Here is a 139,259-nt window from a genome sequence, read left to right as displayed (position 1 = left end):
TTTTCACTAAAGCCACCAAGCTGGGTGGAGCCTTGACACTGTAAGAGTGACAGGAAATGGATTTGCTGTGTGACCGCGCATTGCTTGCTTCTCTTCTCTGGGCCTTGTCTGGTAAACAGGGGGTTTGAACTCGACATAGGGTTGCCCGCTGGCGAGCTCACCCGTTGCTACCTGAGCAGACTGACCACCATGGCTGCCATACGCTTTGTCCTAAAGCTGGCAGTTTGGGCCTCTCTTCAACACCCGTATCGGTTAGCTGCTGCTGCCTAACAAGTCACAACAGACTTAGCACCTTAACCGGATACATGTTTATTATCACAATTTTTGTGGGGCTGGAGTCTGGACACCACGTAGCTGGGTCCCCTGCTCCGGGCTCTCTCAGACAGCGTTCCGGGTATCCGTGGGCTGTGTTCTCACCTCAGGGTTTGAGGAGACGGGTCGGTTTCTGAGTTCATGTGGTGGTAAGGCAAGTTCAGCCCTTCCTGGTTGTCAGACCCGGGGCCCTAGTTTCTCCCCGGCTGCTGGCGGAGGATGGCCCTCAGGCCCTGGCCACGTGGGCCTCCCCAACACGGCCGCATGTTTCATCAGCAGGCCACAGCCGGTGCCTGCGTCTTGGGCGTCCAGAGCTGCGAGTTGACACGTTTCTGCGGCCTTCCGCTGCTAACCTCTTGCTCCTTTGTTCACAGTGTGGGAGACTCGCACAGTCAGCGTCCAGGGGGGATAAAATCTCAAGAGTCCTCAGGCCCAGGCTGCTGTGATGGTGCATGTGGCCCTTCCATGGTCCTCCCAGAGCCACTCCATGCCGCACGCCTGCCCGCACCTGAGCCTTGGCGGGTCAGGTCCCTCCCCTGCGGCCCCTGGCCAGCCTCAGCTGGCACGGTCACCCTGCAGAGAGCAGCGCTGCACACTGTGGCTTTTGCGTCTGCCTTGTCTTCCTCGATCTGATCTGACCCGTGTTCATCCCTGGGGTGGGGGGTTAGTGCTCCCCACGTGCTGGTGTCTCCCCAGGTGTAGCACACGCAGGCCTCTGTGAGATGTTTGGCAAATGAATTAAGCGGCTCCTCTACAAAACACGGCCTCTGCTGCAGCGGGGGTTCCCCTGTGGGGGACGACGCTGCCGCCAGGGGACACTGAGTGATGGCAGGTCACTGGGTCAGGGGGTCTCACCTGGGCGTCTTACCCCCAGGGTTACTGGATGATGTCTGGAGACATCTGAGGTCATCACGACTGGCGGAGCTCCTGGCATCGGGTGGGTGGGGCCAGGGATGCTGTTCAACACCCTCTCCCACCTCCCTCTGGTGCCCAGAACGGCCCCCGACAGAGAATGACCTGGCCCCGATGCCAGCACTACCCGTCGCAAGTCGTGACGACCAAAATGTCCTCAGACTTTGCAGGTGTGCCCTGGGGCAGGATAGCCCCCAGTGTGTGTGTGTGTGTGTGTGTGTGTGTGTGTGTGTGTGTTCCCAGGCTGTCACGAAGGCTGTGACAGGAAAGAAAGGGGTGCCACGAGCATAGTTTGGAGCGCCTGGCTCAGGTGGAGCCCTCGGGAATTGCGTGTGCACGTGAGCATTGTGCAGCCGTGAGTGAAAGTGGAGGGGGAGCGGTCCAGACGGCCGACAGCTCACCCTGCAGCCCCCAGGCCGGACCAGCGTGGAGTGCACACACACCCTCGTGAGCAGGGGCCACCCGACCCAGCTGTGAGGAGTGGCAGCCTGTTGTAGGCCTGTCTAGTCACGTTTCAGTGACTTAAAATGAAACACGGTTCAACATGCCCGTCCTTGGCCGCACCAGCCACGCCTAAGGTCCACATGGGCCACGCGCGGCTAGTGACTTCCGTATCGGTATCAGCACAGACAGAAAGCCTTTCTGTCACTGGAAAGTTCTACTGGACGGGGCTAGCTCGAGGCATCTGCGGGGGTGCAGGTGGATGTCTGAGGAGTCTCCCTCATTCCCAGCTTGTCCACCCAGGAGGTCGGGGTGCCTTGTGCAAGCAAACCCCACGCAGGCCCCAGGGCTGCAAAGGCCAGTTGCTGTGACCGTGATGGAGGCCAGAAGGCTGAGATCACCGTGTCAGCAGGGCTGGGTCCTTCTGAGACCGTGAGGGAGAATCTGTCCTGTGCCCTTTCCCTGCTTCTGGAGATTTGTTGGCAATCCTTGGCATTCCTTGACTTGTAGGTACATCACCCCAGTCTCATGCCCGTCTCCCCGTGTCTCTGTGTGTCCTTTCCTTTTGTGTCTCATAAGGACACTGTTGCCGGACTTAGAGGCCGCCCTGATTTAGGATGATCTCGTCTCAAGATCCTGATGCGTGAGTTTCCTGGGGCTGCCGTAGCCGTGTGCCACAGCTCAAACCATGGGCGTTTACTCTTGGTCAGTGGGGAGGCTGGAAGTCCGAGACCAAGATGCCGGCAGGCCTGGGTCCCTCGCAGGCCTCTCTCCTTCCTGCCTCTTCATGTGGTGGTCCCGTGTCTTTCCTGTTCCCGTAAGGACTCCAGTCCTGTCGGCTCAGGGCCCACCCTAACAGCCTCACTGTCACTGAATTGCCTCTCTCCAAGTAGGGTTAGTTTGGAGATTCTGTGGGCTGGGAACCTTTAAGATACGAATCTCTCCGCCGGGAGCACCTTAATTACATCTGCAAAGACCCTTCTTCCTGAGAAGGTCACGTTCTGAGGTTCCACGTGCACGTATCTTTAGGGACCACGGTTCAGCCCGCGGCAGCACAATTAACGTTATTGGGCCGATTTAGTAGATGTCACGTAAAGCCTCACAACCCCCTTTGTAATAGGGTTGTTTTTATGTTGTTGTTGCTGTTTTTTCCAAATCCACCAAAGGGTGAGTCCACCTTCCCCCGTTTTTAGCCTCTTGTGTGAACGGGGGGCTTCTGTGCTTTGCTAGCTGATCAGTGAGATCTGGGGACCCTGTTGTGTTGGTGGCGAGTGTCCAGGCCTCCCGCCTCTGAACCCCTCTCCCCCTTCTCCTCCCTCACACATCCTCCGCTCCAGCTCCAGAAGGTTCTGAGTCTCGGGCACATCAGCACCGACTACCCGCTGGCCGAGACCATCGTGATGCTGGGCTTCTTCATGACCGTCTTCCTGGAGCAGCTCATCCTGACGTTCCGCAAGGAGAAGCCGTCCTTCATCGATCTGGAGACCTTCAACGCCGGCTCGGACGCTGGCAGCGACTCGGAGTACGAGAGCCCCTTCATGGGGGGCACGCGGGGCCATGCACTCTACGCGGAGCCCCACCCCCACGCGCACGGGCTCAGCGTCCAGGAGCTGTCGCGCTCCAGCCCGCTGAGGCTCCTCAGCCTGGTGTTTGCCCTGTCGGCGCACTCCATCTTCGAGGGCCTGGCCCTGGGCCTGCAGGAGGACGGCGAGAAGGTGGTGAGCCTGTTCGTGGGGGTGGCCGTCCACGAGACGCTGGTGGCTGTGGCCCTGGGCATCAGCATGGCCAGGTGCTCCATGGCCCTGAGGGACGCGGCCAAGCTGGCCGTCACCGTGAGCGCCATGATTCCCCTGGGCATCGGCGTCGGCCTGGGCATCGAGAGCGCACAGGGTGTGCCCAGTAGCGTGGCCTCGGTGCTGCTGCAGGGCCTGGCGGGCGGCACATTCCTCTTCGTCACCTTCTTTGAGATCCTGGCGAAGGAGCTGGAGGAGAACAGTGACCGTCTGCTCAAAGTCCTCTTCCTGGTGCTGGGTTACGCTGTCCTGGCCGGCATGGTCTTCCTCAAGTGGTGAACTGCCCACTGCCCGCCCGCCGGACAAAGGCGGTCCCCCAGCCCCCCGTCCCCCAGGCGGGGGCGCTCAGGCCCCGGGCTTCCACCTGTGCACGGAGGGGCTGCGCCCCAGATCCTATGCCCTGAGCCCGAGGCACCGCGACCACTTTTAAAAATACTGCTCTTATAATTACTTACCAAAGCTGTGTGGCCATGTCGTCCTCTGGCATTGGGATCTGAGGACTCGCACAGGCGCTGGGGCCCGGGCACCCAGAGGGGGTCGGGCTGGGACTCTCCCCTCTCCTCCCCCGCACACTCCCACCTGTGTACAGGACAGGAATATGGCCTATCTGAGCCGCTGAGCCCAGTCGGAGGCTTGAGACTTGCGTCCTCCGCTCCCAGCTGGCTCTGTTCCTAACAGAGGAGCCCGCCAGCCTGGAGCGTCTGACCAGGGATCACAGGGCAGCTCTAACTCCTGCCACCTGACGCCGTGCCTCCTGGGAGACGGGCAGGGTCCTGGGCACCTCAGGACTCCCCTCCTCCCTGCCTTCCTGCGTGCCCCCTCCCACACACCCTTGGTGGGCCGGGTGAGCGTGTGGGTTCTTTAAGGGAACAGAGGCCCATGGACCCGAGAGATGCGCAGGTGGGACCGGGGGCCAGCGTGGTTGGTTGGTTGTCAGTCCTGTCCCCGGAGTGAGACAGACTTCCGTGGGCTATGGGGGCAGGGCCACACGCCATTCACCTCACCCGACGCACAGACACATGAAGCCAGCACCTGCCTTGGGTGAGTGTGGGGCTGGTGCCAACCCTGGGCGTCGGCTCCGTGGCAACCTGTTGTCGCAGAAGCCCAGAGGCGTGCCTCTGGGAACGGAGTCAGGGGTGACAGCCTTTCCCAGCGGATTCCGCGTGTCTGGCTTGAAGCCACCAGAGGTGCTACAGGAGGGAGGGCGGGCCCGTGGCCAGGCCGGGTGCTGGTGGCCTCAGCCTCGCAAGCTCCGTCACGGGCACTCGGGCCTCCTCACTTGGCCACTCAGCTGCAGGCACGCGGGCCCTGGAGTGCGCCTTCCCAGGACCCTGGATCTCCACCCTGCGCCCCTCACAGCCAGCAGCCCTTCCCCCCCCCCCCCCCCGCCCCCACCGCTCAGCAGATTAAGCCCTGGCAAGCACAGGCCCCTTCTGCCCCGGGACGTGAACTGCCTGCCCAAGGGTGGGTGGGTGGGCGCGCCCGCGCCCCGGGGGCTGCCTGCTGCCACCGCTCAGCCCCTCCCAGCACAAGGCCCGAGGGGACACCTGTGCCATGGCCCTGGCCCCCTTGAGTTTTGTCACAAGAGGCGGGGGGAGTGGGGATGTGTGTCCGAGCCCCCCCCACTTGTGCTCTGCCTGCCCCCACCTTGTCATGTGAACTGTCCCGTTGCTAGAAACTTCTTTTCTTCTGGGGCCCCATCTCTGAACCCCACACGGCCCGCCCTGTCCCTGTGCTGGGACGATGACCGCCATGGGGGTGGGGGCCTCCACCCTCCTTTCCACGGTGGCCTAAACCCAGTGTTGACAGCCTCTGCTGCCACACTTCACCCCACCTCGGAACTGGAAGTTTCCACCCATTTGGCCTTCTCCCCAGGGGTGGGGAGGCGGGTGTCTGTGGAGCCACCAGGTTCTGTAGCCCACCTTCACCTGGACCGAGGAAGTCTGTTCTGGGGTCTCAGCTTTGTATCCCCCATCACTGCCAAAAGCACACGCACAGCAGGGTCTCCCCTCCTGCCAGCCATCAGCTCCATGGAGTGGCCCTGGGGACACCACAGCCTGACTGCCCATGTCCCCCCGCCGAACCCATGGAGGTCCCCAAGGCCATGTTGTCCCCCTCACCCTGAGCCAGCTTCCTGACCAGCCAACCGGGGAAGGGCACCGTCACGCCAGCCAGGAACCTTGGGGTGTGGAAAGACCCGGGTGCCCCTCTGTGGGGCCCAGGCCAGCCACCCTGGTCCCCAGCATCCTAACCCTCTCCATCTGCTGGGCCATGGCCACTCCTGGCTGACCTGCTCTCCCTACCGTCCCACCAGCCCCAGCAAAGCTGCTTCAAGGACCCCGGAGCCCCGAGAAGTGTGAGGGGGCTATGTTGGAAGAGCGGACACAGACTGCCACAGCAGCCCCCCAAGGCCACTCCCGGCCACCCCTCCTGTCTTCTGTGGTCAGCGGAGCCAGGATCAGCCCTGGGACCTGCTTATGGAAGCTGCCACGGTCGGCCAGCCGTGAGGGGTGACAGTGTCTTAGTTTTGGTCAGCTTTCCCCGCGTGGGGCGAGGAGCAGACCGTCCCCACGTCAAGGTCAGAAGAGTGGCTGTTTTGCCCTCTGACGGAGGCCCCGGAGAAGCAGCACTCACTCCTGAGCTTCCCTGACCCCTGGTGGCCCTGTCCCCCCACCAGCTCTGACACAAGAGCACTGCCACTTGCTGACAGGAGCTTTGTCTTGAACAAGACTGGATTGCTCACCACCTGGCCCAGGATCAGCCCCCCTACGAGACTGGACGTCAGCCGCAAAAGGCCATCGCTATGCAACTTTTGTCATATTGAGGGAACGTCGGTGGAGATTCCTGCCTCCTGGGGGTCTTTCTCAGTAAGGCGGTGACCCCCTAGGGCGCACCAGGCAGTGTCTGGGGACATCTATGTTTGCCACATGGGGGTGTCCTGGCACCCGGTGGGTGGGGTCGGGGTGCCACTCAGCCCCCGCAGTGCCCTGGACACCCCCGCAGAGGATGCCCCCACTGGGCTGAATGTCCTTGGTGCAGACAGGGAGAGATGCTGCTTTGAGTCACAGGAAGCGATGGTGAGTTGCGCGTAGAGGCCAGTTAGCTGTGAGATCCTGTGTGCGTGTACGAAAGAGGGAGGCGCACACCTGCTGACAGACAGCGTAGCACACTTGGCCGGGACTGGAGGCGCTGCCGTCACGGCGTGGACGTGAGTGCCCAGACCGCACACCCTGCTTTCTGTCGTAAATAACCGCAGCCTCAGCTCAGAACACCGGGCACCAACCTTGTCTGCGTGGACTTGGCAGGGTCGGGGCTGCCCCCAGCCACCTGATTGGCCCTGACCCGGCAGGTTCCTGGATGGGCAGGATTAGGGGGGGTGGTGCCCTGGGCTGGGGGCGCCATTCAGAGCTCTGCCAGGAGGAGAGTTACCTCCAACCGGGCTCCGGTCGTCGGCCAAGCCCACTGGAGCGTTTGCCTCCACCAGGAAGTCCCTGGCCCCACCCTCAGCCCTCTGAGGTCTGCTGTGTGTAGGGGCTCACCGCACAGGCGACAGCTGGATGGAGTCACCCAGATTCCCCTCCCTCATCTGGAGACAGGAGGAAATTACGAGGCGGCACCCAGGCCTCGTGGATTGAATCAACCTTAATAGCAGCGTGTCAGGGCTTCTGTTGTCTGCTGTTTGCGTCTCTGGTGCAGAAGTTATTAGTGTGGGGCGGGGAGGGGCAGCACCGGTTCCCGGCCGGTGTGTCTTTCCAGCCCCCAAGACAGGCAGTGGATGGGATGGTGCCTCCACGGATGGTGTCAGACCTCCCCTGGCCACTAGCTCTGGACCCTCGGCCCTGTCAGGAAGAGGGAGGCACGCGTCCCACCTGGCCCAGCCTGCGCCCGCCCTGAACTGTGCACCAGCTTATGGACAAAGCCAGTGACCAACCTTTCTGACCTTCCCAGCGCCTCCTGCAGGCGGAGAGGGGTCCACTATAGGGCACGGGTGTCATTCCAGAGGACCCTGGAACTGTTCTCTGGGCGGTCAGGTGCTGAAGCCACATTAGGCCGAAGCAGGGAGAAGCCCTTCCGTGTCCTGTCACCCCAGAGGCCTCTGTAGCTCCCGGGGCAGGGACCGCTGACCTGGCCGGCTGCGGTGTCCCGACTGCGGGCTGTGATCGCGGGCTGCCCACCCTGGCTGGACAGATGGACAGTTCAGAGCTCCCACTTCCGCAGCGCACGGGAGGCATGACCAAAGTAGACTGCTGCCACAGCTGGTGGGGCCTCTCCCTCAAGGGACCGGCTGGGCCTCCCTCTGACCACTTGGGCTGATGGCCTAGAACACTGTCTCCATCTTGGCACCACAGACATTTGGGACGGTCTTGCCCAGTGTAGGGTGGGAGCAGCATTCTGGCTGCGGGGTGGGGCTGCCGGACTTGCATCTCTGCCAAGCCCCCCGGTTATGCTGGTCTGGGGACACGTTTGGAATCCATTGCCCTCCTCTGGGCTCTCTCCCCCAGAACTGCCGACACAGGACTGTCCTGGGCACTGTGCAGGGGCAGGGGGGAGGGAGGGAGCAGCATCCCCAGCCCCCGCCCACGTGATGCCAGGAGTACCCCGATTGTGGCGACTACAGATGTTCCCAGACACGGCCCCGTGTCCCCTGGGAGCAGACTCACCCAAGGGTGAGGCCCACCACCCTGGGATGCATAGCAGCTCACCTAGTGAGGGGACAGATGACACCCACGTGCAGTGCAGTATCAGGTGACAATGACAGAAAAAGCAAAGCGAAGGGAGAGAGACAAGGAAAATGGAAACAATGTTAGCAACATGGTCCGGGAGGAAATCTCTACGAGCCACTCGAGTCCCAAGAAGATGGGGAAAGAACTTTTCCAGTGGTGGGGGGGCGGGGGGGGAGGTGGGCAGGCTGTGCAAAGGCCATGAGGTCTCTGGGAGTCGTGGCCCTTTTTTCTGACTGACCACAGCCACCCTGGCATCACAGGGCTTTATCCTGCCAGTGCAAAGACTTCAGTGACCCCGTACTCGGGGAGGAACCCCGGGCTGCCTCCACTGGCCCGCCAGGTGGCTTCGGTGAGGAACCATCCTCTTTCAGCCGGGGCTGGGGTCCAGTTCCTGCAGAGACTGACTGGCAGGAATTCAGGCTCGGGAGGGCCAGCCCATTCATTTTTCAAGGCAAACTGAGTTTTGACAAGTGATTTTCTTCTTTTCAAATGTTGACACCAAACTTTAAAAAAAAAACACAAAAAAGCCTTTGTGGGGCAAACTGCATCTGTTAGAGGCTGTGTGACAACTCAGCCTCTGCTTTGCCCACCTAATTGCATTAATGCTGGGAGCACAGAGCCAGAGAATGCGTCTCAGCCACCTTCCTCCCCCCACGGTACCACCGGGAGTGGGGGGCGGGGGGGTCGGGGGAGGAGGGGATGAGCATTGGGACAGGGACAATTCCCACGGGCTGCCAGGCCAGGCCAGGCGCTGGGACTTTGCAGGTGAACGCTTGTCCGTTGCAGCGGAGAGGGCTTCTGCAGGACAGGGATGGCCAGCCAGGGACAGCAAGAAGTCTGGGTGGCGGCTTCAGAGCTGGAGGGACTTGAGTTCCAGCCCCAGCCGGCCTCTTGCCAGCACATACCCATGCTCACAAAGGCCAAGGCCCCCCGGCCGGCCGTAGGCAAGGGTCATGGGTATCCTAGTTTGGGGTGCTCCGATGGCGATTTGGGCCCCCATGCCCTGGGGAAGGCAGGGAGGGGACTCGGGCCTGTCCTCCCCCAGCTCACAAGGCCAAGAGCCTGGCCTGGGAGCTATAAATAGCCACAGAGTGGAGCTGCTGGCTGCGCCCACGCTCCTACGCATGAGTCAGCCTGCCCTGGCCTGGGCAGGCACCCGGAGGAGCCGGAGAGCTGGCCAGAGGCTGGAGGCCCAAGCCCAGTGTGGGCCGGTCGCTCAGGAGACCACGGCAGGCAGGCCATTGGAGTGGAAGGGAGCGGGGCTGTCGCCGCGGGGTACCCATGTGCCTGGCAGCCCCACGTAGGCAGACGTCATCCGGATCACTCCCTGCAGCCCTGAGAGACAACAGTGATCTTCATTCGCAGATGAGGAAACTGAGGCTCAGAGGGGCGCTTGGCTGGGACATGGCAACCCAGACCAAAAGTTCTTACCTATCTGCCGACCGGGCTGTCTTCATCTCTGGTTGAGGGCACCCCAAGATGAGGGGCTGGGGCCAGATCACGCTCTGAGGTGCCCCAACAGGACAGGAGGGAAGTGTCCCCGGGGAACAGCTCCAAGCAGCCCCCAGGGACCAGGAGGAGCGCTCAGGCCAGGCCTCAGAGGAACTTGAACGCCAGGCTGAGAAGCTGGCGAAGGGAGCCACAGGCAGCATTAGAGTATTAGAGGCCCGTGTTGGAAGCTGGGCATTCAATGCCTGGGAGGAAGGAGGATTGGAGGGGTGATCCTGGGAGACCAGGAAGGAGGCAGGTGAGAGAGGCCTGCAGATGAGGGTCTGGAGGGTCTGGATCGGGGAGAAATGGGGGCCTCTGAGCCCCAGAAGCAGGACGAACCTCAGCCCAGCCTCTGTGGGAGCCAGGTGGCTCTGAGGGACAGTGAAACAGTGGCCACGTTTCCAAGGGGAGCAGGAAGCATCCACCTCAGTCAGAGCCATGGAGACGATGAGTCAATGAGGATCCAGAAGCCAAAAGCCCGAGGGGCCTGTAGGCTCCAGCCGACCATCTGCTCACACACCTCATGATGGGGAGCTCACCACCTATCAAACACCATTTACCCTCCCACTGTTCTGGCCCCAGAGAGTCCCTTCTCGTGGGACCTTGGTGTCGACCTTCCCATCAAGGGGCACCTTCCTCTAACGGGCTTTTTGGAGCCTGGGGCTGTCATGCCCCCCCTTAGCCCGGCTGCTGCACCTGACAGTCCAGTCTCCGAGATGAGCCTCTGCCCTCCGTCCTGTTTTTCAGGAGCTGTCTTGTTGCCTTAAACCGGACACACGGACACCAAACGCACAGGCACTTCAGAAAGGCAAACATTTATTCCCAGCGACAACTCCTACCAGAGGAAGATAGACCTTTCTGACAACAAAGCCACCAACCCGGCTCCGAAGCCCCCTTTGTTCACCCCTCCATTCAAATGGGCCCCCATTCTTACAGCTGCCATCCCCCCACCCTGGGTGGGCTGCACTTAGGGGCACCGACCCAGACCTAGCGCGGTCTTCACTTCCTCTCTCGCTCCCCTCTGCGGCCCCTGCCGGGGGGGGGGGGGGGGGGGGGGGGGGGGGGGGGGGGTGGGTCTCCAGGTACATTCCCACTGCCCCCCAGCTGCTGCCTCAGACGTCTCCTCGTCGGAGATGCCGTCTTCATCCCAGCAACAGCCCCATTCTAGTGTGGGGCCCCACCAACCCACCCCCGCCCCCGCCGGCCCCTTCTGCTCCCCCAGCCCCTCACGTGCACTTCTGCCAACGGCCCCCTCCCTTTGCTCCCCTGGTGACCTCGACTCTGCCCGGCTCTTGCCCAGCTCCTGGCTCCGGGGTGACCCTGGGGCGCAGGGGCCCCCCGGAGGCAGACCCCACCCCACGGCGCCCCCGCGGCCCGGCGGCTCCCGGGTGCGCCGGCAGGGGCGCGTGTGCGCGGGGCGGGGGTCGGCGCGGCGGTGACCTTGGCCGGGCGCGGGTCCCCGGGGAGGGGCGGAGCGCGGCGCCCGGCGGGCGGGGACGGGCGGGGACGGGCGCGGGCGCGGCGGCGGCGGCGGCGGCGGCGGCGGCGGCGGCGGCTCGGGCGGGCGGGCGGCGGGCGCGCGGGGGGCGGCGGCGCCCGAGCGGACACGAGCCGGCCAGCAGCAGCCGCGGCGGCGCCGCAGGACGAGCGCCCAGGTAGGCGGCCGGGGCGGGGGGCCGGGGCGCCGGGCCCCGCCGCCCCCCACGCGCGCGCCCCTCCTTTGTCCGAGCCCCACCCTCCCGGCCGCGGGGCCGGGCCCTCCTCCTCCCGGCGGCCCCCCCACCGGAGCCCCCTCCCCAGATCCGAGGGGCCCTGGCCCTCGGCGCGCCCACCTTGGACAGCTCCCCCTCCGCGCCCTCCCGCCCCCGCGGTACTTGCCGGGCGCCCCTGGGCCAAGCCGGCCCCTCCCCCAGGTCCAGCGCGGGCCCCCTCTCTGGGTGGGTCGGTCCCGCTCAGTCAGAGCCCCCTCCGCGCGGGGCCAGTTGGGCCCTGGGCCCGTCTTCCCGCGGAGCACCGGCTCGGCTTCCCGCCCCTCGCCCGGGAGCCGAACCAAGCCCCTCGCCCGGGAGCCCCTCCCCTGGTCGGGCCCTTCCCCCACCACTGACATCCTCCGCTGGCCAAGGGGAGCCCCGTGGGCCGGTCCCCTGAGTGTGCCTCCCCTCCCTCAGGCCCCCTGTCATCCAACCCCTAGGTCCCTAAGCCAGACCCCTCCCCCCATTTGGTTGAGCCCTGCGTGAGTGCGTGCGTGCGTGTGTGTGTGTGTGTGTGTGTGTGTGTGTGTGTCCTGTGCCCTCCCCTGGGCCCCGGCCTGTTCTCCTGGCCCCAGGAGTGTTGGGGAGGGCTGCCTTGCACAGGAGGAGGTCTGTGTAGCCAACCAGGGCCCAGTTCAAATCCTGCTCTGCTCTGTGACCTTGAGCTAGTCCCCCCCACCCCTGGAGCCTCCTGCCGTGCCCCCTACCCCCACCCCGCAGGAGGAGGAAGAGGGTGAGATTCAAACAGCACAAGGTAGGTGCCTGGCATGGGTTATTGAATGGGGGTTCCTACTCCGGGGTCGCAGGGCCCTTTCTAGAGGACACCATGCTAAGGGGCCTGGAGTCCTGCCGGGGGGTCTGCACCCGGAGCAGGACAAGGGCGGTCTGGGTCTCCCAGCCAGTCATGGCGGTGCCTGGCTGCACACTCACGTGCCCACTTCTCTGGGTGCCCACCCAGGGAAGGGCAGTGCCTGCCGAGCTGGCCGGTGCCCCTCGCCACCCCCCTCCCCCGCCGCCGGCTCCCAATGGTGAGAATTGCTCTGCACATCACCACCATGCCTATCCGGTCTACTAGGAGGTAGTCCTGGGAAGCCTGTAGAGGCAGGCCTGGCACGTAAGTGGGGTATGTGTCTGCTGTTACTTTTATCGTTCTGTCTCTGGCGAACCTGGTACCTGTGATCCTTCAGAACCTGCCCTGAGCCCTGGTGATGGACAGTTATGACTGCCCATCTTTACCGGGAGCCCCCGTGTGCCGGGAGCCTGGCTATGGGCTTTATCCGGCTCCCACAGTGCTCGCCCCAGCAACCTGTGGAGCAGGCAGCGTGCCTGCTCACATTCACAGAGGACAAAACCACGGCTTGGGGGCCCCAGCTGACCTTCCTGGGTTCTCACCACCTGGTCTTACACCCCTACACACCCGAGGGAGGTGACTTGGTGCAGGTGCGATCTTATGTCTCCTCTCTCCCACTGTGGACCTACCTCCGTACTCAGGGACCCTCAGAGACGGCTGGGAAGAAAGAAGGGAAGGGGTGTCCTGCTTTTCCTAATTAAGGACACAGGCTGGGGACAGGCTTTCTGCTATCCACCCCCCCCCCCCAGCCCAGGGCTCTCCCCTCACCTCCATCCTTTCAGGGTTTGTTGTGTTCTGTGAGCTCCTGAGGCCACTGGACCTCTCTGACTACAGGTGCAGAGAGAGATGATAGGGGGATGCCCTTTCAGGAGGTTCTGTTCCTACAGACAACAGCAGACCCGAACCGGAGGCCAGGACAGGCCAGACTATCCTCTGGGTGCAGAGTGCAGGAAGGGGGGACCTTTCTCTCTGGGCTCAGTTTAGTTTTCCCACCAATCTGGGCTGCTATCAGAAATCAGGGCCACGATTTGCAAGATTGTGACTCTTGGACCTCCAGCATCAGGATCGCACTTACGGGATAAGAGAGGGGAGCGGCTTTACGGTGCAAGTTCCCCGGGCCACTAGGTTTGTCACTTCCGGGCCCAAGAGGACAGGCCTGTTAAAGACACGTGGTTCCCGTGAGCTTCAGGGACCTCTGGGCTCGGGGAAGGGCAGGGAGCCTGTGGTTGTCGGAGAGAGGCACCCGTTCACCCACTTCACAGAAGAGGACACTGAGGCTCAGGGTCACAGAGCCAGGTGTGCTGGCTTCTAAGAGCTCACGGCCGTACTAGGAAGGGAAGGAGAAGCCAGGGCAGCCTGGGGGAGGGGGACGTGCAGGTGGGGAAAGAAGTTTGTGCACTGCACGCCGCATCCCTGCACCTCTTCCAGCCCAGGGTCCCCTGGGAAGGAGCTTGGGCCCCAGGTTGTGTCGGGGCTGGGAAGCAAGCGAAGGAGGCTGGCTCCAAGCCTGCCTGCAGGGTAGAGTTGCCAAGTCAGCCAGATCAACCAGAGGGCCTTCCCAGGATGCGGGAGAAGCGCCGTCTCCTCTGAGGAGCTGCCCCTTGTACTGTATCACCTCACCCCCAGGGGCCCAGAGCTGTCCCCCCTCCCGCCTGGGGCCTTTTGTGCCTGACACTCCTCTCTGTGCAGGGTCGGTCTGGGGTTCTAGCAGCTGGCACGAGCCCTCCCGGCCCTGACCCCCACCCACCGCGTGGAAGATGCCTGAACAGAGCAACGACTACCGAGTGGTGGTGTTCGGGGCGGGCGGCGTGGGCAAGAGCTCGCTGGTGCTTCGCTTCGTCAAGGGCACGTTCCGGGACACCTACATCCCCACCATCGAGGACACCTACCGGCAGGTGATCAGCTGCGACAAGAGCGTATGCACGCTGCAGATCACCGACACCACGGGCAGCCACCAGTTCCCGGCCATGCAGCGGCTGTCCATCTCCAAGGGCCACGCCTTCATCCTGGTCTACTCCATCACCAGCAAGCAGTCGCTGGAGGAGCTGGGGCCCATCTACAAGCTCATCGTGCAGATCAAGGGCAGCGTAGAGGACATCCCCGTCATGCTGGTGGGCAACAAGTGCGATGAGACACAGCGGGAGGTGGACACCCGCGAGGCCCAGGCCGTGGCCCAGGAGTGGAAGTGCGCCTTCATGGAGACGTCGGCCAAGATGAACTACAACGTCAAGGAGCTTTTCCAGGAGCTGCTGACGCTGGAGACGCGCCGAAACATGAGCCTGAACATCGACGGCAAGCGCTCCAGCAAACAGAAGAGGACAGACCGCGTCAAGGGCAAATGCGTCCTCATGTGAGCCCGGGACGCCCGCCACCAGCCGGTCCAAGCCTCTCCCAAAGCCCCTGCTCCTCCTCCTCCTCCTCCTCCTCCTCCTCCTCCAGCCCTCCGCTCCCGTCCCTCGATCCTCCCCGCCATCCCCCCCCTTCTCCTTCTCTCTCCCTCTCATCTCTCTTCTTCCCTTCCTTCATCCAACACCTCTGCGGGGGGGGAAACCGAGGCCCCAGTGAGCCCACGGCAGGTCTGGGGCTCCAACCTGGCTCTGCCGCACGGCTCTGCCTTCCCTCCTTCTCTGCCCCCCAGCCCTGTCTGCACCCCCCAAAGCCAAGTGCTGGAGGTGGCCCCCTGGATCCGCACATGAGAAAATGGGGAAGCTGCCCGTCCCCGCTGAGCCCGAGGACGCCAGGTCTCCCCTGTCTCTGCCCATCTCTGTCTCTTTCCCTTGGGTGCCCCGAGCCAGACCTGTGTCTCCCCCATTAGATCACTGTGACCTTGCTGGGGGCGGGGGGGGGGGAGAGTTGAAATGCACATGGACCTCAGAGTTCGGTTCCTCCTTTTGGTGTTTAATATACACTGCCCCTGCTCCATCCTTCGTGACTTCTGGCCTGTGCCCCCACCCCAGGTCCCAGATCAGTCCTCACCTCTGTCCCCACAGCCTCGGTTCGGGGGTGGGGGCGGGGGGGGGAGGCTTGCAGGATGGGTCTCAGGCCACCAGGCAATAACCACAGAGCCTGCGACAGCACCCCGCCAGCCTGTAGTCCCACTGCTCGCCCAGCCTGAGGTGAGGCTGGGGTGCAGGCAGGGGAGGCCTAGGACTGGCCCATGGCCACAGCACAACCCAAGGGGACTGTCCAGCGTGAATATGGAGGGTGTCCCCAGACAACGGCCCACAGACTGGCACAGTGTGTCAACACCAAGCCTCAGGCAGGGGGACATGGGGTGCTGGGGAGGTGGTACCCGGGGCCCCATCCAGGGGCAGGCGGCTGGACCCAGCACCAGCAGGATCTGAGGGGGCTCAAGGCAGAGTCTGTCTCCCACCAGCTGTGCCCCAGAGAGAGGGGGTCTGCCCAGGAAGGCGTGTCTCCTGGGGTCAGGGCTTTACCTCCACCAGGAGATTCTGAGTGCTCCAGACTGTCTAGATAACGCCACACTCATGGGACCCCATGGGACTGTGTCTGACAAGCCATGAAGTGGGCTGTAGGCCTGGGGGAGGGGGGTGCGGTGACCATGGGTGGTGCATTTGTGCAACTTGGCATGGACAGGCAGATGGCTTGTGTCTACGCTTACACTCGTGTGTGTTTGTGTGTGTGTGTGTGTGGCTGTCATTCGGGTAGGGTGTTACTGTGATAGTCTGTGTATGTAATGATGGTGTAGGCTACACGTAGGGGTGGGCGGTGCAATTGTCCATAGGAGTGGATATTTGTGTTGGTGGGAACCTTTGTACCAGCGTAAGTGTGATTGTAAGTGACCGTATTTGGGGGAGCGGGGGACATGGCTCATAGGACAGTGTCTGTAAACCGTTTCGTTCTGCCTGAGGAACACGAGTCCTGTCTGACTTTGTAGCAAGGTGGCTCTCGGCTCGAACTCTGTATCAGTCAGATGATGCTGCCTAACAAACACATGGCCACAAATCAGCAACTTGAAACAACACACGTTTATCACCTCCATCCCTGTGGGTCAGGAGCCTGGGGGTGGCTCACCTCGTCTCCTACTCAGGACCTCACGAGGCTGCGATCGGAGCACGGGCTGGCTGCAGTCTCATCTGAAGGCTGAGTGGGGAACCGTGCGCTCCCAAGCTCACACGGCTGTTGGCAACATTCAGTCTTCTGCTGTCGCGGGACCAAGGGGCTCAGAGGCTCGCTGGACGACAGCCAGAGCCACCCTCGGCTCCTCGCCACATGGGTCTCAACCTGGGGTTGCTGGCAGCGTTGGGACTGACCTGTGTGTGTGTGCGCACGTGTGAGAGAGAAAGGCCCTGTGGCTGGACAGTCGTGCGACCACGTGGGGACTGTTCATAGGCAAGAGGGGCTGTTCGTGTGCATCTTGGTAGCAGCGTGTTTGACTTTCCCTGTGTCCGTGTGACTCCACAGATGTTTACTGAGCACACCGTGTAGAGAGGGAGGGAGTGTGTGTGTGCATGTGTGTGTCACCACCTGGCACGTGGACGGGCCCTTGGAAGAGCTGGCAGCATCCTGCCTGGGCACAGCTGGGGTCCTTCATCCTGTGGCGGGTCCAGGGCCGAACAGCATCTGGTGATGCTCCCCCCACCCCCACCCTGGGAGCTTTTCCTGGGCCTTGCCGGGCAGGTGTCTGCAGCCCTTTCTCAGGGACACACCCTGATAGCACAATCTCCCTGAGACCCCGCCCACCTCCAGGCCTTTCCCACCCCAGGCACTGGTTCCCTGGGGAGAGGGATCCTGCAGCAGGAGGGGTAGGAGCCTTCGCCTGCTGCTGGCCCTTCCTGCCTGGGCATCCCCTGTCCTGGGGACCGTGCCAGGTCATGCTTGCTGTGGTTCCACCCCTGCCCCTTCTCCCCCCCGCATGTGGGTGCCCCCTGCCCCCCATTGTGGGGTCTGTGTAGCATTTGCTCTAGAAATAGTCTTCCTGCAATAAAAAAGTGGATCCTGCATTCCCCATCAGTGTTCTTTCTTTGGTGGGGGGGGAGGCAGCCCTGCAAAAGATGAGAAACGTGAAGGATGGGGGCAAGTGATGAGGAGGAGGTGAGGGATGAAGGATGGAGGAGGTGGGGGATGGGGGTGAAGGGTGGGGACAAAGGAAGGGGCTGTGGGAAGAGGTCGAACGTTTGCCACGAAGACAGTTCAGCATTCCCCCCGGGGGGCCCCCCCACAAGAGACCTCACAGGCGCTGCTGGAGCCCATCCTCACCGCAGCCACTTGCGAGGAATGAGCAGGTGCTTTGAGCCGCCTTTCACACGGGGAGGAATCCGCGGGGCCCCAGCTTCCCCATCTGCTAAATGTCGGCTTGGGGCAGAGTTTGCAAACTTACGAGCAGGGGCAAGATGAGGGTGAGAAGACTGAGGCACTCGCTAGGAGCACAGAACTTGAGTGGGGGATGCCAAGAACTCAGCCATGGAGATACATATGTCAAAGCAGTGTTTAATGCAAAGGAAACCGTGGTGAAAACATACCGATGTTTTAAATAAAGACAGGATCTGTCAGGGCCTGGGAGAAGCAAAGCTCCTGGCTGGTCCAAGTGCAACGTCAGATCTTGTCTTTCCTAAAATTTTGGTATTTTGTTCTTCCTGGATCATTTCTGCATTTATTTTGAATTTTTAAAATATTGCAGTAGCATAGTATTTATCTTGATAGCAGGGTTTTGGTTTGTTTTTCATGGGGCCCCTTTAGGCTTTGGATTTGAGGAAAGTGCTTGCCTCACCGCAGTCCCGGTCCTGCTCTGTCTTTAGGGCCACATGATGATGCCCTTGAGTGAAGCAAGCTCAGCCACGTCACCCAAGTGGCCCAGGAATGGCCAGACCTTCCTTCTGATCTTTCAAGGGTGCCTGGAAATCCAGATTTCTTCTTGTGAAACGTCCTCATTTTTAAATGTTGGCAACAAACTTACATTTTTAAAGCACTTTGGGGCCACATCTCATCCGAGGGCCACCAATCTGTGACCCTTGTTTAGGTAACAATTCCTTTGTGGAGATGTGGACTGTGGAGTGAGAGGCTGGGCCCCAGGCACTTGGTTCTCTCTGTGCACTGCAAAGGATGATCGGGAGGTTCCTGCAGGGAAGACAGGAGCCCTGTGGGGGCTCAGCTGGGAGGCCAGAGGCTCAGATCACAGAATGTCAGCTTTGCAGAAAGTTCTAGAAGTCCCAGAATCTGGAGGTCCATCATCCCCTGTGAGAAATTCTCCCCTCCGTGATTGCTGGATAATTTTGGAGACAAACCACACGTGTTTCAACATCACCGGGGGAGCTTATTAAAAATACACATTCCCTCCCCCCCAAAAAAATAAAAATGCACATTCCAGGGGTCCAGTTCTTACAGGATTCTGTACCATTCAATGTGGGTGGGTGCCTAGGAAGGTGCTTATTTATTTATTTTATTATTATTATTTTTTTAATCTTTATTTTTTTATTTTTGAGAGAGAGAGAGTGAGCGGGGGAGGAACAGAGAGAGGGAGACACAGAATCCTAAGCAAGCTGCGGTTTCTCTGAGCTGTCAGCACAGAGCCCGACATGGGGCTCGGGCTCACGGACTGTGAGATCACGACCCCAGCTGAAGTCAGCCTAAGTCAGACGTTTAACCGACTAAGCCACCCAGGTGCCCCAGCTGCTTTTTGAGATCCAGGCCCAGGAGTTAGGAAATTGAGAAACCCTGGAAATTATGAGCTAGGCTTAGGCAAATGACCTTGGGTTTAACTTCTCTGAGACTCAGTTACCGCCGCTGTAAAACGCAGACAATGTAATTTCACCTCTTAGCCTTATGCAGAAGATTCAAAATAAGGGAGCAGTTATTACTGTCCTGCTGGTTAGGAAGCGATACACTTCTCCCTCAAGTGAGGCTAGGATGTTGGATTCGAACTCGCAGCCCCGCTGGGGATTCGAATTGGCGAAGCGCCTCGCACCCGGCTGACGTCATCGAGTCACCTCTGGAAATCCGCTGGTCGTCAGCAGTGGAGTCCACCACAGCGGGACCATTTGCATATTAGCATAGCACCGCCCCCCGCGCCGTGCTCATCGTTCGCGGGTGGCCAGCGGCGGTGCCATTCAGCGCTCCGCCTTCTGGCCCCGCCCACATCGCGGGCACCGCCCCCTCGCCTGCGCGCAGCCTACCCCGCTGCCTGCCCTGCGCCCCGCCCCGGCCGGGGCCTCCCGCCGCCGAGGCTCTCGATTGGCCGAGCTGGCTGCCAGTGCCCTCCCCCCGGGAGTAGGCCCCGCCCCGCGGTGGGAGCGGGCGCTCGCCGGCTAGGCAGCGGGTTCGGCTGCGCGGCGGGGCTGAGGCGGCCGCGGCGGCCGGAGCGCAGGTAAGGGCGCTCGCAACCGCGGGCCGGGCCGGGTTCCGCCGCCCTCGCCTCGGGCCCGGGGGACAGGGTGCGGCCGGGGAGGAGGGCTGGCGGGGGCGGCCAGCCCAGGGAGGGCGCTCCGATTTGGCTGCGGACCGAGTTGGGGGTCGGAGTCAGCTGAGGAAGGGGCTTGGGCCGGGGGTCCGGGCTGGAGTTGGGGGTCGCGGTCAGTGAGGAAGGGGCTGGGGTAGGGGTGCAGGCCAGAGCTGGGGGGTCGTGTTCAGTGAGGAAGGGGCTGGGGGTGGGGGTCCTGGCCAGAGTTGGGGGTCGTGTTCAGTGAGGAAGGGGCTGGGGGTGGGGGTCCTGGCCAGAGTTGGGGGTCGCGGACCGTGAGGAAGGGGCTGGGGTGGGGGTCCTGGCCAGAGTTGGGGGTCGCGGACCGTGAGGAAGGGGCTGGGGTGGGGGTCCTGGCCAGAGTTGGGGGTCGTGTTCAGTGAGGAAGGGGCTGGGGGTGGGGGTCCTGGCCAGAGTTGGGGGTCGCGGACCGTGAGGAAGGGGCTGGGGGTGGGGGTCCTGGCCAGAGTTGGGGGTCGTGGACAGTGAGGAAGGGGCTGGGTCAGGGGGTCCTGGCCAGAGTTGGGGGTCATGGTCAGTGAGATAGGGGCTGGGATAAGGGTCCGGGCCAGAGTTGGGGGTCACAGTCAGTGAGATAGGGGCTGGGGTGGGGGTCCTGGCCAGAGTTGGGGGTCGTGGACAGTGAGGAAGGGGCTGGGTCGGGGGGTCTAGGCCAGAGTTGGGGGTCACGGTCAGTGAGATAGGGGATGGGGTTGGGGTCCTGGCCAGAGTTGGGGGTCACAGTCAGTGAGATAGGGGCTGGGGTGGGGGTCCTGGCTGGAGTTGGGGAGTCGTGTTCAGTGAGGAAGGGGCTGGGTCCGGGGGTCTAGGCTGGGGTTGGGGGTCGCGGTCAATGAGGAAGGGGCTGGGGCCAGGGCCCCGGCTGGAGTTGGGGGTCAGAGTCAGCAGAGGAGGGTCTGGGGCTGTAATTAGGGTCTGGGCTTGGATTGGGATGGAGGTCCTCTGGGGGGGGGGGTGGAGTTGGGGGCTGGGCCAGCAGGGGGAGGGGGTCGGGGCTAGAGTTGGAGGTGGAGGTTATTTGAACCGGGGCTGGGAGTGGAGTTGCGGACCGGGGGAGGGGTGATTGAGGAGTCCCTGGTGAGGGTGAGCTCAGAAAGGGGGCACCGGGAGGGGAGGGCTGAGGCATGAGGGTAAGGCCGGCCACTTTGAGTAGGAGTCCCAGGGCCGTGGGGACCCATGCTGGAGGCATAGAGGGCTGGGAAGCCTGTGCAGGTGTTTGGGGGGGGGGGTGTGACTAGTCAGGAGGAAATGGGGGGTCTTGGTCAGTTACTAGTATCGTGGAGGCCACTCGCCCCCTACTTTTGGGAGGCTGATCATTTGGTGTAGAAGGTGGGGAGGCAGAGACCCGGTGGCAGCAGTGAGCAGGAGGAGACATGGGTCCAGCATACTTTGGGGGGGCTGCTCCTAGGACGTAGGGTGTAAGGAGAATGAATGTCCTGGAAGCAGAAAGGCTCGTGTCGGGGACTGAATATTTCAGGAATTTTTGGGCTCAGGAGTCGAGGAACCGAGGTGGGAGTTTTGGGGACGATGGTATTGACGGATGTGGGGATGTGGGTGGCACTTTGTTTTTCCTGGGGGGCGGGGGTTGCTAGGGGCTGGAAGGTGGGTGGGAGAAGGCAGGCATGAGGACGCGCGGCGTGGAGGCTCCCATTGCTGCTAGGGGTCCAGGATGCAGTTCAGAAACGTGTCCCGTCGGATGCTGAGGTCTTGCAGAAATGCAGAGTGGAGTGGGCTCGGCAAGGCCGGCCTGCGGTCCCCCCCCCCCCCCCCCCCGTCAGCTCCAGCTGCTCCGGGAGTCTGGCTTGCTCGTCCATGAAATGGGTGAAGGAGAGCAGCAGGAGGCACCTCACAGGGCTGCTGGGGGATCAGAAGAGGGGAGGTGCCACCCAGCACGCTCCTGGCACGTGGCGAGGGGACGTGAGACGTCGATAATAATGTTCTAAATTAAGGCTTTTTTGGGAGGGGGGGAAGGTGGGTGGATAGAATTACTGGGTTGTCACAGAGGGTGGGGGAGGGAAGGAATCAGCTGGAGCTTGACTCTAGTCCTTCAGCCTTGGGGTGCAGTTGACAGTCACCCCTGAAGCTTTAAGACAGAATTTCCGGAGGGGAAAGAAAGGTCCGTGTCGTTAAAAGTGAGGAAAAAACGAAAAAGGAAGAAGGTTCTGACACCAGGAGATTCAGAAGGGTTGTCCAGAAACAGACACATCCACTTAAGAGAAGGCTGCAGGGGTCATTCTGATTTAGGGGTACCCCCCCACACCCAGGAGCCATTCCAACGTGTACCCCAGGGGTCGCAATTATATGCTCTTTAAATATGTGAGCTCTGCTTCTGGAGCTCATGTGATGGACCCGGGTCTCTCCACTCGGCATCGCCGACACTGGGGCAGGGGCACTCGTTGGGGGTGTCCTGGGTGCTGTGGGGACTGAGCAGCGCCCCTGGTCCCCACCTGCTCCATTCCAGGAGCGCCCCAAGTCGTGACAACCACAGACGTCCCGCTGCCCCCTGGGCGCAGAATCACCCCCAAGACCCAAGTTAGTTTCCCCAAGTTAGTTTCACACGTCGTCACTTTTGATCCTTAGGAAGTGCAGCCATTCAGATTTGGGGTCGCCTTTAGATCACCTAGTGCTCTCGTTTTGAGTGGAAAACTGCACTTAGAGGCTCTTAGAAATGCTGGCTTCTTTCTCAGTGCGTCTTTTGTGTGACTTTCCAACCCTTGCTACCGTGATTTTATACACGGGACGAAGGGATACGTCGCAGGCATTGAGAGGCACCAGCGTGTTGGAGTCGTCTCCCCCGTTTTAAACCCAGCGCACGAGGCTTCCAGAGATGCCACAGTTGTTTGGGCGATTCTCGGTCTTATTTAGAAAATACCCGTGACTGATGCCATTGTTTCCTGTTTTTGTTCCGTGCTTCGTGAAGCCTGGGCCCTATGGTTTGAAGGGAGGGACAGCTGAATACGAATTACCCTAACACACAGACCCAGCTCCGTGTTTACAGAGTAGAGGCATTATTTTTGTACAGCACGTAGCAGAGTAAAAAGCTGCTTCTTCCGTTCAAGGTGTTGTTACGAATTTTCTCATTTGCATCTGGAAACCGATAATAGTCTTTAAAAAAAAAAGGCATTTTACTAGGTCCTTCCTACTCTTGAAGCTCTTTGCAGTTTCTTACAAAAGGGCTGTTGTGTGTGGCCTCCGTGACTTTGGAACTTTCTGGAGCTCTCTAGAGGGGACGGTTACCAGGATAGTTGTGGGATTGCCGGGCGTTGAGTTACAACTGCCTTCCTTTGTGCCCCACGGTGGCAGCCAGTGGGTGACTGCCCAAGCTGAGTCTTGGTCCTGGGAGGGTTTGTGTCCCGTGCCACGCACGCCAGAGTCCCATGGCCCCTGCCATCCAGGGGGCCTCCCTCAGGTTCCCACTGGTCTTTCGGCCAGTTCTGGACCTCGCTTCCCATGGCTTCTGTCTTGTGCTACCCTTTGGCGTGGCCTCTCTCTCTACAGGCTCTGGAGAAAATTCACCGTGCGTGTCACCCGCCACGCCTTAGACACCAGGTGGGAGAGCCGAAAAGGTGGAGTCACTTGTCCCGGAGGGTCCCTTCCGTCCTCCTCCTCCTGGTCCTCCCTGCCAGCTGGAGTGCAGGGGGGACTTGGGCAGCTCTGAGACTCTTCCAGAAACGGCTATTAGTTTTCCCTGGGAACTTGGCAAAGTAGAAGATCTTACTGCTTTTCACTTTTTAAATTGAGGTACAATTTCCATGTCGTAAAACTCAGCCAGTTGAAGCATAGAGTTCAGTTTTCTGGGAAGTTTATGGAGCTGTGCAACCTTCCCCGTAAACCTTTAGAACCTTCCATCACCCCAGTAAGATCCCTATAAACGTTAACCATCACTCCCTGTTCCCCCCCTCCCCAGCCCCCGGCCCCCACGAGCCCCCCTTCCTGTCCCTGGATGAGTCCATTCTGGACGTTTCACACACGTGGACTCACACCCCGCGTGGCCTCTTGTGTCTGGTTCCCTCCCTGAGCGTCGCGTGTTCGGGGTCCGTCCACGGGGCGGCGGGGGTGGGCGCCTCGCTCCTGTTCATGGGTGAGTAATATTCCACCCTGTGGCCAGACCATCCTTGTCTATCCGTTCGCCTGGCAGTGGACTTCTGGGTTGCCCCCACGTTTTGGTACCGAACCATCAAGCTGCTATCTAAGTGGCTTTTTCCTGGCGCTTGGTGGCCTGTTCAGTTGAAGCTTGGGGGTGGCCCGGGTGTCAGCCATCCGAATTCTGCCTCTCTCTCTTCCGCCTGAGTGAAATGCTTCGCCGTCTCTGGTTCCACGCATCCTAGCTGGTGGGCTGGCCTCACGGCCCACTCAGTGGGTGGCTCCGCACGGCCAGAACCCGCTCTGTAAAGGCATAGATGTATCGTCAGTTCCCGGCCACCTCTACCAGCTCATCCCCCACTTGACAAGCTCGAAATGCCTCGTGCAGCCTTGGTGGCACCACAGGAGTTGGCCCCGCCTCACCTTTGCAGAGTGACCTTCACTTTGACTGTAGGAACCCGCCCCTCCTGGTCCTCCCTGCCACCCGCCCAGCACTCCCCCTTTCCTGGATGGTGCGGTTTGCTGTCTCCTTTGTCTGAAGCCTGCCTTCCTTCCTTCCTTCCTCTCCCCAACAAAGGCTGCTTGTGTGCCTATTTTAAGCATCAGAACGGGTGCCAGGCTCCGGGAGTACCACGTGAATGAGACGCTTGTGTGCATGCGTGGGGAGGCGTGGAGACAGGGGACCCAGAGTCGTTCTGTCCCTGGCCTGCTGTCTGAGTGGGGGTCCCGGGGGGTGGTGGAGACAGGCCCAGGCCTGTGCATCCCAGGAACTCCATAAATGCTGTGAGAAAGGAAGCCTTCTGGGGGCAGAGGTGGGGGGGGGGGGTCCTGCGTGAAGGACAGGCCAGAGACAAGCTTCACACTGGCCAGTTTGCCAGGTGGGAGGTGCAGCCCACCTTGTGCGAGCCCCGAGGCAGGGCTGAATCCTTCCACGTCATTTCCCTCAGGGTCTCCCCCTCGGCACTGCTGACATTTGGGTCAGGTTGTTCTCCATGGGGCGTCCTGCAGCATCCCTGACCCCACCCCCTCGAGGCCAGGAGCACCCCCATCACGATCACCGCAGATGTCCCCAGACATCACCCAGTGTCCCCAGGGGAAATCCCCGCTGGTTGGGAACCATTGGGCTGAGCGATGATTTTATGAATCTGTGATCAAAGTAAAAAGGCACATTGGGGCTTTTTTTTTTAAATAGACTTTATTTTTTAAAGCAGTTTTAGGTCCACAACCAATTTGAGCAGAAGGATTTTCTGTGTCCCCCTTGGCCCCCACCCCCCAGCAGGCTCCCACACTATCAAAGTCCCCTGTGAGATGGGGCATTTGTTACAGGTGGTGAGCCTACAGCCGTGTCCATAGGCTCACTGTTGGTGGTGTAGTGTGGGTTTGGGCTGATTCATAAAGACACGTATCCGCCATTAGGGTCCCACACGGAGTGGTTTCACTGCCCTAAAACATCCCCTGTGCCCAACCGATTCATCCCCCCCCCCCCCCCCCGCCACACACACACTATTTTGCTTTTATGGGCAAAGGGATAAGAATAGCCTAGTAACCTTGAGTACCTTTTGGGAAAGATGTAAGCCTGTAGCCTATGGAGTCTTCTGCGAATTATTCTTCTATACTCTCTACTCCAAGAAACTGTACCGTTGAATAGAAACAGGATTCTAGAGGCTCATCCGGGTGGCTCAGTTGGTTGAGCATCCAGCTTCAGCCCAGGTCATGATCTCACGGTTCGTGAGTTCAAGCCCCATGTCGGGCTCTGTGCCCGACAGCTCGGAGCCTGGAACCTGCTTCCGATTCTGTGTCTCCCTCTCTCTGCCCCTCCCCTACTCGCACTCTGTCTCTCACTCAAAAAATAAATCAACATTAAAAAAAAAAAACCTTTGTAAAACCATATAAACTGAAACAAACAAACAAACAAACAGGATTCTAGAACCATGATCCCACCCTGTGTTGGTAATTGGAACCATTCGGCCAGCCACGGTCAACAAGGCAAAACAGGTGAAAGTAATCTTTTTTTTTAATTTTTTTTTTTTAACGTTTATTTATTTTGGAGACAGAGAGAGACAGAGCATGAACAGGGGAGGGGCAGAGAGAGAGGGAGACACAGAATCGGAAGCAGGCTCCAGGCTCTGAGCCATCAGCCCAGAGCCCCACGCGGGGCTCGAACTCATGGACCGCGAGATCGTGACCTGAGCTGAAGTCGGAGGCTTAACCGACTGAGCCCCCCAGGCGCCCCGAAAGTAATCTTAATGATATGTTTTACGTAACTCACAGTATGCAAAATACTAACATTGCAACATGTAATCAACATAAAGAACGTATGATCAAGCTACTGTACAGTCTCTTGTATGAAGTTTTCAAAATCTAGTATGGATGCTGCACTTGCAGATTTGTAAGTCTCAGGATCAGCCACATTTCAGGTGCTCGGTACCACGTGCGAGATGTCACAGGGGTAGGACGGGAATAGGGGAAGTTTTAGGAGAAAATGAGACCTCTCCAGGCGTATGAATGTAGCTTAGCGTTTGGACACGTTGTGGGTCGTTTTTAGAGCTATTGAAGTATCTGCCGATTGAAAATGAGGATTGAGGGTCTCAGAAAATCAGTTCTGGAAGGACCTCCTAGACTGTCCGGTCCAGGGGATGGCAAGCCGTGCCCCCCGGGCCAAATCCAGCTCACTGTCTGTTGTTGTTGTAGTTGTTTTAACATTTATTTATTGTTGAGAGAAAGAGACAGAGCACAAGCAGGGGAGGCACACAGAGAGAGACACAGAATCCGAAGCAGGCTCCAGGCTCTGAGATGTCAGCACAGAGCCCGACACGGGGCTCAAACCCTCGAACCGTGAGATCATGACCTGAGCCGAAGTCGGACGCTTAACCGACTGAGCCACCCAGGCGCCCCTCATCATCTGTTTTTTATGTGGCCCTCAGGCGGAGAATGGTTTTTACATTTGAAGTGGTTAAAAAAAATCAAGACAAGCATAATTTGTCCTGATATATGAAAACTGATTAGAATTCAAGTTCCAGTGTCCATCAATAAAGTTTTATTGTCACAGAGACATACACATTCGTTGACAAGTTGCCTGTGGTGGCTTTCAGGCTACAACATATGAGACCACGTGATACCGATTCTCTGGCCCCTATGGAAGAGGTTTGTCAGCCCTGCTAGACTAACTTGTGTGATTTACAGACGAGGAATCGGCCGGGTTTCCTGGGCTCACGGCAGTGCTGGGACTTGAACTTGGGGGTTTCATAGTCCAGCGTTACCCTTTCAATTTAGCACTGCCCTTGGGAGAGCAAGTGACGCTCGACTTCAGAGAGCCGCCTCTGCCGCTGTCCTTGGGCTCTTGGACCCCCTGCAGCCTCCTGGTTGAGCAGAGGTTAATGATCTGGGGACAAATGCACAGGGTGATTTTTTTTTTTCCCCATCGCATGGTGCCCGTACTGAGGGAGACTGATCATTTAATTTCTTTAGGGTCACGACACAGAACAGCCGATTTTAGAGATAATGGGATCTTAGATTTGATGAACTATGACATCTGATAGCTCCAAATAGATCCCATTTGAAAATGCCAGTGACATTCATTATCATGTTACTTAAAGACGCCCGAGTGTAACACTGCATATAAATGTCTCCTGCTCGTGGCTTTTAGTGATAAATCGAGAAAGCCTGTCAGGTAAACAAAAGTAAACACGGCAACACAGTGGTTGCCAAATGCACATTCAGACGGACTGTTTTGATGTCAGGCGATGGGTGTCGTTTAGAACGATGTCCAGGAGTGACAGTTTGCCCCGAGCCCCCGTTTGAAAACCCAGTGGGTCACGGTGAATTTCACCGTCTGCAGCCAAGGACGATTCTGCGTTTGACACCCACTCAACTTAGAAATGCTTTTCTCTTTAGGTTGAGCACAGACAAGCCGTGAGTTCTTCAGGGAGGCTGAGTTTTAAATATTTGAGGCCAGGGTGAGAAGTGGAAGGTTTGTTTTGGTTTGCTTTCGTCTGTCTTTTGGCCAACCGCTGCTTTGGGAATGTACAGTTATTTCATTTGGCAACGAGAGGTGATGGGAGGAAATGGGGCGGGGGGCTCTGTGGGCAGGCCGGGCATTCCTTATTGTTTGAGAAACAGATCAGCGCCTGTCTTTCTTCTCTCTCCCTCCGCGTCTGTGTGGCACTGAAGGGTTCCAGGAGGCTCTCAGCTCTGTGTAAAGAAAACAAAGGGATGTCCACGCTGTTCACAAGCTTCAGACACCTGTATTGGGGCTCAGAAGGACAGGGAACCAGGGTTACAGAATCTCAGTCCCAGCCTTGCCTCTCGATCCTAAATTGACCAGGTCCCTGCCCCTCTCTGCTCCCCTTCCCCTGGCTGAGAAGTGGGGCACGGGGATCGGGGGAGTCTCTGAGGGAGCCTCTGAAAAAGAGCGTGCCCTGAGTTCTGAGACCTGGTTTTTGTTTTTTTTTTTCTTTTTCTTTGATAGAATGTCAACTTTGGGCTAGTGTTTGGTGTACAGACAAGTCACGAAGGCAGTGCAGGGCACCCCCGTGCTAGCTAACATCCGCACCCCCCCGGTGCCTGCCACCCTCGGAGGTTAATGTGTCTGTGTTGCTGCTCTCCAAGGCCTGTGCTTCATGTGCACATCACTACTTTTCCTCTAATGTCCTTTCCTGTCCCAGGACCCCATCCAGGGCCTCACGTGACACTGGGCCCCTCTGGGCTGTGACAGCCTCTCTGACACCCCTTGTCTTTTATGCCTGGACAGTCTTGAGGACACCTGGTTAGGGATTTTTTTTTTTTATGTTTATTTATTTTTGAGAGCGAGAGAGACCACGAGCGGGGGTGGGGCAGGCAGAGAGGGAGACACGGAATCGGAAGCAGGCTCCAGGCTCTGAGCTGTCAGCACAGAGCCCGACGCAGGGCTTGAACCCTCAAAGCACGAGATCGTGACCTGAGCCGAAGTCTGGCGCTCAACGGACTGAGCCACCCAGGCGCCCCATGGTTAGGGATTTTTTTCACCACGACCCCCAACCTGGGTTTGTCTCATGTTTCCTCGTGAGCAGACCAGGGGTTACGGGTTTGGGGGTAGAACACACAGTGGTGAGGTGCCCTTCTTGTCACGTCACACCAGGGGTCTCTGCCACCCACATGACATCACTGACGGTGTTGACCTTGGCCACCTGTCACAAGCAGTGTTTGCCTGCCCACCGGGTGCTCAGAGCCCTGGATTAGTCTCTTTTCACCCTTCCTTCCTTCCCTCTGCAGAGAGGAGCCCGGGGCGGGGACGCCTGCCTTTGCTCTCCGTGCTGGGTTCCCCATCCCCTGTCCTGCCAGCTTTGTGGTCCGTCTCCACAGCCTGCGACGTTGACTGTCTCCCGCTTCCACCACACCCGCACTGGAGATAGTCTGGGGAGTTGGAAAATCATCATCTTACACGTTGTGGCCGCAGACACTGCAGGGTGTTGGGGAGAACCGGCCCCCTTCCGATCTGAGACTCACAGGTCCCACCTGTCCCAACCCCCTGCGTTGGTGAGGAGCGTGGTGGGTCCCAGTGCTGGTGACAGAGCGTCCATCCCAGCCCTGCGTAGATGCCACATGTTAACAAAAGGAGGGGGAGGTTTCAGTTGGGGGGCAGAGTTGGGACACTCGCGGTCAAGGCCCAAAACCGCCTGCCGGCGCCCACGTTCCTACCCTCCCCACCCTACCACCTGCCTCCCAAAGGGACACGGTGGGTCTCTGTCCACCTGTGGATGCGGCGCCCAGGGAAGCGAAAGATTGTTGGAAAGCAGGCTGTTTTTTGTTTTTTGTTTTTAATTTTTTAATGTTTATTTATTTATTTTTTTAATTTTTTTTTTCAACGTTTATTTATTTTGGGGACAGAGAGAGACAGAGCATGAACGGGGGAGGGGCAGAGAGAGAGGGAGACACAGAATTGGAAACAGGCTCCAGGCTCTGAGCCATCAGCCCAGAGCCTGACGCGGGGCTCGAACTCACGGACCGCAAGATCGTGACCTGGCTGAAGTGGGACGCTTAACCGACTGCGCCACCCAGGCACCCCTAATGTTTATTTATTTTTGAGACAGAGAGAGACAGAGCATGAGCAGGGGAGGGTCAGAGAGAGAGGGAGACACAGAATCTGAAACAGGCTCCGGGCTGTCAGCACAGAGCCTGACGTGGGGCTCGAACTCACAGACCGTGAGATCATGACCTGAGCTGAAGTCAGACGCTCAACCGACTGAGCCACCCAGGCGCCCCAAAGCAGGCTGTTTTGTAGGGAGGTATTTGCGGGTCCTTTGGAGGCAGAGCTGGGCAGCAGTGGGGCCCCCCCCGGGGGAAGGGCGGGATTCGCTCCAGCCGCCTGTCTCGCCGCCTGTAGCACTGGCTGGTCTGGCCGCGCTGAGGCCTTTTCCTCTGTGGCCTCATGATGCTCAGCCACCAGCCGCGGGATGATGCCAGGTGCTGGGTGTACGGCCATCCCCTGCCATGCGCCCTGCCTCCAGGGGGAGGGGACCTGTCAGCTGTGGCTGTCACCATGGATGGGAGCATCCGTCACACATCACACATCGTCCCCGTTTACGTGTCCGTCTCTGCTCAGTGCAGCACCGGCGTCCCACCCCGTTCCCTGGGCCCGCTTCGGTTTGGGCACCCCTAACATCCGGCTCGCCATAGGGACCACTTCTAAGCACACGGCTCAGCGACATCAAGCACAGGCACACTGTCGTGCAGCCACCCCCGGCGTCCATCTCTAGAACTTTCCATCTCCCCAGACTGAGACTCTGTCCCCATAAAGCACTGACTCCCCGCTCCTCCCCCCCACCCCCAGCCCCCACGAGCCCCCTTCCCATCCCAGCCTGTTCTGGACGTTTCACATGCGTGGGATCACACACACCATGGGACTTCTCGCGTCCGATTCGCTCCCTGAGCGTTTTGTGCTTGGGGTCGGACCACGTTTATATTTTATGGCCGAATAACATTCCGTTCTGTGACTATACCACATTTTCTTTACCCCTGCATCCACTATGGGCACGTGGGCTGCTTTCGCTCTTTGCTGTTGTGACTTGTGATGCTGTGAACGTGTGCGTGCAGACGTTTGTGTGGACAGATGCTTCCAGTCCAGGGCGGATGGCCAGGGGGTGGCATCGTGGGGCCCATCCCCTGTTATTAAACTTATTGACTTCGTGCTTCTGTGCCTGGCGGGACTTTTGCCCATTTGCCGCTTCTTTCACAGCTCAGCCCTGGGGGCTCTGGGAGGATTCGAGTGCCTCTGCTCTGGCTGATCCCGTTTGTTCGTTCTTTCGTTCGCTCGCTTGCTCGCTCGTGGGCTCCATCCTGGTCCGTGGCAGGACCCTGCGCCAGCCCGCCCCAGGCGGCTTTCTCAGCCCAGTTGATTTTTCTCCCTCCCGCCCCTGGGGTCTCGCTCCTGTCTCCCTGGCCTGGAATGCCCTCTGCACTGGGTCCTCCGCCTGCTCCCTGCCAGCCCGCCCCTCCCGGGGCCACGTCTCCACCCGCCCCTGCGTCCGCTGTTCTCCCACCAGCAGCGCTCTGGGCCTGCCGGACTCCCGGCCACTCTGTCTGCAGTCGCCAGGGGGCCTGGCCCAGTGTTCTTTAGACTGAGCTTTAGTTTTCCTTGGTTTGTCTGTCTCGCCCTCTCCGTCCCCCTCCTCCTGCTCCTGGTCAAGGTGACTTCCTGGCCACCCTTGTCTCCCATTTAACACCGTGTGTGGTGGCTTCTACCCAACTCCCTGAGATGCCCTTCTGAGGGCCAATCTTCAGAGGAGTCAACTGAGGTTCAGAATGAGTGCTTAGCCAGGAAGGACCCCAGTCCCCGGGCTCCCTCACTTCGTAGCTCTTCCTTGAGAATGTTTCTGATTGTATCGACTGCCTTTTGCCCAGGATTTGTGTGTCTCAGGGTTGGACCAGCCACACTTCCTTCCAGCCATGGGATTGTGTATGTGAAGCCGGCTCTGGAGCACCTGTTTCCTAGTATTAAAAAATTTTGGTGTCAGGGCACCTGGGTGGCTCAGTCGGTTGAGCGACAAACTCAGGTCTTGATCTCAGGGTCGTGAGTTCAAGCCCCACATTGGGCTCTACACTGGGTGTGGCGCCTGCTTAAGATTCTCTTTCCCTCTGCCCCTCTCCCCTGCTCGTATTCAACCCCCGACTCCTCTCTCCCTGTCTCTCTCTCTCTTTCTCTTTCTCTCTCTCTCTCAAAAAAAAAAAAAGTTACCCATGGAGTTTCCATCTGACCAAATGATTCCACTCCTGGGTATCCATCCCGAAGAAACTAGAACATACGTCCACACTAAAACCTGCACACACATGTTCACAGTAGTGAGGTTCACAATAGCTGAAAAGTGGAAGCAACTTAATGCCCATCCATGGATGAATGGATGCACAACGTGTCCACATCCACAGATGAATGTGTCCACCGCGCACGCGCATGTCCCTCGGCCGCAAGCAGAAGTGAGGTGCCTGCACCCACCGCCCTGAGGACAGACCCTGAACACACGACGCTCAGGGAGGGAACCAGACATGAGAGGCCACACAGGGTGTGAGTCCGCGTGTGTGAAACGTCCAGAACAGGCTCATCCCACTGCTAAGAGGGACGGGGTTTATTTTTGGGGAAATGGAATGTTCCAGAACTAGATAGAGTTGATGATTGCACAACTGTGTAAATATACTAGATGCCTTTGGAATATACACCTGGGTTACAATTGTAAATTTTATATTATGCATATTTTACCAACTGCCCCTCCCTACAAAATATCTCTTGGTCTAAGTGGTCATATTTTGGAGCGTGTGACCATTGACGTCCTTAATGGGCCTTGGGGGAACAGCCCTGTTTTCCTCGGAGAGCCCTCCCTTCCCCTGCCTTAGGTCAAGCCCTGTAGGGCTGTGATCACAGGCATGTTCTCATTTTAAGTAATGTCCTTGTGAGTCCACCACAAGGGCGTGAATTCCTCTGCGTCTGGGTCTGCTAAGCAGTCACACCCTTGACTTAGGTCTCACCAGGCCTGGCCCTGACCGGCCACAGGAGGGCAGAAAGGTGCTCCTGGGTCTCTGGGAGAAATCAGTGAGTAAGATGTGGCACTGCTGAAAGTTCTGTCCCCCTTTGAGGAAGAGGGACCCAGGGAGTAAAGTAGGTAGGAGGTGAGATGTTGGGAATTATGGAACTTTCTGGAACCTTCTGGAATGTGGAGGGCGTTGTGGCATGGTGAGGCTGCGGGTTGGAATTCCTGCTCACCCTGGATGACTTTCTCCCTGTGTGATTAGACCTTCCCTGTTTCTGTCTCCTTGTGGGCAAAAAGGAACAGGAATCATCACCCATGATCGTTCTAAGTTATGGGATGGTGTGTGAGCCGGTGACCCGCCTGTAGTGATCGCTGTTCTGTCTGGGCTGTTGTTCTGCTGTGTGCTAACATAGCCTTCCGTCTGTGCCGCCGCCGTCATTCCCCAGCCACCACCACAGGCATGGACCCAACCAAGGGTGGGATCAGGCCCGCCCCTGCCGACCCGGTGGCAGGATCGCCCCTCTTTGTTTGTAAAGGGATCAAACCCAGAGAAAACGTGTTTGAGATTTGAGGCTGCTCTGGGACATCCAGTTGATGGAGTGACACTTGGGGCTTAGACAGCTGGGCTTAGACGGCTCTGGAGATGCGCCGTGGAGTCCGGTCTCCAGGTGATGCTCCCGGCCAGCCTCCCTAAGGAAACTCTCGGTGGCCCACATGGAAATGTAATTAAGTGGCCGTTTTCCCCTCTGTGGTGATGACACAGATTTGGCTCTGTAATAAAGACGAAGTAGTCCCTCTAGATCTGAGGGCCAGACCCGGCGGGTCCCCCACCGCCCACCCCCAGCCCCGCCCTCCTGACATCGGGGCAGGTCACTCTCTGTGGGGGCACAGCAGCCATCCCTGGCCCCACCCCTTCGATGCCAGGAGCTCCCCCACCGTGACAACCACAGATGTCCCCAGACATTGCCTCACGTCCCCCGGGGGCAGAATTGTCCCACTTCTCCCATTGAGAACCATGTGCAAGGAATAACACGGTTTTCGTGTTTGTCTTTTGCGCCCTGTAGGACCCTGGGGAACTGCTTTCCTGGCAGTTCTTTACGCATCGAGACCCACACATGAACCGATTTAGGTCATGGCTGTCCTTCAGAGCTGTCCTCACGAGAGGGGCCATGCAACCTGATCTTTCTGGTCTCGAACCAGCCTAGTTTGGTGAATGGTGTTCCCTGCTTTGACCTCTGAGCAACACCCCCTCCTCCTTGCTGGCCTGCATTTCCTGGTCTTTGCAGTTGTAGGTTTTCATTGGATAACACCGAACCTGGCCATAGCACTGTCCCTTCGTGTTCCCCGAACCCGGGTGTCTCACGGAAGCCACACCCCCACTTTCTGTGATGGTTTCGGGGGTTTAATTAGGCCCCTCTGGGGGCAGAGAGACACTTTAGTCTCCACTGTGCGTCTGTCCCCAAGAACGTGATGTGTTTTGGTTCATTTACGAACACATCCAACTGTTAGGCTGGTTGGCACGGTTGCAAATATGTTTGAAGAATATAAAGCAGTTTGCAACCCCATAGCATTTCCCATGTGTTAAAACATTACCAATCCCAAGTGTGTAAAAATCTGGATTTTTATCTATTCTAGTCTCAGCCAGAGGGGGAGGCGTTACAGCAGTTCTGTTTTAAGAAAAGTAGTACGAGATATATATATATATATAATGTATAGTGTTATTTCCTGAATCAGTTTTTCTTTTTGATGATATACAACAGAACAGCTTTCGAACTCCGTAATGCAGAAAAACCGCCTGACGGAGTAGATGCTGTTGAGCGCAGGAATCTGAATTGTGAGCGTCCGCTAGGGAAATCTGTGTTTTCTTCACCACCCCCAGATCTCCCATCAAAGCAGGTGTCCTCCACATTCTCAGTCACCTTGGGAGAATGTGCACCTCGAGCAGTCAATTCCAAGCAGTTGTGAGTGCCTTCAAGAGCGGGCTGTGCTGCTCTTGTATACTTCAGCTATACAGGTTTGTAGGTTTCAAATAAATCTCGGGTTTTCATCTTTTGGGGGTAGAGACAGCTTGTATTTGTCTGCTGATGCTGCATAACAAATCACTACAAACTTAGTGGCTGGAAACCACACGTTTATTGTCTCCCAGTTTCTGGGGGGTGGGGGCAGGGATCTGGGTGCAGCGTAGCTAGGTCTTCTGCTCTGCGTTTCTCAGGCTGCAATCAAATTGCCAGCCCGGGCTGTAGACTTAACTGGGAAAGAAGACTGTACCTCCAAGCCCACTCACGCGGCTGCTGGCATGGTTGAGTTCTTCTTGGCTGTTGCCTGGAGGCCACGCTCAGTTTTTTGGCTGCTGGTTGGTAGGCAACCTGCTTTATCACAGCAGCAAAGGGGGCGGTCTGCTAGCAAGATGGAAGTTACTTTGTCACGTCGGATAATCGTGGAAGTGACATCCCATCACCTGTGCCATATTCTAGAGGTTAGGAACAAGCACAGGTCCTGCCCACACTCAGGGGCAGGTCCTGACACAAGGCATGAGTACCAGGAGTTGGGGATCACTAGGGGACCATCTCAGAGTGCCTCCCACCCAGCCAGAGGTCACTCAGTGCTGAGTAAGGTCAGTGGTCCAACAGGAAGGGGTCAATTTTGGTTGAATGGGAGATTCATTGCCAAGTCCTAGGACTGTATTTCTCAGGTATAAGAGTCTTTTCTCCTTCCAAAGGTGATTTCTGAGGATGCATCCAGAGATGTCATATTGCTTTGAAATAGTTTCCCAGAGTGGCTAGTGGAAGGGGAGAGTAAATGACTTAATTCTGTCATGTAGGTTGATTACCCAACTTGTATCACCTTGCTTGGATCACCTGGTTTGCTAGTGGGGAATTAGAGGCCAGGCTTTGCATGCTCGGAGGAGGTGAGGACGGGATGAGAGAGAGGGAGGCATGCTCATGGTGTTTCTAGATCCGGAGTCTTTCATGTGTGGCTTGCATCTGGACCGGCTGTTCACCAGCTGTGCAACTTGGGCAAGTCACTTAACCTCTCCAAAGCCTTATCTTATCAGCACAATGGAGATGTTAAGCCTTAGTTTATAAGGTGGTTCTAAGGATTAGGGACAACAGATAGAAAGTGTGATAAACTCACTGTGGCATCCTAGATGGCATCCTAGAACAGAAGAGGGCCATTAGTGGAAAAACCAGTGAAATCTGAATAAACTGTGGGGTTTGGTTAATACTAACGTAGCAATGTTGATGTCTTGGTTGTGACAAATGCACCCTGATTATGTGAGTTGTCAACTTTTAAGAGAAGCTAGGTGAGTGATATATAGGAACTGTCTGTATTATCTTACAACACTCCAGCATATCTAAAAATATTCCAAAGTAAAAAGTTTATTGCAAAAACAAAAAACAAAAAAACAACAACACCCAAGAAGAGTCTATTTTTCACCTTTAAAGTAGGTGAGGAGTAATAAACAGTGATACCAGTGTTGATGAGGGTGTGGACAGAAAGATAGTATAAAATGGAGTAATCTGTTTCAACAATAACTTAGTAGTGTGTTTTTAAAAATCTTAAAAATATTTAATGCTCTCTAATCCCATAATGCCATCTCTAAGAACGTATACTAAGAAAGTAATTAGAGACAGGCATAAAGATGTTCACTTTAGCATTATTTATAAAGCAGAAATTGGGAACAGTCTACATACTCAATAGTAAGGAAATTGGTACATCACTTATGGTATATTATTAACTCAATGTAAATATATGGGCAGCCATTAGAAAATTGTTTTCAAAGAATACTTAGAAAATGCCAATGATAGAATGTTAAATAAAAATGGCAGAGGGAAAAATACCTAGATTTTTCCCTTTATAATTTAGAAGCTATTTTTGAGGCCAAAAGCTCAGAGCTAAAATATTCAAGTTTGCTTTTCTAGAAAGCTTGTGGCCAACACCCAGTAAATTATGTGTGGAGGTGTTCCGTACGGTGTCTGCTTTTTGTGGGGGGCACTAGGTTCCTTCTTTGTGTGGGATAGCCTGTTCATTGACTGCATGTGACTGTACCGCTGCCTTCTGGGAAGCAGATTCCTAGAGCTCAGGTCCACATAGAATCCATCTCCTTGGAACAGTCTTTAAAGCATGGGTTGGGCTGTGCACTTGAATTGAAATTGATCCTCGTGTTTCCTGTGGGGTAGTCCGTAGCTGCTACTTTGTTTGATTTCATATCTTGGATGCCATCTCTTATCCCCAGCTGTGACTGACTCATTCTGTCTTACATATTGGTCTGCATTGATGGTTGCCTTTGTTTTTCCCTCTTAATCATGAGTCTTTCTCATGTTTCCCATTTCTCTGCCTCCTTTCCCTGGGGAGGTAATCTTTAACACATCACTTCTTTGGTGGTCATTTCTTTAAGTTATATTTGCCATGCATCTGGGTTTTTCAATCGAGGCACTGTTGGCATTTTGGGCTAGGTAATTAATATAATCATATCCCCAGTTAGTAGAATTAATTTTTGAACTATCAATTATGCTCATGATAAATAAAATTTCAAATTATACATAAGGACATAAAACAAAGAATAAATCTCCCACCCCTCAGTCCTCCTCACCATTGTAACTGTTAATAGTTCTGGTGGTGTTTTCTTCTAGAATTTTTTTTCCTTTGCATATACAAGTACGTGTACAAATGTATCTTTTCAAGAAAATGTTGTAACTCAGATGGCTTGTGCTAGTTGATGTACTTGTCTGTAGTTCTTGGTACTTACAGTCTTGGATCTCCTACAGTGTTAGCACATATAGGTCTGGGTGTATGATAAACTATTACTCCTTCCCTGTCCATCAAGGGCTCACGTCTTTGGCACTATGGACATTGGGGCGGGGTCATCGTTTATGGGCCGTCCTGGGTACTGTAGGGATTGAGCAGCATCCCTGGCCACACCCCTTCCATGCCAGGAGTACCTCCAACATCTCCAGACATTGAGTGTCTCCACGGGAGATCCACCAGGTCGTAAGGCATCTCTCCCTTTGTGAGCTTCGGGGTTAAACCTCAGTCTGAACTCTTCCATTCCTTTTACTGGCTTTGGGCAGTGTTTTAGGTTTTGTGTAGCTTAAAAACAAGCAAACAAACAAACACAGCTCTCTTCCTTAACTGAGACAGAAAGGGAGTGGTTCCTGATCTTGTAGCCATATTGACATGAGGGTGACGTCGTCAAGATCCTCAGAGCCCCAGCTCAGACAGCAGCTGTGGTCACTGATACCACGTGGGAGTGGTGTCCACTGATGTGGTTTCGAGGCCCTCCTTGGCTGAGAGGCTGCTGGGAGGCCAGGGACCTCTGTGCCCCTCTGCACCGTTGAGGGCTGGGCTCGTGCCCCCCAAGGGGCTCCACCACCTTCTATTTGTGTCATTGCTCTCCTACCTGGGTCCTGGGTCTGCTGGTTCATAGATTAAACCCTGTCCACACGCCTGGGAGCTTGGCCATCCCAGCAGCTTTTTAATTTCTAAAAACATGTTCATGGCTATATATTTCTATTTCTCTGATGGTCACTTTTGAGAACAAGCCCACTGAGTCTGGAAGACAAATGGGGCCTTCAACAGCAAAATACAAGGCCGTCGTGAACATCCTGTGGTATGTCACGGCAACGCGCCTGGTTTGCAGTTTGCAAACCAGCCTTTAAAATAAAGTTACCTGGCGTGGTTTTGAATTTGCAGAAAAGTTGCAAAGGCAGTGCAGAGAGTTCCCACGTGGCCCACGCCCTGGTATCGGCATCTTACGTTAGCGTGGTGCATTTGTCACAGTTATGATCCAGTATCGATACGTTATGATCAGCTCAAGTCCGTACTTCGTTTGGATTTCCTTATTATTTCCCATTTCCCAGAAAACGTCTCTTTTCTGCCCCAGGACCCCACATGGCATTAGTTGTCACGTCTCCTTAAAGGCTTCTCTGGGCTGAGACAGTTTCTCTGACTTTCCTTGTCTTTTATGCCTGGACAGTCGTGCAGAGCACAGGGCAGGAGTCTTACGGAACACCCCCCATCTGGGTTTGTCTGGCGTTTTCTCCCAGTCAGACGAGGGTTGTGGTTTTGGGGCAAGAACACACAGAGGGACACATGCTGTCCACAGGGCTTACCGTTCTTGGTGTTGACCTTGATCTCTGGCTGAACCAAACCCAGTGGTTTTAAACTTTGAATTATTCCCAACATTGAAAAATCTGGAGATTTTATAATAAAAGACCTCCCAGCTCCTCAGGATACTTGGGAGAGCTGATGACATCAGGCCACTTCCCGTGCGGTGACAGAGCTGGGCTGGAAGAGGTGCCCCCGTCCAGTGAGCCAGGACCCCCACTGTCACCACCTGCCTGCCCTGGGGCCCACCTCCCTCTTGTGACCTCAGGATGGGCCACTAGAACGTGGCAAGCTCCCTCCACCCCCGCCACTGTGGCCTTGCACCCTCGTGGAGGAATGTCCTCGTGCACCACTCGTTCCCAAACACAGTCCCCCAGGAGGTGGCCGTGAGTCAGAAAAGCACGTTGGAATGTAGGGGAGTGAAGGTTACCTGGGAACATATTGTGGTTCGTCTGAAGGACACGGCTGGCCACTCCTGGCCATGTGGGGCTCAGAGCCACTGGCATCTGGGGCAGAAGGAGGGGTGGCCTTGGGCCTCCCACTCCGGAGTCATCATCGTTGGCCACTCCTGGGTCGTGGGCTTCTGGCCTCCAGCGCTGGGAGACAAGTCCCTGTGGTTTTAAGCCGCCTGGTCTGCGGTCACTTGTTACGGCCGCCCCGAGAAGTGTGTAGAGTCGGTGAGGACCAGATCCGGAAGTATGCAAGCTACAGAAAACAAGGACCGACCAGATCGCGTGTTTGGAACTTGTCGGGCGCAGAATGTCTCAAGATGTCGGGGGCGCTGCACTGGAGTTTTGGTTTCGTGGAGCCCCTGAGCTCCCCTGGCTCAGCCTCTGGTGGAGTCGAGTCCAGCATGGACACCCAGCAAGTCCTTTTATAGAGCAAGCAGTTTCCATATTTGCCACCGGCCAAAATCTGGGGACATTTTTCGCTGTCGCGACTGGAGTGGTCCCGGCTTCGGGTGGGTGGATCCAGGGGTCCTGCTCAGCCCCCAGAGTGTCCAGGACACCCCCTCTCCCAGAGCATGACCCGCCCCCAGTGCTGGGGGCAGAAAACATGGAGCGAGGTGACCTTCAGATTCCAGAACATTCTGTGGGTCCCAGCACCGGGGCCCACAGCTGTGCCGAGGCAGCTGGAGCCCCCGGAAGATGAGCTGGGCTCGTCCTCACTCTCTCGAGGCTGCAGGGCTGACCCACGGAGTCAGGCAAACACCACAGCTCGGAGCAGAAGCCTCCGCTCCATCCCACGCGAGAGCAGGGTCGAGGTGACAGCACAGCCCACACACCGGGGCCTCCAAGGCACACGGGCTGGCGTGCTGCCAGCTGCCACTCACCCGACAGTCCCCGCACCCCCACAATGACACGCGCTCCCTGGAAGGCGGATGGGGAGGGGCAGGTCCCCTTCTGGCGCAGGAGGAGAACACAGGGCGGGCCTCCTTGGCCAGAACCAGGCAGAACCAGGCCAGACGTGCTTCCCCTCCGGGGAGGCTGCCTGTGTTGTCTGTATCTCTTCAACAGCACATTCCCTGGGCACTTAGACTGCGGGGCCTTGGAGTGATGGTGGAGGGTCTCCCTGTGAGGCGTCAACAGACTTTCTGTAAAGGGCCAAAGGGTGAGTGTTTTCAGCTTTACAGGCCAGAGGCTGCAGTTGCCGGGTTCTGCCTTTGGAGGTGCAGCTGTGCCTTGGATGGTGTATACGTGAAGGGGCATGGCCGTGTTTGAATAAAACTTTATTTACAAAGCAAGTGGTGGGCCAGATTTGGTCTCGGGTCTCTGATAGGTCAGCGCTGCCTCCTTCCCAGTTCAGAGGCCTCTCCTTGTTAGAAGTGGTGTTCGACACGCATGACTGTCCCCTTCTTCTCTAGCTTGGTGACCTCAGGCTGGTTTCATCTCCTCTCTGAGCCTCCGTTTCCCCATCTGTAGAGCAAGGATAATTATTTTTAGGGGTTGTAACTAGATTGTTAGGCGTTGTAGGACAGTAGTTCTCATCTGGGGTGATTTTGCCCCACAGGGGGCACTGGTCATGTGGTTGTCATGACTGGGGATGCTCCTGGCATGGACGGGATGGGGCCAGGGATGCTTCTCAGCACCCCAGTGCCTGGGACGCCCCCAGAGAATGAAGTGGTTCTGAATGTCTGTGGGGCTGGAGGGGAGAGACCCCGGTGTAGATGGAAGTATCTAATAGGGTCACGTGCACAGAGCAGGATGCCATATTAGTTGTTGTCTGTCTTTCTTTGGCCCACAGCTTCCCTCGTATTTTCCAGAACTCTCCATCCATAAAACCTTTGCCCTCCTCCAGGCCCGCGCACCGGCTGCAGACTCGGCAGGCCTCGCTTGAGTGCCCCTGGACGCCGCGGCCCCCTGAGTGAATGCGCCCTGTCGCCCGGGTCTGCCGGAGATGTCTCAGAGCCTTGCTCCAGCAGGACCCGGGGCCCCGCTCAGCCACCTTCTCCCCTCCTCCCCCCTTCCTGTCAGAAGAGCAAACTTCCCTTGTCGATTAGCATATCCTGTTTTTAGCGTCTTTCTCTTCTAGGTTTTATATAATCGTGTCATTATTAGACGCTGTCACAGGGACTCAGTGCTCCCCCAGTCACACTTTGAAGCGTTCCCTAGCATCAACGGCTAATTGCCTGTCGTCACTCTTCTCTTCTCTTGTTCAGTAAACTTTCACTTTAGAATAGTTTCAGATCCTCAGAGGAGGTGGGAAGGCAGTACAGAGTTCCCACGCAGCCCGCAGCCGGGGCCCCTTTGGCCAACACCTTCAATCAGCCCAGTGCACCTGTCACAGTCAATAGGCCAATATTCCTATGTCATTATTAACTGCGCTCCATACTTTGGACTTCTCTGCTTTCCCCCTCATTATCTTTTTCTGCCCCAGAACTTCATCCAGGACCCCCACATGACACAGCCCCACTGGGCTGTGGCGGCTTCTCAGACTTTCCGTGTGCAGAAACCCTGTCCCACTGGGCGGTGGCGGGCGGAGGGGGGCGGCGGTCATCAAGGGCATTACCGGTGGCGATTTCATTCACCAGACCTAGACGTTTAGGGCGCCCTTTGCAGCCAAGGTTTGCTAGCCCACTGATGAAGACGAGGTATTTACTAGAAAGTCGGGTGATGGATTTTTTTCAAGGTGACCTTCCGGGCAGCAGCGGAAGTGGCCCCTCTGTGGTTGTCGGTGTTTTGTATGGCCGGATGGTTGGAGGCAATTTTGCTGGGTGACAGTCAGGGGCAGCGTGGAGCTTTTCCATGTGACCCAGGGTCTAGCTTCAGGATGAGATGGCCCTGGTCTCTCTGTGGTGGCGCCTGGATATGAGAATTTGTGGCTAAAATAGTGCCAGGTTAAAAAAAAAAAACAACAACCCTGTTTTTAATGTTTATTTATTTTTGAGAGAGAGAGAGACAGGGTGTGAGGGGGGTAGGGGTAAAGAGAGAGGGAGACACAGAATCCGAAGCAGGCTCCAGGCTCTGAGCTGTCAGCACAGAGCCCAACACGGGGCTCGAACTCACCTTGGGATCATGACCTGAGCCAGAGGTGGATGCTTAACTGAGAGAGCCACCTAGGCGCCCCTAGTGCTGTGTTTTAATAGACTGACTTCTGTTCCGGGGGTCACAAACTACAGCCTGTGGGCTGAATCCAGGCCTCCTGGTTTTGTAAATGAAGGGTTTTTTTTTTTTGTAATGTTTATTTATCTTTGAGACACACACACACACACACACACACACGCACATGGAGTGTGAGTGGGGGAGGGGCAGAGAGTGAGGGACACACGGAATCCAAAGCAGTCTCTGAACTGTCAGCACAGAGCCCTGACATGGGGCTCGAACTCTTGAATGGTGAGAGCATCACCTGAGCCGAAGTCGCACACGTTACCGACTGAGCCCCCCAGGTGCCCCTGTAAATAAAGTTTTATTGGCACGTGACCGCACCTGTTTGTCTCCCGCAGCCACGTCGAGCGAGCAGTAGTGACAGAGACCACCTGACCCACAAAGCCAAAAATAGTGACCGTCTGGCCCTTCCCGGGAACACTTTGCTGGACCCTGGTCTTGTCAACAAAGCAGATCACACGAGTCCTGAGTAATGAAGAAGTTGTGGCATGTAACTTACTCTGTGATACGTATCATATAATAAGGAAGTTCTTTTTTTTTTAACGTTTATTTATTTTGAGAGAGGGAGAGAGAGAACCCCAAGCAGGCTCCGCGCTGTCATTGTGGAGCCTGATGTGAGGCTCGAACCCACGAACCGTGAGATCACGACCTGAGCCGAAATCAAGAGTCAGATGCTTAACCGACTGAGACGCCCAGGCGCCCCTAAAGCAGTTGTATACTATTAACAGTGTCAGGCGCTGATATAAGCAGCTTATATATGTTCAGCTATTTAATCTGAAAAACACTCACGGGGTAGGTGCTCCCATCATCTCTGTGCTACAGATTCAGAAACTGAGGCACAGAAGAGTCCCTAAGCCGTGAAGTCAGGACAGACAGTGTTTGGCAATGCTGCCTCTCAGATATAAGGATATATGTCCCCACCACTCCCCTTCCATGGGACTTGGTGTAGTTAGTTTAATTTCGAGTGGAAAAAGAAATCTGTTTTTACACATTTTGTTTTCTTTCTTTTTTTCTTCTGTTGGAAATTGGTCATCTCTTAAATCAGTTGCCTGTCCCCCCGTATACTACAGTTCCAGGTGGTGTGGGTTTGATGACCGCTGCCTCGCACAGGGAAGCGGCCCTGCCCCCTGGGACAAGGGGCAGTGTCTGGGGATGTCTGTGATCCTCATGACTGGGGGGCTCCTGGCATCGGTGGGGACGGGGGCCAGGGACGCCGCTCAACCACCACAGCGCCCGGGATGCCCTGCAGAGAACCACCCAGCCCAATGTCTGCAGTGCGAGGGGAGACCCTGTGATGATAATTTGGAAAACAGTCGAGTCAGGTCCCTGACCACGTGTAACAGCAGAAGAAACCGCGGCGGTCCTGGTCAGATGGTATGGAGCAGGTGACGCCCCCATCCCCCCCAGTCTGGGTTAAGTGGAGGAGGGTCTGGAGGACCTCCAGAGGCACCACAGACCTGGGGTCAAAGGGCAGCGGCACTCCAGCTGCCTTCTTGTGCTCGGCAACCGGAGACCTTTAACCCTGGGGTCAAGCGAGCGGTGCCCTCGTGTCCCGTCTGATCAGGGGTGTGATGGCGCCTGATCTGGGCCAGTCCTGGCAGAGCCCTCCACCAGCCGCCTCACCTCCTGTCCCCCACCCCCCTGCCCCCCGTGCCTCCCCACCGGTGCCTTCCCCCAGGCTCCTCCTCCCCCAACTTCATTTGCAATCAGAATCAGTCAGGGTGACATATTTAGATGGTTGCTGTGGTGACGGGGGGAGGCTGGGGTGATTGTGGCAATGACTGCATGAAGGACAGCGGCTGCATTGCTCTCTGGAGCCTCCCTGGAGGCCCGCACTCCTGCTGCCCGCGGGGGGTGGGCATCAGTGTGGGGAGCTAGGGGGCTCCAACGCCCCGGTCCCACCCACTCCATTCCCGGAGACGGAGACGCGAACCGTGGCCCAGGCAGGGAAGATCTGCCTGTTGCCGAGTGCTGGGTCCCCACTGGGGTGGGGGGTGGGGGGCCTGGGGAATGTTTGTGGTCATCGCGACTGGGGTGCCCTTGGCATCGCATGGGCGGGGTTGAGGGGTGACGCTCGATGCCCCACAACGCCCGAGATGGCCCCCCACAGACAGTCAGGGGTGCCGGGGGTGGAGGGAGAGACCCGCTTCGCAGGGAAGGGGATACAGGCAGGGGCTTCCTTCCGTTTCAGAAAGGAGGCGCTGGCATTTACGCTGTGGTAATTCACGAAATTCCAAAGGCTTCCTTTTCTCACCCCTGTTGTTCTGCTGAATCTCCTGGGCCCCGTTGGGCTCTTGTGTCTCCCCAGATTATCAGGTCTCTAGACATTGGGAAGACAAGAAAACGAAAACCCCAGTGAAACTCCAGTGCGGTTCAGTGCTCACCATTAGAGAAAGGTAACGGCTGCCAGAGGTGTAGGTGGAGACGTCAGGCGAGTCAGCGCTGAGGGCAGGAGTCTCGGGTCTCCGCTGCCGTGTCACAGCGAGCCGCTCCGAGCCCCGTGGGGACCACGGACAGCGAAGGGGTAGTGTGCCGCTCGGGGCCGTCTTGCAGAAATCCGCTTAACCCCGGCCACAATATGCTTTCCGTTGGCCAAATGGGATCTGGGAGTAATCTGAGGGAGGCGGTTTGGGACTGATTGTATTAGGGCTCTTGTCTGATCCACTCATGGGGCTGCTGTGGTCCCTGGGCCGGGGGCGGGGGGGAGGGGGGCAGCGGGGAGGGTGGCTCTGGTGTAGGTTTTTCCGGGCCTGAGCGGTCAGGAGAGTCTGATCCTTGCCTTGTCATATTGTTACATTACTTGCAGAGGCTTCCGGGGGGGGGGGGGGGGGGAAGTAGGCAATGCATTTGGCCAAGACTGACCCAGCTTCTCTGTCGGTCCGGTTCATAACAGCTCATTGAAGCAATCACTGGCGAATGTGAGCACTTTGCGATCATCTGGTCTAAGACAGGCTCCCTCTCCCCTCTCCCCTCCCCCTCCCCCTCCCCCCTCTCCCCTCCCTCCTTCCTCCTCCCTCCTCCTTTCTAAATTCAGAATTCTCCTAATTTGTCTCTTCAAGATCTTCTCTTAATAGACTGCTTTTTAGAGTAGTGTTAGGTGATGGAAAAATGCAGAAAATAGAGCTCCCACATACCCCCTGCCCCCTCCACATTTCCCCCGTTGTCACCGTCTTGCCGTAGTGGGGCACATTTGTTGCAGTCGATGGGCCAATATTAATACGTGACCGTTGACCAAAGTCCTCATTGACATTCGGGTTCAGTCTTTGCCTCGCCCCTCCCCCGGCCCAGGAGGTCGGTAACAGGGTCCTGCCCGAAAAGGGGTTTGCTTCCCAGGAGGACACGGGGCGCTTGGACATGGCAGCAGCTCCCGAGCTAGTGTGCCCCGCTGGGCACAGACTCTCAAGTAGAAGTCGACCTGTCGTCTCCCCTAACGCCTAGTTTCACGGCCCTGTTTGGGGCAGTTTGGGGTCTCCAGGTGTGGGAGCTAAGGGTCCCCCTGCCCATGTCCCGGCTCACCGTGCGGAGATACTAGGCTGCAGATCTGTGGAGCCCCTCCAGAATTACGAGGGGAATAGAAACCACCCCACTGGGAAATTAATGGCGGAAGACCCAGTGCGCCTTTGGTTTGTGATCCGCGGGTTTTGTCTTCCTTTATCACGTTGATAAATAACGCAGGTGCCAGCAGCGGCTGAGAACAGGGGCTCCCTGAGCCCCTGGGCCCGTCCCGTAGGCGTGCAGCGGGGTTCCTGCCCGTTCCGTTTCACAGGCGAGGTTCAGGCTGGAACCGGCCCACAGGGAGCAGCTCTGCAGGGGTGCCCTGGTCTCCCCTGGGTCCTCTGGGCTCCGCAGGCTTTCCCGTAGCACCAACCGGGACAGGAAACCCCAGTGGTTACTGAGCACATGCCGAGTGCGCGGCCTGCGGTAAACCGTGGCCCAGGCACTCCGGGGTCTCCCTTCTCCCAGGACACACGATCCTAGTGATGCTGGCGGGCGCGGGGTCTCTTCAGGGGGTAATGACCACGTCCTGCAATTAGCCCAGCGTTCATACAACCTCGCAGATACCCTAAAAGCCGCTGAATTGGACACTCCCAAAGGGTGGCTTTTATGATCGGTGGATCACACCTCAATTTAAAGGAAAAGAAGAGAAAAAGGAAGCACGTGGACAAGATGGGGGTCCCAGGTTGTAAGAACTGTGGCCCAGGATAAATGTAGGTGAGAGTCCTTCCCACGCAGGTGCCCCAGTGGCCGCAGTCACGAATGGTGTCTGTTTCCAGCGTGGTTTACGGCCCCCTCGGCACGTGGCCCTTCCCACCAGCATTTCCTTTGTTGGTGTCTGTGACTGTGCTTCCCGGCAGTGCCTCCGGCAGGTCCGTGTGGGGTCGGCAGGCCCCGGGGTACCAGGGTCCCACCTCTTCATCCCATGGCTGGTCCTTCAGGATGGCCTGTGGGTCCCCCTGATGAGGAAAGTGAAAGCCCAGCATTTTTGCCTGGGTGAAGGTCACGGGGACGGGCAGGCGCCAGCTGGTGCCACTCACAGCCTGTCTCGTGGGCCGCGGATGAGCTGGTCTGGTTGTCTGCGGGGGTCGCCTCAGTGCTCAAGTTCACGTCCCAGGGCTGGAGGACAGCCAGCGGCTGGTGTTGAAGGGCTAGGGACGGGGAGATTTGCGGTTGGCTCGTGTGAAGGCAGAGGTGAGAAACCATCTTTAAAGGGATTCGTGACCCCATGTCCACAGCAGCACGATTCATAGCAGCAGCAACCAGGAGGTGGAAACACCCAAGTGCCCATCAGCAGCGAAGGGGTACACGCAGTGTGTCCGTCCACGCACGGGCACATGATTGGCCGTGAACAGCAGCGAGGCGCCCACCCCCGCCGCCCTGCGGACGGATCCTGAACACACGACGCTCAGGGAGGGAACCAGACACGAGAGGCCACACGGGGTGTGAGTCCACGTGTGTGAAACGCCCAGAACAGGCTCATCCAGGGACAGGGAGGGGGCTCGTGGGGGCCGGGGGTGCCGGGGAGGGGTGATGGCTGATGGGGATGGGGCTTCCTTCAGGGGTGATGAAAAAGTCCTAAAATTGTTTGTGGCGATGGTTGCACAAGTGTGAAAATAGTAAAAAGCCCCGAACTGTGTGTTGTGTGTGAATTAACTGTGTGGCCTGAGGACCGTGTCTCGGTAAGAAGGCCTTAGAAAACAATGCCTAGTGACAGGTCAGTTTCCTGGTTTGGACAACGGCCCCTGGTTGTGCAGGGAGCCAGCACGGTCGGAGTTGGGTGCGAGGTGCCCAGGACCCCTGTGCACGGTTTTGCACCTTCTCGTGAGTCTTTAATTGAGTCAGAAATAAAAACTTGAATGATCGTATGTGCGGACGTCCCCTACAAGGCTGAAGTGAGTGAAGGGAGTTCTCCAGGGCGGTAGGGGGCGCATATTGGACGGGCCCTTGTTTCTCACCCCCCGCCGCCCCCAGCAGCGAGGCGCCCTCTGGCCTCTGCGGGGCGCTCCAGCAGCTTCCCAGCCGCGTCTGGGGCGTTACTGAGGCAGCAGCGCCACCTGCAGGTGATGGTGGGGACTTCGCTTCTCCATCCTGGCCCCAGGTTGGCAACACAATGGCCCTGAACTCTGAGAAAAGGGAGCCGGCATCTTTTGAGTTTTGGTTTTTTTTTTTTTAAATAAGTTTTTAATTTTAAAATAATTTTAGATTTTCAGGAGAATTTCCAACAGAGTTCCTGTCTGGGGCACCTGAGTGGCTGTCAGTCAGTTGAATGGGTTCTTGATTTCAGCTCAGATCATGATCCCAGGACGGTGGGATCAAGCTGTGGGGAGCATAGAGCCTGCTAGGGATTCTCTCTCTCTCTCTGTCTCTGTTCCTCTTTCCCACTCTCTCTCTCTCTAAAATAAAAATGAAGAAAAATTTGATTAAAAGATAGACTTCCTGTCTGCCCTTCACTCAGCCTCCCCTGTGGCCGTACCTCCCAGAACCACAGTGCATTTGTGACGACCGTGCACGTCCACAGCCCCACTCTTCATTCAGATTTCACCAGTTTGCCCCTGTGGTCCTTGTCCTGCCCCGGGACCCCATCCTGGATCCCACCTTGCATTTGGTCCTCACATCTTGGCAGGCAGACCCCGGTGACCTGGTGGGTGCCCTGGGGCCGGGGGTTGACTCCGTTTCCACCTTTTCCTCACAGGGGACTCTGAGAGTCAAGTCACGTAGGAGAACATCCTGATAAGGCATGAAAGGTCACGTGAGCATCCAATCCTTTCCTGTTTAGTTTGGGAGCATTTGGAGAATTTAGTGGGGACGACCTCGCAAATTTCTAACAGACCTTTCTGGTAAAGTACGTCAAGTTCCACTTCTGCACCGGGAGGTCCTGAGTCTGGCGGAGCAGCCGAAAGGCAGGCCTTCATGACGGTCTGACCGTGAGCTCCAGACCCTTCCTCACCGCCGCTGCCGAACACGTGTTTCTGGCCACATGGTGCTCCACTGAACTGTTCCATTTTTCTTCCAGGGAGCGGACATCGGGTTCCTGAGCCTCGGCGCTGAGGACAGCTAAGCCTCGTGCACAGGTCAGTGCCGTGATGTGTCTCCTACTCGACCATCAGAGTTCAAGGGGACGTTGAATGGCTGGCCATTCTGGGCCGGGCTGAGGGGGGGTGGTGGCTTGCTGTGGAGGCGGGCGCCTCACCCGAAGGGCTTCAGCGGGGCGTGCAGGGTGGCCACTGGCAGGACCAGAGCCGAGTCACTGGATGCGACAGACGTTATCTCAAAGCTGGCGCCCGTCCTGGCGGCTGGGAGGCACTACGTGGCCCCAGGGGTGCTCTTTTTACCAAGGTAGCCGTAGAGACAAACAAGGCTGAGATCCTGCTCTCTTGACTTCGGCCGTCTGTCCATCTGGTCTCATTTCCAGAGGGTGTTGGGTGGCTTCTGTCGTGTGGGAGGAGGGACGGCGTGAAGGTGAGCTGGGCAAGGCGGCTCGGCCTGCGGTAGCCCCACGTCTCTCCCCTTGCACCTGCCCGCGGAGGTCTCCGCCACCCTCCCGCGGTTTTCTCTGTCGTGTGATCTGTGATCTTCACTTAGAGTCAACCTCTGGCTTCCAACCGAAATGCCGAGGGAATTTTGATTCGGGTTGTGTTTGATTTATCGGTAAATTTGAGGGAGATCGGATGTCTCCGTGATGTTGGATATTCCCAAGCCGTGTGTCTGCGCCTGAGTCTAAAAGAAAAAACGTCAGAAGGAGGCAGCCCCAGAAGACGCACGTGCTGTGGGTCCGTCTCTGGGAAGTTTCTAGCAAAGGCTGGTCTGCAGGGATGGGAAGGTGCTTGGTGGCCGCCAGGGGCTGGGGAGGGAATGGGGACTCTGTGGATGTGTGCCAGGAAGACTGCGTGGGGGGTGATTTCACGCTCTGGCACCCTCCCTGCTGACTCCTCCAACCGTGTTTCCACCCGGCGAGCTTTCTGGCCTGCGAGGTGCCCCTCAGTAAGCTCGCAGTGGTCATGGGCTCAGCTCAGGAGAGAGGCTGTCCCTGAGGACAGAGACCAAGAGCCGAAACGGGAGCCCTGGGGTGGGCGTGACGTGTGGGCGCCCGGTGGGACCCACACAGATTTCCTGTGTGAAGTCCGGCTCACAGGGCAGCCGGCCAGCTGGAGGCAGACCGCTGCCCTGTTAAAGAAGTGTAGGGGCACCTGGGTGGCTCAGTCGGTTAAGCGTCCGACTTCAGCCAGGTCACGATCTCGCGGTCCGTGAGTTCGAGCCCCGCGTCGGGCTCTGGGCTGATGGCTCAGAGCCTGGAGCCTGCTTCCGATTCTGTGTCTCCCTCTCTCTCTGCCCCGCCCCCGTTCATGCTCTGTCTCTCTCTGTCTCAAAAATAAATAAACGTTAAAAAAAATTTTTTTTAAAAAAAGAAGTGTAAACGCACACAAAGGGGCCGCAGAGTTTCCTAAAGGCCCCGCCCAGCGCCGGCCGTGCTGACGTCTTGGGGCGCGTTCTGCCCGGATCTCCGGGAGCTACATCCACACGCGTGATTTTAGAGCCAAAGGATTTACTCTGTAACGTGCTGGTTCTGCTTGAGGGGCGTCTTTCCTCGACGGGAAACCTGTGTTTCCGTCATCTTTCCGGACGCTGGCTTAGCATCCCATATTCTAGGCGAATTGTAACACGTTTCTTTTTTTTCTTTGAACGCTTATTTATTTATTTGAGAGATACAGAGACAGTGGGAATGGGGAGGGGCAGAGAGAGAGGGAGACAGAGAATCCCAAGCAGGTTCCACACTGTCAGCGCAGAGCCCGACGCGGGGCTCAAACCCACGAACCGTGAGATCGTGACCTGAGACGAAACCAAGAGTCGGACGCTTAGCTGACTGAGCCGCCCAGGCGCCCCTGTGCCACATTTCTTTTAAAATAATTTTATAACTGATTTAATTGGTCTCTGGGTGGGTTGGGGGGGGGGGTGTTTTCCTGTTTTTCTTTTCTCTTTCTCTCTTTCTTTTTTTCATATTCCGGGATGACTGTCTCTGTGCAAACTTAATACACCCTTGGCTGGTTGTCGTTTGGGGTAAATGCTCACGTGTGTGCTTGCCATGCGTGTGAGAGAGAGAGGGAGAGTCCGGGTGTCCTCGTCGCCTGTCCGACAGCCCCAGTGCCCTCCAGGAACGCACCGTCCCCGGGGAGCAGCCAGGCCGCCTCAGGGCTGCCGAGTCCGGGTCATTCGGGCTTCAGTATCTCCCCTGAGCTGTGTGTTCTGTGCACGGCCTGGCTGTGCTCTTTACTGACCTTCCCGGCGGGGCCTCTGTCTCATCGACGTGTTTCAACTCTTCTGACACGTGTGTCGGAACTTCCTGTCTTTCTCCGTTTGGATGCCGTCTGGTGTCCGTCACGTAGGCCACGAATGTTTTTCTGAGCGCGCTGTTCCCTCTGCTCGCCGTGGGCGTTCTTGTAGGGAATGTGTTGTCTTTGGCGTGCCCCCAAATTTCAAGATGACAAAGAGCAATTAACCTGCACTTTGTGCGGATTGCATCTTTTATGCTTAAATCTTTGAAGCAGACGGACTGGTGAGCCTGCCCCGTGCCCCAGGGGGACGTGGGGCAGCGTGCAGAGGGGCGTGGAGTGGTGCGGTGAGCAGGTGCTCCGTGGGCAGGTCCCGCGGGGAGCTCTCTGTCACAACGGAGGCACCCTTCCAGGGGGCTGCCGGGCTTTCCCTGGTTACGTGCTAATTTGGTAGTCACTCGTTGAACACAGTCTGCTCACCTGCAGGTGCACAGACACGCGAGACCCTGGCCAGGGTTTACCACCTGAGCAGCCGGGGTGTCGCCGAGCAGGGGCCCCGCCACCTGTCTTGACGGCAGAACCAGCCCTCCAACAGATGTCAGAGCTCAAGGACGACCTGGAGTTTGGGGTGTTTGCTCCGGGGGCTTGGGGCTCAGGGGTGCCCCCTCTGCCCGCCCCACAGGATGCTGCAGTTCCCGCTGGCGACCACAAGGGGGCAGAGAAGGTCCACGGGGTCTGCCCCCGCTGGGCCTCGAGCCTCTGTGGGCGCAGGTGCGGTATTTCCAGCTCTCCCCCACCCTTGTTGGAGCTCTGTGACTACTCTGTCCCTGTTCTCCAGGACATTCCAGCACCGAGAGTTCCAGGGTCACTCTGTCTCCCCGCCCCCATCCCCCTTACAGATCCAGAGCCTCCGTGGACCCAGGCCCCAGCTGGCCCCTTTCACCGGGTTAAGGAGGGAGAAGGAAGCACTGGCCTGTGACCTTGGGGGTTCAGGGTACCGGCACACCTGCACCCCGAAACCCACTCGACCCGGGCATGGCCCAGTGGCCAGAGCAGAGGCCAGAGCACCGAAGCAAAGGCACAGGATTGGGGGTGGGCAGCCGGGCTGCCGCAACCCCCGCCTCGGGGACTGAGTCTGGCTTCTGGAATGTTCCCCCCTCCATGATCTGGAGCAGTGGCTGGTGGCTCTGGCCCGGTACAGTCCCTTCCCTTGGGACTCACCTAAAGGGCACAAACCCTCAGAAGCCACCTTGGGCCTCCCAGGTGTGGAATCTGGCCTGGGTCATACCTTCTAGTGCGGTCCCTGGGGTGGTTACGTCCGGGGCACAGGGTAGTCCTTCCCTTAGCAGGGATTTCCGAGTGTGTGCCTGGGCCTGGCCGTGGAGAAACAGCAGTGACCACATGGGGAAAACCCTCGGTTCCACAGAGCTGACGTGCTAGCAAGAACTGGAGACCCGTTGTGGGCTCCCCCCGCCCCAGCACCGCTAAGGTCGGGCGGGTCACTCTCTGGGGGCGTCCGGGGCTCTGTGAGGGCTGAGCAGCATCTCTGGCCCCGCCCCCTCGATGCCAGGAGCCCCCCCGTGTAATGACCACAGATGTCCCTAGACGTGGCCCAGGATCTCCTGGGGGCAGAATGAGGGACGCTATCTTAATGATCTCTCTCACACTGTCTTTATCGGGTTCCCAGCCGCTGGCCCTCCCACAGCCTCGGAGCTCTGGGGGCTGAGACCGCAGCCGAGGCCTCCTGGAGAGGCACCCAGCGTTCCTTCGGTTCCTTCAGGCTGCCGCTGCCAGGGACCGCGGCTCAGGCCCCCTGTGCCCTGAGGGCTCTGGACTTCCACCCTGGGCGTCACCTGGGCTCACCAGGCCACTGTGGCGCTAGCTTTCCTTTGGATGTGACATTGTCTTTGAGCTGCAGTTTCCAGCATGGTAGGTAGGCATGAACCACCGGCACGAATACCGGCAGCCGCTGAGCACCTGAAATGGGCCGCGGTGGAAATGATATTTTGCATGTGTTAGGTTAAATCTCTGATTCTTCACTGGGGGCCGTCTTGTCCCCAGGGGACACTGGGCTGTGTCCGGGGCCATCTGTGGTTGTCATACTAGGGGTGTAGCATCGAGGGACTAGGGGCCAGGGTCTCTGCTCAGCCCCGACAGAGTGGCCGGCCGTGATGCCCATGGTGCGGAGGGAGGGGGAGAGCGCCCGGACAAGGACCGGCGTTCTCCAGCCTTCTTGCTCGCTGCGTAGAGCACAAAAGCACTCCGTGACCTTCAAACGACTGAGTGTGTTTTCCTGACTGCCGCTTGTTCTCCTGGGAGCGGGTGAACATTCCTGCCGAGAGCACCGTCGGAGCCTTTTATCTCTGGAGTGGTCCTCGAGCGGATCAGACCGCAGCCCCAGCCCTCCAGTCAGAGCCCGCTGCCCCCGCCACCCCCGGCTGGTTCCCCGCCTCAAGTCCTTCCCAGGCTCGTGGAAATGCATGTTATTATCAGTTCTTTCTGCGGACGAGCTGTCCTCCTGCACAAACTGCCAAGACCCACAGTCGAAATCTTAAAGCGTTCTGCTCACAAAAGGTCACGGGCTGCCGCTGCCTTTCCAGCAGAAATGTACACGGCGCATGCATAGTCAGGCGGTGCCGTGTGAAGCGGGCCCAGGGGGCCCTGCCGCAGCCCGCGGTGCCTGAGACCCTCATCCTGTAGCCCGCAGCTCCGATCCGGCAGACAGGACGTGGGCCCTTCCCAAGGCAGCAGCGGTGGCTCCGACGTGAGCTTGACCCTCTAACCCAGGCTCTCCCCGGGGCTCTCCCAGGGGCCCACGTCCTGGGAGGTCTGTGGCCGTCACGACCGGGAAGCTCCTGGCATCGAGCGGGGGGCCCAGGGATACTGCTCCACCGCCACAGCGCCCAGGACACCCCCAGACAGTGACCTGCCCCAGTGTCCGCTGTGGCGAGGCGAGAGGTCCCGGCTGTGCAGGATTCTCGGCTCCCACAGGGAGTCAGGGTCCTGCCCCACTGTCCACGTGCGTCACTGCCTGGGTCCCACCCAAGCCGTCTTCCTGACCCTGCGGGCCAAGGCACACCACAGGTTTCCGTCGGATTTTACTGATTTGGCAACGCAGACCCAGGGAGTCTCACGTGGGAGATCACCGGGGCAGGGGACCCGTCCGTGGGGCTGCTGGAGCGGAGTTGCCCAGTGGCAACTCAGGAGCGGAGGCCACGCATCGCGGGCACGTGTGCGTTGCTGGGCAACCGCTGGCACAGTTGGCCTCCCTCGGGGCAGGGCATGGTGCGCACACGCCCCGCTCGCGACTCATCAAAGTGCAGCCTCTTGACTCAAAACACACAGGGCGACAGTCACGTGGGACAGGAAGGTGGGGGCGGGGGAGCCGGGAGCCGGGTGGAAGACGCCGAGGGCCTCCCCTGGGTGGGCACAGGGGTCCCCCATCTCCCCAGGGTCCATTCTCGGCCTGATTCCCTTGGAGCCGGTGGGTTGTCGTTTCCTTATTTTCCTTCCCTCCCAATCATTCGGTCAGCAAACGTCCGTGTGCCTGGGCCCCGCTGGGCTCACTGCTCACATCTGTCTGCGGAAGCCCCCAGGGCAGGGTCGGGGTACGCAGGACAGAGGGGAAGGGACGGCCTGGAGATGTGCTCAGCAGCAGGAGGCAGCAAGAGGGACTCTGGGGCTGACATCAGCCCGGTGGCGGAGGCCTGAGCAGGTGCGGGAGATGCAGGTGTGGGGTGGGGGGCGGGGTGCTTGCCTCGATTGCCACAGACTGCCACAGGCGGTGCTCTCTAACTGTCGCAGGTGCCCCCCATGTGATGGCAACCGGAGGGGAGGCCTTTGGAGGGCTGGTACCGGGCTTTGTAATAAAGACCTGTCTTGAGCTCCGTGCACGATTCCCGGCTCCCCGCTCCCCACGGCCTTGGAGTTTCCGAGCGAAAGGAGCATCCGTCGTGTGTGACCGAACGTGGAAGTGATGGGAGAGCCGTCACCTAGAGTGTGTTAGCTAGCCGGGGCTGCGTAACATCACCACACACAGCGAGCTCCACGCGGCTTATCCGCTCCTGGGTCTGCAGGGCAGCAGTGTGGACTGCGTGGCTGGGATCTGTGCCCAGGGCCTCACCGGGCTTGGGCAGCCTTGAGGTGTCATTGAGGCTTCACTGAGAAAGGACCTGCCTCCAGGTTCACTCGGTCTGTCGTCAGGGTTCAGTTTCTTTGTCATCAGACTGCGATCCCTGCTGCCTTGCTAGCGGCCAGCAAAGGGCCACCCTAGGCTCTCAGGGGCCACATGGTCTCCTCCACTGGCCCCCTCCTGCTTCCAGTCTCTTACTTCCGGAAGGTCTCTGACCCGTTGAAGGGTTCACCTGATTAGGCCAGGCCCACCCACGTGTGTTCCCTTTTTTTTATTAATTCAAAGTCAACCGATCTGGGGGCTTAATTACGTCACTCAAACCCCTTCTTCCATACAAAATAGCCTAAGCATGGGGCACCTGGGTGGCTCAGTCGGTTAAGTATCTGACTCTCGATTTGGCTCAGGTCGTGATTCCAGTGTTATGGGCTCGGTCCCTGTGTCGGGCTCCGTGCCACATGGAGCCTGCTTGAGACTCTCTCGCTATCACTCTCTCTCTCTCTCTCTCTCTCTCTCTCTCTCTCTGCCTCTTCCCTGCTTGTGCATGTGTGTGCTCCTTCTGTCTCTCTCTAAAAACAAACAAACAAACAAACAAACAAAACCCCAAATAGCCTCAGCAGGAAATAGTATCTTACCATGTTCCCAGGTCCTGTCCACACTGAAGGTTGGTCTACACAGCATGTTCACCAGGGAGCAGGGATTTGGGGCTCTTAGAATCCTGTCGGCCACAAAGGGAAAGAAGGGAGTGTACTCCTTCAAGACAGCCGGCCCAAAGCCTTGACCAGGGCTGAGCAGGTGATGCCTCGTCCACCCCCTCCGTGCTGGCAGCATCACCGGGACTGGGGGGTCAGGACTGGGGGAGAAAGGGCGTGTTTGCAGAACGCACGGCCCGTCTTGTCCCAGTTACACCCGAATGTACTCACAGCTTCGCCTGGTTTTTATTTTTTTGATTTGGAGAGAGACAGAGAGACAGAGACAGGGACAGAGAGAGATTGAGAATCCCAAGCAGGCTCTATGCGGTCAACACAGAGCCCAACGCGGGGCTCGAACCCACAACACCGTGAGATCGTGACCTGAGCGGAAACCAGGAGTCGGACGCCTCACCGGCTGAGCCGCCCGGGTGCCATCGCTTCACCTAATTGTTAAAACACTTGTATTTTGAAATAATTACAGATCCATTGGAAGTCACAGTCATTACTGAGGCCTGATCCCGTACCCCCTCCGTCCCGCTTCCCCCAGGGGCAGCATCTCTCGTCACTGTGGTGCTAAACCGCGAAATTGGCGTGGGGACCCTGCGTGTGCGGTTCCCAGCCATTCAGCACACGCGCAGATTTGGCTTTGCCTCCCGGAGGCGCGTGCGGGACTGTTACACGTCCGTCAGGTGGAGAGAGCTCTGGTCGCTGGCGTGTGTCGGGCCGGCGGGCGGAGGCCCGGGAAACAGACACAGGTGTCTCTGCCTCGATGGGATGAAAAGGCTGAAGGTGCCCACTGCACACTGATAGGAATCCCCTTGCCACTAATGACCTGGACACATGACGACGGGTGACGTGGAGGCATGTGTTTGTTGGGTTTTTGCCAAAATGAGAGAGACGGAGACAGACAGAGAGAGCAGAGCAGCGGCAGTAGCAATGCGCCGGCCTTGAAGAAAGCAAGCGGCCACGTCAGGAACACTCAGAGCAAACGCCGTCCGACAGCCAGAATTAGAACAGGGACCTGAGTCCCACAGGGGAGTGGATTCTGCCAGCCGTTCACATGAGCTGGCCGGGGGTCCCGAGTTCCAGATGAGAGCTCAGCCCGGCCAGTCCCTTGATTTCGGGCCCGTGAGACCTGAGTTGAGGGCCCAGTTGTCCCCATTTCATGGATGAGAAGATCGTGGCAGAGGGGCCAAGTACCTTAAGTGTTCTGTGACATTCAGACGAGCCGCGTCTGTCCTCTGGGCCCGGTCGTGAAACCTGCAGGTCGGGGGTTTCGTCCGACCCCTCGCGGGGGTTCAGCGAGTGGGTGAACGAAGGGGGGAAGGCGGCCCTGGGACAGTCCTCGCCTGACCTCCCGCACAGAGAGGCGAGCCTGCGAGCGGGACCAGTGACACGTCAGGGACAGTGAGCAGAACCCGGGACGAGTAATGATCACGTGCAGCTTCCTTGGCGGAGTCATCGCCGGAGCTGAGGTCTGAGCTCATTAGCCTCCCGGAATGTGACATGCCGTTCCCTGGCTCCCTGACGAATGTTCCCGCTGAGCCGAGCTCTGCTCCTGTGGGAGGCACGCTCTCGGGGCGGGAGCCAGGCGCCCTCTGGCCCTCGGGAGGCAGGCCCGCCAAGCCAGCGGCGGCTGGAGGGACAGAGGGCCAGGTCTGGCAGTCCCTCCGGTGTGTGTCCTTGACAGGGGCCGGGGGTGCAGGTGTGAGGATAGGCACACAGACTACGCGGGAAGACAGACAGCAGTGGGGACTCCGGCTGGGGTCCTACCTGGCAAACCGTTAACCAGGCCCTCTGTGCCCCTTCTGTGTCCTGGTGCCATGGGGTGGAGCCAGCGGGGCACTGGGGAGTGGGGTAGCAGCATCCAGGGCCCCATCCACTCGACGCCAGGAAGTCCCCCAGTCGTGGCAGCTACAGATGTCCCTGCCTCACTTGGTGTCCCCTGGGGCAGGACTGCCCTGGGTGAGACCCCAGGTGAGAGAGCTGATGGCTGACAATACTGCCTCGGAGTGAGAGCAGGTATTCAGGGAGGCCTTCCTGGAGGAAGTGAGGTCCGAGTTGAGGTTGATAAGGCCCTGGAGCTGACTGGATGCAGGGGGACCCTCCAGGGGCACGGGAGCTGGGGCCGTTGCCAGGACCGACGGCACAGGCTGAGGGAGAGGGAGCAGGGAGGCCAAGGGCAGAGGGTTCCCGGCCCACCCGTGGCAACGACAGACTGACCATGTTTTCCAGATTAGGAAATTGAGGTGCAGAGGTGAGGGTGCCCAGTCACCCCAGCGATGGCGGGCAGAGGTCCCCCGGGGGCTTTAGGGCTGTTTCCACGGTGCTGCTGGCCAGGCCAGCTTGGGGCTGGGAGTGGGCCTCAGAGCCAGGCCCGGGGAGCTCAGCCCTCACCTGCCCTTCGGTGAAACTGGCTTCCACCCTGACGCCCCGGGTTGTTGCAGGGAGTCCGTGAGGGCGCAGCTCCCCAGGCCTGGGTGCACGGGCAGTGACTCCCTTCCACCTGCGGTCATTGGGGGTCACTCCCCAGAGCCCTGCGTCTTTGGGCCCTGCCTCCCTCCTCCCTCCAGCTTCTCCGGTATCCGTGGAAACGCCGGGGCTGCGAGAGAGGCCCCCCGCCCTTCGGCAGGTTGGCGGTGAGCCCTGGACCCCTGCTCTTGTCCCAGCGCCCTTCCCTCTGGCCCGGCGAGAAGGAAGTGTCAGAACCATGGGGACAGAACGTGCCCCTGGCCGGGAGCCCACGCCCCTGGGAAAGCAGCGAATGGAGTCCCCCTTCCGCGGGCCCGGCCCGCATCCCCCAGGAAGGACGGCCGCAGGCGGCTGCTGTGTGTCCCGAGCTGGCCTTGTTTTCCTGTCCTCGGGGCGGGCCTCTGCATTCCAGGTGAACACCTGGGACGCTGGGAGGGGAGGGACTGCGGTTCCTTGCCCGCCACCTGCACCCCCTTCCTGGCACCTACCAGGGAAGGTTGCCAGAGCTGGTCTGTGCACGCTTCCCCGAAGACCGGCTTGCTCCTGGAGGGAGCCCAGCAGAGGGGGCGGCTGGGGACAGTCACCTGCACCACGAGGCCACCAGGGCTGCCACGTTTGTGCACAGGCCACATTGTGCCACACATGACAAACTGGGGACAGAGACGGCCTCATGAGCACTTGAAGCACTCCCTCCCTCTCTCTCTCTCTCTCTCTCAAAATAAAGAAGCAAACTTTACAAAAAATTCATGATCCTAACCACGTCTAAGTGCACAGCTCAGCGGCACACTGTCGTGCAGCCGTCCCCGCCATCCATCTCCAGAACTTTCCATCTCCCCAGACTGAGACCCTGTCCCCAGGAAGCAGGGACTCCCCGCCCCTGCCCCACCCCTGACTCCCACCATCCGCTCTCTGTCCCTGTGGACAGGACTCCTCTGGGGACCCCCTGTGAGTGGGGTCACGCGGGACGTGTCCTTCTGTGTCTGGCTTCTGTCGCCGCACACAGTGGCCTCCGGGTCCATCCACGCGGTGGCAGGTGGCAGGACGTCCTTCCTTCCTGAGGCTGGATCCTACTTCGGCGTGTGGATGGACACGGGTTGTCTCCACCCTTTTCGTGGCTGCTGTGAATCGCGCTGCTATGAACGTGGGGGTGAAACTACCTGTTTGAGTCCCTGCTTGGAATTCTTTTGGGGATAAAATACCTTTCCGTTTTGGTTTGACACGTCACCCCAGGTCACGGGTCTGCCCCCCAGGACACGGGGGAGCCCCTTCTGAGCTGCGGAATCCAACATGTGACTTCTCCCTCACCTGCCCCCACTCGGACCCGCACAGCCCTCGGAGGAAATACAGGCTTTTTGCACAAATGAGCGTGCCCTGGAATAAAAACTCCCAAGGTGCAAATGACACAGGAGGAGAATGGCGTCCCCGTCCCCTTGTGCTCTCGGCCACCCTGCCTGGAAGCGACCACCAGGGCCGGCGTCGGGGTCTCTCCGGGACACGCTCCGTCTCCTTCCAGGCAGAGTTGCTGGCTGAGTTCCGGCAGGGGGAGGTGCACCCCTGCAAAGCACAAAGTGGGGCAGGGGAGTGCCAGGCCCACAGGCCCGTGTGCGCAGGGCACCAGGTCAGCTCACCTGCCAGGGGGTGGAGCCACAGGGGACCTGCCCACCCGCGCCGGCCCGGGTCCTGGCCTGCGCGTAGTGGGCGTTTGATGATGATAACGTACCCCCACGTCAGGGACCCAGTGTTTGCATCCCCCGAATTCGTACGTGGACGCCCTGAGTAGGAGGTGATGCTGTCGGGTGAGGTCCTGAGGGTGGGGCCCCGCGGTGGGCCACAGCGAGGAGTCTGCCCGCGAGGAAGCTCACCCTTACCAGGGACCCTGCCCGGAGCCGTGATCTCATACTTTCAGGCTCCTGAAGTGAGAAGTGAGGCCTGCGGCTTAAGGCGCCTTGTCCGTGGCGTTCTGCGATGGCAGCCAGAAGGGACTGATACAGCCCATCAAAATTACAACAAAATTTTTTTGAAAAGCAATCCGGAAAAGGCACCAGGTGGCAGCCACCTAGGGGAGTGGGGGTGCTTCCGCGGCCAAGGGTGGGTGAGGGCACGCGCAGATACTCCGAGTGGTTTCTTGAAGACGCGGTGGGTTGAGCTGGCTCCTCCTATGCAGTCGGCGTGGGGTTGGGGGGGAGACCAGAGAGGCGTGTGCCAGTGTCCTGGGGCCACTGTGACAAAAGACCACAAACCAGGGGGCTTAAAACCACAGAATTTTGGGAGCATTTCGGTTGAGCATCTGACTCTTGATATCAGTTCCGGGTAGAGCCCGCTTGGGATTCTCTCTCTCCCCCTCTACTCTCTCTCTCTTTCAAAAGTAACCTTTTTTTTTTTTAAAAACGCAGAATTTCGTTCTCCCACGTTCCGGGGCCATATGGCTGAGGTCACAGTGTGGTGGGGCCAAGCTCCCTCCAGAGGTTCCAGGGGATGGTTCCTCCCCCCTCCTCCAGTTCCTGGGGGCCCAGCAGCCCGTGGCCTGTCCCCGCAGCGCCTGCCTCTCCCTGCGTGTCTCTCTTCCGATAAGGACGCCAGACCCCCCAGGTGGGGGCCCACCCTGATCCTGCATGGTCTCATGTTAATCGAACCAGTCACACCTGCAGAGACTTCGCCCATGTTCAGATAAGGTCCCCAGAGCTCCAGCTGCTCTAACCAAGTCCCACTGAGGGGGCAGCTAAACAGTGAAGTGTCCGTCCTCACGGTTCTAGAGGCGGGAGGTCTGAGACCAGGCTGTCGTCAGGGCTGGGTCCTGCTGAGGCCGCTCTCCTGGGTGTGCAGATTCTGACCTCTCGCCGTGTCCCCGCAGGGCCATCGTTCTGTGCAGACCGGGGCTGCCCTTGTAACCTCGTTTAAATTGATCACCTCTTATAAGGCCCCATCTCCAACCATGATCACATTGGGGGTTAGGGCTTCAACATAGGAAACGGGGGGACACAATTCGGTTCGTGTCAGGCACCCTCTGAGGCTCCCGTGGGCATGAGTCTGGGGGGGTCGTTATTCAGTGCACCATGGGAAGGGGGCTGGACTCTGTCCTCAGTAAGGGAGGCTGTGCCCGAGGGAAGGGCGGCTGGGTCGCCCCAGGAAGTGGCCCCAGAGCCGGTCAAAGCCACATAGATGGGCCTCTGTTTGCAAGTCACTTAGCCGAGCTATGCTCCGACCTTTGGGGCCCTCTGCCAGCAGGGGAGCCTTCACCCCATCTTTCACCCCTTTTATAAAGGAAGGTGGAAACCCAGCTGGGAGGGTGGGCCCAGGGGCACAGAACAGCCCGAGCTCGGCCGGCACTCCCACCCCGCGGGCTGCTTCTGTGTGCAGCTCCAGCTTCCGGCCAGGGGTGCCGATGGCATGAGGAAGGTGGCTGCCACCGTGGCCCAGGGAGCCCTCCCACAGCTGGGATGTTCCTGGAAATCTTCTCTTTTGCTCTTAATGGCCTGGAAATGTTGCATTCTTGCCCGAGATCTTCCTAATTTGCTTGGATAGAGAGCGATTTTGACTTTTTTCCCCTTTTCTGTGTCCTGTTGTTCTCATGGCTGAGTGTCCCCTTGGGACACTTGGCCCTGCTCTGGGTTGGGTGGGGGCCGAAAGTGTGTCTGTGGTGTGGATAGCAGTGGGGGGAGGGCAGCGGGGGCCAGACCTGGTGCGTGGAGGGGACACAGGGCAGCGGGAGCCAAAGTGCAGGCCTATTGGCTGTTTTCTTAATTCTGTGGGTTAAAAAAATGTTTTGATAACAGCTTTGTTGAGATATAATCCACTCACCACACAATTCACCCTTTTAAAGCGTATAGTTCAGTGTGTTTTAGTACATTTACATGCTTGTGCAACCATTGCATTATTTAATTCCATCAGCCCAAAAAGCAACCCCATCCCCATCAACTGTCACCCCCAACCCCCATCACCCCCAGCCCCCACGAACCCCCTTCCGTCCGTGGATGAGTCTGTTCCGGACCTTTCACACACGTGGACTCACACCCCGTGTGGCCTCTCGTGTCGGGTTCCCTCCCTGAGCGTCGTGTGTTAGGGGTCTGTCCGCGGGGCAGCGGGGGTGGGCGCCTCGCTCCTGTTCATGGGTCAATATGTTCCACAGTGGCGTTTGCCTTAAGAGTTGTTATGTGATGAGTACTTTGACGATATTCCAGCATCTGCGAGGGCCTGCGCTCTGGTAAGGCGTGGACCTGCTGTGTACAAGCACCAGTACAGACTTGCTGTAATCTAGACCGAGGGTGGCCACCTTTTTCTGGGGAGGGCTATGCCTTAAGTATTTTTAACCTTTGCAGGCTGGAAAGTCTCCGTTGTAACAACTCAGCTTTGCCCTTGCAGCACGGAAGCTGCCAGAGACAACAGGTTGATGTGGCCACATGCCATTAAGACTTGGTGAGCAAGGGGCACCTGGGTGGCTCAGTCGGTTAAGCGGCCGACTTCGGCTCAGGTCATGATCTCGCGGTTCACGAATTTGAGCCCCGCGTCGGGCTCTGTGCTGACAGCTCGGAGCCTGGAGCCTGCTTGGGATTCCGTGTCTCCCTCTCTCTCGGCCCCTCCCCCACTCACACTCTATCTCTGTTTGTCTCTCTCTTTCTCAAAAATAAGTAAACCTAAAAAAAAAAAAAAAAAGACTCTGTGTGCAGAACCGCATGGAGGGTCCTGATCTTCTGACCCTGCTTTAGGACAGAAGTTCTCAAATCCGGGTCCTGAGGACTCCAAAGAGTTTTTGTTTCTTACAGGTTCTATTTTTATTTACTTGTTTCTTTTTATTTTTTGAGAGAGCGAGTGAGTGAGGGAGAGAGGCAGAGGGAGAGAGAGAGAGAAAGAGAGAATCCCAAGCAGGCTCTGTACTCAGCAAGGAGCCTGATGTGGGCCTCGATCCCCCGACCCTGGGGTCATGACCTGAGCCAAAACCAAGAGTCGGACACCCAGCCAGCTGAGCCCCCAGGCGCCCCTCATGGGCGTTCTATTCATCAAGTCAGTGGACTCAAAGTTAAAACCGAGAAGATATTTAAGTTTTATAAATTGACTTAGAAACAACAATAAAAAATGCTAAATGACACTTTATTAAGTGAAAAGTCACTCAGATTTGCTAAGAAGGTAGCAAGGAAAACCTGAGGGACTGGGACAGAGCCGAGGATGCCACAGAGACAGGATGGTCACGCTTGTCAGGCGTGGCCACATCACTGTGACAGACGCGCCCTGGGAGGAACGGTGCTCCCACGAGGGTGCTGGATGGGGGGGCGGACGGAGCTCTCTTTTCTGTCTCTGCCAGTTTTCTGTAAATCCCAAATTATTCCAACTGAAAACTCCATTTAAAAACATGTCCGGAAGGAAGGAAAGTGAGGTTGGGGGCTGCGGTCTGCAGTCGGAGGAGGGAGGTGCTCCGCCTTGGGGACCAGGCGTCGGGGTGAACAGCCAGGAGCTGGGCAGGGAAAGAGGGGTGAACGACCAGGCGAGTCAGCGAGTCCTGACGCAACGGCGTTCACGCGCTGCGGACAGTCGGTCGTCATTACCCGACCTGGGAGATGTGCTGGCGACCTGGCGATGAGGGGCTGGGAAGACAGATTCTGCAGCCGGGGGTCCAGGGAGGTCTCTGGAGAGGGGACGTCCACGCCAATCCCCGCGGGATGGGCAGGAGCGTTGGAGGCAGAAGAGGGGATGAGCCCCTCTGTCTGGGCTGGTCCCACGCCGACCTGGCTGACGCAGGGGCCGAAGCTCCCAACCCCCGAGGCAGGGTGGGGGCCTCAGAGGCAAGTGCAGGCTTAGCCCCCCCAGCGTGGGTCAACTCAGCCTCCCTGGAGGAGCCCAGTTCCTGGTCCAGGCCAGCATTTTCCAACTAAAGGCAGCTCTGGCCCAGGGGACACTGGACAGTATCTGGGGACATCTGTGGTCGTCACAGCTGGGGGGTTCCTGGCATTGAGGGGGTGGGGCCAGGGTCGCCCCACTGAGGACAGCAGTTCAGCCGGGCTTGAACTCCGGAGGGACTCCAGGTCGCTCTCTGCTCGGAAATTCAGATGCCCCCGGTGCCACACCCCCACCTGCCCAGGCATCCCCGGAGCACTTGGTGGGGCTCAGCCACAGGGCCGATCACAGACCCGGGGGGAGATTGGAGGCGGGGAGAGCGGTGTTAGGACAGGGTGGGCCGTCCGAGTGTGGGGCCCCGGCCAGGGCAGCCATGTCAGCCCCACGGTGCAGGCCAGAGGGGTGGGCTCTCTGGTGGGGTGGCTGGGCTCCAGGTCCCTCCGTCTGTAGGGCCCTCTGGCCATGTGTGCATCCTCCTCGGGTCCCCCTCCTGCAGCAGGCCCAAGCTGCTGGCCTTGGCACCTGTCCACGCTTTCTTCCCTGCTTCCCGCATGTGTGTGCTGGGCCAAACTGACCAGAAGGCTGGGAAATACCGTCTGGAGATCTGCTTCACCCCGTTGCCGGTGACAGAAACGTGGGGTCAGTCCAGCCCTGCCCTGTCCCACCGGAGCCTCTGCCTGGCCGCCGTAGGCTTCACCTTCCTCGCCCTTCCCAGCCAGCGTGTCGCTGATATGCACACGCAGCGCACGACCTGAGCTGAGGGGGAGCAGAGGGGTGACTTATCGAGGCCGGGGTCACCCTGGCTTGTACCGCGTGACCCCTGAGGACTTACTCTGGCGTCCAGTGTGAGCAGGGATCAGACTCCATTTTTGCCAAATACTTAATGCAGGGTCTGTCGCCCTCCGCACTGCGTATATTCAGGGACGTCCTGGGCGCTGTAGGGGCCGAGCGGTGTCCCTCACCCCCACCCACTTGACGCCAGGAGCCCCCCAGTGTGACAACCACAGGTGCCCCCAGACATCATCCCGTGTCCCCTGGGGACAGCCCCACTGAGAGCCACCCCTAGTCCAGGCTCTTTGACAAGCGGCCGTGTGGAAGACAGAGCCCACCCTCTGGGTACAGCTGGGTCCCTCCCAGCACCTGCTGGGAGCAGGCCTGGGAGCAGCCGGTCCCAGAAACGCTGCCAGACCCAGGATCCTCGGCTGGATTCTTGGCCGGGAAGCAGAAGGCTGTGAACTGCACTTTCCAGGGATCAGGCAACCAGAAACGTGAGCCCAGGAGCCCCACCTCCACAGGCTCCTCACTGTAATCCCCAAACACGCAGGTGCCCACACGGGGCGCTGAACGCAGGGTCTGACCAGCGGCCTCCCAAGTCATTTCTATGACCGGACTGAGGCAGGGGTGGGGGACCTCATGGTGGCGGGGGTCTGCCTCCAGCGGACTGGGAGGTGTCTGGAGATGTCTGTGGCCATCGTGCCCTGGGGGGGTCCTGGGATCGAGGGGTGGGACCCAGGGCTGCCGCTCAGTCCCCGAGCGCCCAGGTCACTTCCCCAGAGAACAACCCAGCCCAGTGCCGTATCTGGACTCCTGCAGCCCTGCGATTCTGACCTCTGATGTCACGGGATGATGCGAGGATGTTGGCAGGGGTCCCCTCCGCTGTGTGGTGGGTGGCGGCCGGTCACGGGGACGCAGTGCACCCCCTGTCCACAGGAACGCGGGCCTGAGCTCCTGCACAGCCTGTGGGCACGGGGAGCTGCTGTCCTCTGCAGGAAGGGGTGGGGGGAGGGCACCGACACCGTGACACTTCCCCCGGGCCCTTCGGCGGCAGCCAAGGGTCCTGGAGCAGCCTGGCAGGGTGTCCGCGGGCTGTGTGGCCCCGTGCCTGGGGCTTCCAGGAAGCTCGTTTCCAGCAAGCTCTGGGTGGGGCTGGAGGCCGGCTGAGAGGTCAGGACCCGGCTTCGCAGAAGCCAGCCCAGTGTCCAGAAGTGGTGGCAGGTCTGGCTTCCGGGCCTCCGGCAGGGCTGTGTCACGCGGAGGAGAGAAAGGCCAGCGCAGCGGGCTGGGCGGGCAGAGGGAGCTTCGTCAGATCACGTGACTTCCGTGGCCGGGTGCCCCCTTCCTGGTCTCCCGAGGACCAGAGCCTCGGTCTGTCAGCCTCTTTGGCCTCGCTGCACCCTCCCCCTCCCCCAGACATCTGTGCGGCCACCTTCCCTCCAAACAGCCTCCCAGCTGCCCCTGTTCTTTAGGGTCTTTGCTCCGAGGCACCCCCCTCCCCTCCAGCCAGACCTCTTTTCCCCAGCCCGTCTTGAACGCTGCCTCCCTCCCACTTTGCACGCGGTCCTTCTGAACTGCCCTGCGTTCCCTCCGGTGCCACCGAGTGAAATTGTTTCTATATTACATCATTATTTGTGTGTGTGTCTATCTGCCTTGTCTAGAACATTAGGTCCGTCCAGCTTTGCCTAGACCAGGGGTCACGAACCTTTTCCATAAAGGGCCAGATAGTGAATATTTTCGGCTTGATGGGCCAGACCTTGTCTGTCGAGACCTATCGGTTGTGCCCTTGTAAATGAATGGGCCGTGTGCCAATAAAACTTTATTTACAAGGACAGGAGGCCCAGAGCCAGGGTTTGCCTACCTCTGTGTCAGACGGTTTCTTAGAGGGACCCACGGTGACCCTGCCACATGGCGACTTGGACTTGTGTTTGAGACAGACTTTCAAGCTTTAGAATTGGCGTTAGATGATTGTGGGACATAAAGTCCCTTGTGGGTTGATGGAACCCCCTAATGCAGAGGGGCTCATCTGGGGCCATCCTGCCCCAGGGGACACGGGCCATGTTTGGAGACGTGTGTGGTTGTGGAGACTGTGGACTTTGAGGGAGTGGGGGGCCAAGGATGCTGCTCAGGGCCCCACAGCGCCCGGGACACCCCCACAGAGACCAACCCACCATGATGTCAGCAGCGCTGGGTGGGGGGCGGGGGTGACCCTGCCCTTATGCATACGGGCTTGGAACACCTCGTTTCCTTGGTGCTCAAACGTTGGGTAGGCCACCTGTGAGAGGTTCACCCTTGCCAGAACCTTCCGAGTTACAACACATTTTCTCTCACAGTCATCCTCACAACCAGCAAGGCAGGCTGGGCTTACCCTGTGACACCAGCTGGGGAAACCGAGGCTCAGCGCCAGGCCAGCAGCCCCAAGGCCTGTGCTCTGTCCAGCTCCCTTTCTTCAGCGTGGGGGGGTCTGGCCACTAGTCTTTGGCCCAGGAACACCCCTGTTGTGCTGTGTCAGCTCAGGTCAGGCCCTGAGCTGGCTCTGGGGGCCCCGCAGCTAAGAACGTCAGCAGGGCCCCTGCCCGCAGGGACAAAGACCCGCCGGGAATGCGCCGTGGTGGCGGTGGCCCTTCACCATCTGCCCAGGAGGCCTGGCGGGCTTTGCTGCTGCCTGGCCCTGCGTCGCCACATTCTGGGGCCCCTGTAGGGATGCAGGGTGGGGAGGGACTCCACGATGCCAGGCGCATGGCAGGTGCCCTGGGCACACATCTTAGCGAATCCTTGTGCCACCGTGAAACAAGGAGGTGCACCTTGGCCGTGAACGAATGTGTCGCGGGAGGGGGATGGCCGCCTTGGAGGACAGTGTGGCGGCCCCTCCTTAAACTAGACGCAGGGCTACCACATGATCCAGCAGTTCCGTTCCCGGGTACGCACCCAGAGCGATGGAAAAATGTGCACGAACAGGAATTTGCACACGCGCGTGCACAGCAGCACGACTCAGCACAGCCGTGAACTGAGAGGGGTACGAGTGTCCATCCACAGGTGACCCGTACCCACAACGTGTCCCCCGCGCACGCACACGTCCCTCGGCCGCGAGCAGGAGCAAGGCACCCACCCCCGCCGCCCCGCGGACGGGCCCCAAACACACGACGCTCAGGGAGGGAACCGGACACGAGAGGCCACACAGGGTGGGGGTCTGCGTGTGTGAAACGTCCAGAACAGGCTCATCCATGGACAGGAAGGTGGCTCGTGGGGGCCGGGGGGCTGGGGGAAGGGGTGGAAGGGTGACGGCTGATGAGGACGAGGCTTCTTTGGGGCTGATGGAATGTTCTGGAAGTAGATAGAAGTGTGCGTTTCACAAATGCCACTGAATTGAAGTGTAAGATGGTAGTTTTCATGTCACGTGCACTGTAGCACACACAGGACCTTGTGTGCCCCCCCCCCCCCAACGCCTGCACTCCACCTGCTGGGCAGGGAGTAATTGGTGACCTGTGACCTGTGACCCTGCTTATGTGCAGTGCAGACCTCCTCCCTGCCTCCCTGCATCTCCGGAGCTCTGGGCCTGCTCCCAGGCGTGGCTCCCACCGAATGTGTGGGTCAGGCTCCCTCCCCTCCTGAGGAGCCCTGGGGGTGGTCCTCAGACCTTGTCCTCGGAAGCCACTGTGACTGCAGCTTTCCCCCCGGTCTTCAGTCGCCTCACGGCAACAGGACTCACCAGATGTGCCTGTGAGTTAACTGGCGTGGCCCAGGGTCTCAGTGCTACAGACGGACACGTGGGACGGCGCATTCACCCTCCGGGGGGTGTCCTGGGCACTGGGGTGGGGGGCGTTCAGCAGCATCCCTGGCTCCCACCCACCAAGGCCAGGGACAGCCGTGGATGTCCACAGACTTCACCCCACAACCCCTGGGGGCAAGAGCACCCCAGGCTGGGACTGCGTCCGGAGAAGCACCAGCCTTCCAGGCGAACACTCAGGAGCTGGCGTGTCCTCGATGGGCCGGTCTGGGCGGGAGGCGGGGCCAGCACCCAGGGCCCACGGAGATGTGTTCATTTGAACTTCTTCTAAAACCAGTCAACGAAAGATGAATCACATATTAATATTTAATAACAAACCCAGCCTAGTTTATGTTCCTCCTTACCAGGGTGCAGTTGTAAAACGTAACCTTCCATATCGCCGTGTGGAGGAAGGGGACCCCAAAGGGAGACGGGCCGCCCACGTGGCCCTGCGGTCAGGTGAAGCCGGGAGCTGAGAGGGTTGTGCCTAAGGACCATTAAGGCAAATTCCAGAAGCAGAATTTTGTGGTGAGAGGTTGGCCCTCCTGGGGACACGCAGCCTGGGACAGACTGGCCTCCACACCCTGGCCCCTGGGACCTACCGCCCCAGGCACAGAGACCTCTGTTTGGGCCGTGTGGCCCAGCAGGTGGGGTTTCCTGCAGCCCTCATTCCTGTGCGCCCCAACACCACCCAGCCCTGACAGAGGTTTAGGTTCCTCACAGGGGGAGGCCAGGGGCTGCCTCTGCGGGTGACACTGATATCAGCAACCTGGACGGTTTCTGCCTCCAAGAAGGGACATTTGGCTCCAATAAAAAAAAATAATTACCTATGCCAGTGTTTCTGACCCACAATGACTGTGCCCAGCGGTCACTGGGCCAGGTGCGGAGGCATCTGTGGTGGTCACGACAGGGAGCAGGGGGGCTCTTGGCATCGAGGGGTCGGGGGCCAGGGATGCTCAGCCCCCACAGTGCCCAGGACACCCCAGAAAGAGTGACCGGCCCCCATTTGAGCCGTGTCAGGATGGGAAGACCCTCCATTCCTTATCTGGGGAAGAGAAGCTGAGTTCAGTCCTGCTCACGCTAGACCCAGAATAGACCCCAAGGACTCACACTCGTGAACCTGTGTCTGTGAGTCGCCCCCACTCAGCGTGTATTATTTCTGTGTGCACAGCACCCCAGGACCTCAGCTGTCAGAAGGCTACAGAGCGCAGTCTCCCGGGGTCAGTGGAGCCCCTAGCCCAGGGGTCTCACCCTGCAGATCGTGCACGGCCTTCCCCATCACACACAGGCCTCACAAGGCCTTACCGCCGACGTCCCACAGTATCCCACTCCCGAGTCACCTGACGCTCCGCGGGGCCCCATGCCGCTGTGGCCACCAGGTGGCAGCACAGCCCTCCCCACCGGCTGGCATTTCTGGCTCCTGGTTCCTGCATCCCAGAAACACCGCAGTCTAGACACCAGCCGGCGAATTCCTGTCCCCTTAAGTCAGTCTGGGGGGAGACGTTCGTGATCCCGGTTCTCAGTCACCGTCTCCCACTGCATTTTCGAGGCTGTCTCGCCAGGGGCCAGATCACGGAACCCAGTGGCTTCATAAGGGTCTGGGCGGGGGCGGCAGGGAAAGGGGACCCGCCCCGCATTGCTTTCACACCAGCTCGAAATGCCACTGGGTCCCGGGAGGTCATGGGCCAGCCACCCGCCTGGCTTTGGCTCTGAGTGTCTTCCCTTTGCTGCCTTCTGGGAACCGAGAGTCTCAAACTGAGTGTTCAGGAGACAGGTGTGCTCACACTGGGCCCCACTGAAACCCAGCAGCCCGGAGAAATGTGGCCCCCACGCACCTCGGTCCAAGCCCCTCCCGAAATGGGTCAGCACCTTGCAAACGTTAAAGCTGGTCTTTGTCGCGTTTCCTAGGCCCCCTGAGGCCGAGACCCTTGCCACGTGCTTTTCCTGCGTGTCATCTGATCGATCCAACCACGCGGGTTTCCAAGGGTGTGGGGATGGGGACAGGGCACCGCCGGCTCCCAGCAGACATTCTCGGGTGGTCGTTCCAGTGTATCAGCCCCGGGTATCGTCTCCCCGGGAGGCTGCCGTAACCTGGGTGCTGAAACAGCGCAAGTTCATTCTCTCCCAGCTCTGGAGCCGCAAGTTCAAGATCAAGGTGTCACAGGGCTCTTCCTGCTCAGGGAGAACCGGGCCAGGCTCTCCCAGCATCACTGGGGGGATCACTGCAATCTTGGCGCTCCTTGGCCTGAAGAAGCATCACCCCATCTCGGCCCCATTTTCACGGGGCTTCCCCCAGCCTGTCTGCGTCCACATGGCCTCTTTTAAAAAAGATGCCAGTATTGTTGGATGAGGGCCACCCTCCTCAGGTATGACCTCACCCTAACTAGGTACCCCTGCAGCGACCCCATTTCCAAATAGTTTCTCATCTGCCGTGCTGGGTGTTGGGGCTTCAACACATGCATTTGTCATAGGGACGCAAATTAACCCCAACTGCCCTGTGGGGTCCCAGCCTGGCAACCAGCATCGGTGGTGCCTCCCGCTTTCTTTCTGGGAGCCGGGATCCCCCGGGGCCCCAGGAGGTGAGAGGGCAGGGTGCCAGAGCAGACCCAGCACGGGACCGGCCGGGGCAGAAGAAATTGCCCCCTGCTGCCATCTGCACAACTGATCCTTTTCCAACAAAGTGCCACCTGCTTCCCTGGAGCCTCGCAGGTGGCAGCATGGTGGAGAGCTCCCGAGGGGGATCTGTGGGCCGTACGGGGGCCACAGCCGCCTCCCCTCCCCTCCGCACACCCCAGGACCGTGTCCTCACGAGTCTGGAGGGACGTTAATCCTTCCCAGCGTGGCGTATCCTGCTGCAAATAGTCTGGGGCCCACCGCCCTGAGCCCACTTCTTTGGGAAGTTGGTCCTGTGGGCCCTGAGGCTGAGACAGAGCCTGGTCTGGCACTCGTTGACAAGCTGTCCCAGCAGCACTGGAGGCTTGGTCAGGACAACCCCTGTGTTGTGGACAAGGAAACCGGGGCTGAGAAAACTGGCAGCCGGCCTCCACGCACTCCCCTCTACCTCAGGACCAGCAGACAACGCCTCACTTCCTGTAGGGCGTTGGGGGCTGTGCCGGCCCCTTCCTGGTCCCGGCCGTCCGACTCGTGTTCACGGGCACCGGGATGCCACCGTCCAGATGCTCCACACGACCAGGGCCCCAGACAGGGGCCACCTGAAGGGAGCCTGAGTAGCCCCAGCCAGTGAGCGGTGGGGCTGGGCTCTCCCCCCGTCCGTCAGGACCCCACATCCCAGGGCCGGCACCGGGTGTGGCCAGGGGGCACTCGCCCTGCATGCAGGAGCTGGGGTGGCACCAAGACCCTCTGGGATCAAGATAAACAGCACGTTAACGTAGAATAAAAATGAATTGATTTGTATTAACGGTAACTTATTTATCCTAATTTGGTCTAATTTGATTTTATGTAAAAGTAGAATTTTTTTTTTAATTTTTTTTTTTTCAACGTTTATTTATTTTTGGGACAGAGAGAGACAGAGCATGAACGGGGGAGGGGCAGAGAGAGAGGGAGACACAGAATCGGAAACAGGCTCCAGGCTCCAAGCCATCAGCCCAGAGCCCGACGCGGGGCTCGAACTCACGGACCGGGAGATCGTGACCTGGCTGAAGTCGGACGCTTAACCGACTGCGCCACCCAGGCGCCCCTAAAAGTAGAATTTTTTACTAGAACACTGTTTATTATTTCCATGAGTGAGGCAAAGTCGATGTGAAAATCCAGTGAACCAAATTTCAAAATGTTAACTGAGTCCAGACAGGATGGGGCACTCTGGTTTCTCCTCTTGGTTCAGGCTCCGGGATGACTGTCTCAGCACTGTTACCAGTTCTGTCTCGATTTCACACGTTGGTGTTTCAGCCACCATGGGTTTTGTGCCTTCGTTTTGATTTTTTATCACAGAGCGTTAACACGATTTGCCTTGATCGCTGGATTTGGGGCGTCCCTCGCGTTCTGTGCCTGCGTCTCATCGCTGTCCTGCAAGGCGCCCACTGCCCGTCACCTCAGGACACACACATGCCCTTCAGATGCGTGCGCACCTGCATGCTGACTGGTTGTGCTGTGGGGAAGCCAGCCGCACGGGGCAAGATGCGAGGCCTGCTCTGGGCACGCCAGGGATGGCGGAGGTGGAGAGGGAGCCCGGTGACCCCGCGGTTCCAGCCCTAGGAATGTGCACAAAACGATTGCAGAGATGCTCAAATAAAGACACGTGCACGGATGTTCACAGCCGCACAATTCACGGGAGCCAAAGGGTGGAAACAGTCTATATATCCATCAGTGGGTGAACGGATACGCACAGTGTGTCCACCACACGTGGGAAGATCACTCGGCCACGAGCAGGAGCGAGGCGCCCACCCCCGCCGCCCCGCAGACGGACCCCGAACACACGACGCTCAGGGAGGGAACCCGACACGAGAGGCCACGCGGGGTGTGGGCCCACGTGTGTGAAACGTCCAGAACGGGCTCCTCCACGGACAGGAGGGGGGCTCGTGGGGGCTGGGAGCTAGGGGAGTGGTGATGGCCGATAGGGACGTGGCTTCCTTTTCGGGCTGATGGAATGTTCTGGAACTGGTAGAGGTGGTGGTTGCAGGACACTGTGAATGCGCCCAATGCCACTGAAATGTTTACTTTAAAACGGTCGGTTTTATCGTATACAACTCTCACCTCAATTGTAAAAATGTGGGCAGGAGGAAGTAAGGCTTTAGATCGGGCACGCAGATTTCGGCTGTGTTCACAGGCCTGCAGGCATCTGATGGTGGCCTGGGTGCTGGCCGACACGGGGCCAGCGAACCGCAGACCTGGGTGCCCCCAGGGCCACCGTGTGCTGCACTTCTGCTCACCCCAGGAGGGATCTGGGACTCCTCCAGCCCTCTGCAGGAGGAGACGCTGGTGGATGCCTGGAGCACCTTGGCCTCGAGACTCTGGGGTGTGTGCGAGCCAGCCGCCTCTCTCGGATCACAGGGGGAGCTGTGTTCCTCGGGGAGCTTCGTGTGCTACACCCCCCCCCCCCCGCCCCCGGGGTGTGTGCGCGTGTGCGTGTGCGTGCAGAAAGCCTGCCGGGCCGCCTCTGCCACCCCAGTCCCCGAGCCTCTGAGGGCAGCTCGGTGTGGGCAGGGCCTCTGCTGAATCAGATGTTGCTCTGTTTCGGTTTTCTCCTCCCCGGCACTTCCCCTCCTCAGCTCCGCCCACTCGCCACCTGCAGCTCCTTCTGACTCCCATGCGGTTTGCCCAAACCGTGTGTCATGGAGGGGCAGCCGCCAGCCTCTGCTTGACCTTTTTCCTCAAATGCCACCTGAGCCGCGAGCCCCTCCAGGAGGCGTGTCGGACCCCACAAGCTTTCTGGGCGCTCTCTGGCTGCCGGCCAGGAAGGAGCAGCTGTTGGGCCTCGGCTCTGCGTGTTGCTGTCCCCCGGGGCCGCTCCCCAGAAAGCCCCTTGCGTGTGTTTGGTGGTTACCCACTCGCCAGGCCCTCTCGCCTGCAGCCTAAGTGCAGCAGGAAGAGGGCGCTGCTGGTGGGGTCCCCGGGGCCAGGCCAGCCCCCATGGGAACTGACTCCAGGCGGATTTCATTTCCCAACTCCGCTAAAAAAAATATCGCTACCGTTCGAATGTCTTTAACGCGGACGACACGTTGGCCTTCAGCACGCCGACAACGCGTCACATCACTGTCTGGTTCTGGGCTTTCTCGTCCACCAGACGGGCCTTCCCCTCCTCCCTTCCAGAAGGACAACCTCAGCCCCACTGCCTTCCTGGCTCCCGAAGCCCATGCCTCACACAGGTGCTCCGGGCTGCTGGACACGGGAGCCTTCCCTCTGTGCACACACGCGTGCCCTGGAAAGACTTTGTGCTTGGGCAAGAAAGGCCCCAGGACACAGCAGGTCCTGAATCCCCAGAACCCGCGAAAGTCACGCCTGATAGGATCACGCTTTTGCAGGCGTCACTAAGTTAAGTCTTTTGAGATGGAGGGATTTTCCTGATGTGCCTTCAGTGCAACCGTCGGTGTCCTTATAAGAAGGCAGAAGGGGAGCCCCTGGGGGGCTCAGTCGGTTGAGTGTCCGGCTTCGGCTCAGGTCATGATCTCACGGCTCGTGAGTTCGAGCCCCGTGTTGGGCTCTGTGCTGACAGCTCGAGCCCGGAACCTGCTTCAGATTCTGAGTCTCCCTGTCTCTCGGCCCCTCCCATCTTGTGCTCTGTCTCTCTCTGTCTCTCAATAATAAATAAACGTTAAAAAAAATTGAAAAAAAAAGAAGGCAGAAGGGGATTTGACACTCAGGTGCCCCCAGGAGCTGGAGGAGGTAGGACCCCCCCTCCCCGGAGCCTCCAGAGAAAGTGCACCCCCCTGCCTCCCCCTGGCATTGTGACCTCCGCCCAGTGATACCGGTTTTGGACTCTGGCCTCCAGAACTGCAGAAATACACTTCTGCTGTTTTAAGCCAGCAGATCAGTGTGATTTGTTACAGTAGCTGCAGGAAACGAATCCGGACTGCACAAGGCGGGGGGGGGGGGGGGGTTACATTTCAGCAGCTGTACCTCATTCACCCCCACAACTCAGCTGCTCTCCTGGGACCCCGTGGCCTGCCGTTTCGGGGGACAGGACCCACAGCTGATGGTGCTCTCCCCGCCAACGTCGTATACCTGTTTGGGGAAAGCGTCCCGAAAGGCCCCATTTCATCCCTGAACGTGGGTCGTGGGAGACACATCTCCTCTCGCGTGTGGCGTGGGGGGCGTGGGGGAAGGTGTCCGCACCACTGCTCAGAGGCATGGGCCACAAAACTAGCAGCTGCTCAGAACAGAGGGGCCCCTGCCTGTCGTGTTCAGTCCCACCCCCCACCTGTGACCTGGATCAGGCCAGACAAACCGAAGCCCCTCCCAGCCCCAGGGCCCTTCGAAAAACCGCCGACTCTGTGCACAGCGATACAAGCCAACTTACGTCATCCTCCCAAACACCGAGGCTGCTGACGGCCTCGCCCGCTCGCGCTCCCCAGAGAGCTGGCGTCCAGATTCAGCCATCGCCCACCAGCCTGAACCCTGCCCGGTTTTGTTCTGTCTCCGCCCGGGGCCCTGGAAACATGGTCCTGGGTTTGCGATTCCCAGCCCGGGACTGTTGGCTTCCTGGGCTCCTCTGTCCGTCCGGAGGGTCCCCACCGTGCCGCCTCCAGCCAGGCAGAGTGGGAAGAACACAGATGTGCCTTCGCACCTCAGCTCTGTGCACGGCACCTCTTGTCTTCGGAATCGAGGGCGGTGTGCAGCTCGCCGACACTCCCAGAGCCATGCGGATCGCGAGGCAGGACACCCCCCCCCCAGGCCCCGCCCTGTCACCCTCGCAGGCTCCCTGGACCCTCGACCCCTCGACCCCTCGACCCCTCAGCTGCACGGTGTCCAGGGTCTGGGCCCCAGCCTCGATTTGGTCGCTCCCTGCCTGCCCTACGTTTCTGGTGCTTCCTTGTCTTGCCCTTGACCCCTCCCGGTTGTTAGACATCAAGCAGGCTATAAAAGGCAATTCTGATCTAAGAAAAAGGAGGACACGGGTGGCCTGCTGCCCAGGCCGAGATCGGCTTCTGCTTCTGCCTCGCAGCCGGGCGTCTGGGATTAATTTGGATTCCCAGAATACCATCGGGGGAGGCAGCACATGCTGTTAGGATTGCATAGCGGCTCCTGCTCTGCTGCCCCAGGCCCAGCCCAGGGTGTCCCCGCGCCCGCCCGCCCACCCGCTGCAGAGCTGGCTCAGGGGGGCCGGCACGGACCGTTCTTTTCTGCCAGCAGCTGCTCCCCGTGCAGGGGGGAGGCAGCGTCTGCTTGCGGAGGGGGCAGGGGGCAGGTGGAGGGAAGCCAGGGCACATCCTGTCTCTGGGCCCGGCAGGCCTCCCACCCCGGCAGGCAGGTCTCCCCAGTGCTCCCTGCAGCTCCTGGAGGGAGCTGGGGCCATCTGGGGCTCGCACGGCCCTTTCTCTTCCCCGGCAGATTCCTGCCCAGGCTGTGCTGCAGGCAGGTGTCTCTGCTGCCCGGCAGTAGGGACAGGGCCAGGAAACCGCCCCCGTCCCTGCCCCCGGGGAGCTGGCCGAGCGCAGGTACGCCCGCATATCTTCAGCTGGTGAGAGCCGTGGCACGACCCGCTCGCCTCGCCTCACACTGTCACACGTGTAGCCACAGTTGCTTTTACGAGCACGGACGGGTCCCGGGACCAGAACGTTTCCGAATCACTGGAATTACGGTTCCAGGAGCGCTTTGTCTCGTCTCCCTTTGAGGCCGGTGCTGCCGCGCTTCTCGGTTCATAGGTGAGGAGCCAGGGAGTCCGTCCAGATTCAGCTTCCCCTGATCCCGCGGCCTGGGAGCCACAGAGCTGGGCCTCAGCGACCTGACCCGCTGCCCCCTTAGCTGCTGGGAGAGCACTCCTCTAGTTAACACCCTTTAAAAGATTAAGGGCGCCTGGGTGGCTCGGTGGGTTAAGCATCTGACTTTGGCTCAGGTCACGATCTCACGGTTGGTGAGTTTGAGCCCCACGTCGGGCTGTGTGCTGACAGCCGGGAACCTGGAGCCTGTTTCAGATTTGGTCTCCGTCGCTCTCTGCTCCTCCCCTGCTTGTCTGTCTGTCTGTCTCTCTCTCTTTCAAAAATAAATAAACATTAACAAAGTTCCTTTTTAGATTAGGTAAGGCAGACCCCTCTGCCGTGGTGGGGGGACGGTTGCTCGATGAATCCAATGCTGCCGGCTGGCCCTCCACCCAGTGTTGCGACCGTCTGCTCTGTCTTCGCCCGCACACGGAAGCAGATGGCTGGCGTGCAGGGCCATGTTGTTGCGGGTAGTAAGAGCTGGAATAGCTCTCACACCCTGCAAGGCTTTCACCTCGAGGGCGTCTGGAGCCGGGCCAGAGAGGGGACCTGTGCTCCCCACTGCCCGTTGGCTGTGGGCGCCGACCCTGGCCCTGCAGTCCCAGAACTGTGGGTGGGAGTCAGACCCGCTCCGTGTACGAAACGTGTCTCATGTTCTATTTTTAACCCAGCTCCCGATCGCTGATTCTGTGACACACGTGTTACCCATGGGACTCCTCTCAGCTCCCCCAGGACACGATGGGCTGCCCTCGGGGGCAGCCACCTGAGTTTCTGCAAATCGGATCCAGTCCTAAATGCATCAGGAACACCCCTTAAGGGGTGAGCCCAACCCGAAGGCTCAGAGGGCGCCAGCCTTGGGGGGCCTGGAACCCCAGGGAGCAGGTGCTGTGTTCAGCTCAGCGCCCTCCACGCTCCTGTCCCTCTGGTTTTTGCCTACGTTTTCCTCTGGAGGTTGCACGTGGACCTTTGTCAAGGGGAACATGGAGAAATAGGGTACGGTGTTACTGCTCAATGGAGTGTTAGCTGGACTTCGTGGCAGGCGCCTCCGACCTGCCCGGGGCCGTTCCAGGAGATGCAGTGTTTGCTCCTTGGGATGAAACAAAGGACAGTTGTTTGCTCAGGCGTCAGGAGTTCCAGTCTCACCCAGGTGACACAGGCCGTGTCTGGGGACATCTGTGGTTGTCACAACCGGGGGTGCTCTTGGCATCGAGGATGTGGAGCCAGGGATGCCACTCCGCCCCACAGGGAGTGAACTGGCACCGAATGTCCACAGTGCCCAGGGGAAAACCGCATTCTAGAAAGTTCCTACCCCACCAGGCCTTACCTCCACCCAACCCTGGGGGTCCTTGCCTCCCAGATCCTTCGGCCAGGGAGCTTCTTGTTGTTTGGAGCCCCCAGGAGCTCCCTCCATTGGTGACAGACCCTTCATAGCGAGATTTGCATGTTGCCTTCTAACTGTGACGTGCTGTAGGCCTCACCCAGTTTAAATGATTACTTCACAGCCTTAGATAGATGCCGCAACCCCCCCAACTTCCGCAACCTCCCCCAACTTCGGGGACCCCAGGGAGGCGGTTGCCTCGGGGGCCATCCGCTCAGCTCCCCGCTTCTGCATTCTGGGGGCTGGCAGGGCCGTGCTTTTGTCCACTGGAAACCCTTGAGATGCTGTCAGGAACCAGCCTGGTTTATTTGGATTAATCACGGAAGGGGTGGACCAGCACGGTATTTGTTTTGGTGAAATCGAAACCTCAGATCTCAGCACGAACGTTCACGAGGACAGACATTCCCCAGGTCAGTGAGGGAGAGCGCAGTGCTCCCCGGGGTCAGCCCGGGACAGCAGGCAGGCCGGCGGCCGTCCAGCAGAGCCCCACGTGGTGTTTGTGCAGCAGGACCGAGCCCGGGAGGCACGCCCCGCCCCACTGCTCGCCCAGCCAGCGGCCACCCCCCTCCCTGCAGCCCCTTCCTCACCGGCACCCAGTGGAAACTACGTTGGAAACCCGGCTTCCCATGTTTGGAGGCGCTTCTAGAAACTAGACGTCTTTCCAGCTTGAAGGGAGGTGACCTTTTCGTTCAGCTTCTAATTTCTTCCCCTTCAGCTTCAAGGAAGTTAAGGCAGAAGTGATACTGACTCGGTGTGGGGCCGTGCATTCTCCGCCTTGCTTCTCTTTCTCACGAACCCTTCCAGACTTCCTTTCTCCGGGCGCTCGTCAGAGAGCGTGAAGCCGGCCCGGGGTGAAGGCCCATCGTGCGTCGGGATGCCCCCAGTTCACGTGGCCCTCGTAAGAACTCAGTTTACACATCTGGAGGCTGCTCACTGTCGGGGGGAAAGTGAAGTCCCGCAATCAAAAAGCCGAGAGGAAAAGATCTTCCTTCCCGGGGACCCGCGAAGGGTCCAGGGCCCGGGGATGCTGGCTGGCTGTGCAGCGGCACCTGACGCGAAAGAGGAGAGAGACGGTGTGCACCGGGGACGTGACTGGACCCGCACGGAGAGTGCGTGCGGGGTGGACGACGGCCCATCCAGGCTCACGCTGACCGCTGGCCGCACGTTGTTATCACGAGCCTTGGGCTGGTTTCCTGGCTCTCCTGCGTCTCAGCTCCCTCGTTTACGCAAAGGAATGCCGGGCGTGTTTGTGCCGTGGAGAAAGACCCACCTACTGCCCAGAGCTGTCGTGTGCGTCCAATTGGGGGAATTCATGGAAAAGTTAAGTACAAGGCCCAGCGAGGGTCTGTGCTAAATACGGGCCGGTCTTCCCACTGTCCTCACTGCTGCCATTTCACCCCGGAGACTTGCTCGCAGGCTTTTCCCAGACACGCAGCCCCGTGCAGGGGTGGGTGTGTCACGATACCCAGTGCATGGCACACACATCATCCTGAGCTTCACCTGCTGGCCCTGGGCGGCCTGGGCTGAGAGCGTGTTCCTTCCCAGAGGCTTGGCTTCTGCTGGGTTCCCCGGAAGTGTGGGGCCACACTTTATGTTGACTTCTTCGCTCTGGGTTCTAAGCCACTTAGGGTGAGAACAGGGCTATGGCTACCAGGCCTCGGAGGAGCCCCGCAGGCCCAGACGGAGGCAGACCCAGGGGTGTCCCCATGCCTCTGCACAGCCGGGTAGGTTTCCGCCTAAGTCTCCCTTTCTCTGAGGAGGAAGCCCTAAGCAAGTCCTGGCCTTTTAAACAGGACATGTAGCTTCTTCTTACTGTAACATAACATTCGCCATCTCAGCCACCGCCAAGCACACAGCTCAGCATCAGGCACACTCACGCTGTTGTGTAACCAGCCCCACCATCCGTCTCCAGAACTTTCCATCTCCCCGAACCGAGACTCTGTCCCCATGAAGCACGGACTCCCCACCCCACCCCCCCCCCCCAGCTCCCACCACCCACTCTCTGACTCGGCGGACGGGACTCCTCTGGGGACCCCCTGTGCGTGGGGTCACGCGGACGTGTCCTTCTGTGTCTGGCTCCTCCGGGTCCGTCCACGTGGTGGCAGGTGGCAGGACGTGAGGCTGGGTCACATTCCGGCGTGTGGATGGACCACACTGTGTTCACCCTTCATTTATCAGTGGACACTCAGTGGTTTCCCAGCTGTGGCCATTGTGGACGATGCTGCTGGTGTGCAACCACGGGTGTGCAAGTGTATGTTCAAGTCCCCGCTTTCCGACCTTTTAGGCTTATACCCAGAAGTGGAATTTCTGGATCCTATGGTAACTTTATATTTCGTCTTCCTGAGGAAGCTTCACAGTGTTTTCCACGGCGGCTGCACCGTTTTCTGTTCCCACCAGCCGGGCACGAGGTTCCGGTTTCTCCACATCCTCACCAACCCGGTTATTTCTATTGCTGCTTGTTTGTTTTTATCATAACCATCCTACGGGGTGTGAGGTGCTATCTGACTGTGGCTTTGACTTAATTCTCTAATGGTTAATGACCAGTGATGTTGACCATCCTTCCCTGTGCTTCCTGGCCATTTGTAGGTCCTCTTTGGAGAAATGTCTATTCGGGTGCTCATTTTCAGTCAGGTTTTTGCTTTTTTTTTTTTTTTTAATGTTTGTTTATTTATTTAGAGAGCACGCATATGCACGAGCGGGTGAGGGGCAGAGCGAGGGGGAGCATGTCCCAAGCATGCTCCACGCTGTCAGCACAGAGCCTGATGGGGGGCTCGATCCCACGAACCACGAGATCATGACCTGAGCTGAGATCAAGAGTCAGACACTTGGGGCGCCCAGGCGGCTCAGTCGGTGGAGCACGTGACTCTTGATCTTGGGGTAGTGAGTTCGGGCACACTGGGTGTAGAGATTACTTAAAAGTAACACCTTTAAAAAAAAGAGTTGGAGTTCTTTATATATTCTGCATATTAATCCTTACTGCTTGTATGATTTGCAGATAATTTCTTTCGTTCTGTGGGTTGCCTCTCGCTGCACTGAGAACGTCCTCTGATGCACAAGCTTTTAATTTTAATGAAGTCCAATTTATTTGTTGATCCCTGTCCTTTTGGTGTCACGTCCAAGAAGTTTGTGCTCTTCATGTACCAGAGGACACTTGTTTTCTGGTTTTCCTCCTCAGAGTCGATCATTCCAATCTAATAATGTGAGAAAAGCATCAGACAAACCCTACTTGAGCGACTTCCCACAAAATCCCTGGCCAGTCCTCCTCAAAGCTGTCCAGGCGGTGAAAAACCAGGAAAATCTGAGAAACTGTCTCAGCCCTGCGGGACTGTATTATCTGGGTTTTCCAGAGAAACAGAACCAATACGATGTAGAGAGAAAGAGGATTTCTATAAGGAACTGGCCCGTGTGGCCAGGGAAGCAGAGAAGGTCCAGGAGCTGCAGTCGGCCAGCGGGAGACCCAGCGGGGCTGGCGGAGCGAGCCCTCGACTGAGCTCAGGTCCGAAATGCAGAGCAGGGCCGATGTCCCAGCTGGACGGCCAGGCGGAGAGCGCATCCTCACGGGGGAGGGCAGCCCGCGATGCTCGGGCCTCGGGCTCAGAGGGCACCCTCACCCCCACACCACGCACCGGGCACGCCCTGGCCACCCTGGTGGACACATAAAACTAACCGTCGCCACACGTGCATGCGGAGTGGAGTCCTGTGTGGGGTCCTATGGGAGAAAAGGACGTGGGGGAAATATTAAGGAAATCTGATTCAGTTAGTAATAACGTGTCAGTGTTGGCTCGCTCACGCCAGAAGTTAGTAACAGGAGAAACGAGGTGTGGAGATGTACAATCCTCACGGTTTTTCTGTTGAGCCTAAAAAGGATTATAAAAACTAGAGCTTATTTTGTTCTAACCAATAACTGACAGAGGGACTGAAGAGACGGCACCAAGCGAACACGGCACACGGCCTCGCTGGCTTCTGCTTTGAGCCAACAAGCCGTAAAAAGAGCCTTTTGCCGATCAGGGACCATTGCTCACAGCCTGGGGCGTAGGCGATGATGCCTCCAGCCCCCAGGAAAGAAAGCAGGGCAGAGTGGAGGCGGGGAGGCATGCTGGCACGCAGCATGGGCACGGAGGGGGTTCCTCACAGATGGGTAGGAAATGGCTAGGAGGGCGGATTCTTTGCAACTTCTGCATCAGCGGTTCCCACAAGCTGTCTGCGCGCAGAGCCCTTGTGTGTGCGTCGGGCATGCCGCACCAGGCTGTTCCCGTGTGCTCGGAGAGACGAGGGTTGCTAGGTTACCGGGAGCATCAGGAATCCAAGGAGCGATGTGCTTATCATTGTGTTCAATTTTGAAAACGCAAAGTAGGTATTGACATTTAAAAAGGATAAGAATAGTATCGAACCGTGGCTCGTAAGCCCCGGGCTTTGCTCACACTTCTCCCGATTCTGTGGCGTCTGTGTCTGGAGGGGTGGGTGGACGGAAGGGCGGACGGACGGACACAGACAGACGGGACGGGTGGACGGACACCCGACATATTTGCAGGGTCCGTCCGCACTGCAGCGTGTGTGTGGTGACGTTTTCAGTGACAAACGCTGTATAGCCGTGTGCACAGGGCCCAGGGGCTGCCGGGCTCCCGGGACGCAGGGCTCAGAGCGCTATAACCAGGCCGACCCTGAGGTTGGGGTTCCCACGATGGGTTCCCACGAACCCGAGGACGGGTACGTCAGCAGACAGTCTGGAGCGAAGGTCAGAGCAGGGTGGAGGAGAGCAGCCCCGGACGGGACAACATTCCCACAGGGCTGGCGTCCAGCTGCCGTCTGTCCTCACCCTGCTCCCGGTGGAGGAACAGGCCCTTTGACCGCCCTGCTGGGCCCGGGGGCAGCTACTGACTTAAAAAACAACAACAACAAAAAGCCCAGCGAAAGACAACAACTCACGACGTGTTTTATGAGGTCTGTTCGCTCCCTGTCGCTGTGCAGAGAGCCCGCCTGGGACTGTCTCCCTGTGGCTTGTAAGTCTGACGCCCTACTAGCTGATCGGGATGGGTGGCCGTTCAGCTCAGCCACCCGCCGGCCCCTCCCACCCCCCGTGCCAAGCCCAGGAAAAGGCGGGCGGCTCCAGACACCTGCTTGGTCTCCGGGCAGCCTGTCAGCGCCGTGCCCGTGCGGACGGTGCTGTGTGCACGTGGTTCTCCGGCTTCCTGTCCCGTCTGGACGCCTTCTGTTTCACCTCCTTGCCTAGCCTCCCGCTCGGGACGTCCGGCGTGACGCTGAGCGTCGGGCTCTCGTCGTGGGTGCGGGCATGAGTGTGGCTTTCGTGGAGGCCCCCCACCCCGATCAGGTTGAGGAAGTTCCCTCTGTTGTGTTCGGTGAGTGTCTCTGCGATAGAGGAGCGTCGAGATTGGCCAAGTCTTCCTCTGCGTCTGGAGACGGGTTTGCGTGGACTTCGTGCTTCGTGCCGACGCGGGCGTCAGACCAACCGTGGGCTTCGTGGGTGGGATCCCCCGAAGGTGCTGCTGGCCGAGGACCACAGGCGGGTGGTCAGGGTGGCCAGGAGGGTGGGGGTGAGGAGGAGGGGCGCTGCCTGGGCGGCGGGAGGGGGTCCTGACCGTACGCGAGCCTGCGCCCCTGCTCCCGGTGCCCAGAAAGACACACACTTGTGTGCACGCGAATTGTGCGTGTGTGAAACCGGGGTCGCCCGAACACGCTCTGTGGATCACATCAATGTCAGCTTCCTGGTCGCAACAAACGGAGCGTTTGTCCGGCGGTGACGTCAGCCGTGTGCAAGGCGCTGCTGTTGGGGAAGCTAGGGCAGAGTTGCACTATACGTTTTCCTGCAGTCATGCTTGGGAATACGTAGTGATTCCGAAAGTAGAAATAAAATTTAACGTTTGTTTACTTTTGAGAGAGAGAGTGTGTGTGAGCGGACGAGGGGCAGAGACAGGGAGACACAGAACCCGAAGCAGGCCCCAGGCTCCGAGCTGTCGGCACAGAGCCTGACACGGGACTCGAACTCACAGACTCTGAGCCGAAGTCGGACGCTCAACCGACTGAGCCCCTCAGACGCCTCTAAATTTTTTTTTTTTTTTTAAAGCTAGAACTTAAAAGCAAGAAGGACGTCAGAGGGCTGAACGGAAGAGTCTGGCCATCCTGTGCTGTCTTGTCTGAGCAGACTGCGCGGTGGGCCCTGGGCCAGGCACAGGGTGCTGTGGACGCGAGGGGCAGAGCCCCGTCCCTCCGTTCTCTGGCCCCTGCAGAACTGGGGAGCCTCAGGCCGATGACCCTGCACTGTTTCCAGTCACTTCCCAGCAGGCGGGAGACTGCTTCATAGCTGGAGGCCTAAAGAGCCATCCGCCACCCCCACTAAGCAATGCGAGTCCAGAAAGTGAGAATGTGGGTGGGCTCGTGGGTCCATGCGTCCCTCCCACTAAACACCCTTCTCCTTTTAAGAGCCTCCTGACCCTCCCCTAGCGAAATCAGGACCCCCGTTGATGCATTGGTGACTTCTTGCACTGACGAAACGAGGTTTCTGATTCTGGTTTGTGGGATCACACGCTTCTCCCCAGGCCTGTGAGCTTCGCGGGGAGGGGCGGGCCTATTCCCGAGACCCCGTGCGTGCCGGAGCACTGCTGATGTGTCGTGGATGAGGCCCTGCCAGCGTCCTTTCACCAGGTGACTGGCCGTCCCTGACCTCCGTGGTCTCTTACGTCGGCGTGCAGGAAAGCAAAGGCCTGTGAGGACCCGAATCCTGGTTCCCTGAAGCAGGGCGTGGCCGGACCTCCCTATCCGGGCGGACGCCTTGGCTCCACTCTGAGCCTCCCAGCCCAGACGTCCTGGCTGTTGCTACTTGAGGCTTAAGGCAGGGTGCCCCCCCACCCCACCTCTGCACTGCTGATACGGAGCCAGGCCATTCTCTCCGGGGGCATCCTGGGGGCTGGGGGTAGGGCTGAGCAGCGTCCCAGACCCTCACCCCTCAATGCCAGGAGCCCCCAAGTCATGGCAACCACAGACGTCCCCAGACATCACTTAGCGTCCTCTGGGGGGAGGAAGGAGTTGCCCCCAGTTGAGAATCGCCGACCCGTGGTGGGGAAATCCTCCCTGTGGACAATCTCTTGCTTACAAGTTTGTATATCTTGAGAGAGAGAGAGAGCCAGAGAGCGAGAGAGAGAGCACACACGAGGGAAGGGCAGACTGAGAGGGAGAGAGAGAACCCCACGCAGGCTGCATGCTGACAGCAGGAGGCCCAATTCGGGGCTCAAACTCGTGCACCGTGAGATCATGCCCTGAGCTGAAACTGAGTCGGACACGTAACTGACTGAGCCACCCAGGCGCCCCTGGACGCCTTGTTTAAGGGAAAACGGGTTGGAGCGGGGTAGGGTCAGAAGGATACAGGTGCTCCGCCGCGAGAGGAGGAAGATGTGGAGGACGCGGCCGCACGAGGGCCAGAGGCTGCCGGGACCTGCCGGAAGACGTGCCTGAGAAGTGCCAGAAGGCTTCATGTGCCACCACGTCCAGTGTCGTCAAGAGCGGCGGCCCGCCCTGGAGTCCACTCATCCGGGGGAGTCCTGAGCTGAGCCGGTAGCGGCCGGCCTTGTCCGGTCCCGGCATGAGCGCTCTGGTGACAGGCGCCTGAGTCTCCCCTTCTGCCAAACGCTGGTGAGCAGACAGCGAGACCCACTGCTTCCGCAAGCTCACGATCGCGGGCACGTGTTGGGGGACCCTTACGCAGATGTCAGAGAGGCGCGGATGTCTCGCTCTCCAGCTGTGGACGTGGCTTTAGGGGCCGCCACGTGAAGTGAAGTAAATCTCACGGAGACCCTCGGCGCCCTTGTCTGGGCACGGGCCCCGTTCCCCGTTCCCCGCGTGCTCATCGCCTTCGGGTGTCACTGCCTCCAGGTGCTCCGGTCGGGCACGCGTGCGCCCGGGTCTGTGACTGCTTGTCACTGCTCTGTCTCGTGTCTCCCCTCCGTATCTTCCGTGTACGTACGCACCGTCCGGGCACCTGTCCGTCCGCCTCCTGCTGGAAAAGCTGCCCACCGTTCGCACTGAGTTCCTGATTCCGGGCCAGCCCCTCCCCATTCTCGCTGCCTTCCCTGCTCACGTTTGCAAATAGCTTCCCCTGTGACAGAAACGTGTCTGGCTGTCCCCGACACGTCTACTCGTTTCATTTCCCCGATGACACCCGCCTCAGGATCACGCCAGCTGCCTCCTGCCCTCCGCCTCTGCCCCCTTCACTGCTGGGGGTGGCGGGCGGGGGGGGGGGGTGGGGGACCCCGTCCTGGCCCCGTGCCAGTATTCAAAGATGGGGGCTGTTGCCTGGACGTTTCTTCCTCACTCGGTGAGCAGAGTTGCAGAAGGAGGCAAGGGGGCCGTTGGGGGTGGCTGCTGGCCTGGGGTCAGCTGTAAGGTTCGAGGCTGTGGAAGGTGGGGTCACTGGGAGGAGGGGCGAGATGTGACCAGCTTCCCTCCCACGTGACTCTGCAGCAAGAGTCCCCGTCCTTATCTGGGGGGTGGGATCTGCACCTCTGAGCTCCCAGGGAGGAAAATGCAGCAAACAGCTCCCCTGAGACCAGCCAGCCGGATTGTGTCAGCAGCCTGCCCGTCCCTGACTCCGAGTCTCTATGAGCTCGCCTCCCTCGGAGCCCAGAGCCCGGGCAGAGAGCCCAGAGGCACCCCTCCCATGATGTGTTTCATCCTGACAGCGACCCTCTCGGTGGGGTGAGGACTGGCCGTCACCTAGCCCCCAGGGGACACTGGGCCACACCTGGGGACATCTGTGATGGGGACATGGGGAGTCCTGGCATGGACGGTGGGGCGAAGGATGGCTGCTCGGCCCCCATGGTGCCTGGGATGCCCCCAGAGAACACCCCGGCCCCACGTTTGGAGGCTCCAGGTGGGAGCCCCTCTGGAGAATGGGGATGAGTGGAGGACAGCACCTGGCGAGCGGGGTGACGGGAAGTGGGGCTCGCAGGATGGCCCAGGGGGACTCGGGAAGGAGGCTTGGGTGGAATGTCTCGGAGAACTGGGATTCAGGAGTGTTCTTGGCGATCTCGGGAGGGGCCGCGTGTGTGCGTGCGTGTGCACACAGATGCGTGTGGCTTCGACTGTCCTATCCATCACCCCCCGCCCCGAACTGTCACCTGTCGGTCATCTGTGTCTGAATCTATATCCACCTATAGACACACCCTCTTTCCCCGTCACCCTGCCTGCCACCGACCCACTTACCTCTCTGCACACGCTTCCGTTTGCAAGTGGTCTGCGGGCTAAACATCTCCCGCGCGAGAACAGGGGCAGAGCGGCACGCTGATGCGGCACCGGGACCCCCACTGGCCCGCGGGCGTGCCCCCAGAGCTGGCTGCTGCTGCTTGCTCCCGGCCCAGGGCCCGGCAGGATCCCGTGCTGCACACACTCCTCTCCTCGGCCCAGTTCTTGTCTGTTACTTGTCTAGAGCCCGAGAGCCTTGTGGAATGTCCCACCTTCTGGACTCGGTGTCCTCCCCGTGGCACAGCGGGGACGGTCCCCTGGAGAGGAGAGCTGACAGCTGCGGGAGCAAGGATGAAATCAGAAAGCCTCGCCCAACCGTGGCAGAAAGGACCGCGTGAGGCAAAGCTCGCACCTGCCGTGTCAGCATCCTGGGGCCACCGTGGCAGAGTCACCAGCCACGGGGCGGCCTAAAACCGCACGGACCTTTTCTCCCTTGGCTCCACAGGCCAGCCGTCTGAGATCGAGGCGGGGCTGGGCCGGGCTCCCTCCTGAGGCTCCAGCAGAGGGTCTGGCCCTTGGCTAGTGACAGCGTCACTCTAACCTCGGTCCCCGTGCTCCCGCGGCCTCTGCTGTGTGTCTCTGTGTCCAGATTCGTCTCTTCTAGTGAGGACGCCATCATCTTGGATTAGGGCCACCCTACTTCAGAACGGCCTCTTGTTAACTTGATTGCATCTGCAATGACCCTCTTTCCACGTGAGGTCACATCACAGGTGTGGGGGGGTTAGGACTTGAACGTATCTTTTTGGGGAGCACGATTCAACCCACAGAGGATCCTGACAGCATCAGGGGAGCATCTTGGGCACACGAGACATTTTTACCCAAAAGATGACCTAGCTGTCAGCTCCAAGAGGGAACAGCCCTGTGCGGAGAGGCAGTGTCCTCCCCCTCGGGGGCGTCCCACAGCCGGGGGCACGTGGCACAGCCGTGACTCGCCCGCCAAGAACGGCTCACCGAATGCGCTCCGGCTTTCAGACCTGGTTCGCCCACAGGAAGAGGACAGTGCTGGGGAAGCTGAGCGGAACCTTCCGGAAGCACTTTGCGAACCCTGGTTTATCTTCTAAGTAAACCTTTTCCTTTTGGATGGTCTTAGATTTTCAGGCCGGTGGCAAAGACAGCTCAGAGAGCGCCCTCCACCACCGGGCAGCCTCCCCTCCCGTCGGCCTCGGACGTGACTACGGTGCCTTGTCACAGCCAAGAAACCCCACATCGGCGCATCGGCCTCTGCGGCTTATCCCGATGTCACCAGCTCTGCCGTTATTGCCACTTCCTGTCCCATTTGGCCGTCACATTTCCTCAGGCCCCTGTTGGTTGTGACAGGTTCTCAGACTTTTCCTTGCTTTGTGACGTGGACAGTTTGGGGGAGGACCGGCCAGGAATTTTGTAGAAAGTCTCCCTGCTGGGGTTTTCCCGGTGATGGGTTTCTGGGAGGAAGAACCCAGACCGAAGTGCCCTTCTCGTGACATCGTTTTGGGGGTCAGTGTTGTTGACCTTGGTGCCAAAGCCGAGATGACGTTGAGGTCATGTTCTGTTGGATCCAAACACAGTATTTATTCTGAGTTCCCAGAGCGGCGTGTTACTTCAGTCTCCTCGCATCTGAGGAAATTGAGTCTCAGAGACCAAGGCCCCCTGGCAGGTGGCCGTTGGGACTGGGATGTGTCCCCGGGCCGGCCCATCCCCTTCCCGCTGTTCCCTGTCTCTCGGCCTCTTCTGGGCTCACAGGGGCCCGAGTTCTCTGGCAGTGTGTCACCCCAGGTGGCTCCCGTGTGCAGCCCTCACTCTGAATTTACAGGCCTGCTGAGCAAGTGGGAGACTCATCAGAGACCAGGAAAGTTGCTCTAGAAGGTGGGAAATGCCAGCAGCCCCAGCACTTGCACCAATAAGGGGCCCGGCTGAGCTCGGGCTGAGCGCTGGCCAGGTCCGGTGCCGTCCCCAAGCCCTCTGGACGCTGGCCAGCCCCCGGTTCGCAGTCTGTAAAGTTGCCAAAAGGTCAGGGCTTTTAAAAATAGCTCTTATTTCCTACTTATAAAAGGAACACCTAGGGGTGCCTGGGTGGCTCGGTCAGTTGAGTGTCCGACTTCGGCTCAGGTCATGATCCCACGGTCCGTGAGTTCCAGCCCCGCGTCGGGCTCTGTGCTGACGGCTCGGAGCCCGGAGCCTGCTTCGGATTCTGTGTCTCCCTCTCCCTCTGCCCCTCCCCCGCTGGCACTCTCTCTCTCTCTTTCAAAAATAAAGAAACTTTATAAAAGAAGAAAAATTTGTTTAAATTAGGGAAGTTCACCCGGAGACAGCTGCTGGAGTCCCTTCCAGACTGGCTTGTTTTTGCTGTAGTTTCAACCTTACCGAGAAGCTACAAGAACAGTGTGAGGAACCCACACCCCCTCCGTGTGCCGCTGGGGTGCCAGCCCTTCTGCCTGCCCCGCTGGCCTGTTCTCTCTCTTCCTCTCTGTGCATACACACGTGTGTGCACACAAGCACACGTGCTCATGCGTGTGCACGCGTCTGCACACATGTAAGCTTGCGCCCATGTATTGTGCGTGCATGCCGTGTGGGTGTGCGTGCGTGTGCACGTGTTCTGTTGCACACGCACAGGTTGCATACATACGTATGCATAGAGCAATGTTTGCCACGGACACAGTTGTGGGGCCTCTGTACCCATACGGTTCTGCGTATACGTGGTTATAGGTGTTTGCATATCGATCTTTCTGAGCTGTTTGAGATTAACTTGGAGATGCCAGTCCCCTAGCCCCCACATCTTGTGCTGGGCATTTACTGAGAACAAGGACATTCTCTTACATAACCAGAAAATCGGGAAACAGCAGAATCGGGAAATGTCACATCAACACCGTCTCATCCAGTCCAAGATCTGCGTCCGAGTTCTATCACTTGCCCCATCACTCTCCCAGACGTGCCCCCTCCAGGACCCCTCATCGTGTCCGGGTGCCATGGCTTGTTGGTCTCTTTGGATCAGCGGCTAAAAGGAACATCTCCTGAGTCATCTACAATGTTTGGATTACGAGAGAGTGGAACATTTTTAATCTGTGACCATTTATGATGCTTTTTGTAGGTTGCTTACGTCTGTTGTTAACAGGACATTTTTAAAATTTTGAGAGACTTTGCAGCTAACAAAAGAGGTACAGAGACAGTACAGAGAATTCCCATACACCCTTCATCCAGCTTTCTCTTGGTTAGCATCTTCCGTGACCACCAAACACTTATCAGAACTCAGAAGTCAACCTTCCTGCAATACTACTGACCAAAGCCTAGAACCGATGCAAATTTCACAAATTATACCACCAGTGAGCTTTTTCTATCATCCACACTATTTCAGGATCTCACATTCATTAAGTTGGTTAGTTGATGTGATGTCTTATTGATTTGCCTGAGAACTTTATATATTAAGGACCTCAGTATTTTGTCTCTTGTTCCTGTGGCAAAGCATTTCTCATTTTGCCTTTTCGCCTTGTGGTGGTAAACTAGGAATCCCGTAGACCAAAGTTCTAATCCCCACAGGAGGCAGCGGACAGGTCTCCTGGGAGGATGCTGCTGTCCTGTGTTAAGGAGGGAGTCACAGAACCAACATCAGGCACCCGGCAGGGCACAGGCCACCTACAGGGCCCTCCACAAACTGCTCCCACAGACGCCATCCCACTGCCTCCCAAACACCCACCGTTCCCCAGCACGAGCTGCCTAATGGCCACACGGCGCCTTGTAAAAACCTCAGTATTTTACCCCGCCCCCCCAGCTGTGCCGGCCACGGGCAGAGCCGCGTCCTGTACCAAATCGTGCTTCACCCTGACCCAGCATCTGATGAGTGATGAGGAGTGAGTGGGACCCGGCCAGGCACTTGGGGGTGGGAAGGGCATGTCTCAGGGTCTGCACCCTCAAAGGCCGGTGTCCCCCTCAATACGGAGCAGGAAGCCTCGTCCCCACAGGGTGGGGCACAAAGCCACATGTGCCGCCCGGGAGTCTGAGCACCGGTGTGCCTCTGCCACTGCATTTGGGGAACTCGGGGGTGAGTGGGGCAGCCCCCCGCCCCCACCCAACAGCAGCGGGTGCTTTTGCCTCCTGTGGCTGGGGAGCTCAGAGACCGCTCCCCAGCCGTCCTGGGCGATTTGCAAGTGAGGACATTGACGCCTGGCACCCAGTCCACTCTGCCCCTGAGACCCCTTTTGTTGTTTCTCCTCTTGTCTCATTATCGAGGACTTTATATCCTTAAGAAAACCTCTGTCGGGGTTGGGGTCAAATCACAAATTAACGGCTTGTCAGGCCGGAATTGCCCAAGCCAGCACCGGCTGTGGGGGCCACTGAGGCTGTCCACATGGCCCATGCCGGGCCTTCCCTGTGGCCAGATAGGGGCCAAAGGGGCGAGAAGACAGGTGAGCCCCAAGACGCTCAGGCGTGTGTTCCGCCTTGTCCCTCCACGTGACGAGGGGCCCGAGGGGTCATGGATGCAGGACCAGAGGGTGGGGAGGGGATTCAGCCCCGTCACCCCGCTCGTTTCGTGGCTCCTCGTTTACTCAGCATCTTCTGGGGGGCGGACACTGGGCTGCAAACTTTGCAAAGCCCCAGGGCAGCCTAGCGGGGTGGCCAAGGAGGGAGTGACGCTGAGGCAGCCTGCCCAGAGAAGAGCAAGGCCAGGAAGGCTTCCTGGAGGAGGCCGTGGCTGAACTGAGTTGGAAAAAAAGGCAGCCTGGCAGCTGTGAGCAGGCTGGTGGGTGGGCTTGGGGCAGGGTGAGGGATCCAAGAGATGAGGAGTTCCCAAAGCCTGGGCACAGGTCCCACCAGGTGCTGTAACATCTTGATGATGGTGTCATTTAAAAAAAATCCTTCTTGGAGCAGTATGCGTGGCCAGCAGAATAATGGTCCCCAAAGATGGTCCCGTTCTGGCCCCAGGACCTGTGAACCTGTTCCCTCACGCAGCAGACAGGACCTTGTCAAGGCCCCTGAGGCGGGGGCGACCCTGGGTGCTCTGGGGGCCCGGCGTCCTCACGAGGTCCTCACGAGAGGGAGGCAGAGAGCCGGGCGGACCCCGCGCTGCTGGCCGTGAGGATGAGGAGGGGCCGCGGGCCCAGGATGCGGCGCCTCTGGCAGCCGGAAAAGGGGGACACGGGGCTCCCTGGGGCCCCGGGGGAACCGGCCCTGCCCACGCCTGGGTGTTAGCCCCGGGAGGCCCGTTCTGGATTTCTGACCTCCAGAACGGTAAAGAACAGCATGCTGTGGGTTTAAGCCACCGGACACGTGTTTTGTCACGGTGGCACCGAGGGGCTTATCCAGTTACCGAGGGCAGGGATTCGCACCCCTGTTGTTCGCTTGTTCCATGCCTAGAAAGCATCTTTGCCGACCCCCCGCTTTGTTCTGCTAAGCTCCTCGGATGGGTGTCCCCTCCTCCAGTGTCCCTGAGGGGGTGCCCAGAGGCAGAACTCCCTGTCTCCCCACCTTGTTGCCCTAAATGCTCCCAGGCTCTCCCAGCTTGTGTGCTCAGGTCTCAGAGGCCCTGAGCCCCGCGGTCCCCCTCCTGCCAGTCAGCTGGTTCAACCAGCTCAATGGCCAGCCTGGGGAGCTGGGTCCTGGTAGGGTCCCTGGTGAGTCACTGATCAGCACTCCAGGGGACCGCCCAGTCAGCTGCTGTGCAGGACAGGGTGACCCGCGGCCGGGGATGGTGGCCAGTGCCGCTGGGAGGGGCCTCCTTTTCTCTCGTTAACTCTGTGACGTTTCAGAACAACCCCGAGCCACACAGCGTGTCACATGCATCTGGGCGGCCACCACCCAGGCCTCTGTACCCAGACCCGTCCAGGCAGGAGCAGGACCCCAGGATCAGGGGTCCCTCCAGAGTAGGCCGTGGTGGGCGGGTGAGGGCCAGGGCGGGGGCTGGTGGTTTGCATTCTCAGGATGTTTTCCCCTAAACCGTCCCTCCAGCCGTTTCCTGGCCCCAAGCACACAAGTGACGCTGGCACGTGGCCAGGGCTGGTTGTTTTCCATGCACAGGGCGCAGGCTGGGGTCCGCACCCCTCAACCTGGGAAGCAGGAGGCACGGGTTCCAGCCCCACTCCACCCCTTCCCGGGCTTGTGACTTGGAAACCCTGCACCATGATGTCTCTGCACCTGACACTGATGACACTGGGGCCGGATGACGCTGGGGGTGCTGCTGGCATCGAGCAGGCAGGGCCCAGGACGCCCCAGAAAATGAGCCGGCCTGACGTCAGCAGTGCCGAGGTGTCTGTAGGGACAGTGAGCAGGCGCCTCTCTGCCCGGCCCTCTGGGTTCCACAGTCACGGGGCCTGAGGGTCCCCTCTAGGAGCCGAGCCCCGGGGAGACATGCCAGCCCTCTCAGCCCCGCGAGACCAGTAGCTTGTCGCACGCGCCCCAGAGCGGTCACGTGTTAAATTGTTCGTATGCTGCCTCGTTTCATAGAGAATCGAAGTAAGAGTCTGGAAGAGATTCAAATAGAAAAAAACCACACAGCTTTATAAAGTCAAGTGTGGGGCAAGTGCAGGGGCGTGGGGGGCTCCCCCCCGTGCTCGGGCTCCACGGCACTTCTCCGAGGGCCCGGCCCGGCTCCAGCATGTTCTGGCACATCTCGGAACCTCACCGCTGAAACTCCCCTCTCTGTGACACCTCCTGTAGGAAAGGTCTGCCCCGCTTCATAGGTTTATTCATAAAGTAAGTGCATAGTGTACATAATATCTGACTTACGTGTACGTAAACGCAATCTGTGCGCACGCCACACGTAAGTTATATGCACCCATAATGCACATAGCAGCCCAGACTGCCTCCCAGTTGAGGGACCACCCGGCGGGTGTCTCCCCTCTCGGAGCCCAGCACCTCGGGCACCTCCCTCCTCAGGGCCCCGGGAGATGGTCTCAGGCACTCTGCACACCTTATTCCGTGACCAGCACCCTCCCCTCGGGCACCATGCCTGTGCAATCTCCCCTCGCTCCGTGTGGGCAAGATCGCTTCCACCCAGGGGAGTGTGGTAAAGGAGACCGACGTCGCCGTAAGCAGGTTCGGTCACGTAAGACTCTTAGGTCACTAGCAGCCTCTCAGTCACGGTCTCCCTTGCTGGCCGTGACCGGGAAAGCTGCCACATTATGAGGGCATCCTGGAGGGGCCATGGCCAGGGCCCCGGGGCGGTCTCTGGGTGCGGAGCATGACCCCAGCCAACAGCCAGTAAGAAGGCAGGGACCCCATTCCTGCAGTCACGGGGAGGCAGATTGTGCCAGCCAGCGGAGGCAGCAGAGACAGGCCGTCCTCTGTGGGGTTTCTGGCGAGAAAGCAGCCCCGGCCGGCACTAGGGGGCCTTGGGGCAGGGACCCCGCCCGGCTGTGTCCCCCCTCCTGGCCACCAGAACTGAGACACTAAATGGGTGGTGTTGGAAGCCACCACGTATGTGGTGATTCGTGACACGGCATGGAAAGCACACCCACCCGCCGACCAGGGCCCAGCCTGCGTGCCCGAGGACACAGAGTGTTGCACACCCCGGGGCCCAGGTGACTGGAGTGTATGAGCTCGGAACAGACGCGTCGCCAGGCTCCCGTTTTCCAGGTGCGTGACGACTGGCAGCAGACGCTTCTGGCCTGTGTCCCTCCCGAGCCGGCGGCCTCGCCCCGCCAGGCTTGCACGGGTCCGGGAGCCACCGCTGCCCTGCAGGAAGGAGCGGCCCGCGGCCCCTGCAGACTCCCAGCACCCCACACGCAGGCTGCACGGAGCGCGCAGCTGGAACTGGCCAGGCACGTCCGTTTTACCGTTGACCGCCCGGCCGGCCCGGGCTACATGCCTGCACGTCACCCGGTGCCGCCTGGCGCGGCCCCTGCTCTGGGGACACGCATCCGCGTGCCTGAGTGTGCGTGCGTGTGCGCAGGGCTGTCCTGGTTTGCTCATCTCCTGGCGGCTTTCTAGATCCGTCCTCAAGGAGGGCCCAGATACACGCCCACCCCCACACACACGACAAAATAAAACCAGGACCTCTTCCCTGGCTCCCAACAGCCCAGGGACGACCTTTCCCCCGGGAGCAAAGCAAAGCCCAACACACGCCGTCTTTCAGGGGGGCCTCAGGCCTTTGGGGCAGCCGTGAGCCCATCTAACAGATGAGGACACCACGCTTCGGCTTAGAGTATGGCTCAGAGCAGGTGTGGCACCGAGAAGCCGAAGGCGTCGTGCACGGCTGGCAGGAACGGGGGACGGGGCGGCTACGGACGACAGCCCGCTGGGAGCACGGGTCTTCCTCAAGCGGGTAGGATCCAGCAACCTCATTTGCAGGGTTACACCCACAAGAACTGAAAGCAGGCCCTCGAGGGGACACCTGTACACCCGCATTCACAGCGGGTTCATGGTAGCTGCAAAGTACGTCTGTCGACAGACGAAGCGTAAACACAGCGCATCCATCCACACGCCGGAGTCTCGTCCAGACTCGGAAAGTCAGGGCGTCCTGCCGCCTGCCACCATGTGGACAGACTGGAGGACACTGCGCAGTGACAGGAGCCGGGCACAGAAGGACGCGTCCCGCGTGACCCCCTAGAGGAGTCCCGTCCGCGGAGGCAGAGTAGATGGCAGGGGGCGGGGAGTCATGCTTCATGGGGACGGAGTCTCGGTTTGGGGAGATGGAAGGTTCTGGAGACGGATGGTGGGGGCGGCTGCACAACGGTGTGAAGTGTGCTCGGTGCCACTGCGCCGTGCACCGAACGTGGTTACGATGGTGAATTTTGTGTTACGTGCATTTTACCAGAATTTAAGTTTTAAATTAAATCAAAAAAGTGGGCTTTCTGGGAGAAAAAGTCTCACCCACGCTGCAGCTCAGCATGCACCGAGAAAAGTCCACCGCCCCGTGCTGGCTGGCTTCAGGCAGGGCGGCAGGGCGGGTACGGGTACAGGCGATGGGAGAGGGCGGTGGGTTTTGCCCAGACTCCACCCAGCACAGGCGACGGCTGCTGGCTGGGCTCCAGGCTCAGGGGTGCAAAGGAAGCGTCCCCTCTCCTGGGGTGCAGAGCTCAAGCCGTGGCCCCTTCAGCGCTGGCCTCTGCCACCGCGGTCTGCCACTCCCGTGCCCTGCTCTCCAGCTTCTCCAGACACAGAACCCCAGGAGGGGGGCATCCATGTCATGTGTGGATGGTTCTCCAAGGACACACAGAGGGGAGGGGAGGGGCTGTGTCTTCCCAGTGTTGTTTCCCTCCGATTAGCCTGGCCTCCGCCATCTGTGCAGAAACCCGGTGGGAACCAGCTGCTGAGAGCTGTGATGGGAAAGGTGTCCATTAAACCCAGGAGGCCCGTCCCCTGTGAGCACCTGCGCCCTTCCGGGAACCGTCACCCCGACCGCGGGGGTCCCCCTTGCTCCGCACAGCTGCGCTGTAGTCTCGCAGGATCGTGTCGGAGAGAGTAGCTTCTGTATTTGTTGCCAGGCTGTGTGACGGACAGGAGTGGTGCCAGCTTAAAGCCCTGCCTGCAGAAATGACCAGAAAGTGGATCAGGGGTCCCCAGGGCCTGGGGGAGGAGGGGAGGTGAGGGGCTGACGGCTGAGGGTACGAGGTTTCTTTGTGGGGTCATGGAAATACTGGACTGTGCACTTCAGACAGGTGAGGTGTAAGGTGTGTGGGCTTTATCTCGCTAAAGCTGTTTCGGAACCCCCGCCGGCAGCGTGCGTCAAGGCTTGGCCTCCGACCCCGCCAGTGCGTTGCGAGGGCTTGGGCGGTTGTTCAGGAAGGGACTGAGCTCTCCAGCACTGGAGGTATTCAAGAGGCTGTGCTGAGCGGCAGGAACACTGGGGGACACCCGCTCTCTGGACTTTGCTGCTGCATCGCCCATGGAGGGTGGGCAGGAAGGAAGCAAGAGTCACGTGGGGGGCGTCTTCCCACCCGTTCCGTGAGCTCAGGGCACCCACCGGAAGGGCCTTCTCTTACCAGAAGCTTCCAGGGAGCAGGCAGCAAAGCTGTAGCAGGTGGGCCCGTAAGGGGCTCCCCCACATCCACCATCTGACCCCGGAGCGCAGACGGGGGCCCCCAGGGATCATCCGGGGGCATCGCTCACCCTCCCCACCAACGACGGGCGCAGAGCGTGTGATGGGTTGAAGGGTGTCCTTGCAAACCTCCCGTCCGCCAGGAACCTCAGATCGTGACTGTTTGAATATAGGGTCTTTGCAGATGTAACTTAAGGCTGGGGATGAGGGAGAACCCAAACCCAGAGACTGGTGTTCTTGTAAGAAGAGGTCAGTTTGGACACAGGCACACGGAGGAGAGAAGACAGGGGGCCGTGGGCACGAGCGAGGGGGGCCTGCCAGGAGCCTCGGGGGGAGTGAGGGTGGTGGAGGGCGGAAGGCCCAGGCGGGGGCGCTGTCCGAGAGCGCCAAGGCGGAGGTCGGAGCTGCAGCCATGGATTTGGGCGACGGACAGACAGAGTCCAGAAACACACCCGTAAGTCGTGTCAGCTGACGTAGGACAAAGGAGCAGAGACAGCGCAGGGGGCAAGGGCAGTCTTTGACCCACACGGCCCCGGAGCAGCCCGACCTCCCCGGGCCAGAGAAGGAATCCAGAGAGGGCTTGACCTGGAGTCCGCCCTCCAGGACTGTGAGAAGACGTGGCTGCTGGAGGAGGCCCTGGTCTGGGGTCCTGTGTCAGGGTCCCCCACCGGGGGGCTCACCCAGAGCTCCTCCTGCATGGAGGGACAGCCCCTGCCAGGGAGATACGGGGCCCGAGGCCCGCACGCCCCGGACCCCACACGCGCCCGGCAGCTGAGCAGGAAAGAGGGCTCTGGCCGGGATGTCCCCTGGACCAGGGAAGCCCCCCATGGATCCAGGGAGTCTGGGGGCCCTGGGAGCAGGAAGTTGGTGGCACGCCCCCGGCCCACCCTTCTACTTGGCGGACCCCAGGCCATCAAGGTGGTTGTCCTGTGCTGTGGACAAAATGGGCTCTAACCAAGTGTCCGTGGGCAGGTCCGAGCCTGCTCCGACCAGCTCCAGGTTTCCTTCCGACGGCTGGCCACATGGCCCTCGGCTCCCGGTGCAGGAGAGGCCCCCACGAGGGAGGCCCACGCAGGTGCGGTGGTCTCAGATCCTCAGCGGTCTGAGGGCCAGACAGGCGTCAGCCGTGAACCACTTCCCTGATGTGTGTTAAAGCTGAACATCTCTACGTGTTTGGGCTTCTTTTGTGCACGAATTGTTTGTTCCCTGCTTCGGCCGTTTTCCTACTGGGGTCAGGGTGTCATTTATTCCTAGAAAACTTTCTAGTACATTCCATGTGCCACCGAGGCTTGTCTCAGGGGCTGTCTCTCTCCATGGGTCCAGGTCCTTTGCTGCCCCTGCGTTCTGACAGGTGCCAGGAAATCCACTGTGTGGAGCTTCCCTCCAGGAAGGGACGCATCTGTCCCGACCTGAGGCCCACTCAGTTTCTGCATGACCCCCTCAGACACTGCTCCAAGTGCCCCGTTCCCAACGGGGGGTGATCTGCCCCCAGGTGTGTGGGACGCCATCACACGGGGGTGGCGATGGCCAGGGAGGCTGTGCAGCTCCCACAGCACCCGGGACACCCCAGATGTCAGCAGGGGTCTAGTACAACTACAGATCATACATCGTTTCCTGTACTTTTCCTTCAAGAATTAGGACAGTCACGAGCCATTATCACCCCCCCCACTTAGACAGACTTCATTCTGTTTCCTGGATTCCACTAGGCCTTTCATACCGTGGGTTCTCCCATTGATGAGTTGTGTCTGTGTGTGTGTAAGTATGTACATGTTAGCGTGCACGTATGCATGCACTATGTGTACATGTGTATTTGTGTATATATAATTATGTGTAGTGTGTAATTGTGTGTATGTAAGTATATGTCTATGTATGCACATGTGCACACACAGTATGTGTGTGTGTCTGTGTGTGTAAATGCGTCTTCGGATGCCTGGATTGCATCGTGAAGGACATTTTCCAGAAAGGCTTTGTAAATGCTCATTTCCCAAGTCCTTGCAAGCTGAGAACGCCCTTCCTTCACTCCTGCACATCTGAACAGCATCCCGCAGACGTGTCCGGGGAACAGCATCCCGCAGACGTGTCCGGGGAACTTCCCCGTCACGCGGTGCAGACCATCCCAGCCCACCCACATCCAGTACTTCCGAGGAGAGTCCCATTTTTCTCTCCTTTTGAGCCGCCTGCCCCTTCTGCTGGAGCTTGACAGACTCCATCGGAGGTGGGTAGGCAGACCTTTCCTGAAAGGGCCAGGTATTGACTGTTTCCACCTGTGTGGGCCAGTCTCTGTCACAACTACCCCAGTGGCTGATGCAGCGTGAAACCTGCCACAGACAACACGTGAATGAGATAAAAGAGAAGAAACCAAAGGACAGATACATCTGCCGATGGCAAAGGCCAATTGTGTTTTAGGGAAACGCGCCCCAGAAGTGATTACGGTCAACACATAACTGGGTCGTGGAACCTCCAGACCAGGGTTGCAGAGTGTGGCCCGCGCAGCGTGTTTTGTAAATAAAGTTTTATTGGCACACGGCCACACCTGTTCATTTTCACATCGCCCAGGGCTGCCTTCCTGCGGCAGGGGCCGAGTGAACGGCTGTGACGTGACTCGACTGCCAGCCACTTTACAGGAGAAACGTGCCAACCCTGCTTTGTAGTTTCTATTCAGTCCTCAGCCTTGACGTCAGGAAGCAAGTGGCTGGGGGTCACCGTGGCCCAAATTCTGGCCCCCTTGTCTCAGAATCAGACCACGCCAACACCCAGGGGTGTCTGTGAGTGTCCTCGGGTGGCTGGAACAAAGTACCCTACCCCGGGGGCTATAACAACAGACCTTTATTCCCTCCCTGCACCCAGGGCCGGAAGCCAAGGTCAGGCTATCCGTGGGGCTGGTTGCTGCGGAGGCTCCACGGTTCACTCAGACGCCGGACTCCAAGCCCCAGAGGCCTCCGCCGGAGAAGGCGTCTCTGTGCTTACAGGCAGGCTTTGCTTCTCTGGTTGCAGTGACGCGTCTGGGCCTTGGCCTTGCTGGCTGCTTGAGAGAGACCCATTCACCCAGTCTCGGGTCCTGCTCTTTGGTTGGGGTACAGAGGGGCCCCCCTGAACCTCGGAACGTCCTCAATCCCTGCCCCACACCCTCAGCCACTCAGGTTCCTTGTCCCACCTGGTCTGCGGCTCCGCCTATCCCTGAAGCCCACAGGTTACTTCAGTTTCCTTTTAAAGCAGAAGAAAGCCACGAATGTCACACTCCAGACAGGACCGAATTTATCTTCGCGCCAGCAAGGTCACAAGGCAGGTTTCGTGTTTTTTCATGGAGACGGACCTCCAAAGTCAAAATGAGGCCCCGCCCTCGTCCTTTCCACCCTGGACACATCACTGCCTGCGTGGAAACTTCCCTCTGCCCCAGTGAGAGGCCCAGTTCTCCTCACAGCAGAGTCCATTCTCCACACTTGCCCGGCTTCACCCCCACGCCCCCCATCTACCCCCATCCTGGCCTGAACTTCAGTACTGCCTACACATGGGCCTCCCTGGGTCTCCAGCTCCACCCTTGAGCTCTGTGCACGGACCCGGTCTGCTCCAGGAGGCCTACTCCCTACTTAGCTCCTTTTGTGTAAAAAAAATAATAATAATAAATTTAAAAAATTGAGATATCACGCACGTGCCATGAAATTCACCCATTTAAAGTATGCAGTTCAGTGTTTTGGGCCCATTCACAAGGTTGTGCAATTATATCACACCATTCTTTGATTCCAGAATAGTTTCATCACCCCCCCAAATAACCCTATACTCCACTCCTCCCTCCCCCAGCCCCCAGCACCCACGAGCCCCCTTCCCATCTGTGGATGGGCCCGTTCTGGACGTTTCACACACGTGGACTCACACCCCATGTGGCCTCTCGTGTCTGGTTCCCTCCCTGAGCATCGTGTGTTCAGGGTCCGTCCGGGGGCAGCGGGTGTGGGCGCCTGGCTCCTGCTCGAGGCCGAATGACATTGCATTGTATGTGTGTGTGTATGTGTGTGTATTAGTTTACTTATTCATTCACTGTTGGTAGACATCTAGGTTGTTTCTGTGTTTTGCCTGTTACGGATAATCCTGCTGTGGACATTCGTGCGTTCGTTTTTGTGTGGACGCATGTTTAAATTTCTCCTGGGTGGATACCCAGGAACGGAATTTCTAGAAGAGATAGAAAACCCATAAGGAGCTGCCGTTCCTTCACTTCAGGGTCTGTTCATCCCTCTGGGTCAGGGTTCTGCAAACTACAGCCAGGAAATCAAATCTGGCCCTCTGCCTGTCATTGCAAATAAAGTTTTATTGGTGCACGGCACACCCATTACATGTTGTTTATGGTGGCAACTGAGTTGAATCGTTGCAACAGAGACCATGTGTCACCCAAAACCAAAACTATTTACTCTCTGGCCTTTTACAGAAAAGAAAAGTATATTTATAACTTAGCACTTTATTCACACACTGTAATCACCTGTTTGTGTATCTTTAAAATCCCCACACACAGACACCCAGAAAGTTCCCTTAGGGCAGGAATTTGGTTTTTTATTTCGTTACTTCTGTTTCTTACTATCATTAAACCTTTGCATGTGTTCCCCACCCTCACCATCCGGGAGCACAGAACACGTCAGACTCCCAGGCCTCACTTTCCTGTGGGACGCTGCACTGGCCTCACTCGGCGGTCCCCGACCTCGGCTGCCCTGGGGAGTCATGCAGGACACTACATGCCATGCCAACTGCATCACGTTCTGTGGGGCAGGATGCAGTGTCTGTGTATCTTGAAGCCCCCGGGTGATTCCGAGGCTTGTGGGAGCCTTGTGCTGGCTGGTTCCTAGTCCCAGATGTCTATACTGCCCTTGGATTTCGCCCTGGATGGAAGGAACCAATAGACCCTTCCTCCCATGCAAACCGCACAGAGGTGGGAGCACCTGCTGGGGCAGGGGGGGTGGTGGAGACGGGCGTTTCCCCAAGTGGCCTGAGTCTGCCAGTCCAACAGGGAGAGGGGGACCCTTCTCACTTGAGGTCCTGGCATGTCACACCTACAGAGAGATGCACCTGCACCCAATTCTCCCCCCCCCCCCCCGCCCCGGGGCAGCTGTAACCAATGACCCAAAACTTGGTGGCTTAGGACAGAAATGTATACTCTCACATTCTGAAGGCCAGAAGTCCCAAATCAGGGTTTTCACAGAACCTTGCTCCCTTCCAAGGGTCCGTCCTGCCTCCTCCAGCTTCTCGGGGCTCCAAACGTCCCCCCAGTGCCTGTCTCTGTGGTCCCATGGCCTCTGCCTGTGTGTCTGAGAGCCAAACCCCCTCCCCTCTCTGAGGGGACACCAGCTGTCAGATTTGAGGCCCGCCTTCCATTCAGGATGACCTCACCCCAGGGTCCTTGACATCTCACATCCGCAAAGACCCTTTCTCCAAATGAGGCCACGTGGTGAGTGTCCAGGAGAACGTGAATCTGGGCGACGGTATCCGCCCCGTCGCCACAACAGACCTTGTTGTCCCGCAAGATGAACCCGGAACTGTCCCGCACAGAACCACCCTCCCCACTTTGCGACCCGTCCCATGGTTTCTTTGGGGGATCACCCCTCCCCGCCCCCCACACCACCTCTGATGCCTCATTACTTGTCCTGTGACGTGTTTCTGTTCTGTACCTGCATGAATGCCTCTGGTCCTTCTTGGGCCAGGGAAGGGTGGTGGGGAGTGGAAATGTTTGTACCTTAAACTTACAGGTGCTGTATGCTTATTATGCCAATGCAAACAAATTTTTAAAAAGTAAGTTGGCAGTTATGTTTAAAAAAAAATGCCTCCTTAAAACGAAGACAGTGGGGGATTAACTCAGTAATCCTAGAGTGTGGTTCTCAGTGGAAAGGGGGTGGGAGCGACACGGTGGGCCGTGTCTGGGGACATCTGTGGCCCTCACGACTCCGTGCTCTTGGCATAAAGGGTGGGGGCCAGGGATGCTGCTCAGCCCCCATAGCACCTGGGACAGCCCCCAGGGAGTGACTCAGCCTGATGTCACCAGTGCAGGGTGGGGGGACCCTGTCATACATACCGAAAGTAAGGATAACTTTCAACTGAACATAAGTGATGTTTATTTATCAGTCATGTTTGAAAAAGAAAAAAAGAAAAAAACAGAATGAGCCGTGGATGTGTCTCCCTGAAGTGGTGACAGCTTGGGACCCTGCTTTCCGGCGGAGGACAGGCCAAGGGCACAGGGACGGCTGCTCTAGGGTTTTATGGTGTTTCACGGTCAGGCTTGGATGCGAACCGTCTGAATCTGCTGGATTTTATTGCACGGCCCCAAGCGGGCAGAGGGCACGAGTGGTAGCTGCCAGCCCAGTTTCGTTCCAAGAAACAGAGCACAGAGAAACTTCCAAGAGAGGTGCCCAGGGAGGGGATTGCCCGGCGGCTCCCCAGAAGGGCCAGTCACAGTCAGAAAGACATACTTCCCGTTCGTTTCACCGCCTGGGCAGCTTCCTGTGCTGGGTGGTTTTCTCGGCATTTCTGAGACCAACCAAGGAAAAGAGTAGACGGTCTGTTTGTCGTCCTTCTAGGAGAGTCCCGGTGTGGGGCAGGGGGACCCAGAGGCAAAGCCGCAGAGCAGGAGCCGGGGGTGGGGGGTGGGGCGGGGGGTCTCTGTGTGTGATTGCATCAACGGCTGCAAGGTGACCTAGACCTGTGTCCCTGGCACTGCAGACACCAGGCCGGGCCCCACCCGCTTGGTGCCAGGACTGCCCGGGTGTGACAGACACAGCCATCCCCAGACACTGCCCAGTGTGTCTGGGGGCAGGATCGTCCCAGGTGAGATCCCCCGACCCAGCGACCCCTCCACACTAACACACACACACACACACACACACACACACACACACACGCATGTGAAAGTCTCCACCCACTCCTGCATATAAAGAAGGGCCTTGCTAATGAAAAAGCACAGAGTCAATTAGCCAAGCCTTCTGGAATCTTCCTCCCTTGCCCTGAACAGGCGAGCCGCAGGCAGCAGGTGTCTCCAGCACCGTCAGGGGCCCCGCTTGCTCTGCAGAAGCAGTCCTCACACCTTTCTTGGGAGCGGAGGAGAAAGAAGGGACAGTAAATTTCCCCCAGGAGCCATGCTGTGCCCCCACAACCCCACGTGGCCCCCGTCCAGCCGCTTCCCCCGTGGAGGCTCTGACGTGCACGCCGTGAGGATGAGATCTGGGGGAGGGACCGAGGATGCTGCGGCGCCTCAACTGCAGCCCGAGTCGGCCCCGACCCCGGGAGCCACCGCTCCTGCTGGCAATAATTTGGATTTGCTTCCACGTGGCTTCTGTCCTACACGATCTGCGTTACATTATCCTTATCGCCGTTGCTGTGGGTAAGCGCCCTGGGCACCGCACTTGCCCTTGTCGTCCTCACAGAGACCGCAGAGCGATGCCGGGGATCCCCATGTTTCAGGCGAGGCGTCAAGGTTCACAGAGCCAGCCGGCAGGTGCCCAGACACACGCCTGGAGCCACGGCTGGAACTTACTCCACCCCCACCCCCACTGCCCCTCAGGCCAGACAGACTGACCTCTCAAAGTTTCTGAGCAGATCCTGGCCGGCTGTCTTCGAGAACCTTCTAGAATCTTCTAGGCAGTTCTTCCTTCTCACTTAAGCATCTCTTCCTGAAGTCAGAATCTGCCCTCTTTTCTGTCTTCAGGAGCGAGAATCAGGCTAATAATAATGAAAAATGTCCTAATAATGGAAAAGAGGGTAGTGACACACTCTGGGAGGAGGCCCTGAAAATGTTGTCGTCTTGAGGCAGGTGTTGGTGACACCCGTGTCACACTTAAATGCACGGAGCTGTAATGAGTGATACCTGTTTGCTCATCTGTACGTGTGTTAGCGTTTTGTACTTGAACAAGAGGGCGTGGGAAAACACAAGGTGACGGAATCCGAGACCCGTGGCTCACTGGCCATGTTGTGGGGTGATGGCTAATTGCATGAGTGCCCCCCTCACCCTGATGGGACCTTTCTGCAGCCTTTTTGAAGGCGTAGCTGCATTAAGCCCCCCCGTACCTTTGAACTCAGGGTTTACACTTAGGAATTTATCTTTAGGGGAAAAAAGGGAGGCATACACAGACATCGTGTGAATGGATATTCGTTTTATGTGAACAGATTTTCATGGCAAAGAGGAGAAAAACAGAAGCAACCTAGGCATCTAATGATGGGCAATTATGTGTCTTCGTGTTTCTATATTTATATGCGTACGTGTGGTGGATTCATGCTGTGTGGTTCTGTTCTGCGAGGTCACTGCAGGCACTGAATTAGTGGGTAGCAGGTGCGGCTCCTGGGGGACACGCCGGGTCAGGTTCCTGGAGCCTCTGGTCACATCGCGGTCAGCCGATCAAGTCATAACCTCGTGTCACACGGGCTTCCGTTTAAAGACACTTCGATACACAGCTGACTCGTTAACGTCGCGCTCACAGCCAACAGCGCAGGAACTGCCGAGCAAGGCTTGTCTGACACGTGTACTTTCTCCGTGAGGCGTGTCGCGGCCGGGAGCACCTGCCAGCACGGCCGCTGTGCACCTGGACTCACGCGGCCACCGAAAGCGCAAAGTGTGAACGCTGCGGCCCTTGGTATTGAGAAGGCCCTCCGGTTACAGCCGGAGCTGAGCGCCTCGTCCCACTGCAGCTGGGAACGTGGGTCAGTGACAGATGTTTCACTGCTCTGCACATGTCTGAGGATGACTGAGAAATGCCCCGCCTCGAGAATCGATTGGGGTTTAGTGAGTGGGCAAATTTGAGAACAAGGAATCTGCAAACTGTGAGCCATGACTGCATCCCAGCCGGCGGCCCTCAGCACAGGATGCTGAGTTGCCCAGGCAGCAGAGAGGGCCCCCCCCACAGGGAGGGGGCCCGAAGCGGGGAGACTTCACCAGCAATCTCCCACCCCCCACCCTGCTCTGTCTCCCCACTCGGTGCTGCGTTTTCTGGTGGCTCTCACCCAGCCCTCCCTTAAGGCTAGTTCTGCCCCCAAGGGTCATGGGCCGTAACTGGGGACATCTGTGGTCATGACCAAGTTGGAGGCTCTTGGCATCGAGGGGCTGGGGCTGGGGATGCTGCTCAGCCCTCACAGTGCCCAGGACGCCCTCAGAGAGTGACCGGGCTCCCATGTCTGTGCCAAGGGGGAGAAACTCTGCATTAATTATTTAGGGAAAAATATTGAGTCCAGTCTTACCCACACAAGAGAGCAGAGTAAACCCCCAGGGGTCAGAAGGTACAAACCAGGGTAGTCCCTGTGTCTGTGAGTCGCCCCCTCTCTCCCTCCGCCCAGTGTGTGTATTTCTCTGTGTGCAGCCTCCCAGGACGGCAGTAGTCAGTCAGATGCTTACAGAACACTCTGGGGGTTCTCCTGAGGGTCGGTGGAGCCCCCTAACCCAGGGGGTCTCACCGGGGGGAGATTCTGCCCCCCCCAGGGGACATTGGGGATGTCCGGGGACATTTTTGGTGGTTTCACCTCTCGCGGTGCTCCTGGCGTGGAGTGTCTGGGGACCAGGGATGGTGTTCAGGACACCCCCAGAGAACTGCTCGCACTGGTGTCCCCAGTGCCCTGGGAGAGACCTGTTTTAGAGAGAACCCCCCACCTGCCTCCTTCCTACACCTGAGACCCTGGAGCCTCCCGGAGCCTTGGCCGGACCTCCCCCACCCCAGGCAGTGGGCTAGGAGGTTTCCACCCAACGTCCGGCCCCGCCTCCTACCCCCTACGACTGTGGACTGTGATGCCTGCCCCCCTGGGGTACAGAGCGGCTGACACAGGCCCATGTGGCCCAGGAGCGGCAGCAGTGGCACGACCCTTTGTGTAAGTGGAAAAAAACCCTGTTGGTTTGTGGAAAGAGCTAATAATGTTTGCAGAGGAAGAGGGGCACCAGAGAGCTTGGGAGCCAGAGGGACACAGCCTGTGCCGGGCCAGGGGCGGCGGCTTCTGTTGCCCCACGTCAGAATCAGCCCCAAGGACCAGCACCACTCCCCCAACTCCAAACTTGAGTCTAGCTGCCGGCTTTTCAAAGTGTGGGGGCGGTCTCCGGCAGCTGCAGGTGTCCCCCTGGCCTCCGTAGCCTGGGGCTTCCTCGGCCGCACAAAGGAGGCCACGTCCACAGTGATGCAGCTGGACGGGACAGGGTCCCCATTCGCCTCTCCCTCGTGGCCCTGGTGCTCCCTCGGGCAGCTGTGTGTGTGTGGCATGGGGTGTAGGCTGGCACTCAGTCTCAGTCTCAGGGCCACCCTGCCAGCTGGACCCGGTGGCCCCCAGCGGCTGTCACACCATGTGCATCCAGTATCAGAGAGATTCAGCTCTGTCCAGGGTCCCGCCTGGTGCAGGGGTCCTGTCCCCTGGAAAACAACAGCTTCAAAGTGCCCGGGCCCACCCCGGTCTGGTCTCGGGACTTCCTCCCCTTCCTGTTGACCCCCTGGCCCTCGGCGGCCAGCCTCAGATCCCTCGGCTTCCTGTGCCCGTATACCTGTCACCTCCTCCGCCCGAGGTTCATTGGTTTGCCCGGAGCCTGCACTTTCCACCTCCCCCTTTTTCATCCCGGCACGGGGCTTCCGGCAAAGTAGAAAACCAGACGTGGAAAAACACTGAGCCTTACATCTCAAGGCTCAGTTCCTGAATGTTTTGTTTTTCTGACACTGGTGTGTCCAACGGACCGGACCGTCGTGTTCCAGAACGGGGAGTGTCCAAGCTGCAGAGAAACACAGTTCTCTCTCCCGACTGGATCGGCTGTGAAGAGTAAAGCGGACTCTCCAGAAAACCCCGATTTCTCCGGAGGACGTGGCCGATTCCCGTTCGCCCACCACGTTTTTGGCGACCGCGCCGCATTTCCCCGAGAAAAGCTGGAGGTGGTCAAGTGACCACCACCGCACCCGCTCCCTCTCCCTCTGTCTCCCCCGCTTCAAACCGAGTAAAGTGGTGTCTTTGGAAAAACTGGAAAAGGTACGGCGCATTCATTCTTACTTCACGGGTTTGGAATCTGTTGTTTTTTAGCAAAAGGAACAAGCAAGCCACAGTGCTCCATGTGCACGTGACACACTGGGCCTCGGTCACCGTGGACAGGGCTCCGGGCTCGGGGCCAGGAAACCCGAGTGCACACCCCAGGTCCGCCCCTAACCGGCTCTGTCGCATTTGGCGGATTCCTTTCATCTCCGCCACGGAAACAACATCCTCCAACTTCCCAAGAATGTTGCCGAGATTAATCGTGGCCGTAGATCTAAAAAGGCAGGATTCCGGCCCTGGGGCAGGTCTCTGGCAGGTGTGAGCGGACGCTTTGGCCGTCGCAGGGCGGGCGCGTGTGTGCGTCCAGGGAGCCTGTCCACCCGGCTCGGCCGGGGCCTGTGCTGTGTTCGTGGTCCTTGGGGCCCCGCACCCCCCACCCCACCCCCGTCACCCAGCCCTCTGGCCACTCTCATTCCCACGACGTGCGCCTTCTCTCCTCGACTCCGGGTCCATCCAGCGGGCTGGTTGCCAGCTCTGTCCATCTCTTCAGAGAACCGCCTTTTGGTTTCGTTGACTCTCCTGCGGTTTTTTAGTCTCTGTTTCATTTTTTCATTTACCTCCGCTGTGTGTTGGTCATTTCCTTCCTCCGCCGGCCCCGGGGTCTCTTGCCACTTCTCGCTCCCGTTCCTTAAGGCGTAGAGTCAGCTCGTGGATCCACGATCGTCCTCTTAACAAAGTCCGTTTATTTCAAGGGCAGTCTCATCCAGAAACAGCCGTACGGAAACATCCAGAATAATGCTGGACCACACACACCGGGGCACCCCGTGGCCCAGACAAGCCGACGTGGGAAATGAGCCACCCCAGGTCTCCCAGGCTGGGGCCACTTGTGCAGCTGGACGGCCCCTCAGAGCCCCGGGGCCATCGATCGCCACGCTCCCCGGGAAAGCAGGACAGGGCGGCCGCTGGGGAGTTGGTGAGAAGGAAAGCTGAGGGGCGGCCAGGCGCCCGGGCAGACGCTTGTACACACGTGTCCACGGCAGCCACGAGGTGCACACAGCCCAGATGTTGACCGGCACATGAACGGGTGAACGAAACATGGTCAGTCTGCACACGCACACGTCCTTCGGCCGCGAGCAGGGGGGGAAGCGCCCATACCCGCCGCCCCGGGGACGGACCCCAAACACACGACGCTCAGGGAGGGAACCAGACACGAGAGGCCACACGGGGTGCGAGTCCGCGTGGGTGAAACGTCCAGAACGGGCTCATCCGTAGAGGAAGGGGGCTCGTGGGGGCCCGGATTGGGGGAGGGGGAGGGGTAAATGCTAAGGGGGAAGGGGTTTCTTTTGAGGGTGATGGAATGTTCTGGAACTAGATAGAGTGTGGTGGTTGCACGATAATGTGAAGATACCACTGAACTGCATGCTTAAAAATGGTTAAAACGAGGGGCTCCTGGGTGGCTCAGTCATAGAGCATGCGATTCATGATCTCAGCGTTGTAAGTTCAAGGCCCACATTGGTCATGGGGCCTACTTAATTTTAAAAAATGGTTAAGGGTGGCTCAGTGGGTTAAGCATCTGACTCTCGGCTTCGGCTCAGGGCTCAGGTCACGATCTCACGATTCGTGGGTTTGAGCCCCGATTCTCTCTCTTTCTCTCTGCCCACCCTCCCCCATTTGCTTTCTCTCTCTCTCTCTCTACGTAAATAAGTGAACTTTCACAATACAATACAATAAAACCTCTTAAATGGTTGAAACGCGTGTCACACGACGTATGCGTTTTGTCAGACGTGCACACGTTGAACCTGACAATCACGTACTTCAAATGGTGAGTGCTGTGGTTTCCCAACTGACCTCGCTGTGAAGCTGCTAGAAAGAAGTGGGGCGGGCGAGAGAGGAGGAGGAGCCCCGCGTGCCACGGCCGGGGGCGGGGGTGTCGCGGTCAGGTCGTCGTCTTCCTTCTGTTCCTGCGTCTCGTGCATACGTCCAGGGGACGGGGACAGGCCCTTCCCAAACTCTTGGAACGGCAGGGCCTAAGCGCTCGGTCACAGAATGAGATCCGGCTCCGCCTGGTCTCTGCCTCGGGGTGGCAGGCGTAAAGGAGACCGTGTCCCTCCCGGTGCCGGCGTGGGACCCAGCTGGGTGCAAGTGAGACCCCCCCGGGCACGTGGAGCAGGGGAGGAGGCAGGATTGTGGCCAGCGTGCCGTCCAGGGGGAGCGGGGAGTCCTGGACCCCTGGGCACCTCCAATGGTCACAGAAAGTCCACCGGTGTCCCGGCAAGTTCCTTCTGAAACGCACCAGAGCACGTTCCGTAGGAGGTGGCTCTTCAGCCTGAAATCAATTTATAAGCAAATCTCTGTATTCGCTGGCGTAGCTCCACCTCCGGAGCCCGTGCTGGGGAGCAGGCGCCTGAGACACGTGGCCCGGGGTTTGCTCCCCCAAACCAGACACACAGCTGTTATCTGCCGAGAGCGGTCATTTCAGTCAAGGATTTCGGGGTCGGGAGCAAGACGTTGTTATTTTGCGTTATTTTTTTCTATTCCCTCTAAGTTATTTTTACAGTCAAGTAGGTTCATTCAGGAGCGGAAGGGCCAGTTGACGTGACGTTGTAGGATAAAGTGGGGGAGCATCCTGGTGGCCACATCAGGCTGCTCCCCCTCCCCCTCCTCCAGGCCGGGCTTCTGTCTCTAGTCACGCTCCTCTGCTGTGTCAGTGATGCTGTGTGACAGATGGCCCCAGACTCCACCCATCTATTGTCTCACAGTCTCTGTGGGTCAGGAATCTGGGCACAGCCTAACTGGGTCCTCTGCTCAGGGTCCCGCAGGCCACCATCCGGGTGCCAGCCAGGCTGCATCCTTACCCCGGGGCTTGACGAGGGGGGGAGACCCTGCCCCTGAGTCCCCTCGGGGCGTCAGCAGAGTTCGCGTCCTGGCAGCTGTGGGCTGTGCACGGGGTCCCTGCTGCCTGTCCAGCCGTACGCGCTACGCCAGCACGGAGGATCTCAGATGCAGGGACAGAAGTCGGAGAGGCTCCACCAGAGAACGCGCGGGCTGCCCTGCGGAAGTCCTATCCAGATTCCGCGAGATCCCCCCCACGCGTTCTGTGTGTGCACCCCGCTTCCCGTGTGCCGTCTCTCCGAGGTCCTGCAGAGGCTCTGAGAGCCAGGGCACCGAGGCGGTGAGGGTCACAGGAGACTCACACCCCCCGGGCAGTGCCGGGCTTGGCTGCCTTCCTGCAGTAACGAGAAAAGGCGTGATGGAATTTGGACGGTTGAGAAAGGGGATGTCAGCGTGAGCAGAACCAAACACTCGATCTCATTGTTAGAAATTCCGCGTGGGTCATCGAAACCTCATCTTGGGGCAGAGGCCACCGGGAGTGGAGATTAGCTCACTCCCAGAAGAGGTTTCCCACAAACCCAGAGCCGGTGCCCGTGGACACCCGTGGGCACCTGTGGGCATCCAGGCACTGAGATCCCTCCCCTGCTGGTCACTGGGGCCCAAGGCTGCTGTCCCTCCCTGGAAGGTTTTGTAGGGGACACCAAAACCCCACACTTAGCACCATGTGGCTGATGTGGCTCCACACCCCCCAGATGGACGTGTAGCCCCCCAGCCTCGGCCAAGGCCTCAAGAAGCCCTCCCCTCTGCCCTCACTGGCCGAAACTTGCATCCTGGACTGTGCCTCTGGCTTCTCTGCACCGTTGCTGTGTTTGGGGGGGCGGGGGGGAGGAGCCACACCTCCCTCCAGACCCACGTGGGTTGGCACTCGAGCGGAGGTTCCGTGCAGACACCCTGACGTTTTGCCGTAGTGCAGAGAGAGGCACCCTGGCATTTGACCCCAAACCCTTCTGTCTGCACCACGTGGGCATCTGGGGCCCCTCAGGAGTCGTGACCTGCCTGGACACTGAGGACTTATGGTGTGCGCCAGGAGCAGGTGCCGGGAGCTGGGCTGCTTCTCCGAACCCGCTGGGGCCCGAAGCAGCACACAGATTTCACGGGGAAGCTGCGGGATTGAATATCCCTAGACCAAGGTCCCCTCGTCAGCGGACACTGGGCCAGGGCGTTCTCTGCGGGGCGTCCCGGGCGCCATGGGGGCTGAGCGGCATCCCCGGCCCCTGCCCCTCGATGCCGGGAGCCACCCCCCCCCCAGCCTCAGTCATCCAGTCATGATGACAACAGATGACCCTGGTGCTACGGGGAGCAGTGGCCCCAGCAAGACCCCACTTGAGGCTCTGGACCCCCCACAGCAGGAAAGTCTCTGAAGGTATTCAGTCAGCCCCATTATTGGCTGTTGGATTCTGTTGTTCTTTGTTTCTAACATGAAAAATGTCCCTCGTTACAGCCAGCCCATAGGAAGAGCCCCTCTGGGTCTGCTTTTATCCAGGACTTTCCAACAGCATCAGAGGTGGGGCGGGACGTCCCTGGGGAACCACTGACCGGTCCAGGATGTGGTGTCAGCCAGCAGCTCAGAGCCCCAGAGCAAAGAACTGCCCCGGGAGCCCAGCTCTGAGGCTTGTCCTCCTTGGTGTGTGCCCTGGACAGGCTGTGCCCCTTCTGCAGAGTGGAGAGCGGCTGAGGTGCCCAAGATCCCCGTCTTGGTCCCTGTGAATAAGGATGCCTTCCATTGCAGAGGGGACCTTGCAGGTGGGCGCAAGCCCATGCCCCCGAGGTGGGGGTGACCCCGGGTGCCCCGGGGGGGCCCACTGTCCTCACAAGGTCCTCCTGAGAGGGAGGCAGAGGGCCAGAGGCAGAGAGACGGGCAGACCCCGCGCTGCTGGCCGTGAGGATGAGGGGCCGCGGGCCTAGGACGCGACGCCTCTGGAAGCCGGAAAAGGGGGACACGGGGCTCCCTGGGGCCCCGGGAGAGCCGGCCCTGCCCACGCCCGGGTGTTAGCCCCAGTGAGACCTGAGTTAGAATCCTGACTCCAGAACTGTCAGAGAATATATGTGTGTGGTTCTAAGCTGCCACATTGGTGGTAATTTATGGTTTGTGACTGAGGACACAGGAAATGCATAAAGGGCCAAGGAGTGTTCAGGGAGCTGCGGATGCCCCGAGGACGTGTTTCAGTGCAGACTGGTTGTGCACAGACGGCCAAGCAGGGGCTTCTCAGGGGGTGACCTGTCCCAGGGCTTTGTAGGAGATATAGGAGTTTGTCCGGGCCCAGGAAGAGAAGGACCTGCCTGAACCAAGGTGGGAAGGCCTGGGTTGTCCTCCCCTCTCCCCTCCCTGCCCCCCGGCCCCTTGGCATCCATGCTACCCCATCACGGGGCCTGGGTGACAGCATTGCCTCAGTGCTCGGAAGCCAAGAGCAGGGGTGCCATGAGCCCCGGGTGCTCGGCATCCTGGCCCGGCCGTTCCCAGCTCACACACTCTCACATGACTGCCGTCATCCTCCGGGTGACCTCCGGGTGACAGAGGAGCCTTCTCTTCTGCTCCCGCATCAGCCACATCGTCACCCTTGGTCACTGCCCGCGCCCACAGGCCGGCTCATTCTTGGGCTCTGCGCTCCCAGCCCAAGGCAGCGCTATTTTCCCCTAGCTTGTGGGCACCTCATTCATTCCTGAGTGTCCAGCGCTTTCTAAATATAGCTGCCTGGGGGACCGATTTAGCCCGCGCACAAAAAGACCAGGCTGACAGGGAGTCACGAGGCGCTGTTTTCCAGCGGGTGCGCGGCTTCTCTTAACAAATGTCTACCTGGCAAAATCCCAGCTAGAGTTTTCCTGCCCCCCACCGCACCCAAAGGTCATGGATGCACAAAGGCTCAGTGGAGGCCCTCACGTGGCCGGCCCGCCCCACACCAGGCCAGGGGGACTGTGACCCTGGAGAAGCCGCAGGCGGGGGAAGCGGAGGGCGGGGGGGGGGGGGGGGGGGGGAGACCCAGTGCTTGGAGCTTCGGAGGTGGGCGGCAGAGGCCAGGCCAAAGAGGTCTTGCGTCCGCCCGGTCTCAAGGTTCAAACACCAGCACGGCACCCAGGGCTCTTTGTAGATCCCCGCTATGGCATGAGCCCTCTGGGGGCCAGGGGGTGACCCCAACCCAGCTGCTGGGGACACCTCGAGGCACTTGCCTCGACTTTTTGCCCTTTGGCTTTCTCACCCTGATGTCCAGAGTGCTCTGTCCGTGCTGTCTGCACGTTTCTGTGGAGTCTAGAGTGGGGTCTCTCCCTCCGCGTCCCCGTGCTGCTGACATTCTGGGCGGGTCGTTCTCTGTGGGGACGTCCTGGGCGCTGTGGGGGCAGAGCAGCATCCCTGGCCCCCACCCATCCGTGCCAGGACACCCCCAGTTGTGAGGGCCACAGATCTCCCCGGACGCCATCCTGTGTCCCCCGGGGGCACAGTCACCTCCGGGTGAGAGCCCTGTTCTAGGGGCTACAGTGCAAAGGCTCCCCGTAGAGGTGTGTAGGGCCAAGGCCTCACACACCAGCGGGTGTGCAGAAAGCAGGCAGTGGGAGGCCTGTTCCCACCCCCCAGCATTGTTCTCCCCACCCCACCCCACCCCCCAGTAGAATATGGCAGCAGATTAGTGTTTTGAGGGTTTGGGGTTTTTTCGTCCCATTTAATGGTCGGCAGGGGTGGGGGTCACACCGTCAGGCCCTGGGAGGAAAGAATTCAGAAGCTCGGTGGGCCTTAAAGCTGCTGGTTCCGGAAATTGTAAAGCAGACTGAAGGCCGTTTGTGTTCTCCCTGAAGACGAGGCGTCTCTGCAGCCCCCAGGCCCCCCCACACACGCACTTCAAAGCCACCTTCCGGGGGCTGTGGCTCCCCCCTGGCCGGTCCCACGGGCCGCAGGCCGGGAAGGGGACTGGGGAGGAGCGGCCGGGCCCAAGCTGGATGTCTCGAGGCCTTGCCGTCTGAAAGTGAAATGCACTCACGGCCCAGTTCACCACCGCCACTGGGACGTTTTTGTCCCGCCACTAATGGGCGCTGTTGGGAGCACCTCTGCATCCCCAGGTGGTTCAAAAGGAAAACGGCACTGAGTCTCGTGTCCACACTCAGCGATGAGTAGCGCATGCCCGCGGGAATCACCGCCGGCTGCGGGCCCCACGGCACGGAGAGTGCTGGGAAGAAGGCAGCCGGCAGTTCGCAGACCCTGCTGCGGCCTCTCCCTGGCCCGTGTGCCAGCTCGCTGCGCAGGTTAACAAACTGTCACAAGCCTAGTGGCTCACAGGTCTGGAGGTGAGGAGTCGGGCATGACGTGGCTGGCTTCTCCGCTCGGGATCTCGCCAGGCCGAGGTCGAAAGGCCTCATCGGGAGCTTGGGGCCCTCTGCGCCCATTCAGATTGTTTCAGAATTCAGTTCCGTGTAACTGCAGGACTGGGGTCCCCCTGCCCTTGCTGGCTGTCAGCTCCTAGCAGCGCCCCCAGGCCTTGCCCCAGCCCTTCCGTCTTCAGAGCCGGCAACAGGGGATCTCTCAGCACCAAACCCCTTTCAAGACTCAAACAGTTTCTCCCCCGCCCCGCCTTTTTTTTTTTCCAACGTTTATTCCTGAGAGAGAGACAGAGTGCGAGTACGGGAGGGGCAGAGAGAGAGAGGGAGACACAGAATCCGAAGCAGCTCCAGGCTCCCAGCTGTCAGCACAGAGCCTGACGTGGGGCTCGAACCCACAAACTGTGAGATCGTGACCTGAGCCGAAGTCGGTCGCTTAACCGGCTGAGCCACCCAGGCGCCCCCCTCCTCCCTTTTAAGGGCTCCCCTGATTAAATCAGGCCCACCAAGGGCAGTCTCCCTTTCTCAAAGCCACTCCTGCCACATGGCAGGACCTTTGTCTGGAGGAAGATTGTGTCATGTGCTCAGGTCCCACCCACACTCAAGGCCAAGGGACTATACGTGGTCACTGGGAGTCATCGAAGAGGGATGCCCCCACACCTGTCTCATCTCTCCAGCAGGCACACGGCCCCTGGCTCTGAGGAGGGGCCGCCCCGGTGCTCCCAGGACGGCAGGAGGTCTTGAGGAGCACTCACGGTGTGAGGTCCAGGGCGTGCTGACCCACCATCTCCCAGGCCAGGCGGCCCCTGCTGCTTCAAGAAGACAAGTCTGCATGGGGGACACATACGGTTGAGCAGGGAGTTAGCGGGAGGACCAAGTCCCGAACCCCGCTTTCCTCGTCTCCCAGTGCCGTCAGCCCTGGCCTTGTTTTCCCAGCTCAGGAGTCAGCCCAGAGCCCGCCTCTGGAAACCTGGGCCTGGTGAACTCGTGCCTTGCAGAAGCAATGCGGGTGGCTGTCCCCGAGGGGCCGCGACTCCCTCGCCAGTCCCCAGGGCTATCCAGGAACGTGCAGCACCCGGAATTGCCCACGCCAGACCCGTGGCTGCCCCTCCCCACACCGGCCACGGACTCTGTGTGCCGTCGCGTCCACCTGAAGGAGCTCTCGGGGGCCCGACCCCACTGGGTGCAGAAACACCGCTGCCCCACAGCCCAGACCTCATCTCTGATCTGCCTCCTTTTCAACGGGGCGGGGGCTGCTGGGGGGCGGTGGGGGGGTCCTCTGCAGCTCTCGGCAGCACCACCCTCAGGCCACCAGAACCTGGAGCCACTCCTCGAAGGCCCTTCTCTCCTGGCCCGTGCCCCGCCAGCCGCATTTTTCACATTCTTTTCCTTCTGTGCGTCGCAGCCTGCCAAGCCTCAGAAGCCTCCACTGGCATCTCGTTCCTCCCCTTCTGGTAAGGGGATGGCCCGGCCGTGCTGTGCAGGCCCGGCGAGCAGGCGGGAGCAGCAGTCTCCCCAGCTATGAGAGCTATGTGTGGAATTCACGGGGAGCGCGGGCATTTCTGTCTGGCTGTCATTGTTTCCTGTACAGCTGGAAAACACCCGTGAGGGTGGAGCCGATACCCCAGGCTGAACAGAGGGGCTGCGTCAGCTCCCCTGAGGGGCCGCCAGCCCTGGGCGTGTGCCGGGGAGACAGGCAGCAGATCCGCTCTTTCATTGGCGCGGAACCTCCGGGATCCCCACAGGCGCGGGGCTGCCCCGGGGCCCCTGTCTGCGCCTTGGCCGTGCACGCAGCCGCACCGAGGTGCAGCCCGCCGACCCCCAGCGGGTCTCGGGTACCTGTTTGCCCTGCCTCCCCCGTGGGCAGCGCAGACGGAGTCACGCTAAGCGCCCTGGCCAGACACAGGGTCTGGGTGACATCTCCGAGCCTGCTATGTCTGGGCCTGACCCCGCGGCCTTAGCTCCCGTTACTGCGTCTGACTCACCGAGACGGAAGCCGCAGCTCACCCAGCCCACGTCAGAAATATGATCCTGAGAAGCCCTCTCAAGGGTCCTCCATGGGGTGCGGAGGTGACCCCGCCTTCCAGGGAATGCGCGGGTTTCTCGAGAGCACGTGGGCGGCCCTGTCAGAAGCTGGCAGGGAAGTCTGCTCTCGTCCTTGGGCAAACATTCCCAGGACTCAGAGTCCCGGATTCGCCGAGAAACTGCTAGGCGGGAAGCGTAAAGCTAAGACGTTTCGTCATTAGATGTCACTCAGGGTCCTCTGGGACCCTGGTGACTGTGCAGGGCCTCCCACGTCTGCAGCACCCGCCGAGAGCACAGACAGGGGCCAGTCCTCCAGTGGTCGTGAGGCTCCTGGGACCCCCGTGCGTGTTTGAACCCTCAGACCCAGGAGCACCTTAGGCCCTACTCCCTAAGTCCTCTGTGAGTGCACGGGGACCACGGGGGTACGAAGCCCATGCCAGTCCTGACCTCAAAGCCTCTGGGTGCAAGGGGTCAGGCACGCAGGCGCACAGGGCAGTGTGGCAGGACGCAGCCAGACTGCCCCTGGGTCTCGTCTCCCCATGAGCCTGGTTTTGGAATTACATTCAATCCGTGGGCGGACCACCAGCCGCGTGGTCTCGGGAACCGTGGGCGTGGCGCCTCCCGTGGGCGTGGCGCCTCCCGTGGGCGTGGCTGACGCAGGAGGAAGCCAATGCTGCATCTTTACTAGTTACGTATGTAACAAATCAGAGCCTTCTCCAGCTCCACGGTCTATGGGTGAGAGCGCTGGGACTCGGGCGCCAGGGGCCGTGCCCAGGACTGTGGCTCCCGGCCCTGCACACCGCCACAGATAGAACAACACTAGCGCTCCGTGGTCCTGGCCACGCACCAGAAACACGGATCTTACATTTCGTGCTCCAGGGCCCGCAAGCCGTTGATCAGTTTCGTCTCCCACCTTAGTTCCGATTAAGGAAGCGATACAGGTTGTCGTTTCAACAGCAGCAAGATAAGGTCTTTCCTTTTTCTTCCTTTTCTTGTAAAAAAAAATGTTTGCTTAAAACACTCTGCACACGTGACAGAACATCCCTCGGCCGCGAGCAGAAGTGAGGCGCCCACACCCGCCGCCCCGCGGACGGGCCCTGAACACACGACGCTCGGGGAGGGAACCAGACACGAGAGGCCACACGGGGTGTGAGTCCACGTGTGTGAAACGTCCTGTTTCTCAGATTTCGCTTGGGGATAGTTTTAAGCACAGAAGTCACAGGGTGAGATTTCTCCTAGAAAGGTGATTCAGGGAGGCAGGACAGGGGCTATTTTGGAGAAAGACATGGACCCCCGGCTCAAGGAACAGGCAGGCAGACAGGAGCACGGATCCCCTGGACACTGCACAGGTCCCCACACACCATGGGAACCCATACAGGGATGCTCAGGACAGCCAGCTGCATTACCAGGGGAGCACCCATACCCAGAGGGGCAGATGGTGGGGAGAGGACCTAGTCATCTCTCAGAGGCCCCACCTCCTGATACTGTCACCTTGGAGATTAGGATTTCAACATGAATTTGGGGGGACACCTTCAGGCGACAACAGCAGGTTGGACGCTGGGGGAAGATTTCCTACATGAGGGCAGTGAGTGAGCAGCTTGGACGTTGCACTTGATTCGGGGTAGGGTGACCCCCAGTTTCTGCGTAGAGGAGGGTCAGGCTCCAGCTGTCAGAAGGAGGGATGCAGGGGACTCTGGGGCTTGTCCTTGGGTGTCTCGCTCCCGCCCTAGGCCTGATGCATGTGCATATGTGATATTCACATGCCGACTTCATTTGTCCCGTGTGTGAAGTCACACAATCCAAAAATGTCACTAGCAAACATCCAAGGCCGCTGTCACTGGAATGCAACAACCAACATAGCACAGTAAAAAAGAGCACCCTACAGTTTGTAAGACCAACACACAGAACAGCTGCTGAAAAACTGGTTGGAGGGGACTATGGGGTTGGTGGCTTTGATTCGTGTGTGCTCCAGGGCTCTCCCGGGGGCTTCCAGTTCCCATTGATTTTTCCATGAGAACCCGGATGGTGTCATCAAGTTCTGTCCCTTCCTCAGTGTTTTCCACTCACTCACGCCTCTCCTACCTTTTATTGGGGGTCCTGTTTCTCTGATATCCCTTTATTCCTACCTTAACAAGGCAGGTCTGCTGGAGAGGCAGTCCACTGCTGTTTGTCTGGAGGTGTCTGGGTCTCCTCTTAAATCTTGAAGTTAATTTTCACCAGGTCTGAAGTCTTCACTGAATCCACCTAATCGTTGGTCCTTTTCCCTCCAGCAGCTTACATTTGCTTGTTTGCTTTGTAATTAACCGGTTTTATCAAGGCATGATTCACATTCAGTGAAATGAACACATCGTAAATACACAACTTGATGAGTTTTGACACACACACCCGTGTGCACCAACACCTCCGTCAAGACACAGAACGTTTCTGATGTCTGACTTCTTTTGCTCGACAGAATATTTTCGGGATCCACACGTGTGGCTTCTCTCCTCTGCAGGCTGTTTTTTGTCATTGTGTCATCATAACACATAGCGTGGATTAGCACAGTCTGTTTGCTCTCCTGTTGGTGGGCATTTGGGCTGTTTCCAGTTTTTGCTATCATAAATAAAGATGTGTGAACATCTTGTACAAGTCCTTCCACAGAATTATGGTTTCGTTTATCTCGGGTCGGTCCCTAGGAGCGGAATTGCTGGGGCAGAGGGTAGGTGTGTGTTTTGCCTTTTCAGAAACTGCTGAGTCATGTTCCAGCGTGGTTGTACCACTTTACTCTTGCATCAGAAATGTGTGAAACTTGCAGCGTGTCCACGCCCTCCCTAATATTTACAGTCGCTGGTCTTTTTTGTCTGTGCCCCGCTAGTTAGTGCTCAAGAAGCAGCTCCCTGGATTTCACTCGTGTTTCCGTGATGACTAATCAAGGAGCATCTTTTCACGGGCGCATTGGCGACTTCCCTGTCAGCATCTAAGATGTTTATGCTGCCTGAGGTTCCAGGACTTCTTGAATCTGTGGCTAAAAGTAGGATTTTGTTCAGTCCTCAGTTTGGGGAGATTGTCATCATTGCTTCGGAGATTGCTTGTGTTCCGTCCTCCCTTCTCCTTCCAGAGTCCTGGTCACATGCGTTAGGCTGTACTGTATCCTCTCCATCTTTCACCTTCTCCTCTGCCTTTCCTTCCCCTCTGTGTCTCTGTGTTTCATCCTGGGTGTTTTCCCCTGAACTATCCTCCAGCTCAACCAACTCTCTCCTTCATTGTCTTTAGTGATACTATTCTTTTACATCGAGTCATTACGTTTCAGATATTGGCATTTTCCACATGTTTACTGAGTCCTTTTACTATAGTTTCCAGTGTGGCTGAAATTCCAGTCTCACCTATTTATCTTCTTGAATGTAATTAAAACGGTTATTTTTAAAGTTTATTTACTTATCTTGAGAGAGAAAGAGAGAACTCTCTCGCACAAGTGGGGAAGAGGCAGAGAGAAAAGGAAAGAGAGAGAATCCTAAGCAGGCTCTGCACCACCATTGCAGAGCCTGATGCGGGGCTTGAACTAATGAATCGTGAGATCATGACCCAAGCTGAAGTCAGACATGTAACTGATTGAGCCACCCAGATGCCCCTAACACAGTTATTTTAAAGTGTCTCTCAACTACAGTGTCGGGAATCCCTGTGAGTCTGTTTATATTGCCCGTTATTCCTGCTGGGTTTTTTTCATGTGGTCTTACCTCCTTGTATGCCTGGTTATTTCTCGTTGTGTGCTAGACATTGTGTTTCAGACTTGTTTGTGAAAATAGTGTGAATTCTAAGATGATGTTGTTTTCCACTGGAGAGGGTTTATGTTTACTCATGCCCAGCATTTAGGGCTGCTAGCAATCTGGGGTCACCTCAGTCCAGTATCAGGGACTGAGTTTATTCATCACTCGGCTGCAGTCACCGTAAGAGCCCATCTGCTTCCTGTTTACTTGTATCCTTCTGTGTGTAATAAATGCTGGGACCACATAGTTTTGCATGATTATTTGGGAAAAAGTTCTTCAAGGCAATGTCACATACAGTAAAAGTGACGGTAAAATTAAGTCCCATCTAAAATACAGTCTAGTTAGAAAATACCGTTCTTTCAAATGTCCAAGGAAAACATACACAACATCTGCCCATGTTGTTCCCAAACCACCACGTCTGGGTTTTTCTTATACTCAGACTGCAGCACCTTGTTCCCCAGTTTGAACCAAGGGGAGTTCACCCAGCCCCCTCCACGTGGAGGGCCCTGGATCTCGATCTCTGTATCGCCAGCCTTGCAAGGCTGATAGAAGCATTGCTCAGCCTCTTGGCAGATTTTCCACTCCTGGGCTGCCGTCCTCCCCTAGACCCTGGCTATAAATTCTTCACTGCCCTAATAACCCTGCAGTGCCTTCAAGCAGATTTCTTCTGTGTTCTGTCCAGCTTTCCTGACTGCCCTCACGGGAGAGTCTGTCCATGTCAGTTCGCCCACTGTCGTGCAAGCCAAAATCTGCAGATAGAGGTTTTTATTCAAAGTCCGAGTGACTTTAGGTAGAGGCCATCGACGTGAATCGTCTTGATCTTAGAACCACCACATGACAAACCGGGATCCGTTCTCAGCTTTTAGAAGCACCCTCTTATTTCCTAATGGAGGAAGCTAAGACCCAGTTCAGGGCAGAGCCGAGATGTGAACCCACTTCCAGGCGTGCACTGTGTTTTGCACCTTCAGGAAGGGGTGGCTGCCGTTGTGCCCTTGGACAAGGTGCCGGGAAATCACTCCGCTTCTCCCTGAGACCCAAAAGCTCCAGGGGCTCGCAGGAGGGCTTTGCAGCTAAGGGTCCACAGGGGCCGGAGCGCTTCTGATCATGCTCAGAATGGCTCAGACATGGCCGGGGCATGACCAGCATCATGGGTTTGGGGCACACAGCAGAGCATAAAAGAACCCAGTCTCACCTTTGCTGTGTGGCCTAGAAGGGACAGGGACGTACAAGCATTAGTGGGACAACAGAAAATAGATCATTTCGGGACTCTCCATTTCTGGCTCTCCCCCCCGTTGCCATCCACTTCTATTTTTAATATGATCAACTTCACGCTGCCCAGCTCTTCCCCGAGCCTGTGGGCTTTGTGGCACCTGCCCCACCCGGCCCCTGGGCAGCTGAGGGGAGTGGCCACCTCGGAGCAGCAGCTCCGTGGGGAGCGGGATTTCTCAATAGCTTCCAGCAAACCGGCCCTCCCACCTCCGCTGGGCACAGGATGTGCAGGGCACCCTGTCTCTGGCTTCATCTCTGCAGCAGCTGTGTTTATAGTTAGCAGTTGCCACGGTGCCCCAAAGAGGGCCTCCTGGGGCTGCCGGCCTCTGGACACCCCCATTCCTTGGCCCTGGAACGTGGGGACCTGGATGTTTGCTGGGCCAGCCCAGGAAGTGAGTGTCGCTCTAAGCACTGCAGAGTTCGCTGGAGCTCAGAGAGGGGAGGTAACTCCCCCAAGGCCAAACAGCTTTGGGATCTGTGCAGAATTTGGGTCTGCTACCTTCCCCTTGCCTCCCCTTTCTACTTCTCTCCTCTCCAGCACCAGCTTCAAGAGTGTGGTTGGTGGAGTTCAAGGGGCAGCTCGCTCGCCCTGTGTAACTTCTTGTGGTCACAGAGGATCATCGGATGCTGAGAAAATTAAGCCCTCATTTGAAACAAGCTTCTATTTTCGTTCATTGCCATTTCAGTTCAAACCGAACCATCTCGGTTCCAGAAACACTGTTTGCGTTTTGCCCAGATGAACCTCTTTTAGCTGAAGTTTCTTCTGATAAGGAAGTTCCATAAAGGACTTAGATTCTGCCCCCAGGGGACACAGGGCCGTGTCTGGGGATGTCTGTGGCTGGCACGATGCGGGTGCTCCTGGCCTTGGGTGGCTGGGCCAGGGACTGATCACAGGGAATACCCTGGCCTGGGTGTCCTCGGTGCGGAGGTGAAGAGACCCTGGAGTGGGGCGGGGCTGGGGGGGGGGGGCCTCCCCAGTGTTGCCCAAGCCGTTTAGGATTTCACAAACACAGAGGGTTCGGCCACCTCGTAGCTTTGCCGACTGGAGCCCCCGCCTTCTCTGCTGACACTCCCACTGCATCTACCCACCACTCCACCCAGCGAACATTCATGCCAGACCTCATCTGCCCCGTGGGGCTCAGGGCAGCACGGAGCTCCATGAGCAGTTCGGCCCGGTCAGCGATGGTGGCCAGACCTTCCTGGAGGGACGGGCGGTGACAGAAATCCACTCTGCACACAGATGAGTCACGGGAGGACTGGCGAAATCTGAGCAAACGGCCAGCATCGGGGTCTTGGCCTGATGTTGTCCTACGGTCACATGGGATGTCACCATTGGGGGGGGGGGGCACACGGGACTCTCTGCACTATTTTTGCAACCACCTGTCTATATGATTATTTCCAAGTACAAACTAATGCAGTGACTTTGGGAACCGTTTGGAAAATGTTTAACTTGTAAGGTTAAACATACACCTGCCAGGGAGCCAGAAATCCCACGCCAGGGGCTCACCCAGGAGGACCGGGCACGTGGACCGCCACAAATCCTGTGTGTGAACATACAGCACGGCGTCTTTCACAATCGCCGCACACACCCGTGTCACCCAGTCGGTGCACGGCCAACAATCCCTGCACTGACCCCGGGGGGGAACACCACTCGGCACTGAAAAGGTGCCCTCGGCACACGACGAACCACAAGGACATTGTGCTGAGTGAACCAAGCCAGACACTGGACGGTACGAGTCTGTCTGTAGGCTTCCGGGAAGAGGCGACACAGCAGGAACAGAGCAGCTCGGGGTGCAGGGGCTGACGACAAACAGAAGCTCCGGGAGGTTCTCAGGGTGACGGGGTCCGCATCTGAATGGCGGTATCGGCTCCGCGACACGACGTGCTTGTATGACCTCATCGACTCTGGGCCCAAAAGGACAAATCTCACTGCGTGCAAATTATACCTTCACGGAAGAACATTTCATTGAAGGAAATTATAAAAACAGTCACTAACAGGGGCGCCTGGGTGGCTCCGTCGGTTAAGCGTCCCACTCTTGATCTGGGCCCAGGTCACAATCTCGCAGTTTTGTGGGTTCGAGCCCCATGTCGGGCTCTGCGCTGACAGTGTGGAGCCTTCTTGGGATTCTCTGTCTCCCTCTCTCTCTGCCCCTCCCCTCTTGCACTGTCTCGGCATCTCTCAAATAAATAAATAAACTTAAAAAAAAAAAGTCACTAACAAAATTGTCATTTTGAGAGGCACCTGGCTGGCTCAGTCGGTGGAGCATGTGTCTCCTGATCTCAGGGTCGTGAGTTCAAGCCCCACGTTGGGCTTAGAGCTGACTTAAAATTGTCACTTTGAGATTCCCTGTCTGCCTTTATCCGTATATATTTTAACACAACGGTAGATGACTGAACATTTGCACTTTGCCATTGTCCCTCTTTGCACACACACCTCCGCGGTGCTCCGCGTTTCTACGGACCGTTTAGAACATTGCATAGTGTTGCACCTGCGAAATGTCCCATTGAATTTGCTGTCCCTCCCCCCCCCCCCACCGTTGCAGAGTGAGGCGTGTGCTTTTGTTCTGAGCCTTCACGGTTACAAACAACGCAGCTGTAAACACCTGTCAGTGTTCCCCTTTTAACTCCTTTGGATAATTTCCCCCTTGGGATAAATGGCCAAGCAGAAGATTTGAGGGGACATCCTTGTAGTCCTCAGTGTCCAGTTTCTGAGGCTGAGACGGGTTCACAAGACCAGAGAGTCTAGAATGAGCGTGTCAGGTGGTGGCCTTTCTCCGGCCTTCTGGCGTCGTGGGAAGACAAAGGGGCAGCTCGAGGTGGCATCCACTGCTCGCAAGGCCGTGTTTTGTTTGCTTTGGTTTTTACCAGTTACACCCCTGCTGACGTGAATTGCCTGAGTGAGCCCTGTGCCACGTCTCCGTGGGACCCTGGCCCAAGTGTTAGTCACATGCTAAAGGGGTCGCCCATCACCTCACTTGTGGCCTCGGCCTTTTCCTGGGTCCATGGTCTCGATTTCTAGTTCACGTCTGTCCTGAAGTTCTGAATATTTACGTAAGATCAGAGCTGCTGATCCCTCTCCATTCATTCCATGGCTTCCATTGCTGCAAAGTGACTTCTCCATGGTTGAGAAGAAACTTTTTCTTTCTTTAAAAAAAAAAAAAAAATTTTTTTAAGTTTATCCGTTTACTTATTTATTTATTTAAATTTACTTCCAAGTTAGTTAGCATATAGTGCAATAATGATTTCAGGAGTAGATTCCAGTGAGTCACCCCCTACGTATAACACCCAGTGCTCATCCCAGCGAGTGTCCTCCCTAATGCCCCTTGCCCATTTAGCCCATCCCCCCACCCACAACTCCCCTCCGGCAACTGTTTGTTCTCTGTATTTAAGGGTCTTTTAGTGTTTGTCCCCCTCCCTGCTTTTATATTATTTTTGTTCCCCTTCCCTTATGTTCATCTGTTTTGTCTCTTAAGGCCCTCATATGAGTGAAGTCATACGATTTTTGTCTTTCTCTAATTTCACTTCGCATAATCCCCTCCGGTTCCATCCACGTAGTTGCAAATGGCAAGATTTCATTCTTTTTGACTGCCGAGTAATACCCCATTGTATATATAGACCACATCTTCTTTATCCATTCATCCATCGATGGGCATTTGGACTCTGGGTGGGGGTGGGGGGACGCCTGGGTGGCTCAGTCGTTTTAGCGTCTGACTCTTGGTTTCGGCTCAGGTCAAGTTCTCACGGTTGGAATTCAAGCCCCACATGGGCCTCCATATTGACAGTGCAGAGCCTGCTTGGGACTCTCTCTCTCCCTCTCTCTCCGCCCCTAGGGAGCAGGGAGAGAGAGAATCAAAAGCAGGTTCCACGCTGTGAGCGCAGAGCCCAACGCGGAGCTTGAACTCACAAACCGTGAGATCACGACCTGAGCCGAAACCAAGAGTCGGATGCTAAACTGACTGAGCCCCCAGGCATATTCACTAGTTTGTGTTTATTTTCTTTCTTATTCTATGGCTGTTTATATGGAACCTCTTTGGATGTGAATAAAGGTCTGATCTAATCCAGTGGTTCTCACCAAGGGGCAGCTCTGCCCTCAGGGGACACCGGGCAGTGTCTGGGGACATCTGTGGTTGTCACACAGGGGGGAGGGGGCCCTGGCACTGAGGGAGTGGGGCCACAGATGTTGCTCGGGCCACACAGCACCCAGGACACCCCAGAGAGAACAGCCCAGCCCAGTGTCCAAAGTGCCAGGGGGGCAGAGACCCCACCCTAAACTGTTTCCCCATTTTGCCTTATTTGCGCCCATCACGGAAGAAATACTGCCCGTCCCCAGGGTTGTCTAATCCTTATGTGCACTGGAAGGTCAGATCTGTCTGGGGGTCACTGCCCCCCCTTTCTAGTTACCTCTGCTTCACGATATACCCCAGGGCAGGGGGGGGCCTCCGTTGTCCTTGGCTTTCACACATTTGCTCATGGGATTCTTCTGCAGGAGCACCCCCCCCCCCAAACCTGGCATGGCTTCCTGGCCCTCGACTCAGATCCCAGTCAGGGCCTGATGACATCCCTTAAGGCTCTGGTTTTAGGTGAACTTCACCCCAGGTTGTTCCCCTGGACCCTCAGCAGGGGCAGAACCGGGAGTCAGCACGGTGACCGGCTGCCCACCACCCACCTGCCCGCAGCTTGCCACGGCTCTGCCACGGCTCCTGGGGGCCCCCTGCGGCTCTGCTGGCCCAGGCAGGTCCAGCCAGGTCGGGCGCCTGGTGCCATCACGTGCTTCCTGCGGAGCGGTGACGGGTGAGGAATGTTCCCTGGGCTGACTCAGCGTAGCTGCCTGGTCTCCCGGGGCCACGGCTGGGCCGTGAGTCAGTGACGGACAATGACACCAGCCAGGAGGAGGCTGGAGTCTGCTGCACAGGCTGGTGGTGACACAGCCAGTGTCTGTTCCTAGCGTCTCCGCGCACTCACGCACACACACACACACGCGTGCTCACCCACTCACATGCACACGTACACTTGTACGCCCACACACACGCGTGTGCATGCAGTATACATACACACCGACACGCACACGTATAAACACATCTGCTCGCACGACGCACATTATGACATACAGACATGCACACATATACTCACGTAAGTACACACACGCCCACGCCCACACATACATGTTCGTGCACGCACACGCACGCACACATCTATGCGCAGACGTGCACATGCACTCACGCGTGTGTATACACACATGCACACAAGTGCCCCGAACATTCACACGCACTCCTACACACAAGTTCGTGTACATGCACACGCACGCACACCCGCAGCGCAGCCATCTCGGCCGTTCTCTGGGGCCTGGGTCATAACCCAGCCCAGAGGCAGCCTCTCGGGACATTGGGCCTGGAACAGAAAGCCAGCCACTCGGGGACTTCACGCTTCGGAGAGAGGCCACAGTTGGGGGTGGCCACGCTGTGCAGGGGTCCTAGAGTCCTGGCGGACACTTCTGAGTGTGCATGCTGAGCAGGATTCCCCGGCCTTCCAAGGAAAACAGGCCATGGGGCCAGCCCGTTTGTTCTCCATTCGCATCTATATTTAGCGCTGAGTAATTTAGATATTTTTAAGCCCAACCAAGGGCAGTTTTCCCTGAGTTGGATGTTTTGTGGCTGCTTTGAAGCTCTCTGCTGAATCAGAGCCCTCTGGAAACCCACACGTGGGCTCTGTGCTCCCAGAACAGACACACTCAGGCCTTTTCTGACCCAAAGCGGGGCTGGATGTCTGCCGGGAGGGACGGGGAGCCAGGCAGTGTGGAAGGATATTTTTTTTTTCTAATTGAGACTTGTACGGAGGTCACCGTAGATTCATGTGCAGTTATAACAAATCAGAGAAGCATTCCACGTATCGTTCACTCTGTTTTTCCCGACGGTAACATCCTGTGGAAGTGTGACCAGCACCACGAAAAGCCCCTCCCGCCAAGGCCTCCACCCCCAACCTCAGCAACATGAACCTGTCCCCCATCCGGACTACAATTTTGTCTTCTCAAAAACGGTGTGTGAATGGTGTATAAACACACACCATGTAACCTCTGGGGATTGGCTTTTGTCATGCAATGTAACTGCCTGGAGATCTCCCGAAAGTGTTGTGTCAACCCTCTTTTTTTTTTTTTTTTTTTTTTTAATCATTATTGCTAAGTAGGAGATGTTTTGAAAATCCCAAGCCTGCCTTTGCTGTTCTGTGGCCGTAGTGGCCACCAGGCAGACAGCTCAAGCTGCATCCTGACGGAGGACGGGGTGCCCTCTGCTCCCTGGCGGGGCGTCTTCCCAGACCCCCCACCTCGGGCGTGACGCCCGGACAGGTCCTCCTGGGAACTTCCCCAGCCTGAAGGCTGCAGACACTGGGCCGTTCTCGGGGGGGCGTCCCAGGCACTGTGGGAGCTGAGCGGGGTCCTCGACCACACCCCCTCGGTGCCAGGATTCCCCCAGTCCTGATGACCAGAGACGTCCCCAGACAGGGCCCCGTGTCCCCTGGGGGCAGCCTCACTCGTTAGAACGACAATACTAGAGCTCACTAAATGAAGGCTGTGGGAAGAGTAGAATTTTCCCTGCTGTAAGGAAGAGGAAAAAATGTGCACCGCCGAATTGTAAGAATAAATTAACACCATCCATATACTGCTGGTGTGGATGTAAAATGGTGCAGCCGCCCTGGAAAACGGCTTGGCACTTTCCTTAAAAATTGAACATGCAAATTACATCCCTCAGCGTTTATCTCAGAGAAATATACAGACTTGTGTTTGCACAGAAATCTGCACGCCCTTGTGGCAGCCGTACGTGATGGCCAGAAACTGGAATCGGCAGGTGCACCGCCGAGCCGGGCCGGTCCACGCGGGGAACGCCGCTCAGCAGTGACCTCGTGGCGCGCGCAACAGGCTGGGCGCATCTCCACAGGATTAAGCGCAGTGGGGAAAAATCCCAAAAGGTTATGGGCCCTGTGGTTCCACACGTGCAACGGTCCCGAAACGGTGGCAGCTTGGGAAAGGAAAACGTCACCGGAGGTCGCGGAGAGGGGGGGGCGGGGAGGGGCGGGGACGGAACCGCCCTGAGGCTTCCGTGCATTTTGCAAGGTGTTTCCAGAGGGGAAACCGTGCATAGGGTACGCACGTCTCCGCACGTCTCCGCCCTTTCCTACCACTGCATGTGACTCTCCAGGCACCTCAAAAGTTTTAATTGAATTAAAAATAAATTAATAAAAATGTTTTCGGAAAGAAAAAAGATCACCCCCTCCCCCAAACAATAGCGAAGCGGGAATCATTGGCGCCATAAAGGATTGGTTTTCTCGGTGGGCGAGCAGGTGGGGAGCCACTCTGACGGGCCCTGAACACCCAAGTCCTGAAGGTGCGGGGAGGCGGGGCGGGGAGCAAGCAGACCACTGGGCGTTAGCTGCTCAATAAAAGCAGCAAATACCCCACCACCACCCCCTCCACGGAGCAGCGGTCCTGGGAAAATTAGTGGAAGGGCTACTTGGGATTTGGGAAGAGGGTTTATCTGGAATCATTTGCCTGTGCTAAATGGGCTACTCTGAGCACACCATCCACACTCAAAGACACTGCAGGGGGAGTGAATACAGCCCCCCACCCCAATTCATTTCCACCAGATCCTCAGCATGGGGCCTTAAGTGGAAATAGGGGCTTTGCAGATGCAATTAGTTAAGGAGAAGTCGTACTGGATTAGTGTCCTTAGAAGAAAGCCATGTGAGGACAAGGCAGAGATTGAGTGATGTGGCCACGCCAGGGACCGCTGGCCACACCAGCCCCTGGAAGAGGCAGGAAGGACCCTCCCTGGGCCCTCCAGGGGGAACGCAGCCCTGCCCCACCTGGATCTTTGACATCTGGCCTCCAGAATGTGGGAGAACAATTTCCTGCTGTTTTCCATACCCCAGCCCGTGGTCATTTGTCCCGACCACCCCAGCACATCAGAAAGCTCTGGAAAACCCTGCAAAACCAAGTGGGCTCCCTGCACCGCCCCCCCCCCCGCTGCCCCCAGAAGCCTCTCCTGGGCCAGAAGCGGGAGCCAGAACTTCTCGCTCCTGCGGAGAGCCCCGGGAAGCCTTGTGTGGGAGCCCAGGTCACTCCGCGTGGCTGTGTCCCAAGGACAGCCAGAACTGGGCGCTGACAGCCACGGCCTCCCCCTGCGCACCACCACCCTCAGCTTGGTTCTCAGGGCAGTGACTGGTGCATGGTGGGCCCTCCTGGGGTGGTTTGTGGGGCAAATTAGCCCATGGATGAAAGGAGTGATGCCAGACCCAGGACGCACGGCACATAGATGCTGCCCAGGTGACCCACCTTGGTCCAGAGCCAAGGTCTCACCCAGACGACTCTGCCCCCCAGGGAACTCAGGCCATGTCTGGGCACATCTGTGGCCGTCACCACTGGGACGTCCTGGCATCGAAGGGTGGGGCTGGGAACGTCCCCAGAACGCCCCCGGAGAGTGACCCTGCCCAGTGTCAGTGGTGCCGGGGGGCCTGGAGTGAGGCAGGGATCAGAGAAAGTGTCCCTTGAGGCCCTCATTCCAGGCCAACCACGAGCGGACTCTGTGGTCTGGTGAACCATCCTGAGACCCTGGGTGGTCTCAACCAGGGAGCACTCACCCCCGACCAGCCCAGGGGGACTGTGGGAGACGGCTCCACTAGTCCTCCCACTGCCCCCACCCCGACCTGGGCACACGGGCGCCACGGCTCAGGTGGGGCACCAGGAGGCCCTGAGGCTTCCGGAAGGGGCGTCCTGCCTCTCTGTCCCCGTGGGGCCTCAGCAGCCAGTTCACATCCTGTCTGCTTCCCCTGCAGCCCTCTGGACGACAGGGGCCCGGAGCTGATGGCAGACAATGTCAGCCACTAACAACATAGCCCAGGCCCGGAAGCTGGTGGAACAGCTCCGCATCGAAGCCGGGATCGAGCGCATCAAGGTGAGCCTGGCAGGCGGGCGGGCAGAGGGGCCGAGAAGGGAGGAGACCCTGCAAGGAGGCCCGGTTCGGGAGGGGGGGCTTTCTTCCAACTGTGCCCCTTGCTGTGTGAGCTTGGGCCACTCACTAGCCTCTCTGAGCCCCAGATTCCTCAGTGGGAAGACACAGCTGACACAGAACCTGTGTCATGGGCTGTTGCGGGCATCCCACGTGCCGCAGAACTTTGTCAGTGCCGTGGGACCAGAGGCAGGGCTGAGCCCGCCCCCAGCCCTCAGGGCCCTTCCCCACCCCACCCCACCCCCTGCCCCCGAGAGCCCTAGGCCGCCAGCATGAGGCAGGCACTTGCCCATGGGCTCTGTCTGGCTCCCTGGTGCAACAGACACAGACAGAAGGTAGAGACGTGGTCCAGAGACGGCAGGACCCAGGGCCCTCGGCCGTCTACGTTCTTCACTTATGCCTCGTTTGAATTTTTTTGAAATAAGCGTGTTTGTTTTTTATACTAAAAAAAGAAAAGGGACAAGTAGTTCCTGTGCACAGACACTTAACCCATCAGGGACCAGAGACCCGAAACAAAGTAGCTCCTCAGACAGACCTGTTCTTTTTCCTAATAATTTGCATAACATGAAGTTAACTGTTTCTTTTAAAGGGCACTGACAGTTTGGTAGCTTTTAGTACATTCACAGAGTTGTGCAAGCATCATTGCAGAACATTCTAGCAGCCCAAAGGGAAATCCTGTTCCCGCCAGCTGTTAACTCCACCCCTTCCCCAGCCCCCAGCCCCCGGCCCCCACGAGCCCTCTTCCCATCCGTGGATGACCCTGTTCTGGGCGTTTCACACACACGGACTCACACCCCGTGTGGCCTCTCGTGTCTGGTTCCCTCCCTTGAACGTCGTGTGTTCAGGGTCGGTCCACGGGGCGGCGGGGTGGGCGCTTCGCTCCGGCTTGAGGCTGCGGACGTGCGCGTGCGCGGTGGACACGTTGTGTTTGATATAGGTGAATTTTAAGTCCACAAGGGGACATCAGGACGACATCCAGGGCTCACGGATTTCTCCCACAAACATGGCAGGGGCCAGCCATGCAGTCGTGGCCTCTTACATGAAAAAGGTGACTGATTCTTTTCAAAGTCACCTGCTCATCAAACCCATGCCTTTGCAAAGGAGGTCGAGGCACCTCCAGTCATGGTCTGGCGCCCCAGGCCCCAGCTAGTGAGTGGCCGGAAGTTTCCCCGTAGAAGACCCGGGTGGTTCCCGTGTCTGCTTCAGCCGCCCCCTGGATCAGTCAGGGCTGTCCAGAGAAACAGAGCCAACAGGATGTGTGTATAGGGAACAAGAGGTATTCAGGAATTGGCTCGCAGAACCGTGGAGGCTGGCGAATCCACCGGGCAGACTGGAGACTCAGGGCAGAGCTGATGCTGCAGCTCGAGTCCCCAAGGCTGCCGGGAGGCAGAATTCCTGGTCTCCGAAGGCCTTCAACTGATTGCATGTGGCCCACCCACATTTAGAGGGTCATATGCTCTACTCAGAGTCAGCCAATTTAAACGTTAATCTCAGATTAAAATGACCTTCCCAGTGACATCTAGACTGGTGTTTGGCCAAGTACTTGGATACCGTGGCCTGGCCAAGTGGACACATAAAATCAAACATCAACCCCACGGATCTCTTCAGACTTTGATTTTCTGAGCACCCGCCATTCCCTGGTCTCTGGCGGCAGGATGGGCTCCCGCAGACTCACACCTGACTGACATCCCTCAGTGGAAGGGCATGCACAGCAGTGCCAGGTGGAAAGGCAGGGCTGCTCCAGCCCCCCAGGTTTGGGGGGGGGGGGCCTCCCCCGACGTGTCTGAATGTTCCAGAACCCTGAGCATTCAAAGGATTCATTCGGGCTGGAAAAAGAGAAAGCCTCAGTCAAAGCGGCTTCACTCTGGTGAGCCGGTGCGGCCACAGCCCTGACGGAGAGCGTGATTCACCAGCCTGTTTGATGTTGGGCTGGGCCCTTCCTCCCCCCCAAGCCCCCCCATCCCCTCCTACCCGTCCCGCCTGAGGCTGTGCACCCCCAAATCTGTGGCCAGAACCTTGAACGTCGGTACGCCTGAAAGGCCAGGGGAGCCAGCGCCTGGCAAGTGGCAGCGTGGCGGGCATGGGGGCGGCCCCGGCACTCAGGGCAGAGCCTTCCTGTGGATGCCAGGGTGTCAGCGGGGGCCACATGCCGGAGCCACAACATCAGTTATTTCCAGGGTCCGGAGGCTATTCTGGTTGTTTCCGAGAGTTGCTTTCCAAATACAACTCTAGAAACCAAGCTCCTTTGGCTCATCCGAGGCAGGCCTGGGAGTGGCCAGCATGCTCAGGACAGTGGCAATTGTCACTGCATGTGGGTAGCAGTGTCCCCGCGGTGAACCCAGAGGCCGGCCTGGAGACCTGGCAGCACAGGGGACAAGGTCGGGCGGCCCTGGCTTGTGGGGTGCAGGGTCCAGGGTGCAGAGGCGCCACCCCGCCGGCAGACCTGAGGGGAGTTCTCAAAGCCTCCCTCACCCCTGCCTAGTCTCGCCCGCTCACACCCACATGGCTGCTCCTTTGTCACCTTGCAGGTAGGAAGGCAGGGGACCGAACCGTGCTGGCTGTTCCTGCAGCACAGAGGAGACCAGGACCCCTTCACCCAGCCCCCAGCCCCCAGCCCTGCCCGGGTGAGCGGAGTGGGGTGGCACCCTCTGCTGTGACCCCACCAGCCCCCCAGATCCCTGGGCCCCGGCCAGCTCGGGCTGCCAGAGATGCAATGTGGAAGGGACTGTGTGGTGGCCCCTCCGATGTGGACAGGCTCTTCCAGAGCCGCCCGGACTGGGGTCGGGGGGGGGGGGGGGGGGGAGGAGTGGACCTTGGACTAAATCCTAAAGAGGGCTCTGTCTCTCCTTGACCTTCTGTCCAAAATCTGGGCAGCTCCTGCCGAGGGACCCAGTCCCTTCTTTAATCTTTTTTAAATCGTGGTAGAACACACATAACTTAAAACCTACCATTAGTGATCACACACACACGCAGAGTTGTGCAACCACCACCTTTGTCTAGTTCCAGAACATTCCATCACACCAAAAAGTAACCCGGGCCTCATCAGCCGTCACCCCTCCCCCAGCGCCTGGCCCCCCCCCCCACCAGCCCCCTTCCTGTCCCCGGATGAGCCCGTTCTGGACGTTTCACACACGTGGACTCACACCCCGTGTGGCCTTTCGTGTCTGGTTCCCTCCCTGAGCGTCGCGTGTTCGGGGTCCGAACGCGGGGCGGCAGGCGTGGGGCCTCTCGCGCCTGCTCGCGGCTGAGTGTTGTGCGCGTGCGCGGTGGACACGGTCATCTGTGCGCGCGTGCGCGTGCGCGGTGGACACGGTCATGCGTGCGCGTGCGCGGTGGACACTGTGTGTATCCGCTCACCTGCGGGTGCTCCTGGGTTGTTCCCGCCATGGTGGCAGTGGACGTGGCCATGGCCGCCCGCCTGACCTCTCCTCTCCCGTCCTTGTGCCCACGCACAGGTGTCCAAAGCCTCGTCGGAACTCATGAGCTACTGTGAGCAGCACGCCCGGAATGACCCCCTGCTGGTCGGAGTCCCCGCGTCCGAGAACCCCTTTAAGGACAAGAAGCCCTGTATTATTCTGTAGCGTTGTCCCTCCGTGTGTCCCTGCCTGTGTCTCTCGCTCCGCTAGGGCGTCTGCACCACGCACTCCGGCAACACCTCTCATGTCCCCAAACCTCCGGTTCTGGAAGGAACGCGAGCCGCTGCCTCCACGGATGGGGTAAACTCCTCTCCCGGCCCGGCCAGAAGATGACGCTGGGGCCGCGGCCGCTTCCCATCAGGAGTAACAGAGATCCCGAGTGACGTGGTAACAATTTTCGGAAACTCTGGGTTGCCGGGGGGCCGCGGTCCAGAGCCCGGCCGCGCCGCGAGAAGGGAGGAAGGACTGGCCGCTGGCCCCGGGCGCCCCGGCGGGTGGCCAGTCTCACCCGCTGGGCCGTTTGTGAAACACTTGGCCAGGTCCCTGCTGGCGTGCTCTTTTTCTTCTCCTAAGCAGAGGAAAATTGGGTGGTGGGGGGCGGGTCACGGGAAACCTCTTTGGAAACTGGTCCCCTTTTCCAGTTAAGCGATTGTTATTCCGCAGCGCTGGGCCCAGAGCTGGGGGGCTGAGCCTGCAGCTGACGGTTGTGTCAAATGCACCCAGGGAATTTAGGGGCCGGGAAGGGGGCTTTGTCTGTGACGTGCACCCCGCGCGGCCAAGTGTCGCCCTGCTGTGTGGCATGTGTGCGGCCTCTATACGGCATGCACCACCCAACAGCCAGGCCGTGGCCCCCCGCCCTTTCCTGGGACCCCACCCATCCCACAAAGGGATTCTCCGCAGCTTGTCCCGCTCACCGGAATGGCCGGCGGCGTTCCGTCTGGTGTTGAGCACGAAACGTCGACGTGGGCCGTGGTCACACCTGGCTCTTCCGGGTTGTTGTGTCGTGTTGTGTTTTTTTCCACTTTAGCGCATTGCTAGGGCCATTTTGCAAACAGAAATGCAGCCAGAGGAGCCCCTTCCTGGGGGGCCAGAAGGTGTTAGGTGACCAGAAGGAGCTGCAGGGCCTCACCCGTGTGACTCCTCGCCCTTCCCTTCCCTGCAGTGGTTCGTCTTTAGTCCCTTGGCCTCTGGTACGACCCGGGCAGTGGAAGGAGCTGGAGGTACACGGAGGGCACAGGGCACACCCGTCCCCACACCCCCAACCCCCCGCCCCGCACCAGGACAGTCCTCACCCCAGGGCCTCGTGCCGACCTCCATGCTCCTGCCCCCACTCAGCCCCCTGCTAGTGCCAAGGCCCAGATCCCACCAACGCTACGCTCAGGGGGGCGGGGGATGTGTGCACGGGCTGGCGGGTGGCTCCCCCCGGTGTGCAGGCTGTAGGCCCGGCCTCGCTCCCCGGCTCTCAGCTCTCTCCGGCCGGTCCGGGAGCACCAGGGGCTTTGGGGAGCCCAGCCTCTCCAAACCTGCGGTTGGATGGGGAAGCCTTGGCCGCCTTTCATTGGGCAGGGAGCCAGCCTCTCACTGTCCCCCACAGAGCAGCAAGAGGGAACAAAACCCGTTCCCCACCGGGGAGGCCGGGGTGCAGCAGGATCTACCCAGAGACTGGGGGTGGGGGCAGTTGGCAGGGTGAGGCCTGTCCAGGCCACTTCTGTGCAAGAAGCCTTAATCCCTGGACTCCAACCTTCCCCTGCGTCCCCACTGTCCTGGTCTAATGCTCTGGCCGTGGGGTCCCACCCCAGCGGCCCCCCAGAGAGGCCAGCGGGAGGGGAGGCGAGGTGAAACCCAGGAGCCGGCTGAGGGCCAAGCGGTTGAACCGAGTCGGGCAGCCACAGCGCCCCCGCCCCCCCCCGCCCCAGCCCTGAAGTGAACCTAGGTCAGAGCCCCCGGGACCGAGGGATCTGAGTAAACTAGGCCCAGAGAGGGTGAGGATGGGCCGTACCCCCCGCCCCCATCGCCACACCTGCCCCAGGAGCCCCAGCCTCGGCCCAGGGAGGTGGCCGTCACAGGAGCCCCACCACGGGTGTCTTTCTGAGTGAGAAAAACCCTTCCTTTTGCCTTCTCAAGTAAATCTCCGTGTCTGTAGCGTAGACCTGGAGGGCATGTGCATACGACCGCTGTGCTTCCCAGACCAGTGTCCTGCATGAACACGTGTGCAGGGCTCTGCGGGAGCTGGCGGGTGGCAGCCCGCATTTCAGCCACATCAAGAGGGGGCATTAAGGGCACGCCCCCCCCCCCAAATAAACAGGGGCGGGAGACACAGGGTTTCCCTTTCTTTAGCCTGCCTGGGTGTCCCCCGGGGCTGGCAGCTGGGGCGCCTTCCCTCCCCTCCCCTCCCCCACTCCAGGAAGGAGCTAGAAGGCACACCCCTCCCCACAGCGGTCCCCCAGGCCAAGAATTAAGTGACTGGGTGGTGGTGACCTCTGGCCCCCAGGGATGTGCGGTCCTTCTTCCTGTGACCCTGGCTGACCCCCTCCATGTCCGGCCGCTGGACCTCCAGGCAGCTCATCCGTGTCTGTGGGGCCCCAGCCCCACCGAGCTCTGGGGGCAGGAAAAGGCCACCAGCCCACCCCGACGGCGAGTGACCAGGAGCAACTTCCAGGCCCAGGGGAGGCCACCGAGGGCTGCTCGTCCTTCAAGAACACGTACAAAAGCCAGCCTGCCACGGAGTCTCTGGAAAAGAAGCCCTAACCATTGCCACACATTGCACAGACCGGTTCCAGTCCGCAGAAGCCATCTGTGGTTCTAGCAGGTTCTACCCCATCTCCGTTTGGATGTTCAGTGGCTTTTATTTCTGATTTTAAAAAAATTTCCAGGTGTCTACACCCACTTTGCAGTGTTTTAATATTGTGTGGAATTGTTCATACAGAGTGAACTGATCCCCAGTGCAAAGGCTCACTGGTCCTTCTGTCCATGCCCCCTGCCTGCTGGGGGTGGGGGTCGGGGCAGGACAGGCTGGTCCCCTCCCCTGGCTGCTGGGCGGGTACCCCAGATGGAGCGTGGCCTCAGGCGGCCCCAGAGAACAGCTGTCAGCTTCGACAGGCTTTCCAGCCTGTTGTTAGAAAACCTCGAGGAGCGAAGTTCGAGGACCGCTAGCCCTGTGCCCCGCGACTCGAGATGGTTTCCGTCCAGCGTGGCCTGTAGGAGGGCGCGTCACTCTGCTGAGGGCTTGGAGTGCTCCGGGCCTGTTGTCCCCTGTGTCCAGGCACCAGGGGCCACCGGGGAGCCCAGGGGGCAGGCCAAGTGAGTCACGGTCCCAATTCAGACCAGACAGTGGAAAGTTCGATTTTTGGTAACAAATCTGTAAACGAGAGATTCCGACCCCCGAGCAGAGGACTTTGTGTAAGACATTTATAGATTCCACTACATAAACATGGTCTACTTTGCAGTCAAGTGCCCTGCCACCGGGCTATGCCTCTGAAATTACCCACTTCGTATCAAAAAGCGTAAGATTAGAGGTCAATTCGAAAACTCAAATGGAGAATTAGGACCTTATGCGACAGCCCCACCTCTGGGTGTGCAAACAGCAGCCACCAGGGTCCCTTAGCCAATGAAGGATAAACACGATGTGGTCCATCCACACACCGGAATGTGACCCAGCCTCAGGAAGGAAGGATGTCCTGCCACCTGCCACCGCGTGGACGGACCTGGAGGTCACGGTGTGCAGTGACAGGAGCCAGACACAGAAGGACACGTCCCACGTGACCCCACTCACAGGGGGTCCCTAGAGGAG

The 139,259-nt window shown here is 58.6% G+C and overlaps 3 protein-coding genes across 6 annotated transcripts in view; all 3 read left to right on the top strand.

The window, feature by feature from the left end:
* Window positions 1-7,109, top strand: part of SLC39A3 (solute carrier family 39 member 3) — a 9,494-nt gene extending 2,385 nt beyond the window's left edge. For 2 of the 3 annotated variants that reach the window (XM_043586077.1, XM_043586076.1), the window contains exon 3: window positions 3,003-3,917. In XM_043586077.1, coding sequence (XP_043442012.1) covers window positions 3,003-3,737 — 735 coding nt within the window. In that variant the 3' untranslated portion in view covers window positions 3,738-3,917. Of the gene's footprint in view, window positions 1-3,002 lie in introns of all 3 variants that reach the window. The other variant, XM_043586075.1, reaches the window with a different exon arrangement.
* A 4,132-nt stretch (window positions 7,110-11,241) lies between these two features.
* On the top strand, window positions 11,242-17,238 carry DIRAS1 (DIRAS family GTPase 1). Of its 2 annotated transcripts, none has more exons than XM_043586073.1 (2): window positions 11,242-11,328; window positions 13,964-17,238. In XM_043586073.1, exon 2 carries the CDS (start codon window positions 14,032-14,034, stop codon window positions 14,626-14,628), a length of 597 nt encoding a protein of 198 aa, XP_043442008.1. In that variant the 5' UTR covers window positions 11,242-11,328; window positions 13,964-14,031; the 3' UTR covers window positions 14,629-17,238. The 2 variants fall into 2 exon arrangements, with proteins under 2 accessions (XP_043442008.1, XP_043442009.1); XM_043586074.1 differs by lacking the exon at window positions 11,242-11,328 and adding an exon at window positions 11,399-12,178.
* Window positions 17,239-19,552: 2,314 nt separating this feature from the next.
* Window positions 19,553-138,355, top strand: GNG7 (G protein subunit gamma 7). The gene is made up of 4 exons (XM_043586071.1): window positions 19,553-19,598; window positions 49,016-49,073; window positions 131,881-131,999; window positions 135,509-138,355. The coding sequence occupies exons 3-4, from the start codon at window positions 131,919-131,921 to the stop codon at window positions 135,632-135,634; spliced, it is 207 nt and encodes a 68-aa protein (XP_043442006.1). The 5' UTR covers window positions 19,553-19,598; window positions 49,016-49,073; window positions 131,881-131,918; the 3' UTR covers window positions 135,635-138,355.
* The last annotated feature ends 904 nt before the right edge of the window (window positions 138,356-139,259 follow it).

This window comes from Prionailurus bengalensis, chromosome A2 (genome assembly GCF_016509475.1).
Source record: "Prionailurus bengalensis isolate Pbe53 chromosome A2, Fcat_Pben_1.1_paternal_pri, whole genome shotgun sequence".
Lineage (NCBI taxonomy): Eukaryota > Metazoa > Chordata > Mammalia > Carnivora > Felidae > Prionailurus > Prionailurus bengalensis.
The sequence above is the reverse complement of the archived record's forward strand: the minus strand, read 5'-3'. Positions and strand labels throughout refer to the sequence as shown.

Coding starts and splice junctions, on each gene's coding strand:
- DIRAS1 (XM_043586073.1), top strand. CDS start 14,032: ATGCCTGAACAGAGCAACGACTACCGAGTGGTGGTGTTCGGGGCGGGC.
- GNG7 (XM_043586071.1), top strand. CDS start 131,919: ATGTCAGCCACTAACAACATAGCCCAGGCCCGGAAGCTGGTGGAACAG. Junction 132,000..135,508: donor CCGGGATCGAGCGCATCAAG/GTGAGCCTGGCA, acceptor GCCCACGCACAG/GTGTCCAAAGCCTCGTCGGA.